Source organism: Notamacropus eugenii, chromosome 2 (genome assembly GCF_028372415.1).
Source record: "Notamacropus eugenii isolate mMacEug1 chromosome 2, mMacEug1.pri_v2, whole genome shotgun sequence".
NCBI classification, from domain to species: Eukaryota; Metazoa; Chordata; class Mammalia; order Diprotodontia; family Macropodidae; genus Notamacropus; species Notamacropus eugenii.
Window position 1 is genome coordinate 380,062,024 of NC_092873.1, and position 121,282 is coordinate 380,183,305.

At 46.5% G+C, this 121,282-nt stretch overlaps 7 protein-coding genes across 16 annotated transcripts; 3 read left to right on the forward strand and 4 right to left on the reverse strand.

The window, feature by feature from the left end:
* The first annotated feature begins 1,619 nt into the window (after nucleotides 1-1,619).
* RXFP4 (relaxin family peptide/INSL5 receptor 4) lies at nucleotides 1,620-3,633 on the forward strand. The gene is given in 2 exon segments (XM_072637840.1): nucleotides 1,620-1,992; nucleotides 1,994-3,633. Coding segments are annotated over 2 exon segments (1,131 nt in total). The 5' UTR covers nucleotides 1,620-1,719; the 3' UTR covers nucleotides 2,852-3,633.
* A 2,369-nt stretch (nucleotides 3,634-6,002) lies between these two features.
* ARHGEF2 (Rho/Rac guanine nucleotide exchange factor 2) lies at nucleotides 6,003-47,677 on the reverse strand. 10 transcript variants are annotated; one of them, XM_072637832.1, is made up of 27 exons: nucleotides 47,590-47,677; nucleotides 40,992-41,272; nucleotides 38,911-38,989; nucleotides 36,835-36,949; nucleotides 36,103-36,145; nucleotides 34,708-34,819; nucleotides 18,830-18,974; nucleotides 16,694-16,761; nucleotides 16,307-16,370; nucleotides 15,828-15,957; nucleotides 15,502-15,611; nucleotides 15,223-15,369; nucleotides 14,280-14,530; nucleotides 13,975-14,100; nucleotides 13,613-13,730; nucleotides 13,193-13,441; nucleotides 11,658-11,734; nucleotides 11,268-11,437; nucleotides 10,845-10,912; nucleotides 10,062-10,262; nucleotides 9,643-9,762; nucleotides 9,206-9,273; nucleotides 9,017-9,052; nucleotides 8,758-8,808; nucleotides 8,060-8,512; nucleotides 7,515-7,713; nucleotides 6,003-7,168 (listed from the first exon to the last, which is right to left on the reverse strand). In XM_072637832.1, exons 2-27 carry the CDS (start codon nucleotides 41,249-41,251, stop codon nucleotides 7,095-7,097), a joined length of 3,534 nt encoding a protein of 1,177 aa, XP_072493933.1. In that variant the 5' UTR covers nucleotides 41,252-41,272; nucleotides 47,590-47,677; the 3' UTR covers nucleotides 6,003-7,094. The 10 variants fall into 10 exon arrangements, with proteins under 10 accessions (XP_072493933.1, XP_072493935.1, XP_072493934.1 ...); XM_072637834.1 differs by having other exon boundaries at nucleotides 38,911-38,986; nucleotides 47,207-47,628; XM_072637833.1 differs by lacking the exon at nucleotides 47,590-47,677 and adding an exon at nucleotides 47,207-47,414 and having other exon boundaries at nucleotides 36,103-36,142.
* A 2,694-nt stretch (nucleotides 47,678-50,371) lies between these two features.
* Nucleotides 50,372-58,856, reverse strand: SSR2 (signal sequence receptor subunit 2). Its single transcript, XM_072637841.1, has 6 exons — nucleotides 57,988-58,856; nucleotides 56,479-56,633; nucleotides 54,622-54,720; nucleotides 53,797-53,905; nucleotides 52,104-52,181; nucleotides 50,372-50,916 (listed from the first exon to the last, which is right to left on the reverse strand). Exons 2-6 carry the CDS (start codon nucleotides 56,631-56,633, stop codon nucleotides 50,806-50,808), a joined length of 552 nt encoding a protein of 183 aa, XP_072493942.1. The 5' UTR covers nucleotides 57,988-58,856; the 3' UTR covers nucleotides 50,372-50,805.
* A 7,401-nt stretch (nucleotides 58,857-66,257) lies between these two features.
* On the reverse strand, nucleotides 66,258-79,073 carry UBQLN4 (ubiquilin 4). Its single transcript, XM_072637846.1, has 11 exons — nucleotides 78,882-79,073; nucleotides 77,756-77,907; nucleotides 74,083-74,336; nucleotides 73,029-73,291; nucleotides 71,781-71,939; nucleotides 71,041-71,266; nucleotides 70,096-70,235; nucleotides 69,850-69,933; nucleotides 69,321-69,436; nucleotides 68,570-68,753; nucleotides 66,258-68,161 (listed from the first exon to the last, which is right to left on the reverse strand). The coding sequence occupies exons 1-11, from the start codon at nucleotides 79,053-79,055 to the stop codon at nucleotides 68,009-68,011; spliced, it is 1,905 nt and encodes a 634-aa protein (XP_072493947.1). The 5' UTR covers nucleotides 79,056-79,073; the 3' UTR covers nucleotides 66,258-68,008.
* Nucleotides 79,074-79,223: 150 nt separating this feature from the next.
* Nucleotides 79,224-83,146, forward strand: LAMTOR2 (late endosomal/lysosomal adaptor, MAPK and MTOR activator 2). The gene is made up of 5 exons (XM_072637849.1): nucleotides 79,224-79,691; nucleotides 80,585-80,824; nucleotides 81,392-81,554; nucleotides 82,580-82,669; nucleotides 82,950-83,146. Exons 2-5 carry the CDS (start codon nucleotides 80,757-80,759, stop codon nucleotides 83,004-83,006), a joined length of 378 nt encoding a protein of 125 aa, XP_072493950.1. The 5' UTR covers nucleotides 79,224-79,691; nucleotides 80,585-80,756; the 3' UTR covers nucleotides 83,007-83,146.
* A 1,565-nt stretch (nucleotides 83,147-84,711) lies between these two features.
* Nucleotides 84,712-96,938, forward strand: RAB25 (RAB25, member RAS oncogene family). Its single transcript, XM_072637848.1, has 5 exons — nucleotides 84,712-85,115; nucleotides 87,853-88,048; nucleotides 93,265-93,458; nucleotides 95,867-95,947; nucleotides 96,394-96,938. The coding sequence occupies exons 1-5, from the start codon at nucleotides 85,073-85,075 to the stop codon at nucleotides 96,519-96,521; spliced, it is 642 nt and encodes a 213-aa protein (XP_072493949.1). The 5' UTR covers nucleotides 84,712-85,072; the 3' UTR covers nucleotides 96,522-96,938.
* A 5,435-nt stretch (nucleotides 96,939-102,373) lies between these two features.
* MEX3A (mex-3 RNA binding family member A) lies at nucleotides 102,374-109,408 on the reverse strand. The gene is made up of 2 exons (XM_072637847.1): nucleotides 108,482-109,408; nucleotides 102,374-103,956 (listed from the first exon to the last, which is right to left on the reverse strand). The coding sequence occupies exons 1-2, from the start codon at nucleotides 108,933-108,935 to the stop codon at nucleotides 102,827-102,829; spliced, it is 1,584 nt and encodes a 527-aa protein (XP_072493948.1). The 5' UTR covers nucleotides 108,936-109,408; the 3' UTR covers nucleotides 102,374-102,826.
* Between the last annotated feature and the right edge of the window lie 11,874 nt (nucleotides 109,409-121,282).

Consider the following 121,282-nt stretch of genomic DNA (forward strand, 5'->3'; position numbering starts at 1 on the left):
AAAAACCAAATGAAACCAATGAAAAGGAGCATTCGAAAATGACAAGAGGGAATAGCCCTTTGAAGGAGACAGTAGAAGGGAACCCTAGCCTCTTTGCCTATCAGCCATCCAACCAATTTAATGTGTACCTTCACTACTAAACCAAAGTACCTGGTTTATGTGTAACTAGGGACCATGAATTACTTACTTGACTTTTTGAATTATTATTTGCTCATGAGTCCACAAGGTAGAAAAAATGAGTGGTGGGTGACTCAGGTGCTGAAGATCACCTCTTTCTTCCCTTTCTGCCATGGTAGGAGTCGACAGGGAAGAGGGAAATCGAGATAATCCACAAAGCCAAGTAACTGGCACAAAGACATTTCTACAGACAAGTCTCAGAGGCTTCTTGTAGGAGGGGCGGAGAGGGTTCCTAAAATGTGGGCATGAAAACTTCACCTCCATCATCTCTCATTCCACCCCATCCCTTCTTCTCCCTAACCTAAGAAACTCGGGTGTCTTGAAACCCAGTCCAGGTCTGACCAGGAGCTCAGGCTGTTCTTTACTGGCTCACTGGGTGGCCCATCCCAGATTTATTATCCTGAACCTCTCCTTCCCCAGCTTTCAGAGATCTAATCATCAAATTTTATCTTAATTAACATCTGTGTTGAGGGTGGGGGAGGGATGGGAAAGGAGGAGAGGAAGGGGAGCTAGAAGGGTGTAGATGGAAGTCTATGAGAACAAAATGACCTCACCCTCTCCTCCAGAACCTCAACTCCTTATCTCCTCATTTTCTAACAGTGGCTTTCCCCCAGTAACTTTTCCTTTCTCCTTTTCAGAGTGGGGGTGGGGGGAAAGAAGCTTGGTGTTCCAGTTGGTAGGTTTCTGAAAACAGCCTTTTCATCAGGGTGGTTTGTATGTGTTAGACCAGGTACCGCCGGGCTCTGTCTCCACAGAGACAGATCTAGAAGAAGGGGAATCTGCAGAAAAGGAATATCCCTGGAGTCAGAGGCAGTACCAAAAGTCGAGTGGTCAACAAAGGAGCCCAAGGTCTTCCTCTCCTTTCCTTGTTCCCTTTAAGGACTAATTCCTCAGGTTAATGTCAGGCAGTGTCTGAGAGGGTACTGCTCCTTGATGTTGGGAAAATTGCTAGATGACCCTTAAGACACCCCCTCCCCCAATTCAATTCCCCTCTCATTCAATCACTTTCAGGCAAAGGTAGGGGGAAGATACTAGATCCCATGTTAGAGGCAGATGGAGACTAGTTATCTTTGGATCATCGTCCTGTCCCCAGGAAAGAGAGCCAGGGATAAGCCAAGGTATTATTGTTCTTAACTCAGAAGTAAAACTTGCAATCTGAACTCCTTCACCTTCTTGGTTTTCCTTTTGCTCTGGAACTCCCTCTATCCTCCATCCCTATCCAGTTTTTTTCCCAGCGCTTCCCTTCATCAAGAGGACAAAAATTCTAATTTGTTCACTTGAAGTAGTGGGGGGAGGCTATCTACTTTGTCCTGCCCCACCTATCACCAACCTTGACCTACAGGGAAGGGGTGGTGTCCCATTGATATCTCACCCCCAAAGATGTGGGTGTGGCCTGGGGTTGCTGGCAAGTTGAAGCTGTAAAAACAACATAAACTTAGAGCTGCTTAGTGAAATAGTCCCACCTCTTTCCGGCTTTCGTATCTGGCAGTCATCTATCTTGGCACTGCTACTCAGGCACAACAGACAGCTGATACCCTCAAGATGTCCACACCCAATATTTCCACACCACTGCCTGTGTCCTTCTGGGCCAATGTCTCCAATGGTGCAGTGCTAAGCATGGATGATGCTGCAGTAACAGCTGATTACCTGGCACTTAGAGTCATAGCTGCCCTGGCCTATGGACTAGTGGGAGTGATAGCTCTCCTGGGCAACTTGGCTGCACTATGGGTGTTAGGTGGGTGTAATCCACGGGCGTCACGTCCAACAACTGACACCTTCATCTTCAGCTTGGCATTGGCTGACCTGGGGTTAGCCTTTCACCTCTCCCTTCTGGGCAACTGAGTATGCCGTGGATTTCCACTGGCCTTTTGGAGGCATTCTCTGCAAGGTGATTCTGACAGGCACGTTCCTCAGCGTTTATGCTAGTGTCTTCCTCATCACTGCTCTCAGCATTGTCCGATACTGGATGGTGGCCATGGCTGCTGGACCGGGAACTTGCCTCTCATGCTCCCGAGGCTTTGGGATCAGTCTGGTAGCATGGGTGGCTGCTGCTGCTGCAGCAGTCCCCACAGCAGTCTTTGGGGTTGAAGATGAAGTGGAGGGAGTTCGACTGTGCCTGCTCCGTTTCCCTAGTATTCGATGGCTGGGCGCTTACCACTTACAAAGAGTTCTGTTGGCTTTTGTGGTGCCTCTGAGTATCATAGCAATGAGCTCTCTGATGTTGCTGGCATTCCTTCGGCGGCAGCACCTGAGACAAAGGGACAGAGCGGTGACCCGCTCTATCCGGATTATTATTGTGTCCTTTTTCCTCTGCTGGTTCCCTAATCATGTTGTCACACCCTGGGGGGGTCCCATTGTGCCTTGGGACAGCACCTACTATGCCCTTCACACCTATGTCTTCCCCCTTACAGTCTGCCTGGCACGAAGTAACAGCTGCCTCAATCCTGTGATCTACTGCTTCCTGCACCCGGAGTCCCGGCGGGCACTAGGCAAAGCTCTGAGCAGGCTGTGGGTACAATTGCCTGGTAGGGGACAAGCCCAGCCAGAGCAAGTAGCCCTTCAAAAGAGGAGACAGCAGGAGGTGGTAGACACCCGTAAGGGCAGTGGGTTTTCTACCACTCTCACTGACCTGGATAAGGGGAGTACAGAAACAAGAAGACTTTGCATCATATAAATTATATCTCCCTCCCTTCCTAGCATCTACAGGATACCAGACCTTGGCACTCAAACTCTGTCAGGCCATGACACCTTGGGATGTTTGATCTTTGATCCTTAACTTCCCTCTAGGGTGGAGTAGATGAGCTCAAAATCCAAGGATTGGGTACCAAGAAAACCTAGGTCTCCATTGTGGGGGTGGAGGGAAAGAGAAGGGGAATAGTGATGAATAAACTTTTTGGTTTTTTACCATCTCTGTGTTTCTACCTCACACAGTGGCACCACTGCTCTGTTTGGGGAGGTATTCTTGACTTAGTCCTTCCTGACTTTTCCCTACAGTAGTATTGTTTTCCCACCATGAAGTAAACCTCAGTAGTCCCAGCTCAAAAGGGCGAGAGGTCTATGACCAGTTCTGGCTGATGACTAGCTCCCTATTAGTTCCTTCCCCCCTTCTTTCTGCCCACCTTCAATTAGGACAGTTTTCAGCAGTTACAGCTAAAATCCAACCTCCAAACTAGAGTGTCCCCCTTGTCCTTGAACATTAGCTATGACTGGACAACACCAAGGTCATAGATTTACAGCTGTTAGGCTGTAGAGGCTGTCCAATCCCCTCGTTTCACAGATGGGCAAATGGAAACCTAGATAGATGAAGTTGACTTGCCTACATTATTTAAATTGTAACTTACGAAGACTGGATCTCCCCTGAACTCAGTGCTCATTTGGCTCTACCATACTGTCTACGGGAAACACAACCTGCAGGATTAGGTTATCCCTCTCCCTGGGGATTACTACAGAGACCTGTTGCCAACAGGAATGCCCAAGCCTGAAATCCTCCAGGAACATTAAAGTGGGAGAGGGGGAGAAGAAGGGAACTGAGTCTTTAGCTTCCTATCTGGCTGCAATCTCTTTAAAGGGCAGCTGGAGTAGGATGGGTTTAGAGGGTGGGGGTGGAAACTCGGTAGGAGAGCAAATAGCATCTGGGGAATAATCTTCCCCTCCATTCTCTCCTCACTTCCCTTGCATAGCCCAAAGAGAAGAAAGAAGAGGAGGAGGGTAAAAGGAGCTCTGAGATGCTTTTTTATTCCCTGAAGACTTTCAGAAAAGAAATGAATGTCCACCCCCTAAAACATTCGGTGGATTCTTAGGGGAAGGGTGGACAGTGAGAAGTCAGTAAGATATGAATTATCTACTGGATCACAACATGGGAGACTGGAATCATGGAGACCTTTAAATTGCAAGGGTCCTAAAACAGGAAAGATGAGAAGGAAAAGGAGACCCCCCTGTTTTCTGTAGGTATGTGACAGGGGTACTTTTTGAATGCCATCGAATGGCAAAACTCTGGAGTAAACAGATGACCTCTAGAGTCCCAAATGACTTCATCTCTGTCTAGTTCTTGGCAAAAAGTGCATTAAACAGTAACCTAAAATTGCAACTTGTTAAGCAATACTACTAATGAAGTATAACTGGTGTTTAATTTTCTCATTTCTGTGTTGAAGCTCAGCTCCAAAATTCTTATGTTCATTCTTAGTTCAAAATGGGAAATTCTCCCCTGGCCCCTTAGTTCAACTCTTTCTGTAGCCCAGCAGTTCCTCTGAGGGCTATACCTAAACACCAAGTACCAACTAGATACTGGCTCCACTCTGTTTTATGGTCAATATTGATAAATGAAAACAAGGAGCAAGCTATGGGGGTGTGGCCTAGGACTGGAAGGAACTTGTGTATACTGGTGGGAAGGTGGGGAGGAAGGAATGCAAAGGAGGCCTCTATAGGGGAAGCCATTTGGGCTCCTGGTTCCCCAAGAGGTGGTGGGGTGATTCTACAACAGGAGGGATGGGATCAAAGGAAGCTTTCTAAAGTGTTAGAAGGGGAGGAGCTAGGGAAGAGCTAACTGGCCTGGATTTGGAGTGAAAACACCCTCCTATAGAGACCATCTATGTGACCTTGGGCAAACCCCTGACCTTCTCTTGGCCCATTTTCTTATCTGTAAATTGAAGGGCTAAAAAGTGAAGGTCCCTTCTAGTTCTCCGATGAATCTGGGCCAGAATGGTGGGGAGGGGCCTCTCTAGGAGGGGGTTGGAGCAAATGTTATTGAAAAGGAGATTTCTGGGATTAGGCTTAAAAGGATTTCAGTAAGGGGCAATAGGATGTAGGGTCAAATAAGGAAATAAAGCAGGTTCCTAGTTTCTAAACTTCCCATGGTGTGGTGTTTTTCCATATACTTACTTAAAGGCTTTTGCCAGCCCACACCTCTCCCTGTATCGGGGTTATACCTTATTTATTTTGCGCCTGCTTCTGCACTTCTATCTTGTCAACTAATCCAGGATGTCACCAACTCACCTGCACAGGCCATTTTTCCTAATTTTCTACTCCTATTTCCATTTAAATTGTACTAACCTCAAATTGGAAAATTTTAGTTGAATCAAGAAAAGCGTAATGTAAATATACCAACAGATCTTGAACTCTGGTACTTTTTAGGAAGAATGCTAAAGACAGCAGGCCAGGACCCTGAGCCTCACTCAATTTCAACCTCAGATTCTGGGTCCTTAAAAGGCCCCAGGACTATTTCGAGGCAGGGGTGGAGAAGTAGCAGGGGAGAGACCCACCTCTCAGCGCCTCCTCTCATCACTCCTAACCTAGAATATGAAACTGCCCAGAAACAGGAAGGATAAAGGACCAGAAAATGAGAAGTGAAAAAACAAACAATTGCTCCTTGGCGGGGCAAAGAGCAAACAGACAGCACTCGAACACTGCTTGAGGGTGGGAGCCATCTTAGCGAAGTCACCTAAGGGCTTTTGGTAGGAAGGATAGGGTACTAGAGAGTGAGGCTGGAATAGCTCCCATCGATTCTGTGTCTCCTTATACACTGTCCCCCCCAAGTGTAATGTAATATTGTTTTGTTTTATATCCCCAGTGCTTGGTACATGGAAGAGCTAGAGAAATACTTGTGGATTATTCATTAAACTGAACTCTATATGAAGGGAGATGGACTGACTATGGAAGAGCCCTCTAAAGATGGTCTACATGTAGGTCAGCAGCTCAAACCTGGCTAAGTTCTCTCACTGTGAACCCCAACTACCCATAAGAGAGAACTTGCCTTCAAACACAGATTATTTTCTGGCCCAAAACTCCTTTTAATTTTCATTTTCCTATGTACAACAAAATCAAGTCTATGGGGTTCCATGTCTTTAATTCTGTGTGCTTGGTCTTTTTACAATCAAATCATCCGAAAAGTGCTGGGGCCCAGAAGGGAGGGTATTTGACACTTGCTAATAATATCCCCCAAACCAAAATTCAAGATTGGTCTTCAAACCAGACCACAGGGCCCCCAGATATTTCCTACACCTCCTTGATGCATTCCCAACTGGTTGAGTGGAGGTAGGCTGGTGAGAGAAGCCAAGAAAGGTCCCCCACCAGAGCAGATTATGGTGAGCAAGTACTGTTGCCCAACCTCACTCCCCAAGTTTCTTCTGAGACATGGGGTAGATGGAGTCAGCATTTCTAAATTGCCTACGATCTTCTCTTAAAAATATAAAACACGTGCAGTCAGCTTTGGTACAAAAAAACAAAATGAAACAAAAAAAAAACAACACCAAAACATTGTGGTCCCAATGGATCTCTCACCATTACCACTGGTCCCACCCCAATGTCTACTCCAGACCACTCTGGGTTCCTAGACACCCTGGATGCCCCCAGGAGCTACAATGGAGGTTGGAATGAGCAGCATTAGGAGGTCTGTAGTGGGAGGGACACTTGCCCTGTTCATATCCCTTTTTAAAGGGCAGAAGAGTTCTGGTCATTTTGGCCCCCACTTAAATATGAGGGTGAGGGGTGCTGGGCTGCAGCCCAGTAACTGAAGGGTTAACCCTTGTTTGGTCTTCCCTCCCCCCTCCCCCAGTAGTGTTAAAGGGCCAAGTTTTCTGTCCCTTTATGGCTTGGTTCCCTTGTCCCTGGTCCTTTAAGTCCCTCCCTCCCACCCACCTAATAAACAATAAATAAATAAATCTTTCCAGATGAGGAGAGGTTTGAAAAATTGGCATCTGTGGTGCTGCTTGTGGATGCCACCAGAGGGCATATCCCACAGCTTTCTGACCCCCTCTAGCAACCCTGCTCTTCCTTAGTTGCGGTTCTGGGGGGTGGGGGACACAGCAGCCTATTAGGTGTCCCCCTCACCTATGTAATACGGACATCCAAAGGCAACTCCCCCAACTCTTCATCCTCCAGTAATAGCCCTAGAGGAAATCAGGAAGGGGGGAAGAGCCCCTTTAACTTTCTGAGGCAATAGGTTCTCCATCTCGACTCTCGCTCTCCTCTGGGATGTCCTGCATGCGGGGAAAATCTGCAAAAAGAGAGGGTAAACAATAGGCTGGAGCCCAGAGAGGAAATACCCACCACCTCCAGCTTTCCTGCCTCTTGGGAGGCCCTGTGGTCAACCAATCACAGATAAAACAGGAAACTTGCCTCCCAGGGTACTGCTATCCAATCAGCACCTGACAAAACAGGAAGATGAGCCTGCCCCAACCCCCAGGGATCTTGTTCGGTCAGTAGAATGATCATAAGCACTGCCATTCAAGGACCCACCACTGAGCTGAGGCAAGCAGAGACAAAAATGAAGGGAGTCTCCTGCATTGTCCTCTACTATCTCCACATCTAGCTCTCTTCCCTGCGACCTTTCAGAGACTTACCTCGGGGGCTATGTGGGGGAGTCAAGCGACTACAACAGCTCTCCTCCTCACTGCCAGTATCAGGATCACTGCTGTCCTGAAGCCGCTCCTCAGGACTGCCTAGCTCAGGTCCCTCTCGGTCCTCAAAAGTACGATGAATAGAACGGGTGGACAAAGGCAGATCTAGGCGGTCGTGGCCTCGGCATATCTGGGGCACAACCTAGTAGGTGGGGGAAGAAGGCAAGCTAGTGATCCAGGCTGCCCTGCCAGCTTAACTCCACACAACGGCCTACTCTGTGCTCCCTCCCCCTCTTCTGCTTGCTCTTGGCTCATCTGCTCCAAAAACCAAACACCTTTTCAGGAAATACCTTAGGATTTCTTTCAGGCCTACCACTCAATCTCTTCTCAGTCTGGTGTGATGGAAGGAAGTCCAGGCCAGTTCAGCCCATAACTGAGTAAGCATCCCCTCTGTGCTAATGAGGCCCAGCATAACCTACTTATTTTAGGTTCTCCAATGTCTGGGTATCAGCGGCTTCTCATCAAAGTACAAGGGAGGGGCTGCTCACCTGGGAAGGAGGTGTGAAGCTCAAGTAGAGGGCATCTCCCGCGGGAAGGCTTCGCCGCCGGGGGTCCAGAGGCCGTCGAGCCCAGGGAGCCTCAGCTGGGAGTGGCTCGGTCTGGCCCAGGGCAGCCAGCTGCCTTCTTGCTTCTTCTGCCTCACGCTCCAGCCGGGCTCGGGCCTGCTCACTCTCCCGGAGTCGAGCCTCCAGCCCGCCTGCCTCAGCTGCCCGCTCCTCCCCCTGACGTCGGCATCGGCGGAGCTCCTCTTGCAGCAGGGCGTGTTGTCGTTGCAGCAGGGCCAGTTCTGTGGCCTGCTTCTCTGGAGCCACGGGGGCACCCCCAGCCCTGCCTGCCTCCCCATCTCGAGAGTTGGCCCGGGACAACACTAACTTCTCCCGTCGCTCAGGGCCCTCTGATAACCTTGCTTCCATCAAGGTGTCTTGCTGAGCCACCGCTGCCTGGGGTGGAGTGAGTAATAAGAGTGTATGGGTCACAATTCTCCTTTCCTGACTACCCCCCACCAAGGACCTGGTATAGTCAATCTTTCCTGGGATACCCAGGCCATGAATACTTGGAAATATTCTTGAAGATAGTGGGTCTCCCCATCTCCCACCTCCAAGGGCTTTCCATTCTGATTTTACTTCGTCTCTGGAGTCAGACTCCTTTCTATCATGCTAGATCTTGTCCCTTATACCTCACTCACCTGAAGGCCATGGAGAAGTCCATACAAGTTGACTAGTCGCTGTAGGGCCTCCTGAGGATAGAAGAGTGAGTGGGAACAACACATATACATTCAGATTCAGAGCTAAATGAGGGGTGGAGGGGAACATGTCAGATGATCCCAGATAGGTAATCTCTCTTGCCATCACCCTTAATTAGGCTCTAATTGCTTTTCTGGTCAGGGGCTGAGATTCTCCCAATCCTTTCATCATCAATCCTATTCCCTAGTTCTCCCATCTTACCTCCTGAGGAGATCTCAACTGGTTCCCATTTCGATCCTGCAGTGAAGGAAAGGATGGGGAATCAGAGACTATATCTCAGCTCCTTACCCCTCCATAGTATAGCCCCTGGGCTCCCAGAGACCCAATAAACAGAGGCCGGTCATCTTGTGCTCATCCTGGCCAGATCTGAGAGCCACACTGAGGACTCACCCTCTGACTTGAATCTGAATCAGCTCTGCAGAGCTCAATGGAACCGTTGAAGGTCCTTGTTTCACCATCTATCAGGAAAGAGAAATACATGGGCCTGAAATCCTGGCAGAGTGGAGTCGGTGCTGATTTGGGAGTCTGGACCCTGCACCTGACATGAACTAGCTGGTGACCACAGAAGAATTACCGCTCTGCTGGAAAATGTATACAAACACCTGCAATATCCACCTCACAGACTTCCTGAGACACTCCGATGACGTGAAACAGGCAGAGGATTTGGCACACTTGGAAATGCTGCATAAACGTCTGTTATTTAGTATAATTTCTCTTGATCCACAACCCTCTTCTCCTTGGTCTCATCCCATTTTCTCCCTTAATTCCTCCCATTTTGGTCACCATCTCCTGGTCCTGTCCACTTCCCCTTGGCCCTGGGTACTCACTGGTGGTGACCCCAGGGCTGGTGCTGCCACTGCTGTCAGGCTCCAAGGACAAGGCTGATTCCCGGGGGGGCAGGGGCAGATCTAGCCCAGGCCCAACTAGCAGGTCCTTCAAGTTCTCCACTGGGGGAAAGGAAAGAAAAGGTCAGGGGGAAACAGGGGTGGGCACGGAATAGAAAGGGAACTAATGGTAATGTCTAAGTATTGAACATCAAGGAGAATGTCAGATAAAATGAAGTAAGAGGCACACTCACGGGAGGTCGGGATGGGGGAAGGGGAGGTAATGGTCATGCCCAGCACGTGAGATGAGGTGAAATACTACAGTGTGTTTATGCCTGTGTGTATTTCCATCTATCTCTGTGTGTGCACATCTGAATTCTGGATGAAGTGTGTCTACAGCCTACCCCTGAGGGTTTTCTTACCTTCACGGATAGCATCCTGCAGCAGTCTCTCCCCACGAGGGGATTCTAGGGATTCAGAACGGAAGAGGCCACGAGGCAAGGTGGGAAGTGGCCCTCCACCCCCTCCATCTTCTTCTGCCTGGAACTGGGTCATTTCAGCAAAGAGTCCCACCTTCTCCTGCAGCAGCTCCACCAGCGCCCTGTCTTTCTGCTGCAGCTCCGCTGAAGACACAGGGCAAGCAGGGAGGGAGAGACAAAGGGCAAAGAGGGTGAGAGGAACCAAGCCAGAAGGTTCAGGATGAGCAGGAATCAGGGACAGAGTGGGGGCATAGGAAAAGAAGCTAGAGAAACAAAGTGAGTATACATCAGTTGAGAAATGGGTGAAGAGATTATGGTATCTGAATGTAATGGAACATGACAGAACCATAAGAAAAGATGACTGCATTCAGAGAAACCTGGGAAGACTTATATAAACTGATGCAGAATAGTCAGCAGAACCAGGAAAATAACTTTGAAAGACAAGAGTGCTAATTAGTGTAATGACCAAGATTGATGAAATATGTTCCCACCTCTTGGCCAAGAATTTAGAGGTTAGAAGTGCAGAGGAGACATATTTTCAGAGATGGCCAATGTCTGGATTTATTTTTGCCTTGCTATACTTGTTACAAGAGGGAACTGCTACTTGTGGGAGAGGGCATTGAGTGGGGGTAGTGGGTAGTAATTGTGATGAAAAAAAAAAGCAAAAAACCAAAAGGATAGCGTAAGATGACCAAGGGCATGGAGTGAGAAGGGTATGATGCTTACTTTTGATTCGTCGAAGATAGGCCTCATCTTCTGTTTCAATCAACGGGAAGTCCTCTCTGGATGGACACCTATGATGGAGAGAAGGGGCAAATCAGAGATGAAGGTGGAAAAGGACTTAGAGGCCAAAAGTTAAGGTACACCTATGACATTGCATGCTTGCTGTTTCTTCTACCCAGGACACTACCTGCTTATACCATGCTCAACTTTGGTTTCACATTTCCCTCTTCTAGTAAGTCTTTCCAGACTGACCAACTCCTTAGCCCTGGTTGTGTTCACTTAGCCAATCTTTGCTTTACAAAAGAAGACAGTAGATCTGCTCTGGGCTCTAAACAGTGTCCCCTCAGTCCACAACTTCTAACACAATAAATATTGCTGACTGACAGACATGGAGTGGCAGACACGGGCCTTCCCTTGAATACTCACACACGCACACTCTGTTGGATGACACGGATCCAAGTGTTCCGGTCCTCTCTGGAGGCTGTGTGGACCTCATACATTTCAGGGGGAGCAGCACTGATCAAAAACATCCCCTTTTCCTGGTTAGCAATGTCCCGAACAATCAGGTTCTGCAGTGAGATTACTGCTGGCTTGTCCTGACAGAGAAGGGAGAGAGAAAAGAGGAATGAGCTAACATCTCAGACTTGCTAGGAAATTTGTTTTTCCAAAGTGTTTAGAGATCTGTCAGAACTACGGGGTGAGGGGACTGGCATCTTGCCAAATCAAAGGAAAAAATGGACTCTGGAGACTCCAGAATTCTTTAGGGTTGGGGTGCCTACTTGACTGAGAGGCAAGAAAGGAGAGGGATGGTCTTACCAAGGCAGGAAAGATGTATTTCTGATCCTTCTCCTGAAGGAACACCAGCACATCTGTCATCAGCAGCATCAGCACATCTGGAGGAGAGGGGACAGGTCAGCACTGGATGAACTAGAAACCTGATTTTCCTTTTCTCTCATCTCTTCACTGGGACCAGTCTTGCTCACTAGGTGACTGCTCCTAACTCCTCTCCTTGCCCCTGATCTTTGCCTTTCCTCTCAAATATCCTTCCTTCCTATATTTCAGAAATGTGAGTAAGGGACAGGAAGGAGGTTCATCTTGAGCTGGAAGGGGACATGAAGGATCGCTAAATATATTCCATGCCACTAGAAAGGACGACTAATGCCCCATCTAGTCTGATGTGAATATCTCCTACAGTTAAATTCTCCATTCCCTTTTAGACTGCAGTTCCCACACTTTCCAATTCTCTCAAGTCCTTTTTGATACCTAACCTAAATCCCTCCTACTGCAGCATATGCCCACACCCTCTTGTTTCATAGTCAGTGGAGGAGAACAGCAGGTCCCTTTCTGCTGCAGAATTAACCTTCACAGACTCTAAGATCCGCACCAAATCTTACTGCCACCACCCCCAATCTCAGAGTGATCTTCAGGTTAAACAATTTCATCTTTCTTTAGCCCTACAGTTCCCTTTTCACAATCTTTCCAGTTCCCTCCCCTGACCTTTTCCTCTCATCCCTCTGACTCTGTGGGGCTCCTGAATAGGAGACATAGGTCAATTCTATAAAATGGGGAAATCAGCTCTGGAGAGAGACATCTTCTTCCCCCTTGCCCTTAGGGACCTCACAATGCTTTGAGCATGGAAGGGAGAAGGGGAGGTGTTTTGTCAAATACTTCAGAAAATAAAGCTCTCCAGCCTTGCTATTTTTAACCTCCATGGTTTATATTCTTAGCTGCAGCGTGGGAGGGATGGGAGAGAGGGGAGTGGAAGGAAGGAGGAGGTTGGTGAAGACTGACAAGATCCAAGGCAGAAGCTTGGAAGTTTTATAAAGGGAGTACAAAGGTCCAGTTTAGCTCTGGTGAAGTCAACTTGAACCAATGAGAATCTGTTCCCAGAGCAAACCAATTTTGAGAAGAAGGGGAGTGGGGAAAACCTGCCCTCATTTCTCCACCGTAGCCACTCTGCTCTTTGTCTATTCTTGTCTTTCCTCTGCCCTCCTCCAGAAGCCTTCCTGCAGGAGATCAAATCCCAACAATCTTCTTGGCATTGGGATTTTAGGGCAGACCTTTTTGTTCCATCCATCTGTACCCTTGGAGAACTGTCTCTCAAACTGGGAGCTCCCCAAGGATTCAGGGTTGCCTCAGAAGTACATGCATTACAGTGGGGTCTATAGAAGACACGATGCGCTCCTAGGGCAGTTTATCTTTCAGTTAACAATAGAAACGGGTCATAAATGTATTTAACTGACAAAGACAATCTCCCTTCCTCTAAGGTTATCTTTAGGGTCGGACAGGAGCTGCCTGTCTTTCCCTCTGTCTGCGTCAGATCACAGGCCACTGGGTCACGAAGAACTGACCTTTGAAACGCCCTGTGGCTGTCTTCCAGAGCAGGCAACTGTCATGTATCAGCTTTCGACGAAGAAGCTCTTCTCTGCCAAAGGGACCCTTGCCAGGCACTGGGGCTTGGGCTCGGGGGTCTGTGCGTCCATAGATCTCCTGCAAGCGAGCTCCCTTCTCCAGTTCATGTACCTCCTGGTCTACTGCTGACAATAAATCCTTCACCAGCCCCAAAGCTGTTGTCAGGTCCCGATGTTCCTCTTCATTGCCTGGGGGACAGCAAGGGAAGTCAGGAATAAGGAGGAGGTCTCCCTCCTAGCCACCCTCACTCTACCTGGTCCTTCTCCCAAAGGCTGTCTCTTGTCCTGTCAGCTTCCTGGGCCTTCAGGCCTACCCCCATAGGCTGGCCCTGCCCCATCCTCAGGCTCTACCCTCCTCACCACGGGAATGCAGCAGGATCCGGTCGATGAGTACGGGGTACTTGGTGATACGCTGTGTCACCAGCAAGATGCATTCCTGTACCCCATGCCGCCGAAGCACTGTGGAGCGGGTCACCTTCTGCAGAATCAGGATCAGACCAGAAGAAGCAAGGTCAGACGGGGTGGGATTTCTGGGGTGGGGTTTGATAGGGCAGAACAGAAGGGATAGGGTCAAAGACAGGGAGATCCAAGACAGTCAATGGAGTTTCCAATCCCAAAGACCTCACTTCCCTAGCCAATACATAAGCTGGGGATAAAGAAAGTCCTTAGAGTTAAGGAACAAATGGAGTTCTAGGTAGAACTCGTAGCAAAGTCTTACTCACTCTGATAAACTGCTGGAAGCGTTTATCTCGAGCATATAATTCCTTGTAGAGTTTTAGTGCCTTGGTGTGACGGCTACAGAACTCAGAATAGGCCTTACGCATTTGATCTGCACTGGAGCCTGAGAACTAGAAGCAGAGAGATGAGTTAACATAGTCAAGGCCCTTTTACTTCCAAGCGAAGTCTTTGCTTTCCCTAACTCCCCTCTTCTCCTGCAATCCCTGAGGTTGCAGAAAAAAATTCTCTCCAAAGTCTGTCCTATTCCCACCACCCACACCCTCCAGTAGGCCTGCTCTCCTCTCCTCACCTGGCTAATAAGCAGGTCCCCTAGCTGGTGGATGACAAAGTTTCGGGTACTGCCTGGGCAAAGGGCCTGGCGCCGGCGCTCTAGCAGCTGGCTGAGAAAGCGGGTGTGGATATCGCTGAGCTCATCCACACAAGGAAAAAGGCCTTGCACCAGAGCTGGCTCCAGTTGCAGCTCCTCCAGCAGCCCTGTTCGGAACAGCCGGGTCATGATCTTCAGTGTTCTCACATGGTGTAGCTCTGTCTGGATCAGTTCTAGGTGAGGCAGGTCAAAGTGTCAGTCAAAGAGCAAGAGGGCAGGCCAATAGACCATTTACTATTTTGTATCACTGTCTAATTGTTTCAGGCCATAATAACAATATTCACAAAATTCTTTTAGGTTCACAAAGTACTTTATATGCATTTCTCTTTTGATTCTTACAATGGCCCCTTAAGGTAACAGTTACTGTCACTTCCATTTTATAGATGAGGAAACCAACTTAGGTTAAGGGACTTGCCCAGGTCACACAACTAATAAGTATCTAAGATGGGATTTAACCCTAAGTCTTCCTGACTCCCAATCTAGCTATCTATCCACTACGTCATGATACCTTTAGCGAGCTAGCTCACAGACTCAAAGATGTTGAGGCAGAAGACTGCCTTGTTTTACAGATAAAGAAACTGAGGCCCGCGGAGCATGCTTTGCCCAAGGTCACAAAGATAGTTTGTCTCCCTATACTGTAAAGCTCTTCAGCGCAGATCTCAAGCCTTCACAGTACTGAGCACAGTCCTAGGCCCCACAGCAAGGTTCCATGAAGAGATGGTGATTATCCAAGTTGAATTAAAAGGACAGAAAGAGTCTAACAAGGCCTTAAGGAGTGAGTGAAAGAATCAACGATAGGGTCCTACCCACTGGGTAGGCACTGGGGAAGCAACTGGGCCCACAGAACCCTGGGGCCCCTGCTTACCATAGATGACATCCTGTCGCTTCATCACCTCTTTTTTGTGCTGCTGTAGGAAGCTACTGTCTACTGCCAGACTCCAGGAATCTGCTGCAAAGTCCTTCTCATCTGTCTCAAAGTCACTCATCAGTTCATTGTAAATCACCTCTGCCCCTAGGGGAAAGGCAGGAGGGTGCCTCAGAGTAGTGTCTTCTCCCCTGGAGCCTCGACTCCAGTCTCCTGAAGCCCCAAGCCCTCCCAGGCAGAGCCTCCTCTCCTGGCTTTTCAACTGTTTCCGCCCCCTACCTTCATCTATGAGAGACTCCACGGACAGTGTACGGTTCCGCATGTTGAGGGAGTCTGTAGACTGAGAAAGGATCCTTCGAAGGCCCAAGGGGGACTCATCATTGAAGTGCCTACGGGGAAAGGGTACATGTATTTCAACTGAGGCAGAAACACCTGGAAGCCCCTATTCTATGCTTATCTCTCATTCTCAAGTCAGAGGTGAGAGACACTTGTCAATACTCTCATCTCCCCAACTGAACAAGGAGTCAGAAATGCTTCTTCCCTCAGCCTTCCCACTTGCCTAGACAAACATTCCTCTTCCCCAGCAAACCCCACCAGCAGCTCACCCAGCAATGTTGGTAGTGGAGACACTCTTAGACAAGGAAAGAGAGGAGCGGCCTCGTCGAGAGCCAAGTAGGGATTGGCGAAAGCTGTCGGAGGGGTAGATAGCAGAGCTAGGGCGCTCCCGGATGGTGGCTGTGGGAATAAGGAAGTAGGGAAAACCCAGGACTGGTAATGAGGAAAGTAGGGGAGACCCATGGGTCTCTTCTTTGCCTTAGGCACAACTTCTTCTCTATCCATATTCAGAATTAGATATCCCTATCCCACCAGATACATCCTAAACAAGGTAGGGATGTAGGTTCTCGTCTCCCCAAGCCTCTTTCTTAACACTTCTTTGGACCCTAGTATCCTAGCCCTCGGCCCTAGCCAGAAGGAATCCAAGAGAACACCCCTCCAGTTCTGTGGCTGTGAAGAAGGGAGTGGCCTGAAGGTGGCAGCAGAACCCAATATCTACACAACCATATGGGGAGTGGGTTGTACTTACTCTTGCTCCGAAGGGAGACGGACTGCAAAGCTGTGCTGTTCTTGAGCAGGGCAGCTTTCTGTTGCTTTAGGGCAGCAGGGCAAACAGAGAATATCCATTACCCAACAGGTACAGAGCTAGTTAACTGGTCCCTAGGCTGATGCTCAAGTAAAGGGCCCACCTCCCTTGGGTAAGCCAGGCATGGGAGAACACTACCCAGAGAAGTTGCCAAGTTCCTAGCAGGTAGAGAGGGGCACTGGGGCCTCAGAGGATAGTCTTTCCACACCGTCTGGACTGCCCCAGGGAGACTGGAGGAGTTTAGAGCCTACATCCACCTAGCTCAATACCCTTAGGGGCATGGCCTTCTCATTCTCTGGAACCCTCTGTGCTCCCTCCCTGTCTTCTCACCTTCTGCTTGACCTTGGTGCAGTTGGCAAGAGCGTCTTTACAGCGGTTATGGATGGTCACGTTGCAAGCTGGAAAGATAGGATAATGAAAGTGAAACGAGGGGACATATACACATATTACATACACCCCCCACCCACCATTGTCCCTCACCCCCAGTTCTTAATCTACTCCCCCTCTTCAAGGTCTCAGCCTCCTGTTTCATCATTTCATAAAATGAAGGATAAGGAGTGCCCTCACCTGCCCTTATGCCCTACTTGGCTCTTCTAGTCAACAAAGAATAAATGGAGAAGGGAACAAGTTCTGGGGGTTTAGCTCGAAGATGCCTGGGGAGACAAGGGAGGGGGGCGGCCTACTGCTGGGCCCCAGAGTTAGCACAGGGTTGGGTACAGAGCACAAAGCCAGCTGGAAGAGAGAGCTCATAGGAGTGGTTGTTGCAAAGGCAGCAAATTGGCACCACCATGGGAATGGGGGTAGGAACATGACCGTAGATGCTTTCTTTAGGCCTAAGCAGCTCAGAGGTTAGCCTGGGGAAGAATGTAAACCTCAAGGGCCTCTAAGGTAGACCAATACCCCAAATTTGGTCTAGTTTCACCTTCAACCTGTTTCTCTTTCCTTCCACCACTTGGTTCCTACCTCTAAGAACTCAGCAGTACCAGCCTTCCAGGACTCAGGCCCTGAGAGTCCAGTCTTCCAAATGGGGCAAACCAACCACATCTACCCTACATCTGTCTCTCACTGGCCAGGAGCTATTTCTGAGGTAGAGAAGACCCAGGTGAACAGTAGGCGGGCAGGAGGACAAAACACTGAAGCAAGGCTGGTCAAAAAGCCAAATCTAAGAATGAGACTGACCAGCCCTCTCCTCCTCCATCATACACTATGCCTCCTCCAGCTTCCCCTTCCCCACCCCAACCCACTGCATCAACACCGGAAACTCTGCTGACTCCTTCAGACAATACCCAGAACCTTGTTCACTTCCACAAATACAAGTCAAACAGGGTGGGGCCAGGGGGGCAGGGGAAAATAGGTGCTGAGGGACTTTCATCCCCTCCAGAGAGTCTTCTTCCAACCCCCACCCCTTGGTGTCTCTGGATCGAACCTCCGCATTCCACCTGCTCCCAAAATAGTACTACCCGCCTCCCTCTGTTCCCGTGGTAACAGGCTTCCGGATTGGGAATTTTCTCAGGATCTCTGGAGGGATCTAGATTGGGGATCCCTTCTCACCTCCAGATCCCTCTGCCACCCCCCACTTGAACTAGGGAAGAGGTCGGGGAGGTCTCATAAGTTCTGCTTACAATGTCCCTTTCCCAAGCTCCATAGGCATTTGAGAACTGGGGATGAAGGTCCCCCTTATTGCCAGATTAAAAAACCTTTTCCAGTGCATTTCCAATCTAGTCCTTAATCAAAACCATTCCTTTGGTTCCCCATATTTGGGGGGGGAGGGGACCTGGGAAGCAAGGTTATTAAATGGCTCTCCTCTGAGGCATTTTCTAGAGGTCTCAGGGAGGGAAAGAACTGTCTTGATTTCATCCCAGATTGTGATTCCTATCACAATGGAGATGGACTAGAAATTGGGGAAAATCAGAACCTATAATCCCATTCCTTTCTCCAGACAGAGATCTCACGCCCTATTCCCAGCTTAAATGAATAGGAAGGAAGAGGCAAATGAATTCTAGAGTCCTGACTCCTAGTCCTCTCCAAGGGGATTGACAGGGCCAGCTGCAAAGTTGGCAGTTTTCTAGTTCCACCCCTATTGCCCCACATTCCTTATCTTCCTTCATCCTATTACCCCCACTGTTCCAGCTGTTCCTGGGACAGATGTTACAGATTTGAGAACCCGAGGAGGAGGAGCAGGAAAGTCACTGGGGGGGATGCCAAAAGAACAGCTGCAGGGGAGATACCCCTCCACATGCTTCCTTTCCTTACCCCCTCTCCCTCTGACATCCTCTTTGGACATATTCCCACGGCTACCCACTCCTCAGAATAAGAGAGGAAAGTAACAAGATATAAGAATCTGACCCTAACAGTTGGAGTTTATAGAAACAGGGAATCTTTATGATTCAAAGGAAAGGAGGGACAAAGACCTAAAGGCCACAGAAGGGCAAGCAGGAAGCAAACCTCAGGGTCCTGGTAACTTACTTGGGCAGATGAGGGCTTCCTTGGCCGTGATGCTTTTGTTACAAGCATAGCACATCGTCATGCCAGACACAGAAATGGTGGTGAAAAGGTGCCCATTGGTATAGCGGGCATCCTTGGCTTCTTTCATCTTCTCTTTTTCCCGGTTCTGTAAGGAAGATGAAAAGGTGGAATCAAGCTAGAGAAGACCTGGTGCAGAATTTCAGAGGGTCTAGAGAGATAGATAGATAGATCACAGTTACTAGTGATCAGAAGGTCCTGCCAGAAAGGTAGCAATTTGGAGCAGTGATTCCTACCCAAGGATGGGAAGAAAATAGCTGGCTGTCCAGAAGGGCCCTCCATTTATCTTCCAACCATCAGTGACTCGATCCCAAAGGAGTCACCTTAGGTCCCCCTACCCACCTGGCCCCGACGGCTTGGCTGCCTCCGATTGCCACTCATCTTTTCTGCTTTGGTCTTCAGAATCCTCACCCACAGTCCACCCTCACCCCCAAGGCCTGGGCTCTCCTTGTCCCCTTGAGCTTCTGTGTTCCCTCTGCTGGGAGAAGATGCGCAGAGAGGAGGGTAGTGCAGGCAAGGCAGAGGATGCCAGCTCACCAACTCTGGGAGTTAGCTCCTCTTATAACCATGACAACCAGTGTCAGAGCCACCGTCACTGTGGCAGCCACAGCAGGGGGAGCAAGGAGATTCCCCTGATCAGACTGGGTGGGGGTGGGAGTCCCACCCCCAAGACCACAAGTCAGAATCTCCAAGCTTTGACCCCACTCCATTAGAGCTAGACTTCCCTTCACTTCATTCTAAACAGATAGGGATTTTTCCTGGGGAATGGGGGTGGGATCATTATGTCTATCTCTGTCTCTAGGCAAGATGAATATTTTTTCAGACTGAACCAATTTGAGGCACTTTTTTTCTTTTAGATCTAGATCCAGGAAAGGAAATTCTAAAGTCTTCTTTGCTTGTGTCATAAAATCTGTCCTGGAATCTAACCCCTTCCCTTTCACTTTACCCTTTTCAGAGAGAAGAGTCTCTTACTTCATTTTTCTTAAGTTTTTTAAGCTTAGAAATGCCCTTCTGCTATCTGACCTAAATCCCTTCTCCATGACAGTATTAGCTCTAACTTCATGGATATGGAAGAAAATGCAATTTCTCCCTATGTACATACGTACTAACCTGAGAAAGTTATCAAGTCTCAGATGCTAGATACTGTCACCTTCCTTTTAGTCTGATTTCTTACATTTCAGTAGAGATTCAAAGTTTACAAAGCAATTTCATCACTCAGACCTTATGAAATAGGTATCGCAGGTATCATCTCCACTTTTAAAGATGAGGAAATTGAGATTCAGAGTAAAGGAATTTGCCCAAGGTTACACAGCTGATGAAGTTCAAATGTGAACTCAAATCTCTGGACTCCAGAAGTGCTGTTCTACTATGGCACATTGCCTTGTCCATTTTCCAAATCCCTGATTAATTCAGACAATTTCCTAGTTCTGGGGCACTCTCTTCCAAACTCTCGTCTATCAATCTCCAGCACCCTAAACCTCCCAAAGAGCCTGTGAAGATGGAGAGAAGAGAGCACCTTCATCTCTGTGCATCCATATCCTCTAGAACCCTCCTAAATGGCTTCCTGAATCTGATCCCTGGATCTCTCCTTTAGACTTGAAGGAAAGGGGCAACAGAAAATGCCAGTCCCTTATGGAAGAAAAAACACTGCCTGGACTTGAGGGCAAGAAAAACCTGGACTCAACCTTTTATTAGCTATGTGATTGCTGACCAAGAGATATAACATCGAGCCTATTTGCTTATCTGTAAAATGTAGTATCTGTAAACCATACAGTTTTTGTGATGCTTAAACCCTAACATATTATATAAATGTTAGCTATTCTCCTCCCTCAACATCAGAGACTGGAAATATGATGACTTCCTACTTAACCCAGGCAAGTTCGAATTCCTTTATCTGGCATTTAAGGTTCTCTGCTCTATCTGGAGGGCAGAAAGCCCTCCAGGGGGGCTGTTTCCTTTATTCCTCACAACTGCCATTTGGAAATAGGTTCCAGACTTCACATATTCCCCTTCTTATTCTGATTTTTCAGATGAGGAAATTGAGACTCCCAGACATCAAGTTACTCCCCCATAGTCTCAGAACAAGTAATAGGTGGAGACAAAATCAAACGGAGGCCTCACCAACTCTAAGTTCGCCAGGCCACTAAACCACAGTCCTCCTCAAGCACTCTATACTCTGGCCACCCACTTTCCTTAACCACTGTACTTCTGCTCAAATTATTTCCCATGCTTAAAATGTTCCCCCTGCCTCCTTCATCCAGTGAATTCCTAACCATCCTTTAAAGCTTAATTCAAATGCTCCTTCCTCCCCATTAAGCATTCCCTAAAATCCCTTGTTAAAAGGTAACTCTTCTATGGGATTTTGACCTTGGTCCTAGTCCGACCCTTTTATTTTACAGATGAAGAAACTGAGGCCTGAAAAGGTTAAGTTTCATGTTCAAGGTCACAGGAGGTAGTATGTGCAAAGCTGAGATTCAAATCCAGGTTTTCTGACTCCAAACTCTGCATGCCTTATCCCTCAGACCTCCTATCACTTTTATATTTTCCTGCTATATTTCCTATGCGTATTGTATATAACAGTAATCATCCTATCTTATCCTCCTACTAGACTCTGAGCTCCACGAAGGCAGCGCTACATCTTACACTAAATGCTATTTTATTTATAACATGGCTCTAAAATACCCTAAATGGCATGTGCACATACATCCCAGAATAAAGCCCAAAAAACCCTTCAATGTTTCATGTCGGAAAACCTTGGGGAAGAGGTACATCATTATATTGCTGGTAGGCCTGTAGAGTGGTACAAACTTTTTGGACAGCAAAATGGTCATATATAATGAGTCACAAATTTGATCATACATACTCTTTGATGGTTAAGACTTTACCCCAAAAAAACTATATTTAAAAAAAGAATCTATTTTGACCAATTTTCTATCTTCCCTAGCAGTTAGCATAGAAGCTCCATGCCCAATAAATAGCTCTGCAAACTCTAGATGAGTGCCAGGTATAATTAATGACCAGGAACTCTAAAGGATTCCAACCCAGGTTCTGGGAAATTCATTTAGAGGAATTATATAAGTCCTGGTTCCTAGTCTGAATCACCCTAGCACAGAGAGGGTTAAAAGTGGGGAGAGGGTTGCCATGGTACCTGGGGTCAAAAAGAGGAAGTAATGGAAAGCTGAGTCAGAAGCAAGGGGTATACAAGGGCACAAGACTAAGATGGGGGAGTTCCACTAAGCATTCCTGGGGTACCTCAGAATCCTATCTCTCCTTCCTTGCTCTGAAGGCTCTCCCACGTTTGGCCAGAGATAAGCAAAGTCAGTGCTCCCATATGCCCTCCCCACTTCTTGCCTCTTTTCCAAACCTCATTGTCTCTTCCTGCTCCATTTTTTTCATCCCCTTCTACTCCTATCTCCCCCTTTTTCTTTATTTCTTTATTACTCCCCCTCCTCCTCAGTTTCCATCTACCTTTTAAAAAAATTTTACCCATCCCCTCCAGCCCTCCCCATATACCACTATCTTCATCTATAGTATCCCTTCCTAGGCCTCTATGCAGATTAACTTCTATCTACAACTTTCATGATAATTACAAATCCACCTTCCACTCCCCCACTCTCAAACCTCCCACCCCACCTGAAAATCCTTTCTCAGCAGCTTAACATCCCTCCAGCTTGATCTAACAGCCTGTCCTCCAGTATTACAGGTCCCTCCATAACCTTTCAAACCCTTAAAGATTCCCTCCAAAAATCCATCCTTACCTTTCCTTCACCCTCCTTTACCTGGATGAGGGCTGGGAATATAGTTCTACCATCCTAAAAACATGCTGCTCCAGATTGGCCCCACACCCTGAAACCTCTCTCCTTTTTTTCATGTTCCTGCCTCAAATCACAATTTTTCCAACTCCCAACTCCATCTTCAGCCCTCCAATAATTTCATTTGCCGAGTTACCTCTTGTTGTTTTCTACATTCCAAGTTTTGGAGGCAAAGAATCCGTGGATTTGGGGAAAGGATATGGACAAAATCAAAGAAGAGCCTTAGGGGCAGGCTAAGAGGGACAGGGGATAGATCCCTTCCTTCATCAAGTATCTATGGCCTTGAGCTCAATGGAGGCCTAAGTCCACCGGCACACCGGTGCTTGAGATCCTGCCTGACTCAAGTTCTGGGAACTTACCCTCTCCTGAAGTGATCCCCTTTCTGGCCCGGTAAATAGTGGGCAGCAGCAACAGCACATAGCGGCCTGGGTGCTGCCAAGAAGGGAGCTGGCCCCTGGCACTGCCTAGTGCTATTGTAGGAGGTAGTCTGTGCCCGCCCTAGTGTTCTGGGTTGGAAGGGATGAACCAGACTGCCAGAGGAGCAACTCTAGGATAAGCAGGATAGTTTTATTATTTTTTTACAAAGCTCTTCTGGTATTATCACTCCCTTAATAAGATGGAACCTCCTCCAACCCACTTCCCTCTCCTCCAAGACCTCCAGGGAAGGGAACACTATTCTTTAACCCAGGGTCTCCCAGCTCCAATCACCAGAAAACCTTTCATGCTAATTTCCATCTTTCTTAATGCAACTTTCAGTCTTTTCTGCCTAGTTTACTCCCTATGGAGTTAAAAATACATCAAGGTCTCTCCCCCTCATTTCTGGTTTCACTCCCCAAGGTGCCCTCCTTGTTGCCTTCATTTCTGTTGCTGTAATGCCAGCCCCTTTCAGGCCACAGAATCATAAATTTAAAGCTGAAAGATTTATAAGGCATCTAGGTCCTACTCTTTCATTGTATTTTTTTTTATTTTTCCTTACACAGGGCAGCCTTTATCTCACCCCACAGAAAATGCATTAGACATGATACAAAAGACTTACAGTAGTTCATAGAGCAATATAATTTTTGTCTCCAGTGAGGTCTATCTTTCAGAAACTGTACAGTCCGCAGATGCCTACCAACACCTTGTGCACCAGAAATCCCCTTGAAAGAAAACTAGTCTGGGTTTGCTAGGAAGGAAAGCTCCCAGCATTTTAGCGAGTCCCATTTACCATGAACTCTCCCTGAAAGGGAACTGCAATTGATGTTGCTAGAATCACAATCCCTTTCAGCTGGACCTGATGGCCAATTTGCAAAGGGCAAATCCCAGGTCTTTTGTTGCCCCATGCTATCCCTTAAACTTCCTAGCTATTCTTCCAGTTTCAAACACTGTGCTCTCAATCCTCTCTTCTAACTGGTCACTACTAACCAAGAACTTGCCTTTCTTTAGAAGATTAGATTCCAAAACTCTTGAACTTGGAGTTTCTAGAGAGGCAACCATAAGACTGAGGCTAGAATTCAGGAAATTTCTATAGGAGGCTAAAATTCAGGAACTCCTCCCATTTGGCCATTTGGTTCCCCCTTTTCCCAAGGTTGCTATTTATTGGACTGAGAACTTGGGGCCCAGGAACTCTGGACACACTTTCATTTTACAAATTGGTAAACTGAGAGCTGGAGAAATTTGTCTGTAAGTGCAAGAGCTGGGGTTTGAGCCTCTGGTGGACCAGAATAGACCCTTTTTGGAGTCATGCTTCCCCCAAATCCCACCAGCAGACTGGTGAAGCCTATGGATCCCATTTCAGAATGTTTATAAATTCATAAATTAAAATATATGAATTACAAAATAAACCAGTTGTATTGAAATAGCTATTTTTGTTAAAGTTCCCCTCTCTAGGTTAAGCACCCGAGATGCAGGGAATCTTCCTTCAAGGTCTTAGAGCCTAAGATAATAGTCCCCCTTTGCCTCCAGTCCCTGGGTTTTATCTCCCACTCACACGTCCTTTCTTCCTTCCTTGCTCCTGGTCCTTTCATGTTTCTTACTCCTCTCCTACCCAAAGCCTCCTTCTAGAGGTCCTTCTTGGGGAAGGGTGAATGAAAGGAAGAGGGAATTGTGGGTTACGGTCAAGATGTTTTCTCTTATCTCCGGCCATTCTCCCTTCATGTTGTCTCTTAAAAGAGGAGATGAGGGAAAGGATGATCCACAGGAAGGGAAAAGCAGTGCCAAAACCTCAACCTTGGTTTCCTGCTCTCTCCCAGCAGGCAGCTGTGGGCCTGTGGAACCTCGCCTGGGATGTTTGGAGATGAGACACAGTAAAAGCTCTAGTTCCCAGCCTCTCATTCTTTCAACTGGGCATACCACCCACCCCAACCATTGGGAGATTTACCAGGAGGTCTAATTTCCTTCTCTCTTGTTGTCCCCTCACTTTTGACAATAGCCCTCAGTGTCTTCAGAAGAGACCCTAATTTGTAAGAAAGAACTCAGGCATCCTGTCTCCTATTGGGGGAACTGTACTAGGGCCTGGAGTCATCTGTGGTTCCACCCTATGACTACAGGACTAGGGTCATCCACTGGGAAGGCAAAAGATCTCTAACTGAAAGGATTTCAAGGGAAGGCATAAGATGGCCTTACTTATATCAAGGCCTCATCCTCATAACATTCTAGAAATCTGATCTCCTCACTACAGGAGAGTATTTGGAGGAAAGAAAAGCAGAACTAAGGCATTCATTTCAGAGTAACAGAAAAATCTCAGAGAAAATACTGGGCTCAAAACAAGCACTTCATAAATTTTTGGTGGATGAATGAAGTAGAAGTCACTGGAACAGAGAGACAAAGGAGGAGAGGAGATTTTAAGCACAGGGGCAAAGCGAGGTAGTAGGGGATGGGGAATAGGGGCCCTAAAGAGAATGGAGATGTAAGACTGAGATAGAGACAGGTAGAAGAGTCACCCAGACATTCTGGCCCCTAGTGATTCCTCAATTCAGCTGCACCTGTCAGGCCAGGAGAGAAGGCTGAGCAGGGGGGTGAGGGGGAGTAAAGCAAACAGACAGGCATTTGTGCAGATGAACAATGGCTGTGCCAGTGCTCCCTGCCCTCCTGGCACAGGGCAGGCCCGCTGGGCTGCAGGGAGGGGGGGGGCAGCTGCTATCTGAAGTCTATGCTTTTGTCCCCCCATTCTCCTTCAACAAACCCAGCAGGGTCTCGACACCCAAAAGCCAGCTCACCCAAACTAACAGAAGAAATGAAGTACCTCTCTTCAAATCTCTTATGATCCTGTCCCTGCAGGGTCCAAACAATCCCACTGACTTTATCCCGATTTGGGGGAAATGCTGTGGTCTAAGGACTGAAACTGAGGCTGTGTGTATTCACAAACTACCTTCCATACTTAAGATTTCAGAGTTTCTACCTTCACCTCCTCCTGTACATAAAGTCTTCAATCTGGTTGTTCCCCGCTCCCCCTATTAAACCCACGGAAGCAAAAGATAGACACAGAAAATGAAACACACACATATACACAAACACACTCACACATACACAATACTTAAAGACTCTAGCCAGGTCCCTCTCCTTTTCTTGAACATTAATCCTACTCATGTTTCTTAAAAAGCCATGAAAGCTGGGCTCTGAGCTTCTCATTTTAAGTTCCCTCAACCTATAAATATTCCTCCCTAACACACCTTAATTCCTCTTTCCCCAGCTGATTCTCTAATCTGTTTTCCTTCCTTTCTCCAGGCTCCATAACTCCCTAGATTGTCCAGTGTTTTTCTAGCTCCCAGAGTGTCAGCCTCCCCTAGGGAACCCCAATTTCCTCAGCCTTCCCTCCAGGACTTCCGGCCTCTTAGTCCCCTCCCCAGCTTTCCCAGCCCTCCCCCTAAGCTGCGCTCAAGTCCCTATACACAAAGCCAGCCACCTCTCTCCACCACTCAGAACAAAGAAACCTTCTCTATCCTCTTTCTTCATACCCTCAGTTCAGCTTCACACCCAGATACCTGGGTCCTAGAAATCCTAAGATCCCCAACTCTCCAGCGCCATCCTTTCCATCCTGTCTCCTGGCCCCTGACCTTTCTTAGTCAGAAAAAGGGGCCTTTGTTCTGGGAAGAAATCAGGCTCAGGGTTTGGGGGGCTGTGGTGGGGAAGCAGTGAGAAGAGAAAGAGGCTTGTGGGAAGTGGGGAGATTTGTGGAACGGGGGATGTTGGGGGCAAAAAGTTGGTGATGTTATGAAAGAAAAGAAATAAGGAGTTGAAGTACTATTTACGTGTTACAGAAGAGGAAAAGGACAGTTGAAGAGCCAGAGGAGAGTAGAAACGGAAGATAAAAGCAGAGTTCTCCCCTCATGGTTGACCACAAAAGATGGGTAAAGATCTAGATGAAACTAAAGCCCTAGGTCCAAAGCACCATCTGCCCCAAGCTAGGGATTATGGAGATTCAGCTTTCCACCTCCCCCCACTTCCTATCAGGTACAAAACGAAAAGAGAAGGCAGTTAGAGGGAGCCAGAAAGACATAAAATATGTTCTGTAACCAGTTCTCTGGAGGTGACTCTCCCCTTCCAATAAGCCCAAACCCACAACACTTTCTAAAGGCTCCCCCCTTTTTTTGGCCCCAGTGGATTTTAGCCTCCAGGTCTCAGTCTTCAATGGTGATGAGACTTGTGAATCCAGCCTCCTGGTTATTGTCCTGAAATGGGGGCTGAGGAAGGAGTAAAAGGTGGTGCGAATACAGACAACCCAGGTGACTGGCCGCTTAGGTTCCAAACATACATGGGAGAAGAATACTGAGGTATCCTGCCCTCCAGGTTCCCAGATATCACGCTCTCTCTCCTCCTCCCCCTCAGACAGAAGACCAAGTAATTCTGCCTACTCAGAACCCCTTCACGCTTGCCTAAGCCCTTTCCTCCCACCCTCTGGTCTTCCCCACCCCCCCTTCCTTTTTAGGGTGGAACCCAATTTCCGTGGTTTCAAAAAAACCTCTCCGCCCCCCTTGGCCTCACTCCAGGGTCTCAATTCTAACGGCCAAAAAAATAGACTTTTGGAGGATAAGCCTGGCCGGACTGGTGGTGGAGGGGGTCAGGGAGAGCCTGCTGCTTCCTCTCTCTAACTAGTTTTTTTTTCCCCCGGGGTTGTTCAACCTGGCCCTCTATTGATCGGGACTCTAACTGAAAGCTCAAGTTCTTTTCAGGATACCAGATCCTCAGCCCGGGCCCTACGGGTCAGGCTTTCCCCTCAACCCTCAGACTAGCCAAACAGAAATCACATCAGATCTGGCCTTTAGATATGGGAGCACAGGACAGCCCAGGTGTCCCACTGTCTAGGGGCAAGGAAGGAAACATAAAGGGAGAGTTTTCCACCACCCTTGGGGGTTCCCAGAGGGCACTGCATCTAAGCTTCGTAGTGATTTTGCTAAGCACCTGAGCCCGCCAGGGCAGCAGGGTGTGGGGGTGGATGATAAATCAGAGATTAAACCAAGTCTGAAATTGTAGTCTTGGCCCAGATCACAATGAGGCCAGTGTGAGTGAGGAATGGTGTCTGTCTACTGAGGAGGTGGGAGGATCGTCTAGTCTAGGCATAGGTCTTCCACGAGCTCTTTTCCAGGATCCCACTTACTCAGGGTAGAGTCAGCCCCATCATTTCCTAGAGGCTAAGGAATGGAGGGACCACTGCTCTTGGAGAGTGGGTCTAAGGTCCCACAAGTGGGAATTAAATTTACAGCTAGGAAAGGGGATTCTCAGGGAGACAGGTGCCTGGTTTGGGGAAGAAAGGATAAAAGGCAAGAGGTGTTGGCCCTAAGTCTGGGAACTTGGGCAGTGGAGGTGGAGGCTGGGGTCCCGGGGCGGGGGGAGAGGGGAGCACTCTGAGCTGGGGAGTAGGGCACAGCTCCCCAGGGGGTTCACAGCTGGCTAAGTAGATGGGAGAATACCCAACAAAAGACATTAACTCCCTTCCTCAGCCACGTTGGGGGTGGGGAATAAAGGAAAGGAGACTAACCCTCGTCCTCCCCCACCCCGGCCCAGCCGGAACGTGAAGGTTGACTGTGTGTGCGTGTGTGTGGTGGGGGGAGGTTAGGGAGGGTGAATCACGGCTGGAAAGTCCATTTGTGGCCGCCGGGTGCAGTTCGGTCCCGGGCAGAGCGCGCAGGGAAAGCCCCTCGGCCACCAGCTGGGACAAAGGTGGGAGCGCGGAGGCGTCGCCCGCCGGACGGCCGGCGGTGCGGTGGTGGGATCCTGAAGGGGGCTGCGGGGAAACACCGCCCCCCAGCCGCGCGCTTTACCCCCGGCCCGACGCGCTGCCGCCCCGTCCCTGTCCGGCTCAACTTTCCAGGCGCCTCGAGCCCCGGCTCCCGTCCACACCCCTCCAGATCCCCCCTTCCCGTCCCGGGCCGGGCCGCAGGGAACGGCTCCGCCCAAGTTCAGCGCCCCAAACCCGAGGGGAGGGGGCGCCGCGGGCCAGCCCACCTTGATCGCCTGCTCTCGGCTCCGCTCGGTCCGCGCCCGGGTGAGGGATTCGATCCGAGACATAATCCGGGGGGGAGGGGGCCGGCGCGGGCGGGGACCGCCCAGGGGGGAGCCGGGACGGCCGCGGACCCAGGCGTCCAGCTATTGTCCGCGGGTCAGGATGGGGGGGCAGGGGGAGGGGTCCGCCCAGCACGCGTCTGTCTCGGGGACAGGAAGTCTGACTCCCCCAGCTCTGCACCCAGCATCAGTTCCTCAAACCTAGTCTCCACCCCCGCCAGAGCTCAGGAGGAAGGAGGGAGGGGGGAGGAGCGGAGGTGGGGAGGCGGGCAAGGGGAGGGGGCAGCTGTGCGCCCGCCGAATGGGGGGCGCCCCTAGACCGGACTCTCCCTCCCACCCTCGGAGCCCGAGGCGCTGGCCCCGACTCCTCCTCTGACCTCCCCCAAACCCCTCCGATCTCCGCCCCCCGAGCTGTTCTCCCCAGCCCCCTTCCCTTCAACTTCAGGCTTTTAGAGCTGGGGGCTGAGGTGTCCAGGGCCACCCCTCCCCCCGAGCCCTCAGGTAACGCTGGGCTTCGGGAGACGGGGGTGGGGGCGGGGAAAAGGGGGGAGGGACCCAAAGAGGGGAGCAGTCCCAGGGCCGAGAGAAGCGCCGGGTAAACGCGGTCCCTGGTGTTCTCCAGGCTGGCAGAGAATCCCGCGGCCGGTCACGGGGGAAGGCATGGCCCCTGAGCTCGGGGCAGCCCTCTGGGTCCGGCGGCCGGACTTCCCTTCACCGGTCCCTGACCTTTCCTGAAGGTGAACATCCATTCTGCTAAGGAAGTCTCTCTTTATATCTAAGTCCCATCGCTCCTGCTACAGTTTAATTAAGTCTTGTGTTTAAAACCAGGCGCACAGACTGCTGTCTTCCATCACTTTTCCCTTCACAGGCAGGCCCAGGAATGGGAGGATGGTTTATTTTATCTTTCTTTGTATCTTCATTGTTTAGCACAGTACCTGACCCATAGTAAACACTTAAATTTGTTCTTTGTGGTTAAATAATCCTCACCTTTAAGAGATTCTTCCTGAGGAATTCTTTTGCTTTTAGGAAAATTCCTCTTTGAATTTAACCTTAATCCCTCACCTTGTAGCCTGTGACTGCTTCTCAGCAGGTCCCACTTTTCTGGAAAAGCCAAGAGAAGGCAATTGTATACCATCTGTGCCGGGAATTGGCCTGGTTCTGGTTCATGAGGGTGTGGCATGTGTTAAAGGGGGACAACCTGGCCCAACAGCTAGCTGCTCTCTTTTCCTGCCCTCCCCCCCCCCACCAACTCAGCATTCTTCTGGGTGCCAGTTTTAGCTCCTGCCACTATTTTGGGAACCTTCATCTTTTCATTGGCTGGCTTTGGCTTGGCCTCCCCCTACCCCATCGGTGTGTTTTCTCCTTCCTAGCAACCACTTTCCCAGGGTCACCAATTATCTCTATTTCCAAATCCAAGGGCCTTTTCTCAGTCCTTATCCTTCTTGACCTCCACCAAGCCTTTGACACTACTGCCCATTCCCTCCTCCAAGGTTTTGCTCTTTCCTGCTTTCACTTCTCTCTGTGATGGTGCCTTCTGAGCACCTTAGCAGAATCATTTATCCAAGTCCCACCCACTATGTTTGGTTGCAGTGCTCTTATAGATTGAGTTATTATCTGTATGCAGATGACACTCAGACCCACATATCCAACCCTTCTCTCTCCCCTTAGCTCTAGGACCACACCATCTGTATGACCTGTAGATAACACAAACTCAACCTGGCCAAAACTGAAATCACCTCATTCCCCTCCTAAATGAACCCCTAACTTTCCTCTTTCTGGCAAGTGCACAAGTCTCTCTTTACTCTCTCAGCTCCCGATTACCAGTCACAATTGTCAAGCCTTGTTGATTCTGCCTCAGAAACCTCTCTCACGCTTATCCCCTCCTGTCTATTCACACAGCCACCACTCATTCAGGCCCTCCCCAACTCCACTCTAGCCCCCTAATTGCCATCCTCGAGGCTGTTTTGTCTCTGGGCCTTCTCTGTAGCCAGTCCTGCCCTCTGCATCATCTGCACAGCTGCCTAGTCTCATCCACATGTCAATTTCCTGCTCAAGAAGTTTCAGGGACTCCCTACCTGTCTTGGTTCTAGGATAAAATACAGACTGCTGTTTGGCATTTAAAGTCCTTCCCTGTTTTGGAGCTTCTAGCTCCATTCAGGTGCCTCCTCCTCCTAATGACCTTTCTGGACTTCCCTTATTCGTTATTGAGGGGAGAGAACAAGCATTTCTGTGGGGCCTACCATGTGTCAGGCAGTGTGCTGAGTGCTTTCCAAATATCATCTCATTTGATCCTCAAATATTACTATCTCCACTTTACAGATGAAGAAACTGAGACAAACAGGGATTAAGTGACTTGCCCAGGGTCACACAGCTAATAAGGCTTCCAACACCAGGTATTTTCACTGGCTGTCCTCCATGCCTAGAACTCTGTTCCTTCCTCATCTCTGATCCCTGGCTTCCTTCAACTCCCAGATAAAATCCCACCCCCTTCAAGAAACCTTCCTTGATCTCCCTTAATGCTAATGCCTTCCCTTTGCATCCCGTCTGTATCTTGTATGTACATGGTGATTTGTCTGCTGTCTCCCCCATTAGACTGGGAGCTCCTTGAGAGCAGGGATTGTCTTTTACCTTTATTTCCCCAGCATTTAGCACGGTTCCTGGCAGATAGTAGGTGCTTAATAAATGCTTGGTTTTTTTCCCCTTCTTTCCTGGCCCAATAACCCCTTACATCAGCTGGACCCAGGATCTGGATGTGAGGTCTCCCCCAAAGGGCAGCCAAGCCTGACTAATGAGCTAAATTTAAAAACAGCCTGTCAGAGGCCAGAGTCAATCAGCCCCTCTTTCCCCCTCCCTGCCCCGCCCTCTCAGGGGCCCAGAGGAGGGGACAGGCCACAGCTCTGAGTCTCCTCCACAGAGCTGGGCAGGCTCTGAGTGAGGATGCCACCCTACAACTGAACAACAGATTTACACAGACTTTCCCAAATGTATCTAAACAGAGGTCTGAACCCTAACCCTAAATAAGCTCTAAAAATCAATAAGCCCCTTCTCACCCTTGGCCTCTAAATTTAGACTAGATATGGGGAAAATGAAAGGCACTACTCATTTCTATCTCCCACCCTCAAACTCCAGCCCACAAATTGCTGTGTCCATCCATGATCTCTCATGGAGCCCTCCCTCTGGGAAGATGGAGGAAAGGAAGGTGAGGCAATCTGCATGAAATCCAAAGGAATTAGCCTTATTAAAAAACCTGCACTCTGGCCACAAATATGAGCCATAGATGTGTTGTTGTCTCTGCACTTTCTCCCTCAGTGCATACTAGCCTAGGCTTATCACCTAGACATTGGGAAATCAATACCACCACTCCCAACCCAACCAGTGATCCATCTTAGATGAAATGATTTGGTAAAAATGCCACAGTACCCAGTATGGTACAGTGGAAAGAGCACTGGTGCTGGATTCAGAGGACCTCAGTTCATGTCCTGCTTCTAACACTTATAAGTTGTGTGACCTTGGCCAACTCCCAGTTCCCTTTTCTATAAAATAAGGGGCTTTCAATCTATTATCCTACCAGACTCAAAGAAGCCACTACTTTCTTTATCCCATCCAACATAAGAAACATTCTTTTTCCCGTTGGAGAATAGAGAAAAGGGGATCTGGCTACTTGGCAACACCTGGTCTTAAGCCATGAGCAGTTAGGCAGTGTGAATGGTTGGCTCTGTCCCTTTTACATTGAACCCTTTGTGAGGGATAGAGGAAAGGAGCTAAGGCATGGGTAAGTGGAGAATGTAAGACATAAATGAGACCCAGGGGAAAGTAGACAACAGTACCTTAGACTTCGTCAGTGGAGAAGCTTACAAGGTGATTAGAGAGCCTTGAGAGAAGAAAAGCTGACATGAGAGGCAACACAAGGAACAGAGAGACTTCGAACACTCTCCTTTCTGAGCTAGCCTTGAAATGTTGTGATGTGGGTCTTATGTCCCACGACATCTCAGGACAAGGTTCAGCAACGAGATGAGAAATCTGGGGGGCAGGGCTGAGTTTGAAAAGAGGGACATCAGAGGCTCCCCCACCTCCTCAGCTTTGCCCTAGCCCTGGCATAATTAAGGTGGAGGAAAGTATAATCATTGCTACCAGTGCAATTCTGAAACACTCCCATGTGAAAGTCACATCTTTCTTTTTTGCTTAGTAGGACTTCATCTCCTGGAAGACATAAAAGGTTTTTTCTCTGCCCTCTGATCTCCACTTAACCGGGACAGGAAGGGAGAAAAACAGAGATAAGGTTTGAAAGGGAGGCAAAGTAGATATAGACAAAAGATATGTACAAAGGGAGAGACAGAGGAAGAGAGAGAGCTTAGACAGGAAAAAGATGGAGACATAAGGAGTAAGCCAGAAACAGAGTACCCTAGAGGGCAACTGAGGGCTAGAAACAGTGAGTGTGGGGAAGGAAATGTTGGGTCCAAAAGTTCCCTGACTTATTCTAAAAGCTTTTCTATTCCCACCAGGGTCCCTAAACACCCTCTGCTTTATCAGATCTAGCCTTTTCAGATCCAGGCTGGGTAGGGTCAGCTTCCTTGGCCAAACCCCACCTTGTAGGAAGAGAGGAATTCCATTATCTAGAACTTATCTACCTGTCCCTGAGCCCCCAGGAAGAGGAGACAGGGACCTTAGAACATTGGAATTCCTGATTTCCTCCTCTAGAGGTTTGCATTTCCTGAGAGGAGGGACCTCCTCTTCTCTTAAAGGTTTTCACATTCCTTGTTTCTCTTCCTCCCTCTGTCCCTGTGTTTTCTTACCTCTTTCAGCCTCAACCTACCCAGGCCCCCTGGTGAGAAGATGCTAACACAATGGTTTTCTCATCTTTACTTTCCCTCCCAACTAGTCCAGGAACTGGAGAGTGCCCTGCCTAAAAGAGCTGCAGAAAAGGCTCTCTTATGGGAGATGGGGATGGAAGGGATATAGAGATGTACAACATGGCAACAATCAGGCTTCTTCCCCTTCCCCATAGAATCACATCACCCTCAACCCCCTGCAACACACACAGTTGGAAAGTATGTGTCTGAATCTCCATCAGCCTGGGAGATGGCATTGCAAATAGCCACAAGTATGTATATATGTATGTACACATGCATACAAGAAGTTCTGCCCATGGTCTAGCCCACCTCACTTCTTCCACTTGTGGTGTCTGCCCTGAAGCAGAGCTTAAGTCCTTTCCTGCCCATCTTTCAGCTGTATGGGGGAGAAGGAAGAGGGAAAGGCTGTATCAACCTTAAGCTTATGAAGCTTTGCGTGCCCCTGAATCAAACTGTCTACAGCTGGCAGCTAAGGTGGAAGGGGGAGGGGGAAGGGAAGAGTTGGGGAATAGTAGACGGGGTGGGAACAGAAGAGAAGTGAGTTGGTGGGAAAGGGAGCTTGTCTGGCTCCTTCTTTAGAACTGAACCCAGATCCAAAGTCTCTGTTTACAGGGATAGGAATTAAGGAGAGAGGGGAGGAAGAGCAAAGATGAAGACCTGGGTCCCCAGTGGCTCCTACCTTGGCCTTGCCTGTCATGCCCCAAAAGAGGCTGAAGGTCCGTTGGAGGGAGTGGCCGGCCCGTTTTCCTGAGAGCTTTAAGTCCAGCTGGCTGCAGCTGCCTCCCCAGAGACTAAAGAAATAGAGAGACAGAATTGGAGACAGAGACAGGATGGAAGGAACAAAGCCACCCCCAGAAAGTTAATAGATAGAGACACTAGAGACATCATGTTGTAAAGAGAGAGAGAGAGAGATAAGAGATGAAGACACCCCAGAGAGTGGATGAGAAACAGTGAGAAAGAGAGGAGAGTCAAAGAAGCAGCTTGAGAGAGACGGATACCAACCTCTTCCCTCCCCTTCCAGCTGTCTGGACCTCCCGCTCTGCTTTATTTTATCCCTGTCTTCCAGAGGGTGGCTCCAAGCTCCTCCCAGTTAACCAGAGCCTCCCCCCATCCTGCTGAGAGGTTAAGGATCAGGGCTTGGCTTCTCTTGATCATGCCATGCAGACCCCAAATAGAAGCAGTCTGGAGTTTGGGTGCCTCGGGGGCCATGTTCTTCCTGTTGCCAACCTCAGTGGTTAGGGAACCCTCAGTGACCTATACCTGCCCCCCCCTTCTCTGTTTGAGAATGGTCCCTGGGCTTGGTGCCAGTCAGAGCTGAGTTTCCTGGGATTTCATCAGCCCTATCCCATGAGCTAATTCCAAAGCCTGGAGCCAGGAGGGGGCTGTGTCAGCTGGAGACTTAAGGGACCCAAAAGCAGAACTTAGTGTTTTAAAGGGCCCCTTTACAATGCTGTCCTACTAAACAGGTCACAGCTGTGGGATTCAAACAGGTGCTGATTTGCATGCTCATTTACATGATACTTATTGAAATCTTCCCGCACCCAGTCTGGCCTCTAGCCCCCTCCCTTCTCCTCTACTATTCCCTCAGCCCCCACCCAGTCTTGCTTCTTTCCTGTATCCACTGCTTTCCCAACTCTTGCCCCATCCCACTTGTCAGTTATAAGTCCCTTAATATCTGACCAATGATCCAAGGCTCTACCTACTCTCTCTCCCTAAAGGCTAGCTTTCCCAGCCATTTTCCCTGTCCCTAGTCTTTTGTTGCTGGCCTTCTCACTCTGAACCTTATCTCTGTTTCCTGGACACCCCCTTCCTCCTAATTTCTCCTCCATGCAATCATCTAAGTCTCCTCTCTTCATCTCCCAGAGAAGAATAGGTCAAATTCCAAATCTTCCAAAGAGAAAGGAGTTTCTCAGCTGCTTGGAGAATCACAAGCATTAGAAGTAGAAGGGTGTTGTTGGGGAACAGTGTTTCTGCAAACAAAGTGATCCCTGAAGGTCACAAAGTCCACCACCCACAACCCCTTTGGTTGACCTACCTTCAGAATTGTGAGGGACTTGTTGAGCTCTACACTCACCCGTTGTTGAAATGAGGGCCAGGAGATTGGGGTAAATTCTCTGCTAACACAAAAGGAGATGAGATGTGTCTGGCTCAAGCCAGACAAAGGCACCTACAGCTACCTCCCTTCCCCCTCCCTACACCTAGGATCAGGTTCCCAGGGCTACAGGTGCCTATGACTCCATCCTCAGGGCGGGCACTGGAGACTTCCTGGAAGGAGGTTGAGGGCGGAGTTTGAGCAAAAACAAAAGGGGGGGCTTGAGACCTAAATTAGAACACCTAGGAAAACTAAAAGGAAGCTGGGGGTCCGATATCTAGGTTCTTGACGTTGTTTCTGGTAAATGGGGAAGCTGAGGAGTGGATGGATGCTTAGGATCCAATTCCCCATCTTGGAAGGAAGGGGAGGGGAGGATTGTTTTCTCCCCATGGTGAAGATGTAGGCTGGAGCTCCAGATACCTTTGTCCTGAGTCCCTGGTTTTTGATGAAAGAAAAAGCTAAGCTATATATATTCACCCTCATTTTGGACAGGAATTTGGAGGGGGGGGTCTCAAAAGAGAGCGTGGTGAGGCATAGACCAAGTTGTAATGAAGAACCAGGATATCTCCCTAGTCCCCCCTAGCCCTTATCTAGAGTCCCTGACTCAGATAAAACAGTTCAGTCTGGTCCCAAATTTCAAGGATGAAGGGGATACATCCATTGTTTCCAGCCTGCCCCCCTCTGGCCCCACTTACCCCCATTCCCCTTACTCACCATCACCATCTAGATCCAAGTAGCCATCAATACCACTCATGGATACAGATTTGGAGAGGATGCCACGGGCAGGGCCATTCAAGGGACCAGAGGATGGATGGTGGGAACTCTGAACCTGCAATCAGCCCAACACCCCCACCACCCACAAGAGGTTATTGAGTTTACCTTTCTACCAAACTTTACCAAACTTAAATCATTTGATTCCTTTCTAAATGTGGGCCTCCCAAATAGATGCTACTCCTTCCTTGACTACCCCCTTAGGATCTTTTACTTGAGATGGTTGGAAAATTATTATTGCATCCCATCCTCTTCTCTACCAAGTGCAACCCAATTTCAGGCATTCTTAATGTAGGAGAGCTTTAAGAAGAAAATATACTATTTTGAATGGCCTAGTCTTGTGTTTCTCGATATGATTTGGTGTATAGACAACTATGGTAAAGCGAATGATCTTGTGAATCACCCAGTCTGACTTGATCACCCAATCTGATTTGGGGTGGAAGGAGGGAACCTTATTAGAATCAATGAGACAAATGGCACTAATTTAATTAGGTAGAAAAAGGGGAAGAAAATGGGAGAAAATGCAGAAGAGAGGAGATGAGATAGAATGCTTGTGGAAAGGTAGGATATGAGAAAGAAGATTCTACAGAAAGAAAAAGAGGAAAAGTGTGGAGGATGGCTTAAAAAAGGAATAAAGAAAGATAAATGGGAAGAAGACAGAAAGAGAATGAGGAGAACAAAGGAGGAAGAGGAGAGGAAAGAAGGAAGGGAAGGGAGTAAGAAGGATGAGAGATGAAAATGGGGAATATGCACTAAGAAACACTGGGGGAGGGAGGAAGTGTCAGGGATAGGACTGCTACCCCCCTACCCCTTTAGCCATGGCTTCCTTTTACAAATGAAAGCAAGGCTAGATTACCCTTTGGCTGTTTGGGGGATAAACTATGACAAGACTTTGAAAAGACCTAGGTATTCGTGAGTCTAGATGGAGGAAGAGGGCAGAAAAGTTAGGAGAATGGGGCACTTGGGCCCCAGACTGGATGAGGTGCTAATGGTTGTAGCAACCAAAGATTCTGATGTAGAAAATGCAACTGGGCTTTCCTGAAGCTGGCTACCCTCCCCCTCTTCCCTGGTTTAGATTTCCAACAAATTAAGCTTCTTGTCTTGATGAGGAGACCCTCAGTGAGCTAGATCGTTTCTCTAATTCTCAAACATTGGGTTACTGAAGAGCTGAGGTGGGGGAGCACACTACAGGAAAGGCTCTAGGTATATTGGCCAGACAGAGGTTGCAGAAATGATAGGGACTCCCCTACCTAGAGGACCATTACTATTTTAATTACTAGTATTTTTCAGGGTTCCAGATACCTAGGCTCACCTACATACTCACAGAGTGCACTCATAGTTAAGAAGGAAGGTGTTTGTTTCAAAAGCAATTAGGGGACTTGGAGGTCCACAATTGAAAGGGTTATGGGGGGTGGGGTGGGAGGGCTTGTTTCATAGCTCTGAGAATGAAACCCATCTATCTACTTTGAAGAAGTTCCTCACCCCTTAAATTGTGGGTAACTTAGGAAGCAAAAGATTAGAACAATCCATAGATGAAATCAGACAATGACAGAGATACTCACACAGACAGGAAGCATAGAGGCCCAGAAAGACCCGGAGAAAATAAAGAGACACAATAGAGAAGGAAAGTGGCTAGGATGGGGGTGGGGGTAGGAAGTGGACTGGAATGGAAAGAGTGCTGGATTTGAAGTTAGTTCTGACATGAGTCAGAATCCCATCCCCTATTTATTAAATGTGACCTTGTACAAGTGACTTAACCCTTCTGGGCCTCACTTACCTTATCTATAAAATGAGGGTCTAGATCCCAAAACCTCTAAGCTACTTTCTAGCCTTAAATATTTGATCTCTATTAGATGAAGAGATATAGAGACAAAGTAGAGGGAGACAAATGGGCACAACATCTGACAAAAGGCCAGAAAGATAAACAGTATTTTGAGGAAGGGAGTGGGGAGGAGGGAGACTGTGCCATAAGTTGGGAAGTAAGTGCCCAGTGCCCATGGGAGAGTCATCTGTCCATACCAGGTATTGGGTTTGGGCACTCTCGTCCTGCAGCCTCAGAAATGTCTCCAGCTCCTCCTGACTTTTTTGCAGGTTCCTGCTGAAACACACATTCACTTTACTAACAATGTCCCTTAGCACCATGCATGCCCAGCACTTGGAGAGATCTCAACAAGCATTAGATCAGTAAACAAGCATTTATTAAGGTCTTACTATTTGCTAAGCACTAAGGATACAAAAAAAAAAAAAAAAGGAAAAACAGTTTTCTGCCTTCAAGGAGCTTATATTCTAGTAGAGGAGACATAGTATATAAAAGATGGTTACAGACAGAGTAGATGGAGGAGGGGATGGCCCAGGAAAGGTCGGCTGCACAAAGTGGCACTTGAGCTGAATCTTGAAGGTCGTCGGGGATTCCAAGAGGCAAAAATGAGGTGAAGGGGAATATTCTAGGCCCAAAGAAGGGGAAGCAGGGACTACAAGAGCATGGAAACAGGAAAGCAAGCATCTTGTGTAAGGAACATCGCATCACGAAGGCCAGGAGTGCAGGGAAAGGAATAATGTGTGAGCAGACTGGAAAGACAGGAAGGGGCCAGGCTATGAACGGCACTGCCCAAGTTAATCCCTGACTAGACTCTTCTGTCTTGTGTCCATGGCAGGGGACACAGTCTGGCCTAGACTGGCCTCTCCATTTGACTCCTCCCAAGCAAAGAGCAGACAAGGGCGGCCCCTGCTGGTCAAGAGGGAGCTCTGTCCCAGAAGAACGTTAAAGATGGGGATGGGAAGGAGGATGGCAGGGGTTACAGTGTCTCCCTACTTCATGCCACCTCAGTTTTTTCTCTCAGCTGTTACCTCCAAACCTTCCTCCCTCATTACCTTGCACCCTCCGCCCTATATGCAGAAGAAACTTTGAATGAAGCATTGTGATGACCGTAGAGCCATGAGAGGGAGCATCACATCAGCTGGGGAGGTTCCATGCCTTCTCAGTTCTTAGCTGCTGGAGAGATGCATGGTTCCCCACACCCTCAGCTCCCACTGAGCTTAGCACAGGGACACAAGTTAGGTGTCTCTTTCCCCAGATTCAGCCTAATCTAGCCCTGAACCAACAGGAGATAGGTATACTTACCAAAGCCAAGAGATCAGGGCCAGAGGAAATATGCCTAATCCCAAATGGCAGGTCCCTACATTCACCACTTACTCTGTTTCAATCTGACCCTGGTTCTTTTTCTCCTGACTTCCTCTGTCTTTGGAGAAATGGTCAGGGATTTTCCAGGAGAGATGTCTCCATCTGTCTCCCTGTGCCCAGCTCTGGGGGTGTGTAGACTGTTCCCTTTACCCATATCCAAAGTATCCTAACTCCTAGAATACCCAAAAAGCTGAGAATTTATTCTATCAAAATGCAAGTTTAGTCCACTAAATTTAAAATTGTTGAGAAGTTACTTTTGTGCTAGCCTCAGAGTGAAATCCGTGGGTTGGCATATTCTTGAATGTGGGGTAGGAGGTACTATGCTAAACTCTCCCTAGAAATCTCCGAAACAATTGAACTTCTCTCCTTCCCTGTTTTTTTCATCTGAAAAATTAAAGGAGTTAGATGAGATAAACTATAAGGTTTCTCCTGGCATTGTCCATGATTCTACAAAATTCAAGATTAAAGATATATGTCACACTTAGGAAGGAAGGGAGAGAATAGCAGCTAAAGACAGGGATAGAACCCAGTACTGACAGAAAATAGTAGCTAAGAAAGGGAATCCTGTTCTCCCCTCCCTCAGTTTTCCCAATTCTTCAAAAAGCAAGAAAGAAGGATTATTGGAGGAATTTAGGCTACTAAAAGAGATCTACTCTAAGACCATAGGCAGGAACCCCTAGAGTCCAAAAGAGATTCTGAATTAGATACCTGGGTTTTGTCCATTTAAGTCCCTTAGGTGGTAACTAGAGGTCTCAGACTCCCCTGCCCTACCTATCTCCCAAATCTGAGGGCATCTGTATGCAAGTGATTAAAGTACTAAAGCAACTTAGTTCTTCTCACTATTCCATCTTTTCCTAAGTCTAAGGATTCTGAAAAGATAGGTGGGGAAGCAGAATAGATAGGTCCCTTGGGGGCTTACCCTCCCAGTGGATCATTGGCAGCTTCCTGGAACACACTACCAGGCTCCCAACTATGTCGTCTGAAAGGATCACAAATGTAGCTTCGGGCCTGATGGGCTTTTGCTCTTCGGCGGAGCACTGGTTGGAAGCCATCTTCCTCTTCCTCCTCTTCTTCCTGAGACTGCCCGCTGGGCTCCACGGCTGACAGGCATCTCTGAGTTCTTCCTTGGGGCTTGGGGTCTCCTCTTGCCAGGATGGCCTCTGGGATTTTGTCATTCATGGAAGTGGCAGATGGGCTGGCCTAGACAGAAGACAAATAGAGGTTGGGGGAAGGTAGGCTTGGGTATTCTCCTTCAAGGGCCTCCTACTTTGGATGAGGAGAGGCAACTCTCATCCTTCCAGGCTAGCTTCCTAAATATCTTTCATTTTTGCTTTTTTTTAATGCCAGGGTTTCCAGTTACACCAACCAACTTTGGTTTTTGTTCCCCTGAGACAGACTTCTCTCACCTTATCAACTGCACCCTCTTTCAAATGAATGAATGAAAATAACTATATGCTAGTTATTAGATATAAATACAAACAAGTATGTTTTGACAAATAATTGATATGGCCTTTCTAGGAATGGTAGTGTTGATATGAATAGTTTCCAGAGCTATTGTTCAAAAGGGGTGGAGTATATTCTAGGTGATTTGGCATGGAGATGGGTTGTGAAGTAGCAAATGAGCCCTTCTTAGAGACAGGCACTTCGGTAACAGTGCTCATGCTAGATTATATCAAAGATCCATGAACTCTCCAAGGACTTTTGACATTGAGGGTGATGAAATCCCAATCCATGAAGCAATTCCAACCAATCCACCAAACCAATGCCTAGTCCACATTTTTAAGCCCTTTGCTGTGATGGAGATACAGGCATCTGAGTTTCCAGGGACTAATTCTCTAAGGATTACACCTCACTATCCAGTGAGATTTCAGGAGTGGTTATAATCTGTTGAAAGGCAGGAGGGTCATTCCCTCTGCCAGGACCATCAAGGGAAGGGGTATGAAGGTGGAGCATAAACTTCTCCCAAGTCCATTGGTTACCCCAGGGATCTCCTGAATGTCAAAAAGTTCTTCCTATCATCTATTTTCCCTCCCTCCCAATCCAGTTTGCCCACTATCCCTGGCTACATGCAGAAGCTACAGAAAAAGAGATTGTTGGCCAGTCATCTACAACCTTGTGACCCTTTACCACCTAAGGCAGACTCAGGCTTTTAGACTTCTGCAGCTGGTCTTTGTTCCTGACCAATGGAACCCAGGGATGGAAAGGGAAACTAGGTGCAGCCATTGTGCCTATCCATGTCCTTCCTATGCCAAGGAGATGACAAATGTGTAGCCAGCCACCAGAAGAGACTTTCTTCCTTCTCCATAGCTGGGCCTATGCCATTTGTACAAGCTGGCATCCGATCATGTTGGCAGCCAGGATAGGTATGTCTGAAGGGAGTGGGAAAGATGTTGAATAGCTCTGGGGTCAGAGCAGGACTCTCTGTCAACTGCGCACTTTCCAGAGAAAGGTAGATACAAAATTGTGTGGAACTGTGGCTGAGGGAAAAGGGACAGGAACTAGAGAGGGACTGGAGGGGGCACAAATGAGGAGAGAATAGGAGCTTTATTGTCTCTAGATGCACATGGAAATAAGTAGTGAGTCTCCACCCCTATCTCCACGCAGCTAGGTGGTGAAGTAGATAAAGTGCTGGAGCAGGAGTCAGGAAGACTGGAATTCAAATCTGACCTCAGACACTACTAGCTACGTGACCCTGAGCAAGTCACTTAGCCCTGTTTGCCTCAGTTTCCTCATCTGTAAAATGAGCTGGAGAAGGTAATGGCAAACCACTCCAGTATCTCTGCCAAAATAAACTCCCAAACCCAAATGGGGTCATGAAGAATTGGACATAACTGAACAACAACAAACCACCCCTATCTCTCTCACCTGCTTTTTCTCCCCTCCACCCCATAGCTCCATATCTAGAATTAAAATAGGAAGAGGCATGGCAAGCAGAAGGAAATGAACCGAAGTCTTTTCCTGTTTTCTCTCCCTTCCTGGAGACAAATCACCTGATCCCCTAGCCCTACAAACACAGCCCCTGATTCTGATATCACGGAGTTCCTCCCTCTTCCTTCCAAAGCCCAAAGTGCCCACTTCCCTGGTGCCAGTACCATGCTGGTCCATCCAGGGGAAGGCTTTCCAATTCTCTCTACCAGTGGTGGGATTCCCTCTGCTCACATTCTAGTCTTTCTGAAGATGGAATCCCCAGAAGTTCTTCCTCCCTCTGATGACACAGAGACAGGATTTAGAGTCGGAATGAATCTTAGAGATCACATTGACCAATAGCATCATTTTCCAGAGGAAGAAACTGAAGGCCAGTGAGGCATTTCTCAAGCACTGTGATGTGAAAGTCTCTTCTTACACTTCCAGAAAATCCTTTCTTTTGTCCCTGGGCTGTCACATAGAAGCCTCACTCTACTCTTCAAGGGACTGGGGTTTGGCTGCCTCCCCAACAGTACCAGCTCTTGGTAATTCCTTTCCCAAACCCTGGCCTCCTTGCTGCATTTCCTTTTCTGTTCCATGATCTTTATTCCTTCCAAAGACTCTCCCTCAAGCCCTCTCTCCCCACAGGCCTCCTGAGCTTAGGAAATGGAACAAGGGAGTAGTAGCCAGAGCTGGGTCTCACACAATGGCTTTATTTAGCTTCAGAATGAGATCATATCATGTCACAGTGCTGTTTCCACTGAGCATAGATAGGAGGTTCCGAAATAGATCTGAGTTGTTCAACACTTTTGGGGGTGGGGTGGGGTGGGGAAGAACCTCAGGAAGAGAGTAGGTCAGTTCATTCATCCCCTTCAAGGTAGGATGGTTCTCTTGCCCTGAAGGGTCAACATGCATCTCCATTTTCAAGCACCCTTTCAAGAACCATCTCTAACTTCAAGGAAGCCTTTTGGGTGTCTAACCTGCATCCCCTCTGCTGCAGTTAACAACTGAACTAGTCACTTGGTCAACATTCTTGGAGCAATGAGCAAAGTACTCAATGTTGAGTGATAGAACAGTTAAGAAGAAAAGAATGCAGAGGGGAGAGACGCATTCACTGAACTGAATTCAGGTTGAGAGGAGGGGGAACCTTGTCTCTAAATTGACCATGGTATTCAAAGAGGTTACCTGAGATACAAGCTTTTTGGAGGGGCAGAAGAGAAGTGAGGAAGCAGGGAGAAAGTGTCAGTCCATGTTGCAGTTGGAGAAAGGGAGTCCTGAGGAGCCTGTCCAAGGCAGAGAGAGCCAGGAATGGGGGTCTGAGTATCTTCAGCTATTACCTGAATTACATGATAGCGAACCATCTTCACAGAGAAAAGAACAGAAGACAAACAGACTGAAATTAACGCAAGACGGTGGGACAGTTACCCAATAAAAGGAAGAGACCCAGACCATGGAAGGAACAAGAAAATAATCGTTTATATTATGATTCTTTCCTAGGGTTTTACATACATTATCTCTGTGAGGTAGGGGCTATTATTATCCTCATTTTAGAGAAGAGGAAACTAAGACTCTGAGAAATGACTTAATTAGGGTTACACAGCTGGTAAGTGCCTGAGGCTGGATTTGGACCCAGGACTTCCTGATAGCACTTCCTGTCCAGCATTCTAACCACTGCACTAGGCTGCCCTGGGCACCCTGAGCAGAAGACAAAATGCCTACCCACAGAAACACTCTACCAGTCTGTCAGTCTGGCTTGGAGAAGGTGTTACTGGGTCCAGAGGCTGGCATTCCCACTTACCTAGTGTGTAGGGAGAGGTTTGGGCAGTTGAGAGGGTAATGAATGTAAATGAGAGTGTGTAGGTCCAAAGCATGACCAGCTTCCAGCCCCCAGTTATATAGCTGGAATGAAAAATGAAGAACTATCTCATACTAAATTAGGAGATAATCCCCTAAAGAAACCAAGCATGTCCTAAAAGAAATCAGGTAGAGACAGTCCCTCCACTCCCCAAACTGAAACATTTTTAAAAATTTTTCTGTCCATTCCATCAGTTTCCCTGAAAAGCTGGGTGGTGGAGCTGTGTTCCAGAAGTGTTTGCTGCCAGTAAATGCTGGGGTGTGTGTGTGTGTGGTGTGTGTGTGTGTGTGTGTGTGTGTGTGTGTGTGTGAGAGAGAGACAGAGACAGAGACAGAGACAGAGAGAGATGGGGGTAGGTACATAGAAGGGTTGGAAAAGAGAGGGAAACACAGGAGAGTAGAAAGATGATTGCGTCAAACTAATAACCAAGCATTTTACAACTGGGAGGCAACTTTGATCGTTTCTCAGGCCTAGGAGGCTCCTAGGAACTGAGTTTTAGGTTCTTAACTGTCTCTTCAAAGTAACTTTAAAAAAAAGACACCTACCTCCTAAAGATACCTATCTCTTCTCCCCCTCTTTCCCCCCCATCCCCTCCCCACTTCAGAAGAAGGAGAGGCTGGATGTTATGGTTTAATGGCTTCTTTACAGGCCTTATAGCTCTAGGGAGCCAGGGTCACAGACAGTCCTTTGATGGTTCAAAATTTAACTACACTTCTCCTCTTCTTGGGTAAATCATTAATTCAAGTCCTAGTGTGAGGACTAAAGCATTCATGCTTAAGTTAGAGTCTCTTCTAAGACACTTAGTGAGAAAGGTCCCAGTAGATTCTGTATTATCTCTACCTCCTATAGCACCTGGTGACTCTCCTAGCCTAGGGCTGACCCCAGGAATCCAGGGCTCTAATATTTCCTCCTCACTCTGGCAATTTTGAATCCTGAGGTTATTAGAATGCTGGGCTTTGTATGTTCAAGTCACAACCCCACCTCTGAGGACCTGAGAAGAATTTCTGACAAATCTTCGATCTCTACCCTGGGTATCCTGGCACCTAATTAAGTACTTAGCCCCAACCTCTCAGTCAAACACTGAAAACAAATGCAGACCCAATTCTGAGACAGGAAGAAGAGAGAATGATGGGACTAGGATCCCTAAATCCAGAAACCCAGCCACCTCCTGACCCCCAAAGTTAATGAGATGGGACACAGGCACTAACTCTGGAAGGTAGCAAGGCTGGGGATATACCAAGTACCCCTGCCACTGACCCATACCAGTTTCCAGGCTTGCCTCCAGCCAGCCACTCACTTGTATACTCTAGGGCCAGACTGATGAGTTAGCCACCAGCTCTCCAGCAATGATCTCCAGCAATTCAGTTCTGTTGGGAAGGGACCACAGCATCCCTTCACCTCCTAAGACTAACCACACATTCTCTTGCTATAGCGTATAACGGATCAGAAAGCAAGACATCTCAGCTTCTTCCCCTTCACCACAAGCAGCAGTTTGACAGGGTAAAAAGGTGCTGGGCTTGGGATCAGGAAAACCTGTTGCATTCAAATCCCATTTTGGACAGAGAGACCAGGGGGTAAATCACTTAATCTAAGCCTGTTTCCTCATATATAAAATGAGGAATAGTCATTATAGTACCTACCTCAGCAGGATACTGTGAGGCTCAAGTGAGACAATATAAACTGTTAAGCACTATGGCTATCAGTTTTCTTATCATAACCATTACTATTCCCCCCACCCCTGAGCTACCTTTACCCTGAGAGAGCAATTCCCTTACGAGGAACTAAGAGGTAGGCATGGTGGTATTCAGAGAAGAGCATATTAAGTTGGGAGGAAAGGGGAGAATGCCAATCCTCTTTCATTTAAGGCTGGTTTCTTGGCATTGATTCCAAATACAGTGGTAAAGAGGTAGGACAACCAGAGGTTCAGTAGGACACACACGAAGGAAGAGACTTTGGCCAGGGAATGGCTATCCTAGAACAGAATTTCCACCACCCCCATCAAGAAATTTCTGGAGAACAACTAGAAATAGGGCTTGGGTCCCCAAGTCATGGGGATATAATAACATGGGAGCTGGAAGGCTAGGGTCTCTGTTGCCTTCCCCACTTCTACCCTGGGAGGAGAGACAGTATTTGCTTGGGGGGAAGGGGAAAATGGCTTGATGGCTGAATGAGGAGCTCCAACAAGAAAACATACATCCCAAACATACTCCCACAGACACAATCGAATGTTAGAGCTGGGTGAAAGTCAATGAGGAGACAAAGGGTTTAGTGATTTATCAGGGGGCTAGAGAGGCTTCCTAAAGAGTACCACTTTTCTGGTTACTCCTGTTTTTAGACAGGAGCTTGGGTTGGAGGAAAGGGAGGAACAAACTCACCGTTGTTGGGGAACCTACTCCAGCCCCCTGCAGATGAGACTCTTTCCAGAGAAAATTCTCGCTCCAGGTGGCCTAAGCAGGTTTCTGTCCAATTCGGTACCTCAACTGGGAATCTTTCTCTGGAGCACAGTAAGAGGGTCTCTCATGGTCCAAAGAACAAGGGCAGAGAGGTGGGAGACTTGCTTGAGTCCAAACTAAGTGCCTACTCAACTCCTCCTGCCCTTACTATCTGCACTTATAAACACCAGACAGTACTGTGCCTGACTCCCTTAACCCCTTGAATTCCACCACTACACTGGGAACTCTGGAGTCCACTGCCCTGGGCACTTTCTGGGCAGAGGAGCCTGCCTGGGGCAGACTACATAAAGCCAATTAAAGTTTACCTGGGTCGGTGATCGGATAGGAGATTGTCCAAGGGACTCACTCTCCCAGAGGAAGAGGTGGAGCTTATAAAGGAGAGGCTAAAAAGGGTGGGATTAGAAGTGGTGACTTTAGGGAAGGGAGCCACTTCAGTATCTCACAGCTCAACCACAGGCAAGACTTCAATAGGGTAGAGACACATGCCTCTGGCCCTACCTGTCCTTTTAAGAGAGACATTATGGCTAGTGGAGGGGAAAGATTGTGCTTTCATCATTTAAAGGAAAAACACAGGGAGGAGCAGTAGCTGGGGCTGCTGTATCTGGGAAGGGCACTAGTTCCAGCCAACAGGAATTAAGATTGACCTAGTGCATGGTCACATAGCTTGTTGTGGATACTGTAGGGAGGATGTTGAGCTAGCTCCCCTCCCTGATAACAACCTCTCCAAGGGGCTGACTCACTCCCCCAGCCCCACCCCAGGCACATTTTGGACAAGTTTTTCTGGGGGGAGGGAACAGTGGGAGCCTGATATGGAGTCCTCTTGCTTCTCTCACTGGACCACAAGTGAGATCTGGGGGTGGGAGGTAGGCAATAGTGATTGATTCCTAGGCAACAGTCACAAAGAAAAGCTCCTGCCTCATCTTACTGACTTGGACAGGAGGTGGACAGAATTGCAGTGTTCTGGGCGGAGCAACATTCTTATTTGATAGATGAGAAAACTCCAGCACAGAGAAGCTAAGTGTTTTGTCTAAGATCATAGTTAGAGGGAGTTAGGACTAAACCCCAGTCTCCCAGGTCTGGTATTTTTTATATCCAACTGGCTGGTGTCCATCACCACTTGAAGATCACCTCCCAGCACTTCTAGCTCCTTGTAAAGTTTTGTCCATATTTCTCTTTTACCCCCGATTAGACACGGCTCCAAAACTCAGTAAACAAAGAGGGTGGAGGGCCTTGGACCTCTCTCCTCCTGATACCAGCGTTGGTGTGGGTGAGGAGATGCCAAATGAAAGGATGGATGATGTATAAGGATGGAGTCCGAGAAAATGCTAGAGATGGGCTGCTGGCTGCATCACCTTTTAGGGAGGGGGCCCATTACTTATGGCCCCCACCTTGTACAAGGAGAGGCACTATGTTAACCCTTCCCTCCTCTCCAAGCTCCCATCTCTCAAGAAATCAGGATTCAAATCTCACCAGGATGACTCCAGGTGTGAATAAGAGTTGCTTCCTGCCTTCTTCCACCTCAAACAATCTCGAGTAGTTTTGAGAGCTCAGACCAAACGCCAAGAATTTGAGCTAAGTTGTTCTGTCTATAGATTTTAGAGACTCTTAGGTGCTTTACCTCACCACTCAAGGGAGTTTTAAATTCCACTCTGACTCTGAGGAAGCTGACTTTTCCAAGAGATGAAATGTCTCTATGCCACTGAATGGCGACTTTCCTCCCGACTGCCCCCACTCCCAGTCATATGCCTTCAATTCCCTTTTTATCATCTCTTTTCTGTCTAGGACGAGTTAAGTTACAAGGTACTTTGAGCTCTTCAAGGAAAGGTTTTTAGGCAAGAAAGTACATCTAATTCTGACTGATTCAACGTTAGAAATGTTTCCATGCGCCAGGAAACCTGCTCTAAATGTCTAACCAGAATTCTATCTTCCTTCCATACCTCAGTATGTCCTCTGAGGATAGCAAACAGCAGATTATTCCCTCTTCTTTCAGACTTAGGGACCATGAACATTCTTCCTTCAGCCCTATCAAGACCCCAAAGCTACCCTTCTTCTCTCCTTTTCTGTTGCACTAAACTCACTTTTTGTCATTCTCCTCTAACCATCTCCCAGCCTCCCCATTTTCTGGGAAGCTCCAAAATTTGTTGTTTTTCTCTGTTGGTTAACTGAAGAACCAAGATACCAACTGTAAAAACCAAATCCATGCATGCCCTCTGACCTGGCCATTCCTAGGGTGTCCAAGCTGCAACCCCCGGAAGAGGGAGGTGAGCTGGTGAAGAGCTATTCCATTCCCGGCCTCCCGCTGCCTCCAAGTCCTTTTCATCCTTCCTGAGTTTCAGAGTTGAGAGACTGGGTGAGTTGCTGGGTGAGTGAAAGGTTAAACCGGTTGAGCAGGGGAGAGGGGGAGCAGAATCTAAACTGGGAAATTCAGTGGCGGGAACAATGCGGGTTTTTGTTGGGTTTCCCTCCCGCCTGGGAGGTTGTTCTCGGACCACGGCATTCCTGGGTTGGACAGAATCAAGCTGGGGTGGCTTCTCCCCACTTTGCTGCTACAGCAAAAACCAGCTTCTCTGTCACTTTTTTACCCTAGGCTGAAGATAACAGTATGCTAACCCAGGGGGCTTCAAGACTTTTTCCTGGCCCCAGCTCAGAGCAATGAGGCATTACAAATGAATCAAAACTCAGGAAGATCAAGTCTTGGATAAAAGGATTTAGAAACAGTTGGGGAAACAGGAAACAAAGCTATCATCCTTTTAACTTTTCACTGAGCAGGTAACCAGTTAAAATTAAATCACATCTGAGAGAACAAAGCTCAGCATCTGTGGTTAGCTGATGTCTAGACCATCATACATACTCACTTCTCTGTCTAGAGGAGCGGGGACTAATGACAAAAAAGGAAAAACAGGAGCAAGTGATAAGAGAGAACAAGGAAGAAAGTAAAAGCTGAGGGAGGATTCTGGAGAGGAAAAATCTCATTGGGATGAGGATCCACAGCTCCAGGCACTAGCAGCTCAGCTTGGCTAACAGCACATTTTCAGGGTCTGTAATGGTTGCTGAGGTCACCAAGCTGGGGAAAGGGAAGACACATAATTTGAGGTGGAGTTTGTTTTTATTAGAAAACCCATTTCAGTAAGCACTTCCCTGCCCCCAAACCAGGAGGCTTCCAAGAGACTTGTGGCTCTGATTTCCTCTTTCCAGAGGCAGTCAGGCAGCCTCTGAAGTCCCCCCTTTTGAAACCCTGAGAAAGTCCTCATTGCCAACTTTGCACCAAGCAGCCCCAAAGTGAGGAGAAGGCCACTTGGGCTCAAGGTCAATGCTGGGGTGTTTCTGTTCATATAAAAACCCAACAGATGGCTTCCAAACTGCACCGAGGAGGCTCTCTTGGGCCCCGAGGCCTGTTCCTTTGCTGTGTGAGAGCACGGCCATGGAGAAGGTGGTGAAGGACTAAGGGAAGAGATTGCATTTTGAGATGTCCTTTGGAGTCTGGAAAGCACCTGGATTTCTTGGGAGGGGAGGATGCACACTCAATTCTTCTTGGTCTTGGGTGTGTCATATTTTCTCTTGCTTGAGTACCATAGCAGCAGGGGAATTCCAATGGAAGGAAGGGTCATCACACCAAATGCTGCCCAGTCCAGCTATACAAGAAAACAGAAGTCTTAGAACCTGAATTAAGAGAAGATGCCTCTAACAGGAACAGAGCAGATTAAGTCAACTGTCAAACCAGTCTTGAGCAGAAAGCTTCTCAGGCTATTGCAGCTGGGGCCTCAGGTTGGCCTCTTTGGAGGACATCTTGTGCTCTGTATCTGTCACACTACATCTATTACAACCTCAGTTACTGGAGAAATTGTGGCTCTTGTGAAAGACCTCTGAAGTGATGTTGCCACTACCCCCTAACTCCTTAGCTCTGTTGCCATGGCTCTAATAGAAGACTTTCTGATTTCTAACTTCCACCTCTCCTCAATAAAAGTCTTTCCCATAGTTAGTCAATCATTACGTAATTTTAATTGCCTACTATGCGCTTGGCAATATGCTCTGTGCCAGGGATACAAAGAAATGAAAAAACCAATTTTCACCATGAGGAAGTTGGGTGAAATCCGCCAGCCCTCCAGTCTCCAGGCTCCACTGCACCGGTTTTGTTCCTTCTGGAGCTTCTGCACACAGCTACCATTCTCTAAAGTTTTAATCTTTCTGCCTCAATGCTTCCAGAAGCTGTGATTTACCAAGTGTGGTGACCAATAATGCAGGCCGCAAGCCCTGCACTCAATAAACATTCTTCATGCATCATTATGGCCAAAAATATGTCACCCTCTGGTCAGCGTTCTAATAACAAGAGCATTCTCAGATGAGCTGGTCCTTGGGCAACAGACCCAGTACACTTGTGCCTCACTGGGAAACTTTAATAGCATGCTGGAACCTCCTAGAAACTATGCTACATTGGCACAGGCTTGGAGAACTCAAGAGTCACTTCCACAGCACAATGAGGCCTTGAAGAACTCTAAGGAAGGGGATATCATTCCACATTCTCCATAAAGCATTAAATCTCTTACAGGATCCAGAATTCTAAAACCACAGACTGCCCAACGAAGAAGAAAAGGGCAGCTTCTTGGTTCTAGGAGTTAAATTCTAAATTTCCAAGCACAATAAAGTCTATAAGAGTCTTGGTGGTTATATTACATCCGAGACCAAGCAAGAATCAATTCAAGAGAGGGATTCTAATAATGAGTTTGGGGAACTATACTATGGGGGAACCCATGGCCAAAGTTGGACGTCTTCTCATGCCAGGGCAAAGAAAATGTGTGGAAAGAGTCATTGTGAAACTTACAAAATGGGGAGAGAATCTCCTATCAAATTCTCGCTGTGCCAGAATTCCTCCCTGCCCGGGGGCACTGGTAAAGCCAACCTGAAAACATGAACAGAGAATATATCATAGCACACATCTGAATTCACCTTTTCTAAAAAGGGCATTCCCAACCAATCTGGGTACTCATCTCCCATAGGTAATGACTCTATCAAAGGGATGTTGCTGTCCAGGGCCCAGGGTCAGAGATTTGGGAGAGAAACATATGGTGAAGAATGATTTAGGCCTGGAAAGGGGCTAGATTACTTCTCCTGGGAGGAAGAATGATAATGAATCAGAAGTCAGTTCTAGGCTTCCAATTCCAGCTCTTCTACTGCCCTTTAAGCTCTGCATCTAAAAAAATTGCCTTTAAAGGAAAACAAGGTCGAAAAATGGCCATGCAGACCTGATTAGGGCCATATGGATCCACTTTGAGATTGTGAAAAGGATTATCACCAGTGGCCTGAAGCTGTGTGATCTTGGGCAAGTCACTTAATCTCTGTGGGCCTCAGTTCCCTCATCTGACAAATCAGGGTAATAATCTCTGTACTACTTGCCCTATCTCACAGGACTTTTAAATGTTTCGAATGAGAAAATGAATGTAAACTCACTTTGAAAATATAAGCCAATATACAAATACAAGCTGTTAAAGAAAGGGCAAGGCCTAATTCACATTCCATTCTCCTAGAGAAAAGGCAAAGTTTGGAGCACACTGCAAACAACTTTGCTAAAGGGGTGGCACTTGAGACTTTATTTTGGCTCTGAAGACAACTGTTAAGAGTCTAGTCAATTAACTCACTATCTGGAAGAACTGAAATGTAAAACAGATTTGGAGACTGTACTAGAAACAGTATTCCTTGATTTCATCTAATTTTCTGGATGACTCTAGGCAAATCCTTGCCCCACTCTGCACTCAGCAAGTTGGGCAAGATCCCACTTTTCAATTACGTCAGCTTACTTTGAACATCAATCAATAATTATTAAGCATGTACTATGTGCCCTTTAATATGAGAGATATAAGAGAAATACAGAAAATGTACACTCTGCTCTCAAAGGAATTTATGTGAAGAAATAGGAGATAAGGCTGGAGAGCTAAGGTCACAGTTGGACTATGAAGGCCTTTTGAATGTCAGGCAAATTTTAATTTGATGTAATAAGCAACAGGGAGTCATTGTACATTCTTAAGCAGGAGACTACCCTGATAAAATTGGGCATTAGGCCAATTTATCAGTGAAGGAGAATAAACTTGAAGGGAAGGGCAAACTAAAAAAGCAGTGGATTATTGACTAAGATGCTATTGCACTAATCCAGATACTAGGTGATAAGGGCCTGAACTAAGGTGGTAGCAATAGGAATCGAGAGGAAGAATAGGGACAGAAATGCCAGTATACCCTCCCTCTATGACTTCAGAATGTTATCTTCCGAGCCTTCAGAATTTAAAACCTTCTTTGAATCAAGGCTTCTAAACCCCTTTCACATTACTTCTACTTTCCCTCAAAATTTAGATATATATTCTTTGCAATATGAAGTCAGAAGCAGAATAGAAATGCTACTTTTAAAGGACAGCTTACTGAAATGGGGCTGGGTCAAGGAAATTTTGAAGATCAGAGCCACATCTGGACATCTTACTATTTACTCGCCCACCTCTCACTCTCACCAAAATGTCAAAACAACTTACCACCACTGGCCCTTCTTCCTGGGCAAGATATGTGATGGTTGCAGAGGTAAAGTTAAAATAGCCTGCCTTGAGGGGGCGCAGGACCACAGTATGGGAAACATTGCTGGCTCTGGCTCAAAAGTCAAGGAGACTCATGGAATGGATCCTATAGTCCAAAGTGCAGTAACTTTCTAGTTCATCCTCCTGCCTCAATCATTACCTACCATAAAGTATATGTGTAAGATTTCACACCTCTAACAATAAATGAATGAAAAAACAAGTACTGTTCACTGTTCAATGGAGAGGTCTTATTCTTATAATCAAAGCCTAAAAGGTTTATGGATACCCAGCCTAAGTTTGGAAGTAAACTTAGAGAACAAGAACTATTTTAGGGGTGATATGCTGTAAAGGAGGAGTATTTACTTATAATGTTATGATTTCGTCTGTGTATTTCCTCTTATACTTTGGAGAGGGGGAGAGAGGAGACATCCAATTCAAGTCCAACTAATGAAGTAAGATTAATAGACCTCATTTTCAAGAGGATGGTATCTAAAACAATCCCAGATATCCCTATCCTAATCATAAAAGCATCAGAAGAGTTTGTATGTAATTTGTATTAAAATCTTATCTCCCAGACAACACAGAATCCTTCCTAACGTTTAACCTAAATTACCCTTACTGCAGTTTCAATCCATCCCTTATCCTGTCCTAGCCTCTAGCTGTTAACTACTATAAAATGATGCAAGGTTGCATTACTCCCATGACTGCCATCTGTCTCCTTTCCCCTATATTCCCTGCACCAGCCTTTATCTGACTAAAACACAATAAGAAACATCAGCAGGATACGGAGCAATTCGGTCCCATTTGACATTGAGCATTCCTGAAACAATACCAAAGTCTTCTGGGGGAAAAGAATCATCAGATAATTCCACATCTAGGGCTGCACTAAAAAAGAGAAGAGATACAAAAAGGGTTAGGGAACAGCAAAGTTAAGACAACTGAAAAAACTTCAAAGCTGCTCCCCTTGGATTCAAAATCTTCTGTAGGGGAGACACAACAATATGGCTCAGAGACATGCTAAAACTTCTAGAACAGAGATTCTTAACCTTTTTGTGTGTGTGTGTGGGGGTGTCATGGACACCTTCTCAGAATCATGTTTCTAAATTCAAGAAATAAAATACAGGGAAATGTACAAAGGAAACCAATTAACATGTATCGAAAGATATCAAAATGTTTTTAAAAACAAAAAGTAAAAATATGATTAATATGAATGCATATATACATATATACGTAGAGCCTATATCACAATGCATGCTGTCTTGGAGAGGGGATTAGGGGTGGGAGAGAAAATTTAAAACTCAAAATCTTATGGAAGTGAATGTTGAAAACTAAAAATAAATAAATTCATTTAAAAATATCAACAATAAGGAACAAAGACCCCAAGCTAAGAAACTTCTAGAAGAAAGAGGGCCTGGATTTTTTCTGATTTCCATTTTTCCTCTATAAAGAATGTGCATGTGAAGGAGAAATATGACATATAAATAATAGAAGAGATTGTACATAACTTCAGCAAGTAACAAGAGGCAACTCATTCTTAAAAGTGCATAAAGTTCGAATGACCATAACTGCTTACATATGTCAGGAATTGTGCTAAGCACTGGGGTGCTGAGGGGTGGGTGGGAAGGAGATGATACAAAGAGAGGTAAAAACAGTCCCAGTTCTCAACGGGGGAACAATATATAAACAGCAACAACTACTAGGCACAAAAAGATACGTACAGGATACTTGGGAGGTTGTCTCAGAGGAAAGGCATCAAACAGAAAGCAAGATTGGAAGTGAATAAGCTTCGAAGGAAGTAACTGAAACTAAGAGGTAGAGGTGAGGAGGGAGAGTCTTCCAGACAGGGAAGACAGATAGTAAGGCTGGATGATAAGGAAAGTACAGCATAAGAAACCTAGAATGGTACAAAGAAGCCAGGTTATGAAGAACTTTAGATGCCAAATAGGCAACAGGGAGCAACTGGATCTCATTGTGTATGGGGGTGGGTGGGATGTTAATACTGTAAGACTTGAAGGAAAATCACTTTAGTAGCTGAGTGGAAGATATACTGGAGGGGAGAGACACCTGAATTGGGGAGACCAATTAGAAGTCTAATGCAATGAACATCAGATGATCAGGGCTTGAACTTGAGTGGTAGTTGTATGAGTGGAAAGAAGGGGGCATGTGGGAAAGATGTTGTGAAGGCAGAAACAACAGGACTTAGAAATGAACTGAATGTGTGGAGAGAGTGAGCAATTGAGAATTACACTGAGGTTGCAAGACTAGATGAATAATTATACCATGTTTCTTTATCCTTTCCTTTTAGCTTTCTTAAAAATTGAAGATGGCCCTTAGGTAAAGTTACTTTCTTCCAGTAGAGAAGGAACTAGTTTTCACTTTGTATCACTAGGGGCTAGTAAAATAACTTGCAGATAGTATACGTTTAATAAATGTTCATTAATCTGAACTGAATTCTACCCTGTGGAGTAAGATTCTCCTTAATTCCAACCCGGGAGAGTCTGCATGTGTTTTCTTATTTAACTGGTGTTAGAGTCCCATACCACACCTTTAAGATATCATTTCTCTACATCTTCTCTGAATGTCTACTGTAACCAACTAGAAATCTGAAGATCCAGAAAACTCTTCTGGGATCTAGTTTATTACCTTGAGCCGACATTGTAGATGTTGTATTGCAAGGTCAGGTCCTTTCCTTCCACAGCATATCTATTCAGCAGCGACTTAGAAGCCAGAAGCCTGGCCCCTTCTTCACTTTGCGCAGCAGAGAACAGACACAACACCGCAAACACCAACAGCCTCATCTTTGGAGTGAGACAGGACCATTAGCTACTTAGACTGAATTGAGGGATCAAGATCCAATCACCAGACCTCTAGAGCCAGAGTCACCCTCCTCGGCCTCTCTCCAGAAAAAAAAACTCTATAGCCATCTATCTCTTTGCACTCACCAAAGCACTGTGGCATAGTGAAAAGAGAATTGAGTCCGGAGCCAGAGGATGCATTCATATTATATCTCTGATGTTTACTACCTGTGTGATCTTGGCCAAATTCTTAACTTCCCTGGGTCACAGACTGCTCCTATGTAAGAGGAAGGAGCTAGCCTAGATGGATTCTGAGATTCTTTCCATCCCTACATCTAGGATCCTAAGGCCCAGCACCTTCTACAGTAGGACTTCTAATGTACCACATCTGAGATACTTAGGGGATTATTCTATCAACTACACTTGATGATAACAAAAGTCAAGGTTTTCCCCCAACCAATTATTGCTTTCCTAAATTCCTTAAATAGGAAACAGGCTGGAACAACTGTTCAACTAACTTTTTGACTGAGGGATGGGCGAAAGGGAGACAGCCTGCAAGTGGACAGAATGGAGGGTTGTCCGAGGTATGTGAATGCATTACTACCCAGTTTCTAGGGGATCTGATCTTAAGACTCTCAGAATATCTGGGGTGAGTCCCAGTTCTGACACCTCCTACATTTGTGGCTGTGGTAAAATCGCATAACCCTTTTGGAACTAGTTTCCTCATCGGTAAAATGGAGACAGTAATACCCTCCCTAACTCAAGGGGCCGTTAGGAAGAAAGCACTTGGCAAACCTCAAACCACTAAGTCAGGAGAGAAGCCTCAGCATCTTGATGCCCGTAGCAGGCGAAAGTAAGGCAGGCCGAGGGATAAGAATGCCGCAGGACGGGATGCCCTCCGCACCTTTTAGGGGAGTGGGAGGGGACGAGGGGGATAGTCTGGATGTTTGAGAACTGCTGTTCCCACCACAAAGTCCATCCCTAGGAATTAACAGCCTCCCTGCTTCCGTCGCTACACTTGCGACCACTCCTCCTATTTCCACCACTTCCCGCCCTCGACCCTCCTCGTACCATCTTCACCCCCCCCCCCAGTCCCCATGCCACCCCTTTCCTGACTCCCAGAGCCCGTCCCAGCCGCCGTCCCCTCTCCCCGCTGCTCCCGGTGCCCACTGCCTTCGTGGCTGCAGGGGCTGTCTGGTCGACGTGTCTCCTCCCCCTCCCCCAGACCCCCGTGGGCCGCAGCAGCTGAGCTGGCCCACGGAAGGAGAAAGACGGAGCCGCGTCGTGCGTCCCCACGCCTCCCCCTACCCCACTCAACCCCACCCCGTCCCGTCCCGTCCCGAGGGTCGGGTCTCACCGCGTGTACACTAAACCCACTTCAGCGCCACCAGAACCGGAAGACAGAGTCAGCGCCGGGAGGACAGCAAAACCAACTTCCGCCGGAAGCCGCTAGGTGGAAGGAAGTCCTCCCACGCGATGTTTTGTGGGGATTGTAGTTCTACCGCTGGCCCCATCTTCGCCGAGGGCTACCCTCACCTTACAGGAAAAATCCTGTTTCGGGTAGGACCGCCTCTGCACATATTCGTCCTCGCCCCTCCGCCGATATCCCAGCAGCTTGCTGTGGGTCACCAGCCTTGGAATCGGGGAAATCCTCCCTTCTCTACCAATCAAAATGCTGCTCGTCGTGGTACCATGGAAAGAGCACCGATTTTAGAGCCAAAGACTTGGGTTCACGTTAAGCCACGCAAGGCAGTGCCTGGGCTTCCGTTTTATTGTCCCCAAAACAAAACTAGAATACATGCATGGATTTGTCCATCCTTGAAGACAAATAAAACTGCCTCTTCTTTTGCTTCCTTTTCAGAGCGGCCTTAATTAACATATGCAAAAAAAAAAAAAAAACCACCCCAAAACGTATTTTGATTGGCTCCGCGGCGGGGGGCGGGGCGTGTGTACCTCCTCTGTTCATGAACCATAAAGCCACGGAATGTCAGACTGGAAGGGGCTTCCCAGCGTGCGTACGTCCATGCATACACACACACATGCATGCATGTGTGCATACGTCGACACGGACATGTATAGGTACAGACAGTTGCGGAAGAATCCTCGCCCCAAGTGGTTATCCAGCCTTTGCCTGCAGATTTCTGAGGATGGAGAGCAGTCTGGTCTTCGTCCAGCTTGGCTAAATTTGTCCCGATAGCAATCCTGTATTTGCCTCTGCTTTCTATCAGCTGCTCCACTTCTGCCCTCTAGAGCCATCGGGGAACAAATCCAATCTCTCTTTAATGTGACATGGCTTCAGACGCTTGGGGATATCTCTCGTGTCTATCCTGAGTGCATACACATTCCTATTTCCTTTAACATCCTAATAAAGCATAGTCTTAATTAAAGCCCTTAGTTGTCATTTTGGTGAAGACCCACCATCTGGTGGGGTCTGGCCACCTGAGGTCTCTTTCCCCACTACAGTCCGTCCTCAGTTTAGCTATCAAAGTGATTTTCCTTCATCAGAAAAGTCCTTTAACACCCTGACCCCCACCCCACTTAATAAAGTCCAGTGGCTCCCAATTGCTGCCAGGATAAAACACAAAATCCTTTCAAAGCTCTTCATAAATTAGCCTCCCAACACGGCTCCAGTCTTCTTACCACCTTGTTCTCTACATGTACTCTTGGATATAGTATCTGATGTCAAGAACTTTAACTAGTAAGGAATTTAAGGTAATATATAACTATATATATATGTAACTATAAATAACCATTGTAATATGCGTTTACATATAACAATACTATTATTGTTCACATTGTATAGCAAGTACTCTAAGATTCACCAAACCAGTGGTGTGCAGGCAAATGTTTAAAAACAGCTCTCACATACTAGCCATTTTTAAGTTTAATGTGCATTCTTAACATTTTCTTCATCACTTTCTTAAGTCAAGACAATCAACCAAATAATGTCAAGTCCTGATTTGTACCAGTTGCCTATTTCCAACATGTAAACGAAAATTTAACACTCGTAGGGTATGAGCTGACTTCTATACACCCCTGCCAACCACTTTCCTCATAGAGAACTTAGGAACTTAGGCTATGAAACTTATTCATCCCATTTTATGGGTGAAAAAAACTGAAGCTCTGAGAATTTCAATGACTTGTACAGGGTAATCAAGTCGGTTTCAAAAATGGCATGCAAATTCAGGTTTCTTGTAGCTTTTCCCAGTACAGTGTTATAAATGGCATGAGAGGTAGAAAGTACCACGGGATTCAGAGTAAAAATGAGGCCACATCTGTGGAAATCAGGGAATATTTCATGGAGGTAACATCTGAACTATCTTAAATTTTGATAAACAGAGATGGGGGTGAAGGATGAAGGCAGCACTTTAGAATTATAGGATTTTTGAGTGGGGGGGGGACTTTTAGAAGTCATTTCATAGTGTCATAGATCTGCAGCTGGAAGGGTCTTCTGAGGCCAGCTAGTCTAGTCCCCTCATTTGGCAATCAAGGAATCTGAAGCCAGGAAGGTTAAGTGATTTGTCCAAGGTGATGCGTATAGTAAGCACAACTAGTCTACTACTCTTGAAACATCTTGAAAAGGGGAGGTTGTACAGGCAGAAGTTTTGAGAAGAGTGAGTAGTTCATCTTGACTGGTTTGTTTAACCAGTCAACCAGTTAACAGCAGGAGATATACCATTCCACAAAGGACTTTGTATGCTAGGCTTAGGAACATGGGCACTATTTGGTAGGCAGTGAAGAGATAGAAGGTTTTTCATAGGAGAGTGATGGTATCAGAGCCCACTTTCAAAATAGTTATCTAGCTGACTGGTGTGTGGGATGAGAGGGAGATTGGAGGCAGGGAGACTTGTCAGGAGGCTGTTGCAATCTTTCAGATGAGAAATGAGAATATGAACCAGGATGCCGGTCATGGAAACTGAATGGAGGAGATAACTGGGAAACGTTTGAGAGGAGAACAGAGACAGGAGTGGCATAGTACAACAGAAAAGGCAATATCTCTGCAGCCAGAAGGCATGGATTCCAATCTTGCCTCTACTATTTGAATGACCTTGGGCAAGAAGTCTGCCTGATCCTCAGTTTCCTCATCAGCAAAATGAGAGAAGACTGGAGGTCCCTTCCAACTCTAATTCTAGGACTACAGGTAGCCAGTTGGATAGGGGTGGCAAAAGTAAGTTAAAGAGAATTAAAATTTTAAGGTTTAGCTGGCAGCACCCTGTTCAGAAAGAGGAGGAGCAGCTCTGTTTGGTGGGAGGATTTAAGTTCCATTTTGGACATACTAAGTTTGAGGCTCTGGTGGGACATCCAAATGGGTGGACATTCAGGACTTGGCATCTAGAAGGTAGGGAATGGAGAGAAAAATAAATGAGGTATCTGTACCTCTACCTCTACATCTATACCTACCTACCAGGTTAGACCAGGTTATGAACTGCCAGAGAGGGATGATATAGGAAGATAAAAGGAAAGGACCTAGCATAGACATTTAGTGAAAAGGACAGCCAAAAATCAAATTTTAGCAGCACACCAACTGAGGGATACTTTCCAAATCACCGTATTGCTTGAGAACCTAAAAAGGATCCTTCTGGATCCTTTTTTTGACCCCACTACCCAAATCTTTGGAGTCTACTGCCTGCCTAGCTTCTTTCAAAGAATTGTCTTGAGGAAACCACCTTGAAACTAAAATGAGCCATAAATTTGAGTTCTCATAATTATCATTATTTCAAGCAATCTTGATATGAGCTGGTTGACCAGTCTATTGCCTTCTGTAGCTGAATGTAATATCCCTTTGGATTATGGACTACTTCCTTCTGATTTTCCCATATCTGTCTTATCTTCCAGGAAGTTTGCCTAGCCAGGAGAGAGAAGGAAAAGGGTGAAAGCCCCAAGGAACAGGGCTCATTCAGCTATGGAATCTGCCCCTCTTCAGAAAAGAGCTCTGTAGGACTGGAGACCCCACTCTCATTACCATGACAACTGCTTCTGTGAGGCCATGGAGGAATGAAGAACTTTTAAGTGTGGGGGTATGTAGGGAAAGGAGGAGTATCATGTCTGGGCCTGTTTCCAATAATTATTGATTTTGAGACTTGAATGAAGATGGCAAATAATTTGATCTTTCAGTCAAAGCAATGCAAAATGAGAGTGAAATTTGGGAATGGGGCAGTGACTGGTAACATGGGCTAGAGGTCAGGCCTCTGGGGTTCCTGGTTGAACTGAGAAAGCTTTCCTCTTAACCATTCTTCTCCATCCTCCCTTAGGAGCCTAAGGAGGCATGGGGAGATCTAAATACAAAATCATATCTCTTGGACAACTTTACTATATCATAGACTTTGATCTACAACCTTGGCAAAGATCCAGGCTATGTTGACAGTCAAGACAAGACCACTGTAAAAAACTTTTTCACTCACCCATTCTCTTCTTCCCCAGTGCCTGACTGTCAAACACAGTAAGTGTTCCATCCCCCTTCAAAAACCAGTATCAGTGACTATTACCCACAACCTCCATTTTGAGCTTCTCTACCCAGCTTTCAAAGTCCTTCAGCCAGCCAACTAATTGGGTCATCTTCATTTCATTTCCTAAGGTCAATTTGCTGACCAACTCCCCTCTAACCTCTCCATCTCCCATCCTGGTGGCCAATAACCAGCTTCAAGCTTTTCCACAAGCCATTCCCCTGCCGAGATGACCTTCACTTCATATCCTTAGCACTCCTTGCAAGCTTGGTTCAAAATGTTCTTCTTCAGGAAGTTTGGCTTCACTTGGCTCTGATCACACCTTTATAATATAATGTGTCCCAGCACTTAATTCGTATCACGGTTATGTCCCACTCTTTAAGTAAATCGTAAATGAACAACCCATATTTAGAAAACTCATCAGATAAGCGCTGTTTTACAAAAAGGGAATCCGTTTTGGTCCTGAATCTGCGCATGACCTTCAGCAATGACTCAATAAGCATTTATTAAGTGCCTACTACTATATGGCAGGTAGGTGCTGCAATCTCTACTCAACTCCTAATGACAGGAAATCCTAAGCCTTAGTTTATATATTTGTAAGGGGGTTAAATAAGAAGATTCTGCCCAGTTTTAACATTCTGTGGTTCTAGCAATTTTTGCTTAACAAAAGTTTTCAACATGGGATCCACCTAAACAGTGGATTCCTCCAGTCACTTCAGCAACAAAAGACAAACACAATTCTGTGAGTAGATGCAGCTGAGTGAATGGGTACTCAGCTAGCTGGGTAACTCATCTCCTCCCCTCCTGTCTGCCTCCCTTTCTCCTCCTCCTTGCCAAAGGAAGGTAAATTTGGATGGCCAAAAGATGCCCAGTTGACTTGGGTTTTACTGGCTAGTTTCCTTTCCTTTCTTTTCCTTTCCCTTTCCCTTCCCTTCTTGCTGTCTTGTCCTGCCCTGTCTTTTCCTTTCCCAAAACCTTAAACCTACTGCACTCTGACACCAATGGGCCTCTGCATAAAGGCTCTTCTGTACCCTCCTGGCTTTAGAGTGATTATCAATAGTAACTGTTACTGTTTCCCTTTCAACCTGATCTTTCTTTTTCTTGGTCTCATTAAAGGCGTCATGCCTGGCTACTTCTTAAACAGACCTATTCAATGAATGGGCATTACCCCACCCTAAGTGGGTACCTACGAAGACCTTGGCCTAAAGGGCCCAAGGTCTCCCAGCGCATCCTGGGTCATCTCCAGTCATCCTGATGAATATCTGGTCACTGGATTCGGATGGCTCTGGAGAAGTGAGGCTGGTGACCTGCACAGACCTCCCTCACTCAAAACAGTCACATGCAAGTCATGTCATCATTTCTCTGATGGTATGGTCTTCTTCAGCAACGAAGGGCGAACACAATCAAGTCTAGTGCATTTAAAATTATTCATTTTTCAATTTTTCAGAAACCTATTTATTTCATGAAGTTAATGCCTTGTATGTTCTAAATTGTGTTTAAAATTCTTTAGCCATTACATGTAACTGTATTGTTCCCCTAAAATGGTAAACACCACAAGAGCAATCATTATTATCATTATTTTTCATGGCCCTTATATGTATCCTTTGCCTAGTACCCATATGCAGGAAGTAGTGTGACCTGAAGTTTCCAGTGATCTCAGGCTTCTTCTAATGCTACTTAGTCCTTCTCACAAGGATAACAGATGTTTCAGACCTGGAAGAGACTTTAGAGTTCAACTAACCCAACTAACTCCCTAATTTTGCAAATGAGGAAACTGACCTTTTAAGATGGGAAATGACTTGCCTAAGGTCATCTATATATTAAGTAACAGGGTTGAGATTTGAAACCAGGTCACCCTGACCTCCAGTTTAGTAAATTCTGACCCCCCAGTCTAGGTCTCTTTCCATTGCAACATGCCACCCTAACTTAAAAGAAGGCATATTTAAGTATGGTGGCTGGACAGGGTGAGGCCTCAACCCTCACTCTTAGATTACCCCCAGGCAAAAGATATCACCCCACCCATTCCTCCTGTGCCACAAAAGTGAAAGAGGAATAAGACTGCCAAGACTCAGGGGTCAAGGGCAAATGACAGTAATACTGAAGGTAAAATGAACTTCCAAACCTTCAGGCCACATAGGCCATCCATGACTCAAAGATCATATCCAACCCAGCAGAATTCTATGTTCTTCTGGAGTAAGAGAATGAATATATGGGCTCAAAAGGAGCAGAGTCATTTTGGCAGGCCATCTAATCACCTCTGGAAAATGACTTCATTTCCGAGATACATCTGCAGGTATGGCTATACTAGTCAGAATCCAAAGGAAAAAAAAGGCATTCAAAGGCAAGAAGTTCCAAGCTAGGATGCACTGCTATGAGACTTGGATGAAAGCCAGAATAGGAGCCAAAGATGATGATGCCCTAAGGTCAGGTGTGGTTGCTAAGAACTCTCCAGGCAGAGATGTTTGGAGGTTGGAAATGACACTTGTCCTGGTTGGAAATAAAAGCAAATTTTACTTTTGCCATTGGTACTTCTTTGGGGCCTACTAATTCTACTTTAAAAAAAAAATTTGCTCTTTCTTCTTCCTTTTTATCTCCATCTCACCTGTCATTTCTTTACCTTTCTTATGTCTCTCTGTACCTCTTTTTTGCATCTCTGTCTTTCTACCTGTTCCTACTTGACTCTTTGAGAAAGAACATTCAAGGCCTTTTAATAATGCCTAGAGTGGGGGGAAGGAGGGGAAGAAAGGCATTCAACTTTTAAAAGTAAGGAATTGAAAGCCCAGGCGGTTGTTTCCATTCCTTTCTCCCCAATTCCTTTGTCACCCATGACAAGATAGAAAAATCCTTAATACCACACTCCCTTTCCTCAGAGTGAGGAAGGATGCTCAAGGGAAGTTGGCAAAGGTTCAGAACTGACCCTTTACCAGTATTTATTCACAGATTCCTAGAATGTTAGAGGTAGCTGGAAGGGAGAAACCACCTAGTCTAATCCCTTTCTTTTACAGATCAGGAAAAAAAAGACCCACAGATAAGAGTCTTGTCCAAAGTCTGAGAATCTCAGAATTTCAGAGGTGGAAGTCAGATAAAATGTTGTCCAGTTCTATCTGTATTTGAGCAGGACTCCCTTAATCCTCATCCCCAAGCGGTCATTCAGTCTGTCCTTGAACACCTTCAGAGAGGGTAACCCCTCAAAGCAGCTCATTTGTCTTCTGCATGGCTTTAAGTGCCAGGAAGTTTCCCCTCCCAACATTAGGCCTAAATCTAAAAGTATTTCTGTGCCTTCAGGCTACTACTTCTATTTTTGCCCTTTGGGACCAAGTAAAACTAGTCTAACCTTTCTTCACCATAAACCTTTTTCAAATACTTGATGATAGGTATTATGTCTACTCTGGGTCTTCATTTTTTCCAGGTTAAAATCTCTGGAGTACATTCAGTCAATCTTTGTATCACACAATCTCTAGACTACCCCATCCTTAAGGGTGGGGAACCTGGAGCCTCAAGAGCCACATGTGACCCTGTAGGCCCTCAAGTGTGGCCCTTTGACTGAATCCAAACTTCACAGAACAAATCACCTTGATAAAAGGATTTGTTCTGTAAAACTTGGGCTGAGTCAAAAGGCTGCTCCCAAAGACCTAGAAGGCCACGCATGTGGCCATAGGTTCCCCACTCCTCGTCGAGACTCATTCTTGCCTGTCAGAGTTTCCCCTTAAGATGAGGAGCCCCGAACTGGACCCAACATAACACTGGTCCAAAGAGCTCTCATTAGAATCCAGATTTGGTCAATCACTACATTAGGTCCCCAAAGGCTGCTGGCTGTGATATGCAGCACAAGCAGACTTTCTGGCTGAGGCAAGAAAAGGATAAGAGAATGGATACAGTGACTTAGTTGTTTCTCCCAGACTTCCCTTCATCTGCTCCTTACCCTGGCCAGAGCTATAAGGAAAAGTACTTCTGTACTTCTGCAAGTATAACATCTCAATTTCAAATTTCTCCTAAGATACTGTGACAATTGGAGTCCTTACTATTGTCTCACATTCACTTACAGTATTACTGCTACATAAGCCTCTTCTTCCTCTGCCTCCTGAAGGGACAAAACCCAGCTTTCCTGACTTCCCCTTGAGAGCCTCAAACCACAGTTGGTGCCTGCCAGTTTTATTTCCCAGAAAACACCACCAATACAACATCACGACAAAGATCACGCCATTTATTTACATGGGATTGGGGGAACGGGTAGGGATGAGGCGTCTGTTCTCTACTATCTTGGTCTCCAACCCCAGCTCAAAAAAATGACTTTTGTCACCACTTCCTCCTTCAAATAGGGTTTTCTGGCATAGAGGACAAAAGGAAGAACTTGGAGAGGGGAATGAACACAGAGGTAAGAAAGGCATAGGCTCAGGATGCAGAGGCTGAGGGCCCCCACCCCTCTTCTATCCTATGATCTTAAAGCACTTACCAGTATTCAGAGGTTGGGGTGATTATGTACATGTGTATGTATGTGCGTGTGTGTCTGGAGGGGGAGGGGATGGTTGGGTGATATCCCTGCCCCTTTTCAAAGGGGCATGCTCATCCTTATTCGGCATCAAGACTTCTGCATACCAGCTACTCCCATCCCACCCCCAGACTGGCAAACCCCCACTTCTTTTTGGGGGCGATGGTTCTGAAACTAGAACATAGGACCCTCCCTCCTGCAACACCCCTGAGGGGCAGAGAAAATCATCTCAGCCCCTTCTGGGACAAACCCTAGTTCCCAGGGGAGGGCCAAAGGCACTGGTCACTTCAGACCTGGACAAGCCCCTGGTGGTCTTGAGCACATGGAGAATGTGTTTATGTCTGTGTTGGGGACAGGGGAGGGGGAAAGGGGAAAGGGAAAGTTATCAACATTCTGTGCTTGGGGGTTATGTAGTCAACAGGGACCATTGTGAGGATTGAGAACTGCCCTCTCTCCCTTCTAATTCCAATCCCTAATTAGGATTTATAAGGCCCTTCTCCTAAATTCACTCTCTATCCCAGTCTAGCAAACCACAACTTGCCCCTAGGGTTGCTGACTCTTTTCCCATTTTGACCCACTCCAACAACTGGGACCTCCACTCTCTCCTCCAGGAAGCTTCATTGCGTCCCACTCCATCTCTGCAGCACTAATGTCAAGGTCCCTATCTAGTAGGATCATCCCACCTTGTTCCTATATCCTGAAAGAGTGATCTATCTCCCTCCCCAAAAGAGAAACAATTTCTCCTTTCCTCTTTCACAGAAGAGCCCACAAAAGAGCTGTGCACATAAATGGTGTTCAGAATAGGAGTATATACTGGGGGAATGGAAAGGGGGTGGGGGGTGTCTTAAACAAACTAACTGCCTGCTCCATCCGCCCCAACCCTTCGTTAGGAAGGGGAATATAAGGTTGGAGATGGCACTGGTGGGAAGTGTCGTGGGAAGGCTCTGATAAGAAAACTGGGGTACAGCCAGAATTAGACACAAAAAGATTCCATAATCAACTAAGGGGGGCAGATCAATATCCCCTGATAGATTAAGCCAATCAATCATATCATCCCATGACTCAATTCCATTAATAATAAGTTATGGAGAATATGGGGGGCAGTCAGAGATGGAGTTAGGAAACCTCCCAAAAAGTCAAAATTGCTTAAATGTCTCTTGTCAAAGGTCAGGCAGGGGCAGAATGTTGGAGAGATGTACAGTTAGAACCAAGAGACTCAAGACAGAGCTATGGGGTTAGGTTGCCATGCCCCAAATGCCTCTCCCCTTACTGTCTGAAGAGGCTTGAAGACCAGAGAGACAGGGAGTGAAGAGTCATAGGAGGTGAGGTTATGGATTTGGAGAGGTTGGGGAGATGTCAAAGGAACCAAATGATATGGGGGAGCTCAGTGTGTAGGTGTGCATATGTGGATGAGTGGGGTGGGGTGCAGGGGATGGACTCAGGGATTAAGAGGGCTGAGAGCCCAGCAGTCTCTCAATGGCTGCATTAATATCCCCACCCGTAGCAATCAGGGCCTGCAGGTTAGCCTCTCGGTTGATGAAGCCCATGGCATTGAGTTGCTCCAGCTGTTGTTGAAATCGAATTTCTGGTGTCTGCACCTGGAGGGAAGATACCCTGATGGTAGGATTCATCCTGCAAGTATATGTTCTTGGGGACTGTTGGCCAAAGAAAGTGGCTGGATGGGACTCAACTTCCCCTGAAAGGAAGACAGTTTGCCCAACAACAAGGAATACTGCTCTCCTAATCTTGCCTTAGTTTTCTGAATTAAAAAATTAAATGGAGCCTCTGTTGGGATCTCAAAGAATCGTGTGGATTCATGGATTCAGAGTTGGAAAGGACCTCAGAGAATGAACACCCAGTCCAACCTTGGCCTTACAAAGCCCTCTTCTTTGGGATAGGGAGAAATGAAGTCTACAGCTCCAGAGCCAACATCCCATGACTACCTTTATACCTTTATGCACTTCCTCTGATACAGACACATGAAACCCAGCCTAGCAAATACACACCTGGGAATTTCCTCCTCCAGCCAAAAGTTGAATCATTTGTTGCATCAGCTGCTGCTGGGGGCTGGTGGTGCCCCCTCCTGAAGAGGCACTAGCTGGCGTGGATTGGGAAGTGATGGGGGGCTCTGGACCACTGCTACCTCCTGTAGGGGGAGGTGGGATCCGGGGTGCCCCAAAGTTGCCAAGGCTGTGGGCAGGAAGAGATGGGAATCAGTCCATGGAAAGCTGAGAGATAGAAAGACACCAAAGACACATGGATGGAGCTAGAATGAAAGTAAGACAGAGAAATAGAAAAGAGAAACAAAGAAAACGCAAGAGTTTGATGGAGACAGACACACAGAAGTCAAGCGGAATGGGACAGAGTGTAAGATTTGGAGCCAGGAAGACATGGGTTCAAGTACTGCTGCAGAAACTGACTATGGGACCTCTGGTGAGTCTCTTAATGTCTCTGAGCCTCAGTTTTCTGGTCTGCAAAATGGGAATAACAACAGTACCTACCTCCAAATGGGATAAATACGTTCAGCGCCTTATAAACTTTAAAGTACGACGTAACTAGCAGCCATTGTGGCACAACAGAGTAGAAAGAGGCCTGGCCTGGGAGTCCCCAAACCTGGGCTCTGCTCCTGAATCTATCATTCATCTTCCAAGTGAATTTGGGCAAGTTACTCTGGTCCTCAGTTTCCTCATCTGCATAATGGAGTGCATGAGGCAGGAGGGGAGGAGATGGGCTCTCAAGGCTGCACAGCTGCCTCACCTGGGCACCAGCCCTGGGGCCTCCGTCTGCAGCGTCTGTAGCCCCTGTTGAATCTGGAGCAGGGCCTGCATGGCCCGGGGATTGGTGAGAATGGACAGCGAGTCTGGGTTCTGCATCTAGTGGTGGGGGAAAAAAAACAGAGGCGCTTGGGCACCCCCCCACCCCCACCAGAGAGAAAAGGGAAGGGAGGGGGAGGGAAGAGAGGAAGAAGGAAGAAGCCTTAACCCTGGGACAGGCGTCAAATTTCTTGCCTCAAAACTCCCCAGGAGTTTAATGACATTAAAATGTAATTGGGAAATGTTTAACAAAATAAATAAAAATACAACACAACAGAGAACATTAATTTGTGGTTTCCTAAGTCAATGTAATGTCCTAGGAGACAACTCACTCTTCCCCCACATACACACATCCATATGCTTGTTTCCTCTAAGTCCTCTGCCCATAGAACTGGAATTTCTCCCCCTAGTAATCTAAGTCTTTCCCTTTAGGAATTCAAACACCAACTCTTCCTTCAAGTCTCAGATCTTACCTGCTGTAAAAAGACAGGGAGCTGGAGCCTGAGCTGCTCCTGTAGCTGGGGGTTTCCCGCAAACAATGGGACATTCACCATCATCTGCAGAGACAAGGAACCCAGAAATCTGAGTGCTACACAAGCACCAAGGAGGGAATCGGGAACCAAGGTCTTGGAGGAAACTTGGATGATGAGTCCCTTTCAGCTCAGGCATGAGTTCTTCCTCCAACAAAGCTCACCCCATTCTCCCACCCAGTTCAATACCTGAGCAGCAAAGTCCGGGTTCTGGGCAAGTGTCTGCATCATACTTCGCATGTATGGGGCAGAGATCATGTTTTGCATTAATTGGGGATTCTCTGAAATTTGCTGGAGAAGACCTTGCATCTCAGGGCTATTAAACATCCCTAGAATGGGGAGAAACCATAGAAGGAGAAAGAATTCAGATGTGAATCAGAAGTCATACTTCATACATTTCTCATCACATCTCTATGTGCATAGCTCAAAAAGACCAATGAGAGAACATTCACTTGGAGGGTTTTCCTTCCCTATCCCCCTTCGGAGCTAGATCATTTCCCAAGGGATCTGAGTCTGGTCTACTCCCTGGGAGCAGAAAAAAAGGAGGAGGGCCAAATGTAAATTGAATGTATCTTCCTGCCCAGCTGCATAAAGCTACAGTAACTGACTGAACATAGGCTCCTTGAGGGCAGAGCCAGGGCCACCACCATTCTGGTGTTTAGCATACTATGTGGTACATAATAGGCACTTAATAAATGCTTAGGGGATGACTGATATGGGAGAGGATGGGTCATGTCAGGTGTTCAGTGTTTCCCTTCTCTTGGAATAATTCCAGGAGATTCCCAACCTCTTTAATATAGCCAAGGGAAGCAAACCCACTGGATTAGATTCCCCCAGTAGAATGTCAGATCCTTGAAGGTGGGGAAAGTTTTCTGTTTTGGTTTCCTACATATTAGGTGCTAAATACTTGCTGGATCAGATGGTTGGATTAGCTTGAGAGAAGCCAGGATGGGACAGGAAGCAGCTGCTTTTTAACTGACTCCTGTCTCTACACCCTGCAGGGATTTCATGTCACAAGGCTAATAATTCAACCTCAGATGTGAATATCCTTTGAACGGGTGAACAAAGTTCTATTCCTGAGCAGGGGAATGCTGTGTTGACCCCTCTAAACTTCTCCCACCCCCCACAACATACCTGACCCCAGGCTAGCTGCGTTGATCCCAAAGGGGTTGGAGACTGTTGGGTGCACCTGGCTGGTCCCTGAACCTCCGGTGCCCTCCCCAGCAGGCCCTGGGGCCTGGGAGGTGGGGGCTGAGGGGCTCCAAGGGTTAGGGAGGGGCTCCCGGTTCTCAGTCCGGAGAGGTTGGGAGGAGGAGCTGTCAGAATTCCCCGACAATGAGGAGAAGGGATTGTTGCCAAACTGGGAGGAGAGAAAAGTTTCATATTAAGGAGTGAAAACAAACCTCTCCCTAAAGCTTCCCCCTCCCCACGGAGAAAGAAGCAAGATGGAAATCTACTGAGTTAATTGTACAGACTAGCTAATAAGGGCCTACAGATAATCCAGAATCATCTGTTTCTATGACTGGCATCTTGTTTCTCTTGCTGAGCTCCCACCACTGGGTCTGAATCCACAACCTCTAAATTCTGTCTCTGGCACCTGGCATAGTACCTCACCCACAAGGGCCACTCAGGACATGAGACACTAACACATCTTCTCATCAACTGTGTAACTTTCAACCTGGTACATACCATACCCTCACGTACCCTTACTGGGATCATCTCCTGGCTGATGGAGTTTTGGGGTATGAGGGATAAAAAGAGACGATCACCTCAACCATCTCAGTTTCATGTATGAAAGGTCTTTGGTCTTTAACTAGCCCCTCCCCCAAGATACTGAGGTCATGGAGTCCCTCACACTGGTCACTGGCTCCCACCTGTTCCCGAGCAGCACTGAACATGGGCTCCTGGATGTCTGTGTACATGCGGCGCAAGGCATTGTATCCCCCAGGGATGCTCTCCAGGTTGCTCAGGGCCCGGTCCTGGTTACGCATCATCTCTTGCATCATGGCAGGGTTTCGAGCCAGTTCCATGGTCTAGCAGAAGATAGAATAGATAGAGTAAACAGAAAATAAATAGAAAAGATAGAATAAGACCCGGGACCTGAGGGGGCTGAGGACAGGGCAGATCTACTCTAAATCCAGCTCCCCATCCTATCCTGACTTTCATGGGGAGGAACACTAGCAGATTAGGAAGTAAGAGGAAGTCGAAGTAAGAAGAACAGATCCTTTAGGGCTGGCTATGTCAACATATTTAGAGGTAAAGGGGAGACCGAGACATGATGAGACTGAGCAGAAGAGAGCCAAGCTTTTGGAAGGAGCCTGGTCTGAGGTCAAAATGAACTGCCAAGAAAATCCAAGTAAGAAAAGTCAAACTGGTTTTATATGACCCCTTCCTTGTACTTCTGGCTAGGAGGATCAGCGAGAGGGGCTCCTTTGGAGCCAGATGGCTTCCCCCTCCAGGTAGCCTTCCCAAACTGATCTCAACTTTATCCCACCCATTCCCATCATGCATCTTCCAGCTTCTGGATCTCTACTCCCACCAAAGCCAAATATCTCAGCATTAATCAGGAAAAGGGGTATTAAACCATCTGCAGTCAGTGAATAGACACTTTCTACCCCTCCACATCCAGTCTCCATTCCTCTTGTGCTCCACATTCCCTCTTCTGAGTAAGAGTCCCCCACCCTCCTTCCCTCCCTCTCATCCCCACCCCAGTAGAATGAAACTTCCTTGAAGTCAGACTGTTTTTCATCTTGTCTCCATAGTTCCAGTGCCTTACACATAGTAAGCATTTAATAAATGCTTGTTGGGTTGTACTGAATTGGATCAGAAGTCCTCCCAGACTTTCCCACCTTGACCCACTTCCCACCATGATAATATCTAAAAGTCTGTTCAGCTGGATTGACAATTTCTATCTTTGTGTTGGTGATTGTGTGCCCTGGGGGTGCATGTTTTCCCTATTAGACCTGAAGCTCTCCTAGGATAAAAAGCACTCCTCTTTTTATACCCATTGAGGGACCAACATTGGAAGGGAGACAATATGTTAAGGAAGGGATAGTGATAGAAAGGTTAAGGACAAAGGGGTTGAATGGATGCCCACCTGCTTCCTGAAAACACATACATACCTGCCTCATTAACTCTGGGTTATTGAGCATATGGCTGATCTCTGGATTCCGCTCCATGAGCTGCTGCATCTGTGGGTTGGCCATGATCATGTGGCGCATCAGGTCAGGGTTGGACATCATGTCTTGGACAAGAGGGTTCTCCATGATCTGGGACAGCATCTCAGGGTTGGACATCAGCTGTCTCTGCATCTGCTGTTGTAGCTCCATGAAATTAGCCGAGCCAAGGCCTAGGTTGCCCAGTCCTAGGATGCCCCCAAAGCCAGCTACAAGAAGGAGAGCTGAATCATGAACATAGCATAGACATGCTGCCATGGATCCCACCCCTCTGTTCCTACAATGACAACACTAATTTCTTCTAGGTTTGGTTATGGCTCTTCACTCAGAATTACTCCTTCCCATTTCTTTCAACAGGGGCCCATCCCAGCATTCATGGAGGGCTTCATCATACTGCTCCTTAGCTTAGCCTTGAATCACTTTCCTTAAGAGCTGTCTCTTTCCTTATCCTGCTCCTTTCCCAAATCACGGGAGTTTCTTTCTTGCCAATATGGCAGCCACAGCCCCCAGGACTCTCTCTCTTTATCCTGAGTCTATCTCAGGTTCCTCCTTCAGGGCAGAGACTGTTTTGGCCTTTCTTATAGTCCTAGTGTTTAACACAGTGCCTAGCAGACAGAAAACACTTAAGAAATGCTCACTAACTGATTTCTTAGGGACCCTCAGCCTGGCTCCATCTGGAGCACCTAAATTTCATTCTCCCTCTTCCCTGCCACCCAGTCTTCCCTTTCTAATCATGTTTAACATTTCCCTCTTCTAAGAAGCCTTCCAAACTGACCCCAACCTTACCCCATAAATCGCTTCCCCACCTTCCCAGCATTCATAACCATGATAGAACTTGTGCCCCCAACCTAAGGGCATATCACATTTCCCTCAGTACACAACTACACTGGGAGTTCTTTAAGGGAAGGGGACACATTTCTGCCTCTGGATTTCTAACCCTACATCCCCAGACCCAAAGTGCAACACAAGCATATGAGCACTCTCTCCCCAAGTGGCTTACAGAGTATGGATGCAGGCCCACTAGAAGGCCCATCCCCAGCCCCTGGGGTTGGACCACCTCCACTGTTCCTCCGGTTTCCACTAGCAGCATCAGGGGCAGTGCTGCTTGACGTGGATGGCTGAGCAGGGGCAGCAGGTGAAGTTGTTGTGCAGGCTGGAGCAGAAGCAGCATCTGGGGCAGAGGAAGCAGCAGTAGCAGCGGTGGTAGCAGCAGCAGCAGTAGCGGTGGAGGCAGCAGCGGCAGGATCTTGAGCCCTAAGGACATAGGAGGGAAAATCCTAAACTGGGAACCCAGGAATCAAAGAATTATGGAAGCATAGATTATTAAGAGCTAGAAGTGATCCTCTTGATCATAAATCACCCCCCATTCCACCCCAAATTTACAAGGAGGCTCAGATGGCAAAGCAGTGCTAACTTAGGAGGACTAGTTGGGCATTCAGAAGACCTGGGCACCAGAAGTGGCGCCCTACCAATCTGTTATATGCCCACAGGCAAATCACTCAGTCACTCTGAGTCCCAGGGGGTAGAAGAGAGACAGAAAAAGATGAAGGGGAAAAGGTGCTCCCTCCCCATTAGAAATGTTTCTTGACCAGAATCACATAGCCCCTTGTGGGCAGACTGTCTTGCTTTTGTGTTTCTGTCCCTAGTCCTTAGCACATAGTAGGGCTAAGAAAAGGCAACAGAGCTGTGATTTCACTGATACTCTCAAGGTGAAGAATCTCCCTCTACCAAGTTAGAAAACAATTATTTATATAACCTACTATGTGCAGGTTATTATGCTAAGTGCTTCACAAATATCACATCACTTGATCCTCACAATAACCCTGAGTGGTAGGTGCTCTTACTATCCCCCTTTTACAGATGAGGGAACTAAGGCAGACAGAGAAGTTAAGTGACTTACCCAAGGTAACACAACCAGCAAGTGTCCACCAATATAAGCTGACAACTCCTCTGTAACTTAAGAGTCTTAGAGAACTACCTAGAGCAGTGAGAGGAGACTTGCCCAGGGTCACACAGTCAATACATGTCTAAGGTAAGACTTGAGCCCAGGTCTTCCTGGCCTTCAGGCCAGCTTTCCATCCACTACACTACATGGTGAGTTCTCATTCCTCCCTCACAACCTCCTGGGGGAAATAGTACATATAGCATTCCCACTGTACAGATGAAACTCAGAGAGGTCAATGATGTCGTTGCCCACAGCCACAGTTAGTAAAGAGGAGTTACAATGATGGAACTCAGAGCTTTCAGCTCAAAGGTTGCTGCTCTTTGCCCATTCAGATCACTGTCCCTAGACTGCTATGGAAGATGATGCTGACTTTCCCAACAGCTTGTGGTTCTCCATGCTAGAATTTAGCTTTAAAAAATATGTTCTTTTTAACACCCTACTGATTCCTCTCAAGTCTCAGGGTCTCAGCCAAAAAACGGCCAAAAGAGGCCACAGAACTAGAAACGAGAAGTCTACCAAGAGATAGAGAGAACTCATATATATAGTCAGCTAGGGGGAAGATAAGATTCCTGGACCTGGAGCCAAAGACCTGGGCTCAGAACCTGCCTCCGACTTTTACCAGCTGTGGGGCCTTGGGAAGTCATTCAACCTCTCTCAATCTGTTTCTTCATCTATAAAACGGGGATAACAGCATTGACCACCCAAGGTATGTGTACATACGTATTGAAATAATATACATATATGTGCACTATAGGAATATATATACATATCCACATATATGCCTGCGTATACACATACATATATGTGTGCATATGTACATACATGTGCATGTTTATACATGTACATATATACATATAGAGACACACACACAAGAATTAGAGAAATTTCTCAATATATAAAATGGTTAAAAGCCATGGACAGGCAGTTTTCAAATGAAAACTGCAAACTATTGACAACCGCATGAAAGTATGTTTCAAATCACTAATAATAAGAGAAATGAAAATGAAAAGAACTCAGGTTTTACCCTACACCCAGCACACAGGTAAAGATGACTACATGGTAAAGGGTAAATGTTAGCTGATATGAGGGAAGATGAGCACATTCATACTGTTGGTAGAGCTATGAACCGATCTAAGTGTTCTAGAAAACAATTTGGAACCGGGCTGAACTACACGCCCACACACTCACCCCCAGTAATACCAGTATTGGGCCTCCTTATTTCGCACCTGAGTACTACTCTGGGACATCTGTGACTTCTCCACCAGGGTCAAAGAAGCTCATTATTGGGAAAATCTCACCATCCTGAAAGGTCTTTTCAGCCCTAGGACTTCACTTCTTTACTACCCTCTGCCCTTCTGATTGAAAGGTGGTGCCATGAACTTTCAAAACTCTATTTAAGCAGGGAGCTGGGCTCAGAACATCTCATTTCTCACCTGATCTCACTCCTCTGGAACTTTTCTGACTTCTCCACCATGCCCCCAAGTCAGGTACTACCCCTCCCCCCTTTACCTGCCTTTTGTATATAATCTTCCCACATTAGATTGGAAGCTCCTAGAGGGCAGGGACTTTCCCTTTTAACACAGGGCCAGGCATATAGTAGGTGCTTAGTAAACGTTTATTGACTTAGCGACTGATTTATTGACATATCCTAAGGATGTCAAGGACAAAGGGAAAGGGTCCACATACACAAAAATATTTATAACAATACTTTCTGAGATAGCAAGAAACTGGAAATAAAGAAGCTAGGAGTCCATCTTTCATTTTACAGACAAGGAAACTAAGGCCTGGTGAGGTTAAGAGATTTGTCCAAGGTCAAAGAGGTTGCAAGTGTTGGGCAGGGTTTGAGCCAATGTTCTGACTCTAAACCCAAGGCTCTTTTCAATTGTACCATGAATGCCATGGAATCTTATTGTGCCATAAGAAATGACAAATAAGAAGAGTTCAGGGAAACTTGGAAAGACTTGAATGAACTGATGCAGAGTAAAATGAGCAGAACTAGAAATTGATTATGATCATTTACTGAAAGATCATACTAAAGTAAAGGAAAACAATGAAAGCCATCAGAACATTAGGCTGCTAGGGACTACAGTGGGCAAGAGCACTCCCAGTGCTGAAGATCAAATGAGGTAAAATGGCTTATAAAACTTAAAGTGCTGTATAAATGCTAGCCATTGTTACTTGATCCAGGCAGTGACCAATCTCAACGTCAGAAAACTGAAAATGGCCAAAACCACTTTCCTCTGCTTGACAGAACAATGAAGGACTACAAATGCAGAATGAGGTACCTGGCTGAAACAGTCAATATGATGGTTTGTTTTGCTTTACTACAGTTTTTCTTTCCTACAAGAGAAGAGTACTATTTTGTAGAATAGAGGAAGACAGAATGACTGAAAAGTCACATGGCATTCAAAGAAAAGTCATCAATAAAATTTTTTCCAAAAGAATTATTTCTTTAAGAAAATGGAAAACTAATAAAGGACTGAACTTCTCAGCAAGGATTTTTAAAAGGGTAAGACACTAGCCTCCATTTTTTCTAGGGAAGTAACATTATACTAGGAGGATGTTAAGTTAAATTTTATACACTTAAAAAGCCCAAACTCGCAATCAAGACTATAGCATCTCCTTCTCAGACCTCTAAACGATTTCCATTGGGTTAGGATGAGTAAGAAAGCAGTAGCCTTTCAAGGACCATTCAAAGGGCAGCTCCTATTGGTTATCCCAAACTTACTTCTGCGGGGTCTTGATCACCAAATGGACAGTGAGCCCATCCTTGATCCCATGTTGATTTAACGTGTCTCCATCTTTGAGAATCTTGCCAGCGAAGATCAGGACAAGCTGGTCTTGCTGGGCTTTAAACCTCCGGGAGATCTCCTCTTTGAACTGTGATATCAGGTCAAAGGTCCAGGGTCAGTGTGGCCTGCCTCACAGAAAGACTGTCCAACAGCTCAGACTCTTCTTCAGAATCCTTGCTCCAATTTCCAGTCATCAGAAATCTTTCCTCCAATCTAGCACCTCTGTGTCCTGCTGCATACTCTACTGAGATGAAGACCACAGGGGCTCTAGTCCTCCCTTGATCACAGGATTTGGAGCTGAGAGGGACCTTACAGACCACTTAGGCCAACCCCAAGAGATGAGCTAACTGAGGGGGTGGACCGGCTTATCCAAAGTAAACTGAGGAGTTTAAATTCTAACCAAGTCAGTTTCTCTGACTCTTTTGTCCATAACACAGTATCACCCTCTCCCAAAAAAAAATCAACTCCTTGCTACTATCTAACCTTTCTTTCCTCACTTGGATCTCCCCCTTCAGTTTTCTCTTACTCTCCACCTTTAAACTTGGGGGTGCCGTTATCTTTAAACTCATTCTAGGCTAAGGCAGTAAAGGAGGGGATCAGGACCAAGGCAGCCTACAACCAGCACTCTGTGGGGGCAAGCAGGGTCTTAAAGGAAAAGGGCATTTCCCTGAATGGGGCATTTGGGGCATGGGGGGCTTTCTCCTCTCATCCCTTAGGGCCAGCTTCTGGCCCTTCCGAGCTCCAGGACTGGGACTGGGGGTACGCCGCCTCCTCACTTTCTAGCCTGCCCGGACCCTCGTGGGTCAGACAGCCCCCTGACCCCACTCCTGCAACCTCTCTTCGCCCCCCACCTCCCGTCTGCTTCCAGGGATGGACGAGCCTCCCCTTTCCCTCCCCTCCCCACCATGTGCCAGAGGCCCCCTCCTTCCTCTCCCCTCCCCCCGGCCGTCCCTCCCCGCCCCCTCCGTCCCTCCCTGCACGCCCGCGCCCGGCCCGGCCCGGCCCCCAGCGCGCCGCTCCTCCCGCCTCCGCGGCCCGCCGAACGGCCAGCGGCGTCCATACCTCCTTCACCGAGGCGCGATCGCAGATCACGATCTCCTCCTTGTCCTTGGGGGTCTTGACGGTGACCCGGATCGGGGGCCCTGGCCCCGGCTCGGCACCGGTTCCGGACGCGGCCCCTGTCCCGGTCCCGGTCCCGGCCCCGGCCCCGGCTCCGGCCCCGTTCGGCTCCGCCATGCCGCCGCCGCCGTCCGCCCGCCCGCCAGCCCGGCCCCGGCTCCTCCTCCCCGCCCGGCCCGGCCCGGCCACGGCGTCCCCAGCCCTCCCCCCCCACCCCAGCCTTCTCCTGCCCGCCCTCCGTCCCTCCCCCCCCCCTGCCGCCGCCGCCGCCTCCGCCGCCGCCGCAGCCGCGCCCGCCCCGCCCCGCGAGTCTCCGCTTCTCTTCCTTCTCTAGCTCTCGGCGGTTACAGCGCCCCCAGCGGACTGGGGGAGTCACGGCAGCACCGGGGACAATGTGTCTAGGAGGGAGAAAGTTCACTGGACGGGACGGTCATTGACTTTAAAGGGTCCTGATGGTCACTGGATTGGAAAGGTCTCTTGTCTCACAGGACAAAAAGGAATCAAGAAGACCTGGGTTCGAATTCAGCCTCAGATGTTTACTGTGTAAATGGGTGGATGAAAAAAATTATTAAGCATTTAATCTATGCACAACCCTGTATCTGGCACCCAGTAGGTGCTGAATATTTATTGACTGACGTACTGTTATGTCCTGGGGAAGAAGAGAAGTAAGACAGTCCCTGATCTACAGGAGACCGGGTTCTAATGGGGAGACAACACACAAGAAAGGTTTCAGCCCTGAGAAATAAGAAAATGGTCAGTGCCACAGCTACTCCTCTTCTGTTTCTTGACCTTATAAACTTCTCTCCTTCTGATGACATTTAGCTTTCCTCTGAGGGTCATTTCTCCTCCCCTAGTTAGGAGTCTTCCTTCCCCTTCAGAATCAAATAGCCTCGATCTTTTGTAATCCTGTGTAAAGTGTCTCCCAGTCACTAGAACCTAGAAGATTTTGTGCTTGATAGGAATAAGGCTGTGATTTCTTTGGTGCAGGGAACTCCTGGGTGGGGACATTCCTTTTACCAGTGCAGGCCAGCACCTTCTCTGCAATTTATCCCCTTAGTTGTCTGCAGAAAGGAGGTTAAATGACTTGCTCAGATTTACCCAGTCATTGTGTGGCAGGGGCAGAACTTGAACCTGGGTATTTTTAGCTTAATAAATGTTTGCTGGTTGATTGGAATCTAACATCTGATGCTTTATGCTAAATTCCCTCTTCTTCTAACCTCCTCTCTTAAATAAAAACAAAAGTAGTATGCTGGAGTGAAAAGAGCACTAGACAGGGAAACAACAGCTCAAGTAGGAGCTAGCTGTGTGACCTTGGGCAAGTCACGACTTTTTATCCCCATTTATATAAAATGGAGATTAATAATACTTAACCTTCCTACCCCACATGATTATTAAGGGCAATTTAGGTTTAGCACAGTGCCTGCTACATGCTTAATAAATGCTTGTTGATTTATATGAAAGTACCTTGCAAAGCGCAAAGATTTGCGCACACACACAAAAATTAAATAAATGACTCATTACGTGCGGACCACACTACTCCAGGCTCCCGGGACGGCTTAAATGTCCTCGGTGAGTCTTTACTCCTCGCATGTTGGACTACGGCCCCCAAGATGCCTCTCGGGCTGAGAAAGAACTACAATTTCCAGGGTGCCCTACCACGGAGGCCTGCAATGATCATTACCGGTGGAGACTACAATTCCCAGTGAGCCCCGGGGGAACCGGCCGGGGCTACGGGAAGCGTCCGACCTAGTGCGAGCCAGGGGAAGACCCTAGGGATCCAGGACGTAGACCGGGTTGCGGGGACTCGGAGCGGTCGTCATGCTTCGCCCCAAGGCCCTGACCCAGGTGCTAAGTCAAGCCAACACCGGAGGCGTCCAGAGCACACTGTAAGTGTTGGGGGTAGGGGGTGCCCTGGGGAGAAGGGGCAGGATGCAGTGCATCCTAGCTGGGATTGGAACAAGCCTGTAGTCCGGCCCGGGAGTGGGAGCTCTGCATACCCCAGGAAGGGAGGAAGAGACCCCAGGAACACGGAGGTGTAGGAAAAGGGGCACGCTATCAATCAATCCATCGGTCCGTCAGCCAGCATTTGTTAAGGCGTCCCTACTGGATGGCAGCCCCCGTGCAGGGGTTTGGGGGGTTCATGGACAAAAATGAAACAAGCTTTGCTTTCCTGGAATTTGAGCTATTAGGGAAATGAAACCTGGATGAGGAATGGGTGGCGGGACTGAGGGAAGAAGAAAGATTTGGGCAGGGGGGAAGGGAAGGAAGGGGGAAGAAGAGGGCAGTGGTTTTCAGAAAGTGTGTGTGTGTCGCGGGGGGAGGCTGATAGCTTTTAGCTTGGGGCCCCAACCCCTGGGGAAAGCGAAATCTAGGAGAGGGAACTCAGGCTTCTCACCCCGGAACACATTCATAGGACTCCAGCCAGTCATTTTAACTATATCCCCCCTCCCCAGGTTGCTGAATAATGAGGGCTCCCTGCTGGCCTACTCTGGTTATGGGGACACCGATGCTAGGGTCACTGCTGCCATCGCCAGTAACATCTGGGCTGCCTACGACCGGAATGGGAACCAAGCCTTTAACGAAGACAATCTCAAATTCATCCTTATGGACTGCATGGTATGAAGGGGAGTGGAGCTCCTGGAGTGGAGGGATTTAAACTAGATTCCCTTAGTGGATGACTCTTTGGGGTCAATGATTTAGGGCTGGAAGGGAACACAGAGAGCCTATTATCCAATCCCCTTCTGTTTTATGGATGAAAAAACTGAGAGCTAAGTGATATGCCCAGGTCACAAACATAGCAAAAGTGCAGATTAGACTATGTTAATAATGGAATGAGTGCTGGATTTAGATTTAGAGAACCTGGGTTTAAGTACTGTCTATATTATTTAAATGTCTGTTATTCTCAGGCAAGTCACAACCTCTCAGGGCCTCGGTTTCCTTATCTGTAAAATGGGAAGTTTGGACTCATTGACCTTCAAGGCAGCTTGCACTTTGAAATTCAATTCAATTTGACAATCACTAAGCCTCAGACCCTGTGTTAAGAACTAGGGGTAACAAGGACAAAACAATCCCTATTCTCCAAGAGTTTGCAATCTTCTGGATCTTTGGTCCTCCGACTTCAAATTCAGTGTTGTTTCCATTGTACTCTGATTACTTTAATCAGTGGATAGACTTGGAGCAGATGCTGGATGATTGGAGGGAGGAGGAGACAGAAACTCCCAAGTGCATCATGGGGGTGGGACCCCAACAACAATTTTAGGGTACAGTCTCAAGTAGACCTGAAAGCAAGGATCTGAACCTGGTACTTTAATTTTTTACCTCATACAAAGAAACCATTTCATGTGCCTGAGTCTTTGCCCTGACAGCTTATAGTTTCTCTGAGAATTACATTAAACTGAGAACAATACATGAGGCTATATGATAGTATGTAAGCCTAAAAAAGATCATAGAATCCCAAATTTAGAGCTGGAAGACTCCTCAGAGGTTTTTTATTCCAACTCCCTAAGAAAATTGGGGGCCAAGGAGTTTACCTAAAATCACACAAATATTACATTATTCCAAAAAATGGATTCTAGGAACCATAATGGTGGGGACAGCTGGGGCCAATTAGCAGTCATATATCACATTTTCTACCCCTGCAGGAGGGCCGGGTAGCAATCACTCGGGTGGCAAACCTGTTGCTGTGTATGTACGCCAAAGAGACTGTGGGCTTTGGAATGCTGAAGGCCAAGGTGATCCCTTATCCCATCTCCTTTTTTAAAAAATGTCTCATGTTCTTCATGCCCTCATCTTGCTAGTTCGGAGTCCTCTTCCCTATTCCCAAGCTTTCTCTAGAATAGGTAGAAATGAGGAGCTCAGACATCTCAGTCTTATTTCCTGGGAAAAAGTGTATGAGGTTTAAAAGCTGATGCTGATGGGGAGGGAGGGAGTGGAACTGGGAGTCTGGATGTCCCAGTCCTTGACTCCATCAGGTATTCTTTTCATGGCTAAATTGAACTAACCTTCTTACAGGCCCAGGCCCTGGTTCAGTACCTGGAGGATCCCCTCACTCAAGTGGCAGCGTCATAGCAATCGGGGGATAATCGACTTGAGAGTGGGGATGAGGGTGGAGGGCTCATCTTTTGATGGGGGCAGGGTCCCCAGTAAACCTTTCCTGAGGTCTGAAGGGAAGTTTTCCAATCTCATTGAATAAACTATTTAACACCTGTCTTATGTCTTAGATTCTTTCTTAATGGTCACGTTTAGTGGGGGAGGTACTAGAGGATTAGATTTGTTCCCTTTGGCCCCATCGGGAAGTGAATGAAAGTTTCAGAGGCAGATTTAGGCTTGCATAGGTCAGGAAAAACAATTAGAGCAGGCCAAAAGTAAAATGGGCTGCCTTGAGAGGGGATGGGCTCCCCCTCCTTCAAGGTCATAAAGTAGAGAAAAGATGACCACTTGTGGGGTATATTAATGGTGAGAATTTCTTTCCTGTATGTACGAACTGGACAAGATTGCTGCTGAAGGCCCTTCCAACTGCCAGATTTTGAGATGGATAAGGGATCACTTTCAGGGTGCATTTTTAATAGATTCTTTCTCCTCTCATTAGGAACCAAATGGTGTTTTGGCTGCAGTTTCCAACTTATCATCCATAATCTACAGTAAGCCTGGATGGATGCCTGAGTTTGGTGGGGAGGGACATAGTGAGGGTCACATTTTATACATGGGGAGCTCAGTGCTTCAACTCCTATTCCAGGAGGGTCATGTGACCATTTTACTTTCTTTCCCCAACCCCCATCTTCAGGCGTATCCATTTTGAGTCTATTTCTTAGTTTGGAAGATGAGTAAGAGCTACCAGGGACATTTGGCTTCCTTCAAGGGTTTAACTGCCTTCCCACCCCCAACAAACACAAAGATATACACAATCTTAACTTGGAATCTGTAAGCCCTTTTCAGATGTGCTGTCAGGAGTATGGGGCTGGGAAGGAAGCCCCAGGCCAGAGAAAGGGGAGCCTGCTGGAGTCCAGGACACCTAACTTCCAGGCCAGAGGTTGATCAGAGACCTCAGGCTATGTTGCCCAGCTCCAAATCCTCCCCTAACTCACGACGTGTGTGTACATATACCTCACAGGACCTGTTTCTTTTCTAGCTACGTTACTTAGTCCATCTCTTTCTCTACCTTGCTCTTCTCTTTTCTCAATGTTTCTTGCTCCTTAACTCAAAGCCCTCAGTTAACCTTCCAGAGACCCTAGCCCCAAACCAGCTAGCCCGCATGCCACCAATTCTGCTGTAAATTACTCAGTTTCCCGAAGTTTCCTAAATTCCAACCTCACTTCCTGGGGAAAAAAAACTATAAAAAAAATCTACTACCCCCCCAAAAAAGAGGCTGCTCAGCCTACTGCCCTGGGCTCCCTGGGAGGGGTTGTTACCATAGCAACTGTACCTAGCTAACTTGCTGCTTCTCCCGCTGCCAGAGCAGCAAGTGTCACTAGATCATAAGTTTCCGGTCCACACTGACAGCATTGGGAATGCTCTTGAAGTGCCATTAGCTCACCTGCTCCGGCTACTTCTGCAGAGTGGGAGCTGAGGACAGGATTCTTTCTGTTTTCCCCACATAGTTGTTGCAGACTTAAGATCAGGGACTAACTAACCTAACCAAAGACCAGGAAAGCCTAGTGATGCTAACTTAGCTGGCCCTGCTCTCCTTCTTTAGGGGAAGGGGAACCTCCTTCAGCCTCCTAGGTCCCATTTGCCTCCCTCAACTTCTAAGAAATCTGTCCTGCTCCCCACCCAGGGCCAGGGCCTGAGAGACACCCAACCTGTCCAACCTGTCGTGACGTCATCACTCTCTCCACCCACTTGGGCCCCAGGTCTCCAGCCGCCTGGCTCTTCCTGTTCTCTGCTGCTTCCGTCCTCTCCTTGTGACCCGTCCTCTTTTTAATTAGCTGAGACTTCCCAGCCCACCAGTAGTGACCGAGTCTGCCCTTGTTCCTTCCTACTGCAAAGACCAACTATCCCCAATGAGAAGAGAGTCAGGTTAAGGTCTCCAGAGAGCAGAGGGTTGAGGGGCACAGAGCCAACGCCCTAATCCCATTTTCCATCTACACCTCTCACTACAACTGCACATATTCATACACACTCGATGCGGGACCAAGATGGGAAACGGAGCAGAAGAGGATTATAACTTTGTCTTCAAGGGTGAGTTGGGGTCTATGGGGGAAACTGAGATTTAGACACTAAAAGGACTATGATGAGAGGCCCCCATTCTCTGCTTCTGTTTTCTGTTAGAGCCTCTCCATAGCTAATCGTTCCATCAGATGACAGAGGGCTTTACAGTGACAAGAGGCAGAGAGGATTCTTGAGTCTATTTGTTTTAGTAATAATTTATAATCAGAAAAAAAAATCTCCTAGCCACACACTTCTGCCTCAGAGTCTGTAGTTAGGTAATAGAGGGTTACACTTTAGGGAGAACCCTTTTCCTCAGTGAGGTTCCCCTTCCCCTAAAGAAAGAAAGGAAAAGGAACATGGAGAACAGGAAAGGAAGAAAGGGATAGAAGAGGGTGGGTCTCCTTATTTTGTGTTAAAACAGAGACAATAGAAGAAATTCAGTACCCTGGAGGGAGGTCAAATTTGTCTGTTAAAGAAGGGGGCTTATTGGAAGGTGATATGGTATAGTGGGGGCAGCTAGGTGGTGCAATGGAGAGTGCCAAGCCTGGAGTCAGAAAGATCTGAGTTTCAAATCTGGCCCTAGACACTTACTAGCTGTGTGACTCTAGACAAGTCACTTAACCATATTTGCCTCAGTTTCCTCATCTGTAAAATGAGCTGGAGAAGGTAATGGCAAACCACTACAGTATCTTTGCCAAGAAAGCCCTAAATGGGGTCATGAAGAGTCTGACACAACTAAAAATGACTGAACAACAATAGTGGTGTTGTGTAATGGGTTTAGAGCTACAGGACTAGGGTTCTTCACTTATCACTCTTGTGACTGTTAATTCATTTAATTTTTCTGGGCCTCAGTTTCCTTATATGTAAAATGAAGGAATTAGGCTAGTTGATCTCTTAAGTTTTAAATATATGATCTTCTGACTTGGGACGTATCTACCAGACACTGTGCCAGGTATTGGGGATACAAAGTCTATTCTCAAGAAACAAGGGCATCTGGGTTCTGGGCTCCCACTTCCTTCTCTTGTCTCTTTTTCCTCTTGGATGTCTCCCTTAGAACTAGAGCAGGTCCCCTGTCTGTATTTGCATGTGTGGCCATCCCTACTGGTCCCCTTCTTCTACACCCTACTCTCCCTTTAGGGCAGGGTGTACAATGTAAGACTCAGCTTCCCCAGTCCACCCCACCCACCAAGCCTCTCCCAGGCCCAGCCCTTACCTTAGCTTTAACTCCCTACAGGGTAATGGGTCATTTACTCAGGAGCTAGGGGAAGCTGCACCCCTTTTGTACTGAGAAAGGTGGGGGTGGAAAAGAACAGAGTAAGGAGCATCAATGCTCTGGTGCCCAGGAGAAGGATAGGGGAGCCCATCCTCTTAGGAGGGATAAATTAATGTATAGGGCTTAGGAGGAGGGTCATAGAAAGAGACAGAGACACACACACACAGAGAAACAGAAGGACCTAGATACACATGTACATGAATATTCTTACATGTAAATTTGTCTACAAACATACATGCCTGTCCCTGTACATACAGACATGCATGCATATGCACATAAACATGCAAATACATGCAAGCCTGGTACTCTCACATAGACACATACAGAGTATATAATACATTAAAGTAAGAGGCAGTTAGGTGGCACAGGGGATAAAATCCTAGACCTAGAGTCAGGAAGCCCTGAGTTGGAGGCCATTCTCTGATTTGCACTGGTTGTATTACTGTGAACAAGTCACCTAATCTTTGTGTGCCTTAATTTCCTTATCTATACAATGGGGATAATCATAACATCTACCTCTCTGGGTTGTAAGGATAAAAATGAGATAACATTTGCAAAGTGCTTTGCAAACCTTAAGGTATTATTTAAATGCTATCTCTTAAGTATATTTATATCCACACAGAGAGAGGGAGTTTGCTGTACCAGAAAGAACTTTGGACGTATAGGATCATAGATTTAACCTGGAAAACAACCAACTAGGCCAGACCCCTCATCTTACCAATGAGGGAACCAAGGCCTAGGTAAATTAACCCTAATTCCAAAGTGACACAAGAAGTGATTAAAAGAATCATGATTAAAGTCCAGATTCCAAGTCCAGCCCCCTTTTTACTTTATGGAGTCAAAGAACCCAGCTTCAATTCCTGACCTTACCATTACTTTGCTATGTGATTGGATAAATCATTTCAATCTCCCTGCCTCTCACAGGTGTCTGTGTCTTTAAAATGAACCAGATGATCTTTGACCCCCTTTCAGTTCAAATCCTGTGAATAATGAGTGGCACTTAAGAAATGTTGATTGATTAAATTCTAGGGCCCTATTAGTGCATGCGGATGCTTGTGCGTGTGTGTGCATGCATCTGAGTGAACTTTGTCTTGTCACAGGGACAAATAGGAGGTTCATGGAGAACTAGGTAGGCTTTGGGTAGGAATTATTTGTAATGGAGACAGAAAAAGAGTTATAGGGTCCTTAGAAATGCCAGAAATTAAGACCACTTATATTGGGGGCCAGCCTATCCCCAAATATGCCAGGACAGTGATGACCCTGCAGAGACAGAGAGAAAAAGAGGAGTAACAGAAACAGAGAATACTAGAAACAGATACAAAGAGAATCAAAGGTAGAGAGAGACACTAACTGAAGAAGAGATCAAGAAAAAGCAGAGATGCAGAAAGAAAATGGGGCACTCTTGAGTTCTTTACTAGCAGGTGGTTAGGTATCACACTTCGCTGGAATCACCGTCACTCTTTAACATTTCTCTTCCTCCATATCTCTTCCTAGTGGTGCTGATAGGGGAATCTGGAGTGGGGAAGACGAACCTGTTGTCAAGATTCACAAGAAATGAGTTCAGCCATGATAGTCGGACAACCATTGGGGTGGAATTCTCCACTCGAACTGTGTTGCTAGGGACAGCCGCTGTCAAAGCTCAAATCTGGGACACAGCTGGGCTGGAACGATACCGTGCCATCACTTCAGCGTGAGTCTGGGGGCTCTGAGGGATGGGAGCAAGGGAGAAATACATAGGGGTACTATGTTTAGGAACAGGGAAGTGAGAGGATGAAAGAACTATAACAACGACCTATCTGCACAGAGTTTTTTCTTGCAATACCCCTATTTATATGTAGGAAAGTAGAGGGAGCAGAGTTGCTCAACTGTTCCTATTTGCCCCCGCCCCCATACACGCCCTATTACAGATTATTGCTTAAATGCGTTTCTTGATATGTTCCTTCTCTGCTCTAGGAAGTTGTATTAAAGAATCTGTGATTTTTGATATTTTTTTAGCTCTGAGCCTCCAACCAGAGACAGGTCTTTGGCAAAACATTTGAATGTCTGACTCTTCTCTGGGGGTGCTCCCCTTTCAACTGCATCCCCCTGACTTCATTTCCAATAAGTAAACCTAGACTAGCAAACACCTGTGGTTAATTCTGCTTATAAAGACAAAGTAAATCTTTAAAACAAAGAAGGTAAATAAACTTTTCTGGTACCCAGAAAGGTTTCAGGTTTCTACAAGGGAGCCCAATGGGAGAAAGGAGATAAGGATTATTGAATTGGGGTCTTTAGAATAGAAATGGTTTCAGTATTTCAGCATCTTTCTTGACACTCTACATGACTGATTAACTGAAACAGTCTCCCTCCCTCCCAGAGTCTTTGCCCCATCCTTTTGGCAGTTGCCTCTGCCCAGACTTCCACTCTTTCAGCTCCATATAGCTTTTCATGGACTTGCCTTATCTCAATCCATGCATCTTTTATATGTCTCATCAGGAGCTGGGTTTCTCTTCAACTTCTACCTGGATTGACTTTATGCCCAGGGGTGTGGCATATTATTCACTGAAGGAACTTGGTCCCACCTCAGACAGAGATCACCTGGCATAGCTGCATTTTTTAGTTAGTTTTACAAGTTGTTATCAGCTTCTTTTCTGTGATTAAGTCCTGGGCTTTCAGGAACCATCTCCCTTACACTCTCCTAGTTAAATATTTACTGTCCCTAGCAAATCAACTGCAGTACATTTGAGTATATTTGTCCATAGTCCCAAATTCTAGATAGAACTGTAGTAACTGCTGATTTAAATTCTATGCCAGATATATTATTATATGCATGTATAACAATAGTGTATGCATGCATATCCATATAAGCAAATAGGCAATTTGCAAAATATAGCAATGCAGTAAGAACACAAGAACAGAACATGCCTAAATAGCAACGTATATGCAAACAGACAAGTCAAGTCAAGGAGCATTTATTAAACACCTGCTCTGTGCGAGACAATTGTGCTAAGCCTTGGGGATACAAAGAAAGTCAAAAGACAGTGTTCACTCTCAAGGTGATCAAGATCTAAGGGGGAGACAACATGAAAACAACCCCCCTACAGACAAGATAAATACAGGATAAATTGATGATATGATGTTAAGGGGGATTGGGAAAGTTTTCTTGCAGAAGGTGGGCTTTTAGCTGGGATTTGAAGAAAGCCAGGAAGCAGAGGTGAGACTGGGGGATGCCAGAGAAAATGTCTGGAGTTGAGAGATGGAATATTTTGTTTAAGAAACAGCAAGGAGGTCAGTGTCACAGGATCTCAGAGTATGTGGGGGGTAAGAAATAAGAAGACTAGGAGAACAACTAGGTAGTGCAGTGAATAGAACACCAGCCCTGAAATCAGGAGGACCTGAGTTCAAATCCAGCTTCAAACACTTACTAGTTGTATGACCCTGAGAAAATCACTTAACCCTGATTTTCTCCAAAAAAAAAAAGAAGAAGAAGACTGGAAAGGTAGGAAGGGGTCAGGTTATGAAGGGATACAAATACCAAATAAAGAATTTTACATTTGAACCTGGAGGTAATAAGGGTCCCCTGAAGTTGTAACATGATCAGAAGATTAATTAGGAAGATTAATCTGACTAGAGGAAGGACTGGAGTGGGGAGAAACTTAAAGTAGGCAGACCAACCAGAAGGTTATTGCAGTAGTTTTGGCATGAGGTGATGACAGCCCATACCAGGGTGATAGCAAAGTTGGGAATGTATAGGAGAGATGTTAAGGTAAAATTGATAGCTCTTGGTGACAGCTTGGATATGGGTGGTGAGAAAGAGTGGGGAGTCAAGGCTCATACCTACGTTGTGAGCCTGTGTGACTGGGAGGATGGTGGTCCCCTTGAAGTGATAGGGAAGTTCAGGAGGAGGTGAGGGCTTGGGGGCAGAGATAATGAGTTCAGTTGTGGACATGTGGGTTTGAGTTACCATTATATCATCCATTTATCCTATATTTATCTTGTCTCCAGGTGGTTGTTTTCATGTCATCTCTCCCTTAGACGGACCTCCAGTTCTACATATTAACAGGCAGGTGAAAATGTGAGACTGGAGGGTAGAATAGCAGTTAGGGCTAGGGAAGTAGATTTGAAAATCTTCAACATAGAGATGATCAATGAATCCATGGAAGTTGGTGAGATGACGAAGTAAAATGGTAGAGGAGAACTCAAAAGGGTCCAGGACAGAGTCCTAGGGGACAGAATTCACAGCCAGTAGTCTAGAAACAAGCAAAATTATGCTAATAGGTATGGCACATAAATGTGACATAATTACCACCTACACCAAGGGACACATGTAATTGCATGCAAGACACAGCTTATGTTAGTATTGTTATATGGTTAGAAATATAACCACCTCTCTAGCATTCCCTGAAACCTCATGGGTCAATCTAGGCAAAGTAGTTGTTAGCATCTGCAGTCTCTCCATCTCAGAAACTCTAAAACACAAGTTAATAGGTCTGTGTGATTCTCCTCTTAACAACACCAAAAACCTTCAAAGTCTCCTCATTGCCTTTGGAATAAAACATTCAGCTGGGTACATAAGGCTCTTCTCAGTGTGACTTAAGCCCCCCTTTTCAGTCTAATTTCCTACTGCTCTCTTTCACAAACTCTATAATCTAGCCAGGCAGGATTACTTACTAGCTGCTGACAACTCTCGTGCTCTGGCTTCCATTCATGAGCATAGCTTTTCCTGTTGCTTGAAATTCACTCACTCCTGTTCTTTGGAGGCAATCAGGATTAAGTGACTTGCCCAGAGTCACACAGCTAGTAAGTGTCTGAGGCTGGACTTGAACTCAGGTCTTCCTGACTCTAGGGCCTATGCTCCATCCACCTTGCCCCTTGACTGCCCCAAAATTCACTCACCCTTAATCTCTGTCTCTCAGATGACTTTTCTTCTTTCAAGGCCCAGCTCAGATCATTACTGCCTCTAGTCAGGCAGTCAGTAAGCATTTATTGAGTGCCTACTATGTGCCAGGCACTGTGCTAAGTGCTGAGGACACAAAGAAAGGCAAAGGATCATCCCTACCCTCAAGGAACTCACAGTCTCATGGGGAGACAACATGAAAACAACTATGTTCAAACAATATGTACGTGATAAATTGGAGCTAATCAATAGAAGGAAGAAACTAGCCTTTAGGAGCATCAGAAAAGGCTTCTAATAGAGCGTGGGATTTTAGCTGGTACTAGAAGGAAGCCAGGAGGCAGAGGTAGGAGGGAGAGTATCCCAGGCATGGAGGACAGCTGGTGAAGTTCTTGGAGCTGGGAGATAGACCAGTGTCACTGAATGATGGGGTATATGGGAGGAGTAAGGTGGGAAAAGAATGGAAAATTAGGAAGGGGTAAGGTTGTGAAGGGCAAGACAAAGGATTTTATATTTGATCCTGGGGGTGATAGGGAGCCACTGAGGTTTACTGAATAGTAGGTGACATAGTCAGAAGATTAATTTGGCTGGAGTGAGGAAAGGCTTGAAGCAGAGGAATCAACCAGCAGGTTAGTGTAATAGTCTAGGCATGAGGTGATGTGGGCCTGCACCAAGATGGTGGCAGCATTGGAGAAGGGAAGGGGGTGTATTTGAGAATTGTTGTGAAGGCAGAATTGATAAGCTTTGCTAACTATTTGGACATGGGGCAGTGAGAGAGAATGATGAATTGAGGATGTCACATAGGTTTGCAAACCTGGATGACTGGGAGGATGGTGGTACCTTCCATTCCCAGTAACAGGGAAATTAGAAAGAAGGGAGGGTTTAAAGAGGAAATGAGTTTAGTTTTGGACACGTTGAGTTCATGATGTTTACAGAATATCTTTAGAGATTTTAGAAAGGCAGTTAAAAATGTGAGTCTGGAGGTTATGAAAGGGGTTAGGACTGGACAAGCAGATCAGGAATCATTTGCACAGAGATGATAATTGAAGTGGATGAGATCACCAAGCCAGGACAGAGTCCTAGGGGACTCCTTCCTTTAGTGGGAGTGACCTGGATGAAGAACCAGCAAAGAGACTGAGAAGGAGTGGTCAGAGAGTAGAAGAAACAGAAGAGAGTAACATCATGGAAACCTATAAAGAAGAAAAGATCGAGGAGAAAAGGGTGATGGAGTCAAAAGCTGCAGAAGGGTCAAGAAGGTGGAGAATTTAAGAAAAGTCTTTGATTTTTTCAATTAAGAAATATCTGAGGGGCATCTAGGTGGCTCAATGGATAGAGCACTGGCCTTGAAATCAGGAGGACCTGAGTTCAAATCTAGCCTTAGACATTTACTAGTTGTGTGACCCTAGGCAAGTCACTTAACTTTGATTGCTACGCTTAATATATACTTGTTGAATTAAATTGTTGAATTTCCAAGATGGAGATTCTTGTGTTCCTGAACTTAAAATAGTTATAGCTGATATTTATTTGAAGCTCAGCACAGTATGCTAGATAGTCAACCCAGGAGTTAGTAAGAACAGAGTTCAAATCTTGCCTCTGGCACAGTGTTCTAAGTAACTAAAATGACAAATTATAAAGCAGCTGCCCAGCTGCAGTATTAGAGAGAGTTTCCTCATCTGGTTGTTCCCTATACCAATAAAATCATAGGTCTGGTAAAAAAAAATGCTAGCATAATATTGTGTTTGAAGGTTTATGAAACACTTTTACATTATTATCTCGTTTGATCCTCACAAAACCCTTTGAGATAAATGTTGTTAGTATGCCTATTTTCCACATGTAAAAACCGAGGCTAGGAGTAGTTAAGTCACTTGCTCAGGGTCAAACAGCCAACAAGTTGGGGCAGAATTTGAACTCAAGTCCTTCTGAATCTAAATCCAACCTTCTTGGCCGAACATCAAACCACATCATGCCACTATGCATCTCTGTATGTCTGGGGTTAAACTAACTATAACTTCCTCTCCTCCTCTTCCTCCCAGGTATTACAGAGGGGCAGTGGGGGCCCTTCTGGTATTTGACCTGACCAAACACCAGACCTATGCTGTGGTGGAGCGCTGGCTGAAGGAGCTATACGACCATGCGGAAGCCACCATTGTTGTCATGCTGGTGGGCAATAAGAGTGACTTGAGCAATGCAAGAGAGGTGCCCACTGAAGAGGCCCGCATGTTTGCTGGTGAGGGCCAGAGCTGAGTCTCTTGGTTTGCAAATTTATTTCCAGGCATATACCACTGATTCCTCAGATCAACCTCTTCCCCCCATCCCAAGTCTAAAAGAGTTCCTTCAACCCTCAGGGATTTGGGACTTCCTTGATGTGTGCTCTTTCCCTGATGCACATTGCAGCCCTTCCATGTCTTGGTCCATGCTCCTCATGAGTCACTGTGGTCAAAAAAAGTCATCTGTCTTTGGTGATGGGCCTTCCAAACTTAGGGAGGGTCAGATGGTAGTGTGAACTTTTAGACACTTCTACTTTGGGTTCTGCCAATGTTCATGCTCTACTGACCTAGCCCTGAATGGTAAAATAGTCAGTCAACAAATACATGTACACACATAAATGCATTTTTGTAACGTATATATACAAAATAAACACCAGGCAGTTTGGGGACGGGGACACTAGTTCAGAGATTCTTAACCTGGGGTCTGTGAACAGGTTTTTAAATATTTTGATAACTGTATTTCAGCAAAATTGGTTTCCTTTATAATCCTACATGTTTTTATTTGATGCTCTTAAAAATACTGTTCTAAGAAGGGGATCATCTTTAGACTTTACCAGTCTGCCAAAGGGATCCATGATGCCAAAAATGGCTAAGAATTCCCTGACTAGTGTTTCATCGGATCAGGAAGGTGCCTATAAAAGATGATGGTTGAGCTGAGTCACCAAAGAGACAAAAGATTGGAGGGAGTGCATTCTAGCAATGGGAGAACGTCTGGAGCAAAGGAGTGTAGTATGAGAAATACTGAGGACAGTTTGGTTGGACCATAGAGAACAGGAGTAACATATAATGAGTCTGGAGAGGTAGGTTGAATGAATAAATGAAACATTTATTAAGCACCTACTACATAAGAAAGGGCAGCTAGGTGTTGCCATAGTGCACAAAGTGCCAGGCCTAGTCTTCCTGAGTTCAAATCCGGTCTCAGACATTTATTAGCTGTGACCCTTGGCAAGTCACTTACCCTGTTTGCCTCAGTTTCCTCATCTGTAAAATAAGTTGGAGAAGGAAATGGCAAACCACTCCAGGATCTCTGCCAAGAAAACCCCAAATGGGGTCACAGAGAATCAGACAAAACTGAACAGTAACAATATGAGAAGCATTGTGCTAAGTGTTGGGGATTTGGGATCAGATTGTGAGGACTTTAAAAAACCCAAATGAAGTGGTTTGTATTTAATAGTAGAGATAATTGAGAGCCACTAGAGTTTGTTGAGTGGGGGAGTGACATGTTCAATCAATCAACAAGTATTTATTAAGCATCTCCTATATGCCAGACACTATTCTAAATGTTGGGGATACAAGTACAAAAAAATGAAATTATCTCTTATTATAATGAGCTTATATTCTAATGGAAGAGACCACAGGTACATGTAAAATATATATTCAGCATAAATACGAAGTTTTATGTTGCTGTTGAGTCATTTTTCAGTCATGTCCAACTCTTTGTGACCCCATTTGGGGTTTTCTTGGCAGACATACTGCAGTGGTTTGCCATTTCCATCTCCAGTTCCTTTTACAGATGAAGAAAACGAAGCAAACAGAGTTAAGTGACTTGCCCAGGATCACACAGCTGGGAAGTATCTGAGGCTAGACTTGAATTCTAGTCTTCCTGACTCCTGGCCCAGCTCTCTATTCACTAAGCCACCTAGCTAGTCAATGTAAAAATTAATAAATACATATGTATCTACACACACACACACACACACACACACACACACACACACAGAGTACTTAAATACTTCCTACCCTGGGAGGGGAGAGAATTAAAAGTTGTGGGGGTGAGAAGAGAATCAGTAAAAGCTTCATGCAGAGGATGTTCTGAGGTGCATCTTAAAGGAAAAGAAGGGTCCCAGTGGCACTGGCAAAAAGGGAGTGCATTCCATGAATAGGAGACAGCTAGTACAAAGGTATGGACATAGGTAGGAGATGGAGAGTCATGAGTGAGGAAAGGAGAGAAGGCTGGTCTGGCTGGATTGAAGAATGTTAGAGGTGGAGTAATGTCCAATGGGGCTGGAAAATGTCCATATCACTGCTTAAGGAAAGTCTGACAGGTGTCAGGAAAATGTTGTATGACATTGTACGACACTGTTGTTGTTAACCAAGGCACTAATTTAATTTATCATCATTGTTTAGTGATACATTAACATTTGAGCAGACTCACAGAATAACCTGTGGTAATTTAGGAGCTCATTTAAGATTAAAATGATCATTTTTATCATACCTGTTCCCCCATGATGGCAAGTTTGTTATAGTATACACACTGTCCTGATGGCTTAATTTCAGTGGGGATGACCAGGGTTGTTGTTAGGAGTTTCCAAGGCTTTCCTCTGATTATCAATGTCAATGCCAACTACGATTTCCTTTTTTGTGTCAGAGAATAATGGACTCCTGTTTATTGAAACCTCAGCTCTTGACTCCACGAATGTAGAGCTGGCCTTCGAAACTGTCCTCAAAGGTTCGTATGATCCTTTGTATGTCTCTAGAAGCCACTATCCCTTCCCATTGCCCACTCTCAGGACTTTTCTTGATGTGATGCTCTCTGATGTCTCAGCCAGAAATTCAGAGAGCTGAGTTCCCCCTGCATCTCACCAAGATCTCAGCCCAATCCCCTGCTACACCCAGCTTCTAGGGCTCCTAACCTTTGTCTCTACCCCTATGTCTGTCTATCTCTCCCTATCTCCCTTCCTCTGATCTGTTCTTCTCACAATTTGGCTATTAGTTTGGGGAAAGAACTCAGCAGTCCTGCTCACTGGAGCTCCCAGGGATGGAACCCAGTTACCCAAATTCTCCTGTTCCTTTGACCAACTTCCTTTTAAGTCCTGCTGCTCCCAGTGATCAAGAAAGGGAATTAGACTGTGGTGAACTGACCTGACCTTTGACCTCCATCCTTTGCCCTCCCAGAGATTTTCTCCAAGGTATCCAAGCAGCGGCAGAACAATGCCCGTGCCAGCACAGTCACTCTGAGCAGTGCCCAACCTGGGCAAGAGCTGGGGTCTGAGGAGAAGAAGGCTTGCTGTATCAACCTCTGAAGTCAGCTGGTGACCTGAGTATATTGGCCTGAAGCCTCTGCTGTTTGACCTAAATTTCCTATCATTCTCTCCCCATGAGTCTCAGCCCTAAAAGATGTCCCCTTCAGCTGCACCTTCACTAAGCAGAGGGAGAGAGAGGGACCCAAATGTCTAGTTGGCTTTGGAGATCTGTGATGGATCACTTTCTTAGAGTGTTAGGGGAGTTTCTATAGCCCAGTTCCACATCCCTTCCTATTATTCATGTATATCCTTTCTCCCCTACACAAGATTAATTAGCTTTTGGGATATTTCTGTGCCCGTTGAAAAGGTCACCTGGCCCTAAGCACCTTGCTCTCACCCAGAAATCCAGGATTTTATTGCCCCTCCAGTAATGCCCCCCTTCTAGATCCCACCAATAAAAACTGTTTTGTAACAAGGGCCACCTGTTGCTTCTCCCTTGTATTTATCCCTTCCCCCTCTCTCCCTACCCACCCATGGGCCCTCAGCATCCTTCCTTTTCTCTGTAGTTCAGGGCTCCTCCCTAAAATCTCTTCTTTGAAGTCCCTGAGCCTCTGTCCTCCTCCCCATGAGCCTGTTGCCCCCTTGCCAGCTGTCTCTGGAGTCCTATGGTCTGGGGATGGTGCCAAGGAGGCGGGGAGGTGCCCACCCTCCCCTCTGCCAATCCTCAGGGCAGGTGGGAGGGAGGGGGGAAGGGGACCGAGAAGGCAAGACAAAGGAAACAGCATTGGCAGGAACCATCTGGTGCCCTGGGTATTGGTGCCAAGAGCTGAGGTCACCTATACAGCAGTAGGAGGAGTTAGGGAAGAGGGTTCTGGGGGGCCAGGCACCTTAAACCCCAGCTGTAGGTGGGCAGGAGGGCAAAGGAGGCAGATGGGGCACCTAGGTCTTTATCTCTTGCGGTGGTGGGTAATACAGTTCAGGAGACAGGGCACTTAAGCTCACTTTCTTTCCTCAACAACTAAAGAGGAAAGCTGATGGCTTTGGTGTATGTGGGGATAATTATTGTGTCCCATCTCCTGCCTTCTCTCTCTCACATAGTCAGTCTTCTGTCTTGCTGAATATAGTCTGGAAGAAGCTGGATTGGGCTTCTGAAAAATAGGGACCACTTTTGTCTTTTGGTGCTGCACAAAAGTCCTCCCCACAGGTTGGGGGTAGGAAATTAGCAGGTGAAGGTGATTAAGTACTTAGAAATGCAAAGGAGAGGCAAACTAGTGAAGGGAGGGCAAGGGCAGAGAGGGCAAAGAGACAGAGAGGTACCCAGTGGTACCCAAACGTGTCTAGAACCCACCCCTCAAATGGTTCTTCTGCCCTCCCCAATAAACACAGACACAGACACACAGACAGACAGACACACACACACACACACCTGCTGGAGCAGAAAAGAGGCAGGGTCATTAAGTAATAATAATTTTAATAAAATTAAGTTCTTAATAGCACATTTAACACACTAACTGCCCACCCCCTTTCTTGGTTTCTCTGCATTTTGTGCAACATCGTCCAGACTCCATTATTCATGGGTTGGTTTTTTGCCCCTATTTATTTTGTTTCCTTTTTCCTTCGCAAATTCGAATTCGTCTTGTCTTCCCTAGATGCCTCAAATTAAGTCTGACCACAATCCTACTTCTACATTCTACAGTGGGAAGACACCCCCTCCCCCTGTCCTGGGAGTAAAAACCCTACCATCCCATACCATTGGGGGTTCCCAGGACAAACAGCACAGAGTGGATGGAAAATCTGTTCTTGGTGGAAAGGAAGGTGGGGATGGGGATGTGTGAATCTGGGCAGAGGAGCAACCCAGCATCCCTCCCTTCCTTCTCAAGGCACAGGGAGGGAGAGAGCTACTCCTTCACCTAACCCCATCCTGTGGTGGAGGAGGAAGGGAGGGAAAGGGCCTGATTTGATTAGGGGTTGAGGGGAGGCAAGGACTAAAGAAATGAGTTTCCTTTTCGATGCAAGCCTCAAAAGGTTAAGTGAACCAGGGCCCCTGTTTTGGAACATGAGGTGAGAAGGGTACTTTTGAGACTTGCTTCCCCTAGCTGGCTCACTCCACTGACACCCCAACCTAAAGATCATGAATATGGCTGAACCAGAGAGGGGCGGCAGGGTCCTTCTGAGGTTATTGTCCTTCGCCTGCTTCTGTACCAGTTGGCTCTGGTTTGGCCCATTTACAGTGTGGCTGTCATCAGGGATGGAGAAACCTTAAGCCTAATACCCAAGTGGAAGTCCTTCCTAAAAATTGAACATCCATTCCTCTTACTGTAGTGCTGGTTTATTTTAAAGGGTGTGGGTAGGGGGAGAATTGAGGAGGAAGGGCATTCCAGGCCCAATGGAACGCTGCAGTTCCTTGAATCTCACAAGACAAAGGTGGAGTTGGAGATGACCTGAAGTGGAACCTTTGGGACTGTGATAAATGGACAGGTTGGGGGGTGGGGTGGGGTGGAGAAGACAAAGGGGCAGATGGTGATATACTAGGGAAAGGGTCTAAACTGAAAGTAAGTGGGATGGAGATCAAACTTTCAGAAGGACTTCCCACATTTGAAATTGGGAGAGGCTAGCACTGAATGGATTTGGGCAGCGTTCTCTTCTTTCAAGATCAAGAAGAGAGACCCTTTGAAATGGGCTAATGTAATGGCCTGCCAGATGTGGGAACAGAGAGCAGGACCTAATGGTCCCTCCATAGTTTTCAGGGATGGTGGAATACAAGAGTGAAGGAAGAACTAAAGAATTGCCTCCCCTGTGCCCCTCATCCAGTCCAGCCTCATCTAGTTCCAAGATCAGTTTCTATCCTTCCAAGGAGTCTCCAAAACCTCCTGTACACCCAAACCCTAATTTACCCTGCAAATGGAAAACAGGAATTTTCAGAATTAACTCCCTCCCTTCCCTACCCTCCCCCCCTGAAGTCCTAAGTCTAGCCAGGAAACTGCCCTCACTGGGTATCTGAAGATGGGAGGGACTCAGGGTAGACATGGCCACCTCTCCCTCCTCTATTTTCCTTTTCTTTATGTCTTTTATACATTCTACTGGACCCAGAGGTCCTCAATGCTACTAAACTTTAAGCTATCTGTATATCATCTACTCAGTAACTAGTAATTCTCTCTCTCTCTCTCTTTTCTCTAGGATTATATGAAATAAATTTGAATTATTATTAATAATTATTATTTTGTAGTAATTTTTTTCTTTTAAACCCCTCAGCTTCTCTTTCTTCTCTCTTGTTTTTTGGTTAAAAAAAAAGTCTATTTCTCTTGAATCTTCTCACCCTTCTCCCTCGCTTAGGGTCCCCCCACCTCAGTTGGGATCCCCTCCTTTCCTGCATTGTTCCCATAACCCCCTGGTCGAAGTGTGGGGGTACACTGGAGAGTTCCTTGTCTTCTCATTCTCTATTTCTTGTTCATCCCCTACTTTGTCTGGCTCAGCCTGGCTAGCCCCAGTGGGGGGAGCGGGGTGTGGGGGGAGGTATGGGGATGGGAGAGCCCACTGAATGAAACTAAATCATTTGCACCAATTGGTGACTCTCCCAGAAGAATGGCCAAGGAGAGGGGATTAATTCCTCAACCTAACTTTCTCCCCTGCCTCCTCTCCCACATTCTGGGAGGGGTCAGGCCTGCTTTAAACACCTCTAAAACACCCTCTGGAAAACCAAATGACATACCCCACCCCCTGAAAAAAATGGGGAAAAGAAAAAGGAACATAAACCCAAACATATATTAAAAACACTTTTTAAGCTTTAACTCTGAATACAAATGTATTATTTTTTCTTCTTCTCTCCCTACATATATTCTAAACCTTCTAAAGTTTTTTTATTTTTTTAAGGATCACTTTATCATAAAATAAAATATCCTTCTCATATAATAAATTACCTAATAAAAAGTCTTTTTTTTCCATATTAGCCCAGGTTCTTTGCTACATTTATATGGTAATAAACGCCTTTATTAAAATAGAATATTAAATTATAAAGAACTGCTTTTTTTTGCTATTTTGTTTTCTCCTCTGTATTGGACACCTCTCACTTGCTCTCCTGCCTCTCCGGTTTTGTCTCTCTCTGTGTTTAAGTTTATTTCTAGGTTTAGCTCGAGAAGTAGGGGGGCTGGATTGGGTTTTTCGAGCTCTCTAGATTAACAGTCTTCTGCCTTTATGGGATAAGGGATGGAAGGGGGCAAGGGGTGGAGATAGACAGCCCTTCTTCCCACCCCACCCCCAACCCCCACCCCCGATAACCGAGGGTCCCAATTTGGTTTTGGTTGCTATTGTACAGACGCATCTTGGGATGGCTCATGACCATGAGAAGGATGGAAGTTATCACAGTATGGATTTTTTTATATATATATATCTTATTCCTTTCCCTTTCTTGATTTGGGGTAGGAAAGGGGAGAAGAGGAGGAAGATTAGTTAATTTATGATAGGGGGAAGGAGAGAAAGGAGTTTTTCCCTGCCTCCCTATCTCTCCACCTCCTTACAAAGCAGGAAGTGGTTAGAGATTACTCAATAGTCCCACCCCATTATATACAAGGGTCCCTGGGTTCACCTAGGACTCTCACTCTCCTGCCCCTTCCCCAGCCTGGCCAGCAGAACCAGGGGAGTGTCAAGAGGTCAACAGCAGCCCTGATATGGGCGATGAGGGAGGGGGAAAGGTGATATATCAAATTCTCTCTCCCAACTAGATAATCCTCAGAACAGCTCCCAGTGAGTGGTCCCCTCCCCAACATCCTACATGGCTCCCTCTTCAAGTCACCTTCCCATGCCCACACTGTTGGACAGGGGACTTGGAGCTCAGCACAATGAATGAAGATAGAAAAATGGCAGGAGCACATATCCCCACAACTGGATAGGGTTCTCACTCTTCTCCTTCCACAGTTTTCTGCCCCTATGAGGTCACAGAACAATTAGGATCCCCAACTATGGGGGCATCAGTTTTCATTCCTTCCCTCTCCAGGCCACCGCCAACCAATCATTCCCCTCAGATGAATGCCATACCCCCCACAACAGATACACAAATTTAATGCCAACAGATGGTCAAGGAGTGGAGGTGCTCCTCCCTAATGCCCCTCAGAAGCCTGGTGATGCTGAAGAAAGAAGGGTTAGTTTCTCTTGGGCATTCAGAGTTTTTCTTTGTAGGAGGGGAGAGAGGGGAGGCTCTGAGCAGTGGCAGGGGTGGCAGTGGGAATGGAAAGCAGTTGGTGAGATCTAGTAAATGGGAATGTGAAAGGGTCATGGAGGCATACTCTCTCCCCCCCTACCCCAACTCCATTCAGAGGAACATGGCTTCCCAAAAGCTGAGCTTAACTAGAGGAAAGGAAACGGCAAGGGAGGAAAGAAATGACAGGGGATAGAAAGAAAGGAGATGAAAAAGACAGGAGAGAAAGAGTGAGACAGAGAGGAGAGAGTGACAAGGGTGGATGGAGGCATATAAAAGTAGAGCAGAAATGAAGAGAGGAAGGAGAAATAGCAGAGGGAAAGACGAGAGAGAAAAGGACAAGTATATGAAAGTAAGAGCTAAGGGAGAAAGAGACATCCCCACTTGTTCCTCTAACTCAGTGCTTATTGTAGGGGATACCTTAATTCCCAAACCCTAGCCCCATCATTATTCTCTCCCCAACAATCTTCTAAAAAATACTGTAGTGGAGAGAAGAAGAGGGGAGAGATGGAATGCCCCATGACAGGTTTCCCCTTCTGCCCTACCCCAAAACAAAGTTCATCCAAAGTAGGATGGTAGGGAAAGCCCAGGAGTTGAGATTCCCTAAATATATGTGTATCTTTTGGGAGGTAAGGGTGGGAAAAGGTGACAAGGGTTAGAGTAGATTAAGAGGTCAGAGGCTGGAGGTCAGGAATTATGGGGTAGGGGAATGAAAGCATTCTGGGTTTTACGGGTTTAATAGTCCTTCCAGATTCAGATGGTGTCTTTACTTCTCATTCCCTGTCTTCCCAACAATCACTGAGGAAAGGGAAAGGGTGGCTTAGTGAAAGGAGGGATTGGGGTGATGAGAAGAGGCAAAAACTCTTGCCCCTGCAAAATATAAAAGGTTCTCTTAGCTGCTTCCAGATTTGAGGGTCTATTGAGGTATCAGAGTTGTAACTCTCAAGGGAATGTCATTCATTCCCAGCATGCCCCTCCCTTATCTCCCCACCATGAGGCATTGGGAGGGCATAAAGACCCACGTCCTACCCTGCTCCCAAAGGACTTCCTCCTCCCAAATCCCAAAGCAGGGATATTTAAATACCCTGCCCCCACAAGATTGCCAATTTCTAAAGGACCCTGGTGGAAAAATCAGTCCAAAGCAGGGAGGGAAGCCAAAACCAGGGAGGGGTATTTAGGAGAATATTCGGATGGCTTGTGTGGCTGTGATGTGACAAACAGGGCACTCAGGATCGGTTCTCTCGCAGATGCGTACAGCACACTCCATGCAGAAGAGGTTGTGTCCACAAGGGACCAGTGCTGCTGTGACCTCACTCTCGAAGCACACCATACAGTCCCGCCCGCCCCCTGCTCCAGCTGGGCTCCTCAGCCCACCACCCCCAAGTTTGGAGAAACCCTGGAGGGGTTCCCCAGGTGGTCGCCTTGGAAGCCCGGCCAGCTCTGGGACGGCTGATGATGCTGATGCAGGGGCTGGTGACCGGTGTGACCCTGGGGGACCAGCCCGGGCCTTGGCTGAAGAGGATGAAGATGAGGAGGCTGAGGAGAAAAGGACAGAGGCGGGGGTGGCATTCTCCTGGCCAGCCCAGAGTGGAGGACTAGTCTCAGCCACACTATAGTACACATCCTGCTTGCCAACCCCATAGCCAGGAAACAGGTAGCCACCATAGCTAAAGTCACCTCCCTGTTCCCCAAGCCGTGGAGCCTCGAATCCTGACTCCACACCACATTCTCCAATACAACCCAGGCTGTTCTGTCGGAAGGTGGAGAGGGGTTTGCACCCTGGTGGGTGAACTCTCCAGGCCTCAGAATAGCGGCTCTCCAGAGCAGGGTCAGGGCTACCTGACAGAAAGTCATTCTCATTGTTATACTCAAGAATCTTGCCAGTGCGAACAGCAATATGGGTCTCAATCTCCTCTCGTGCTCGTTCCACGTTGCCTGGTGCACCAGTGATTTCAAAGACAGGGTCTCGGTCCCGGCTGGGGGTGATGATGTAAGTGTTAGTCTGCTGCTGGATCCTCTTGATGGTGGCCCCCTTGGGCCCAACCACTAATCCTACCACACGATATGGTACTCGAACCCGAATGGTGACCTGGCCAGGGAGAGCTGGTGCTACTCCAAAGGCAGCACCCGACTTGTTTCTAGAGGCCCGGATCATAGAGAAGTGCTCAGCTGCTGAAATGATCTCCCGTCGGGCAGTGGCCACATCCTCCCGGCGTCCAGTTACCATAAATACCGGCTCTTCACCTCGCACAGGGGTCTTGATGTAGGTGTTGGTCTTTGCTCGTAGGGCCTTGATCTTGCAGCCTGATGGAAAAGGAAATAGAGAGTAGGGAAAAAATATGGGGGACTTTATTAGGACAGAAAGTTAGGATTAATCTGGGCCAAAAATAGAACACTCAGGGGATAGTGACCCCTTAATATTTTCATTTGTTCTCAATACATCCATAGTCTCTCCTAATCCTTTAAAGGACCCCCAATCTATTACTCTTCCCCAATTCCAACAATTGACTCTAAATCCATTGATCTTCCCAATCCACTAATTAACCCTCACCTCACCAATGACCCCCTAAGTTCATTCAGTGACCTTTCTAAACCACCCACTGACTTCTTATTTTCCTAATAACCTTCCTAATATATTCACCATGTTCTCAAATTACTCACAGACCCACTGGACCTAAAATCCCCACACTGACCTCTCTCATAATCCACCCACTAATCTACCCAAGCCTACACATTGGGCTTTGGTCAGTACTCATTGATCTTTCAATTTGCACAATGGATCCCCAGTCTATCTATTGACCCTCAATCTATTCAACGATCCCCCCAAATACTCATTGATTCCAAATCTACTCATAAATCACAAATTTCCACACACACACATCAGCTTCCAATCTATTCACTGACCCCTAAAATGCTCATGATCCCCAAATTAGTTTACCTACTGGCTCCCTATCTATCCAGTAACCCTTCAGACTACTCACTGAGCCTCTAATCTAGTAGATTTTCCCATCTACTTTTTACCTACTGCCCCCCAATCTACTTGCTGATCTTCCAGTTCACCTGATAGCTCCCCAAAGCTCTTAAATGAGCTTCTAAAAATCTATTAATCTCCTATTTCCAGTCACTGATATCCCAATCTATCCACTGACCTCTAGTCCAATGAAAGACCCTTTGCAACTCACTCAGACCCCCCCATGTACTCACTGTCTCCCCCTGCTGATCTTTGCCTACTCTCCAGTCTAGTCACTTATGTTCTGATTTAGCTCTGACCCCTGTATATTCCCACATCCATGCAGAGTTTGCAGAAATAAACAGACCCAGGCAAAAGAAAGAAATGAGCCTGGGCCAGGGATAGGGAATCTGTGGCCTCGAGGCCACATGCGGACCTCTAGGCCCTCAAGTACAGCCCTTACTGGTTACAGAAGAGTGAGAGAAGTGATAAAAGATGTTATCTCAGGAGTACAATTTCTGTGCACTCCCCCCCCCCCCTTTCATAAAGAATAATGAGGGAAGAGCAGGGGTCGGGATGTATGTATGTGTGGTAAGACAAAGTAAGGTGGATGGATCTCCCCTACAAGTCTTCATCAGCTTTGGGGTTGGGGGTTAGATGAGAAGTGTTATACCTGTGAGGTTGGGTACAAAACAGGGAGAACAAGACAGAAGCAGAAACAAAGGGACAAAGAGGGAGAAGGAAAGGAAAGGTAAGTGTGTGTGTGTTTGTGTGTGTGTGGGGGGGTAGGCACCTAAACTAAGGGCCCACCCCTCACCCTCACCGGAGGACTAGAGAATCTCTTATCTCTGCATGTCAATTACCTCCTTCTGTGGAGGAGATATGAATACACAGTGAACAAACAGGACACTTGGTATGAACATCTCAGACACGGATGCTTCCCTAGTCCCCTACACAAATCACATACAGTTCACTACACTGGTGCGCAAGTTACACACACAATTTACACTGACACATATAAAAACACACACGGACTCAAAATTCACATCCGATAACCCCGATACATACATAAAAAATACACATGTTCAAGCAACCCACAGTTATCAACCATGTATCTAAGATAAAGCCAAAAGATGCTCTCATAGATACTCTTGTTACACACAACATTCACACACCATAGACACATCCATGTTCTCCCTCATCCCAATGCAAACACATCACATTTTGAAACATATACAAAATTTCCCATACATCGGTGCACCCTATTTTCTGGATTTCAAGAAGCCCAGATAGACCCTATGAGCCCTTTCCCCACTGCCTTGACTTTCCCTGACTTTTAACTGACTAGTTCTCATTTTCACTGGCTGTCCCCCATGCTTTCAATCGTCTCCCTCCTAATCTCCACCTCCTGCCTTCCCTAGCTTCCTGCAGGACCCAGCTAAACTCTCATCTCCTGCCAGAAGGCTTTCCCAATTCCCCTTAATGCTAGGCTCTCCCTCTTGAGATTACCTACAATCTACCCTGTCTATAGTTTGTTTGGACACAGTTGTTTACATGATGTCTCCCCCATTAATCTGGGAGCTCTTTGAGAGCAGAGACTGTCTTTTCCCTTTCTTTGTATTCCCCAGAGCTTAGCACAGTGCCTGGCACATAAGAGGCATTTAATAAATTCTTCTTGACTTGACTCTAATACCCTCAGATCAAAGTCACTGATTAACTCCCAATTTACTGGTTCTTCCACAGCCCTAGTTCATAGTTCTTCTGTCTCCCTGTGTCCTACTCCAGACAACCTCTTCCTACAAGCTAGTTTAACTAGGAAGACTGGGAAACAGTCTTTTTTATCTTCTCTACCTATTTGCTACTGAGCTCCCTATCCCATCTACTTTAATATTCATAGTTATTTATTCTGTATGCAGGGAGACTTGGAAAATGATGAGGAATTTCCTTCCTTAGCACCTCTGCTCAGAGGCAGTGGGATGGCTGCAATGACCTTTGAAGGAACACAAGTATCTCACTTCAGGACATGGAACTTAAGTATGATGGGACACCTTACCAAAGAGTATAGGGGAAAAAGGAGAAGCAAGGATCTAGGAACAAGAGGTAGAGATCCTGGAGCTAGGAAGCTGTCAGAGGTGGGTGGGGGTGGAGTGGAGGGAGTAGCTGAAAAGAGATGAAAGGAGACACCACATGAAGGGGATTCTTTGGATGTGAAGACTTACTTTGGGTTCAAGATAGACAGGAAGGGATTGGTGCTACAGCAGGAGGCATAGAGGTTAGACTGAAGGGATGGCTTCCTGACTGTCAGGAGTTGAGTGAATCCCCTATCCTTTCAGAACTGGAGACTTTCTCCTAGTCCAACTTGAGGATTGGCCCATATGATATAGAGGCAGAGAAAAAAAAAATCTCATGGGGATCCAGCCAGTCTGGGGAGCTTCTCAAAATTCCCCCTCTCTGAGAAAATGTGTCAGCCTCCCAATCCTACAATCCCACTTCTCTGGATTTCTCTGTTCTGAACACAACAGAAAACTCAACTTTCTAAACCAGCATTCCCAAAGAGATAGCACCTGATCTGGGGAAGGTGGGATGAAAAAAGACTCCATACTTCTACTTAGTTCTCCATCATAAATCTGTCCCTTAAATCCTCACCTCCAAGGGTGGAGTTTTTAAAATTAGGACTAACCAAGACTCCGATGCTTTTGCCACCCCCCACCCAGCTCCCAGTCAGAGTCCTACCCCTCTATTGTTTCCAAGGCTTGGGACAGCCCCACCTCCTCTCCTCTTCCCTCTCCCCTCCAAGTCCCTTTGCAATTTCCAGATCCACCCCCTCCCTCCCAGAGGAAAACCTGCAGAAGGAAGGATCCCCCAAGACCCCTGTTTGCTCATTCTGGGACTCTTCCTATCTCCCAACTCTCAGCTTAGGGATGCTAGAGAGGAGGGTGTGGTAGAGACACACAACACTAGGTTGATTCTGCAAATCGACCCCCCCAGCTCAGGTTCAACTCCTCCCCCGAGCCCAATTTCTCCAGACGTCGGTCTCTAGCTCCCGTTTCCCAGAACCCCCATTTTCTCACTCCACCCGCAGCAAACCCACTCCTCAGGCTCCTCCTGTCACCCCTGGGCTTGCCAACCCAGAACAAAAGCTAGAGCAAGAGAAGGAGAGAAGGAGGAGGGGTGGGGGACAGGACCAGGATTCAAGGCCCAGGACCTCCTTAGAGGGAGCCCCCACCCCATGCCGCCCCCAGCCCAGCCTTCGAACTTTGGTGGAGAGGTGATCTGAAGCCCCCACATCCTATAGTCTATGCACCCCCACCCACCCTTCCACTGCCCCTCCCCCAGGTTCCAGCCCTTCCCCCCCAGCCACACCCCCTTCCATTCCAACACTCACTCCAACAAAGAGACACCCAGTCCCAGCTTCCCAGGCTTCATCTCCCCCAAAAGTATGTAACTCAGGGGGCCAGAGAGATTGCAGAGCACCCCTCCTCTAATCTCCGCCCACTTGCCAAGGGGGAGTAGGTGCAAAGGAGTGCCTATCCCCACATTCCTCTAGCTTTTCCAGCTCAGAAGGGACACCCCTTCTGAGAATCCAGTCTGGGTTGCAAGACCACTAAACCCTACTCCCTCGTCTTTAGAATTTCTTTGTCTTAGGGGAGAATCTAGGGGGTGCCCCGAAACGATCCCAGTGGGGATCAGAAGGGAACTTTATGTCACTTGGAAATTGGGGGCGGAGGCGGGTCCCCCTTTGTGGCGAAGGGATGGAGCTAGGTACTGGGGAGGGGGGAATGAACTTTTCCTGGCCCGGGAGGAGGATGCTGGCATGGGCGGGAGGGGAGCAGGCAGGGATGCCAGGGTCCCAGTGCCTCCCCCCTTTCCCCCACTTACCTTGTCTGCCCACGATCTCCGCCACGTGTTCCGATGTGGGCACGGGGACACACTCCGTGGTGTTGCTGCTACTCTTGAGCCGCAGCTCGGCCTCTTTGTACAGGGCGCAGAGCTTGGCATCGCCTGCCCCTTTAGGGGCCGCCGGGGGCTGGGGCGGCTGGGCCGGGGGGGCCGCCGGAGGGGCCGCCGGGGGCGCTGGGGGTGGCGGCGGCGGGGCAGGCTGAGGGGGGGCAGTTGGCGGGGCGGAGGCATTGCCCCCCCCACCTCCCCCGTCCTCCCCCGCCGTGGGGGCGGGGGGCTCCCCCAAACCAAGGAGGCAGAGTTGATCCAGGGCGAGCTGGAGGGCCCGCTCGTCTTCCAGGAGACCCCGGTCCTTCGCGCTCCCTCCGAAACATCCCAGTTCCCCAAATCCCCCATTTCTTTCCATTATTCCAGATACCACTAGACTAGGCATGGCGAAACAAAAGCGGAGAGAGAGGGAGAGAGGGAGAGAGAGGGGGAGAAAGGGGGGGAAAGGGAGAGAGGGAGAAAGGGAGAGAGGGAGAGAGGGAGAGGGAGAGGGGGAGAGAAAGAGAGAGAGAGAAAGAGAGAGAGAGAGAGAGAGAGAGAGAGAGAGAGGTGGAAGGGGAGGGGAAGGGAGAGGAGGGGGTGTGTGGTGTGGGGAGGGGGGAACAAAGAACTGGGGAGGGGGTGAAGAAAGCAAGATAGAAAGATAGACCCTCCCCCTGCGCCCCCCTCCCCAAACACCCTGTAATCCTACTCCCCTCTCCCCCAGCCCCCTGAGGGGGGTGGGGGGAGTTGTAGCAAATTCAAGAGAGCTGCTTTCTTCCCCTCTCTGGGGGTGAAGGTGGAGGTAGCAGGGGAGCGGGGGGGGTTGCGGGATCTCTGCCCCCACCCCACCCGCTTCGGATCCAGAGTCTCTAGACGCTCACAGTCCAGACGCCCCCCAGTCTAGGTTCCCAGCACCAAGCCCCCCAGCGGCTCTCCGTCGCCCCCAATAGAGCCCAGCCCCTTCCAGCTCTCAAACTCTTTTGTTTTAAATGAACTGGATAGAGCAGCATGGGACTGACTGGGGGAGGGGGAGGGGGCGGAGGCCCCGAGGGATGCTGGGAATTGTAGTTTTTCCAATCCAGCTCAGCGCGGGGTGGGCGGGGGAGGGACTGGGGGAACGCATTTCTTGAACCAAGCAAAAGAAAGATGCGCCCTGCAGCCGCAGCTCAGAAGCGGAGGAAAGGAAGCCTCTTTGGTGGGGTGGGGTGGCCGAAAGCGGACGGAAGACGGTGCTATGATTTTGCCAAGAGGGTGTGTGAACAAACAGCTCATGTTTGCAAAAGGCAAACGTTCTTCCCCTCCTTTCTTCCCAACACCCCCTCCCCATCCTCCTCCACCCCAGCCCAGGTCCATCTTTCTTATGGAAATGAGGGAAGGCAGGAGGCAGGCCTGGAAGGAGGGAGGGGGAAACTGGGAGCAGGGAGCGGTCCGTCTCCGTCACTGCGGCTTTCTCTCTCTCCCCTCTCCTTCTCCCTTTCTTTCTCTCCGTCTCTCTCTCTCCCTCTCTCCCGCGCTCTCACCCAGAACTAGATCCCGGATTCTGGCCTCCGTTCCATGTTCCCTGCAGAGACAAAGCCGAGATATGTGGAGAGGCGGGCTCCGTGGACTGTGGATTGGGGGGCGGGGGAGAGAGGGAGAGGCAGAGTGGGCCAGGCTGGCTGGAATGGGGGACCGCAGACCCAGGACGGGAGACTTCGTAGTCTCCAGACCTTCAGCTCACATCTTCGCAAGTTGGGGGACTCAAGAGAAGTCACCTACAAGCAGCAGAAAGGTGAGTTGATCAGTTTCCTTGGGGAATCTGACTGTGGTTAAAATTTGTGGAGTCCTCTTTGGAGAGCCAGGAACAAGCTGAAAAGAAATTGAGGGGGCTGGTTAAAGGGGAATTGGATGAGGGGAGATGGAGAGAAAGAGAGGACAGAGAGAAGCAAAAGATGTGATAGCTGGGAACCCAGGCTTTCAGACCTTGATCTTGAAGACAACTGAAAAGCAGAGATCAGCACTTTCTTCCCCATCATTAAACCCTTAGTATTCAACTTTTCTTCCTCCTTCACTGGACCTTGAGTCCCAGGTCAGGCCTTTGAGTTCTTTGACAGAATTAAAGTAGGGGGATTTGGGGGGAGGATGGGATCGCTTGCCCCTAGCATTCCCCTCTTTTCATTCTGAAAGAACTACGAACTCCCCTAGAAAGGGGGGGTGGGGTGGGGAAATGTAATTGCAGCATGAGAGATCTAGGTCAGATAGACTTAAAAAGAACTTTTGAACTAGGTAATTCAGAATTGAGCCAGGGAGAGATGTTTCTTCTAGAGGGCTTTAAAAATAAAGGTCTTCTCAGATGATTGGTGAAGAATGTGCTAACTATATTAATTCAACAAGGGATATTTATTAAATGCACTCTATCTAATTGTGGCAGAGATTCAAAGTTTAGATAAGACATAGTCCCTGGGGGAACCCATGGAGTTTATAATCCAGCAGAGAGATAATAGCTAACATATATATAGCACTTCAGAGTTTACAAAGCGTTTTGCATATATTTTCTCCGGGGTGGGGAACCTTTGGCCTCAGGCCACTTGTGGCCCTTTAGGTCCTCAAATTCTGCCCTAGACTGAATCCAAACTTTACGGAACAAATCCCCTTAAAGGATCCCCTAAAAAAAAGGAATCCTCTAAAAGAATTTGTTCTGTGAAGTTTGGATTCAAAGGAACTTGAGGATCTAGAGGGCCACATGTGGCCTTGAGGCCACAGGTTCAGATCCCCTTGACAATTCTGTGAAGTAGGTGCTATTAAGATGAGGAAACCAAGAATGGGAGAGGTTAAAGTAACTTGCTCAGAGTTAGACAAGCTGGTAAGGGATTGAGGTGGGATTCAAATTTTGGTGTTCTGATGATGCTAAGACCAACATTTTATCCACTGTGCCAAGCTGCCTCTCTGGAGGATGCAGATACAGACACATGAACTATACATTACATACTAAGGACATTAGTAGAGTGTTGCAAAACAAAGTGTTATATGAAGTCTGAGAGAGAAGGTTTCTCATGTTGTGTATTGGGTGTGGGGAGTGAGGCAGGATGGGGCAGTGAGAAGATTAGTGAAGTCTTAGAATATGATTGAAAAGGACTCCAGAGGGAATCTAGTTATTCAACCTCCATTTTAAAGACCAAGAAGTAACCCATTCCACTTTTACACTGCACTAATTGTTCATAAAATTTAGGCATACATCAAACCGAAACTGTCTCTCTGCAGTTTCCTCCCATTGCTTCCATTTCAGCGGTCCAAGGCCAAACAGCAGAAATCTCATCTCTCTTTCATACAACAGCCTTTCAAATGCTTGAAGAGAGCTATCAAGTCCCACTTATGTCTTGTCTTCTCTTGGCAAAATATCACCAGTTCTTTGATCTGTTCCACATATGGTATGCTCTACAGCCCCCTCACCATCCATTCTTGTTGCCCATGTCTGAACAGGCTCCAGTTTTTCAAGGTTCTTTCTGTAAAGAGTTATTATCCATAGGTGGGATAGGGGAAAAGTTTGCAGAGTAAGTAGCATTTGAATTGGGCTTTAAAGGATGAGTAAGGATTAAATGGGCAAAAAGGTGGAGAGGGCACAGAGGACAGTAAGAACAAAGGCTAAGTGCAGTAAATTTTCCATGGGGAGTAAGGGTGATTTGATTAGAGCATAGATAGCATGCATGAAAAGGAATTTAAGACTGAATAGAGTGGCACCACTTTGTGGAGGGCCTTGAATGCCAGGAAAAGGAATTTGAACTTTACTAAGTAGACAATAAGGAACCATTGATTTTTTTTTTAACAGAAGAGTGAAATGATCAGTGAAATCTAGATGTTTCCCTTTTGATACTTCCTAGGACCTGAAATGGGACTGGGCCAGTTAGAAATTTAGCAACCTGATGTCTGAATCTCTTTTGGATTTATTTCAGGATGGAGAGGGTCAGAGCTGTATTCTGTCTCTATAGAGACAAGCTCCAAGAATGGATTGCTGTAGCAGTTGCTTTGAAAGAGAATAAAAATGAGCACCTGTGGAACTCAGGAGTGAAGGGAGAGATGAGCATAGGTTGAGAGACAGAGGGAAGGCATTAGTAGCTGAGGCTAAAGATGCTTGAAGATCCTTGGTTGGACAAATCTCCTGGCTCACTCTTGACTCAGAACAGATTGGGAACAGTTCATGCTTGAGGAAAGACTGCGTAAGGAGAAGAAGTGGGGCTGGGAGAGAGTAGATGGGATAACTGAAAGAGTTGAGAGGAGAATGAGGGGAGTGGGACCATCAGGTAAGGGGATTTGGCATACCCGGAAAGCAAGGGCAAAGGGTTTAGGCTAGCATCACTTTAGAGTTTCCAAGGATGTGTTAGGAGATAGCCCCAAATTATAGTACTATATATATACACATAATGCATTTTTATTGAAGAACTGTCTACGGAAACCTTTAGAGCTTTTTCTAGTCCTGTGGGGCAAGAATGGGAAACTACAGTTAGTGGGACCCACCCTCGAGTGGATGGAACTAATTGTCCAGTTGTCAAATCCAGCCCTGCCTCCCACCCCCCCACCTTTGGTCCGTTGAGTTTCCTCCAGATTCTTGCTCTGGAGTCTCTGCTGTCCTCAACTTTACCCCTCCCAAGCCAATTAAAGTCTGCAGATCAATGACAACCAAGATTTGGCAAGAGAGGAAAACAAAGTGGGGGAGGGTTGGGAAAGAGAAAATATATCTGCTGAATCTGCTTCCTCCAAGAGAAGAGCTATGCAAGCCAGGGGGTCTCTGGACATGTGCAGGGGCAGGCAGTTCCACAGTAATAATAAGAGGGGACTGTCCCCTAGAGGTAGACCAGGGGCACTTTATTGGTGTCTGGGAAGTCCTTGTACACTCTGAATGCTGAATCAATGAAGGTATTCCTATTAAAAAGACCAGTGGGAGAGGTGTAGAAATTTGGTGACTTGCTTGTGCACATGAAATGACATGCATATAATGTGTGTGTACTTATAGATGTGCATTACATGTGCTTTGTGTTGACATACACATTAGGGCTCTGTGTACATGTAAGTATGATTTACATGTGTGTGCATAGGTACATGCCTTTGTGAGCATGCGCAAGCATGCATGATTTTGTGCTGCATGTATGTACATGTATGGATGTGCATAATAATAACTCATATTTAAGTTTTTCTTTTCTGAAATATTTTCCTCACAGACATAGGAGGCAGATAGTCTAACGCTCCTTTCTTTATCCCCCATTTCCTTCTCAAAGGGTCTTGTGTTTATGCATATACTACATCCCCTAGTAGAACATAAGCTTGTTGGGGACAGGGAAGTGAATAAACGTTTATGTAGTACCTGCTGTGTGCCAGGCACTTTATAAATATTATTGGTTCTCACAATAATCTTGAGAAGTAAGTGCTGTTATTAACCCCATTTTACAGTTAATGAAAAGGGCAAACAGATATTCAGTATTCTGCCCAGTGTCATACATTGAGTGAGGAAGTGTCTGCGGTCAGATTTGAACTCTGGTCTTCTTGCCACCAAGCCCAGCACTCTCTCCACTATTCACCAGCTGCCTGACAGGAATGACTGGCTTCCTTCTATTGCTTGCATTTACAATGCTTGATCTGTAGAGGCTCAGTACTTTTCGTTGAATTGAAGTGCAAGGTATAGTATTTCCATTTTGCAGATAAGGAAACTGAGATTAAAGGGTGGGAACTGATTTGCTAAAGATCTTACAGTTAGGAGGTGTCAAAGCTCGGAATAGAATCCAAGTGGCTCCTCACTTCATGTCCAAGAGACTTTTATGCGAAAGAGAATTTTTCCTCTTCTATCACATTCCCAGATATCTCATGCATTCATATGTGTAGGCTCACATGCATGTACACATATGTGGACTCATGTAGTATGTGTGTGTGTGTTGCAGGCATGTGGGGGCATATAACATTCCTGTGTTTGTGTATGTTTGCATGCATCACTTGTTGGTGCATGTGTGCACAAGCATGTAAACGATTTATTGATATGTAAAGCACTTTGCAAACTTTAGAGTGCTATAAAATGTCAACTATTGTTATTAAATGGTAACGATGAAGTACAAGGTGTCCCAGAAGTCTTAGTGCTATGCCAAGTTGTTAAAATTTAAAACCGCGTTAATACTTTTGGGACACTCTGTATTCTAGGCCAGCACTGCCACTTGTGTAGTTGGGGATGGGTCTGTGGTGAACCCCGGACAAACTCTGTCACAGCATCGTTGTTCATAAGAAAATAGGATTCAAAGCTGGAAAGACCCCCTGCTCCCCACCCCCAGATCATTTAGTCCAGGAGTTCTTAAGCATTTTTCTGTGTGTCCTAGACCCCTTCTCATAATCATGTACTTAAATGCACATAGTAATTACAAAGGAAAGCAGTTATAATGAAAGTTATAAAAAAATTTTAAGTTCACATAATCCAGATTAATAACCCCTAACCTCGTTTATCCCCCTCATTTAAAGATAAGGAAACTGAAGCCAAGAAGGAGAGCTGACTTGCAAGAGATCACAGAGCTATTAAGCATCAGAGAAGGATACAGAACAGAAGCACTCTTTTGAGAGATGGCTCCCCAGGACTTCATTTGCAGTCGAGAATAGGCTGAAGGAAGGGTGTCAGAGCTTGTCTCCTAGAAAAGTTAAATGACCCAAACCATTGGTTTTGAGCCCTATCAACCCAGATGACTTTGAGGGAGTGTGTATAGGTACACACACACACACACACACACACACACACACACACACACACACACACACACACACACACACTCTTTTTAGAGTTCTGATGAAAGCAGAGGCCCTTACACAAGGTGTCCCCAAAATCTTTGTAAAGTTTTAAGCTATTAAATAAAATTAAAAGCTACTAAAAATAAATAATTTTTAAAGAAAATTAAAAGCTATTAACTCTCAAAACTACACTAAGATTTTTGAGACAGTTCATAAGCAAACAATTAGCCCTGGGAATAGAAGGTTAAAAGAAACTCTATACTTGCCTTTCCTAATTGTTCTCCTCTCCCTATAGACATTAGCCAGTGCACTTTCAGTGCCGAACAAAACAACAGTTAATAGAAAGTGTAGAAAATACCAAGATAGAAGATAATTCCTGAACTGCTTATATTTAGCTTTGAAACATAAGCATAATCACACGTACATGTACACATTGATTGGTTGGTTGGTTGTTGTCCTTCATTTTCGAAGAGGACCAAAATGGCATCACCATGATAAAGTGAAGTTTCAGTGTGTCCCACTGTGGCTGATCAGACCCATATGAGCTCAGAATGTTCTACCACACGTGGGGCACAGATAGTCCATGTGAATATTTGGGGTGGATATCCCAAATTTGTGTGTCCTGCCTCAATTCTGCTTTGCTCATAGAGCACAGCACCTTTTCTTATGTGGGCACACCATGCTGAGTGGTCCTGTGCCAGTGTCTCCCATGTTGCACAGTCAAGTTCAGAGTTCTTGAGAGAGACCTTGAGAGTGTCCTTGTATCGTTTCTTCTGGCCACCATGTGGCCTGCCCCATGCAAGTTCTCCATAAAATAGTCTTTTTGGCAAGCGTACATTTTGCATTTGAACAACATGGCCAGCCCATCGGAGTTGCACTCTCTGAAGCATAGTTTGAAGGCTTGACAGTTCAGCTGGAGCAAGGACTTCAGTGTCTGGTACCTTATCCTGCCAGGTGATCTTCAGAATCTTCCTAAGCCAGTTCAAATGGAAATGATTCAGTTTCCTGGCATAGTGCAGGTAGACTGTCCATGTTTCACAGGCATACAACAATGAGGTCAGCACAATGGCTCTGTAGACCTTCAGTTTGATAGTCAGTCTAATAACTCTTCTCTCCCAAACTTTTCTTTGGAGCCTCCCAAACATTATCAATGACATGTACACATACATATGAACATAAAGGGGAAACTCGAGCATCGAGTAGTAAGAGAAATCCTGGAGCCCTCGCTTTTTAGTTTTGAGCCTGATTCCAGGTTCAGAGACCAAAAAATTCTGTTGAATATGTATATAGGTGTTAATTATAAAGGGAAGGAAAGAAACAAGAATTTTTAAGTACCTACTATGTGCCAGGTGCTTTACAAATATTAACTCGATCCTCAAAATAATTCTGAGAATTGGATACTATTATGATCTCCATTTTACTGATAGAGAACTGAGGCAAATCAAGGTTAAGTGACTTGCCCAGGGTCACACAGCTATTAAGGAAGTATATAAGTTAGGATCTGAACTCAGGTCTTCCTGACTTGGGGTATCATCTAAGTGACTAGAGGAGTAGTAGATAGAAGGTAGATGGTGTGGTTCTGGTTGTGTATGTGTGTTTTATATCCCTTCCCTTGTCTGTCACCTGTAATTATTGTCTAGACACCAAAGTACCCAAGGGATCAGAAGACTCCCCCTTCTCCCATCTGGAGACACCATGCTCAGAGCCTCTTGAGAGTAGAAAGACAGAAGCATTAACAACTTGCAACACAAGCCTTACCTAGAAAACTGTCCCTGTAAGAGGTCATTGCATCCATCCTCTTGCAGCCATTGATCTTAGCCAGAAGAATCTTCCTTCTGTGTTTAAAGAGTTTTCTGGAACTCTATCTAGTTGTCTAACATATCTTTTCCTGAGGTTTCCTCTTCAACTTACAAGGGAAATAGAATATAGGGTCATCTAGGTGGTACAGTGGACAGAGCACTGGCCCTGGAATCTGGAGGACTTGAGTTGAAATCTGGCCTCAGACACTTATTATAGGTGTGACCCTGGCAAATAACTTAACCCTGATTGCAAAAACAACAAAAAAACCCAAAACACAACCCCCAAAAGATAGAATATGCCCCACTAATTAATTAATGTCTAGGGATATTCATAGAATCATAGATTTAGAGCTGTTGAGGACCTTAGCGATCATATACTCTAGCCTTCTTTTATAGAGAAGGAAAATAAAGCTCATAAAGGAAATGACTTGCCCAAGGTCACACTGCCAGGATGTAGCTGAGTCATGACTCATACTTTATTGGCCATCTAGACCCATACCTGGAAAAGAATCCCAGCAACCATACTCTGCCTTTTGGTTTGCTTGAAGGACTCCACTGAGGGGGAGTTACTGCCTCCCAAGATAGCCCAGTCCACTTTGAGATGGCTCTAATTACTACTGTTTTTCTTTACATAAATTATGAATTTGCAACATCTGTCTGTTGCTCTTATTCTAATCTCATGATAAATCTTCAAATAATAATACTAGCTAGCATTTACATATAATGGATCCTTGCCCAAACCTAGAGTTCAGTGTTATCATTATCCCCCTTTTACAGATGAAGAAATCAAGGAAAACAGAGGTTAAGTGACTTTCCTAGGATCACACAGCTAGTGAGGCTGGATTTGAACTCAGGTCTTCCTGACTCCAGTTTCATCACTCCATCCACTATACCGCCTAGCTGTCTCTCAAACATTGATTAATCTCCTACTGTATACAATGTACTGGGGTAACAAGGACAAAACAAAGAACAGTTGCTGCTCTCCAGGAGTACATCCTCTATTGGAAGAGATAGAAGACTTAAAGAGATGAGTATATGTGAGACACATTGAGGAAGGAGAGAGTAGTAACATCTTAACTTTTTTTATATCATAGACCTCTTTGGAAGTCTGATGAAGCCTATAGATACCCTCTAAGAATAATGTTTTTATTTTTTGGAATTTAGTGAATTAATTAATTTTTAGTTTTCAACCTTTACTTCCATAAGATTCTGAGTTCTAAATTTTCTTCCCCTCCTCAAGATGGCACGCAATCTGATATAGGCTCTACATGTACATTCATATTAAACATATTTTCACATTAGTCATGTTGTAAGGAAAAATTAAACCAGTGGGATGAAGTACAAGAAAGAAGAAGCAAAAAAGCAAAAGAGAGAGAGCAAATAGTCTACTTTGATCTGCATTCAGATTCTATAGTTCTTTTTCTGGATGTGGATAGCATTTTCCATCATGAGTCTTAAGAATGATTTTTTAAATGCACAAAATAAAACAAATTTACAATGAAATAGTTATCAGGATATATAAAAAAAATTCATTTTTTATATGGTCTAGGAAGAGCTTACATTTGGGTGTGACACTCAGTTTAGCCTCAAAGAAAGTTAGAGATTCTAAGCTGGTGTGGATACAAAAGAAGGGCTACTTCAGCTGGGGTCTTGTTAGTAAACATGTGGATAGAAAATTGAAAATGAGTATTCATTCAATAACGATATTTATTATAGCTACCATTTACAAAGCACTGTGTGCCAAGCTAACCTTAATATTATCCTATTTGATCCTCATAATAACCTTGGAATATAGGTGCTATTGTGATCTCCATTTCACCAATGAGGAAACTGAGGCAGACAGAGGTTGAATGACTTGACAGCTAGTTTGTGGCTGAGGTCACATTTGAACTCAGCTCTTTCAGACTCCAATCCTAGTATTCTATCCACTGCAGCACCTACCTACCCCCAAATTCAAATCATATACTGTGATGGAAGGAAACAGTATAACTGGTTCTTGTGCACCCAAAACAGAGCTATAAAAAATAGCCTAGGACCAAGTCGGAAAATGAATAGGTCAACTCACACAGACTGGGGAGAACAGGAGGAGGGAAGGAAGAGAGGGAGAGCTTGTCCCCATCCAAGATGGTTAGAGAAGGCTTAGGATCATGATAAATAAATGAATTAAAACAAATTTATAAGTAGTTACTATGTGCCAAACACTGGGCTAAATGCTGGGGATGAGAAGAGACAAATAAAATGGCAGCTGCTCCCAACAAACTCACATTCTAATAAGCAGAGGCAATGGATTTTAGCTGTAGTTCTGATGACAAGGATTGTAACACTGAGAGCTCATAGGGACCTTAGAAGTCACTTTGTCAGTGCAACCATCTCATTTTTACATGTAAGGAAACTGAGGACTAGAAAGAGGAAGTGATGTGGCCAAGGTTACATGGGTGGTAGATCTTGCTTGGAGGATGGGTTCTATGCAGGAAGAAGGGTATGAACAAAGAAAGGAGCTAGAGATGATCCTGAGAGGTTAGGATGGGCCCGGATTGTAAAGGGCTTTGAATGCTATGTTAGAAAGTTTGGGCTTAAACTATTAGACATATGTAGTCATTCTCTCCTTATCCCCCTTCATTGTGTAACACCTCCCCTGCCTCCCAATTTCCCAGAGGAGTACAGCTCAGAGAAGTGCCAGGGCCAGGATGGCCAGATCCCCTCTAGGACAGCTGGTTAGTGAGACCCCTCTCATGGGGGAGGAGGCCAGACCCAGGTGTCTCAGCGTCAGTAGACACTGGAGCTGTGACAGTTGGTCCCTGGATTCCTCACCCAGTGGCGCCAGCTCTGGTTTCGGCTTGAGGGGAGGGAGAAGGGCAGGGATCTAGGCACCTGGATACCTGGTGCCAGCTGGAGACAGAGTGTCCCTGGGGGAGGGCTGACAGGACTGGAATTAGAACCTCTGAGTTGAGTCAATAAGTTAGTCAGCAAGTAATGTAAGTTTGTTGGTGAATAGAGATTGTTTCATGCTTTGTACCCTAGTACCTAACTCAGTGCTTGGCACCATTAATAAATGGTTGATTGACTGAACAAGTATTATTGAACACCTACTCTGGACCCGGGACTATAGTAGGCATCACAGGGAGCTGTAAAGAGATATAAAATATGATCCTAGCTCTTTATTTTATTTGGGGAGACAAGACACACATGGACACATAACATACAATATAGTATGTGATAAGCACCAAATAATTGGCTTTAAAGAGAGCAGAGATAGGCATGGCTTGGAGGCATCTAAGAAGGCTTCTTTGAAGTGAGACTTTAATTTGAATCACTAAATCAGGTTAAGACTATTGGAAAACCAAGGCATCCAGTTAAAACTTATTAAGACCTGCTATGGGCCAGGCACAAAGAAAGAAAGACAGTTCCTGACCATGAGGAGCTCACAGTCTGATGAGGGAGACAGCAGGCAAATATATACAGGGGTGTTAGGGACAGGAGAAATGAGAAACAATTCCTCTGTTAGAAGGGAGGCACTAGAATTAAGAATAATTTGGATGGGCTTCCTGTAGAAGGTGAAATTTTAGACTAAAATGAGAGAAATGGAGGGAAGACTTAGGGAGCCAGGATGTCTAGATACACAGGAGGGAATGAACTCAGGCTGGGGTTGGCCCACTGACTCAAATTCTGGGGTAGCAGAGGGAAAGTTGAGAAGGAGCATGTACTCTGATTTTGTCCACCAGGTGGCACTATAGACCAATAGGTGGGACTGTTGAGTGCCATCGCTGGATTCATGCCTCACTTCTGCTGTAATGTGTTATGTGTTGACTTCCTCCAGCACCCCATGTTATTCCTAGTGAGGATATCTGATCACTATCCCGAGTCAGTCCCTCGTCTTTGGTGGTCCCCATTGACTGGGTGTCGTACATTCATGGAACTCATGGAAGTGATGAAAGGGACCCTAAACGACACCTATTCCAAAATTTCCCTCATTTTATAGATAAGGAAAGTGTGGCTTGGAGAGGTGATGTGACTTTTAAATGGGGTGAAATGAGGGGAAGAACAAAGATCATATTTTATAGATCCTAGAATAGAGATAGAATTAAGGTATATGAAAGTTAAGGAAAAATCTACAGGATCTTAGCTCTCACCCTTTTTCAGTCACCTAATTATGTGGCTTCACTTCTCTTCCTTCTCCACTCTGTCTCCCATATAAGCCACCTTACTTGATTCATTCTAC

What these genes read in the sequence shown, in the direction of transcription:
- MEX3A (XM_072637847.1), bottom strand. Translation starts at nt 108,935, where the DNA reads ATGCCTAGTCTAGTGGTATCTGGAATAATGGAAAGAAATGGGGGATTT. An exon ending in GGAGATCGTGGGCAGACAAG is followed by an intron (nt 103,957 to 108,481) that starts GTAAGTGGGGGA and finishes CTTTTCCATCAG; the next exon opens with GCTGCAAGATCAAGGCCCTA.
- RAB25 (XM_072637848.1), top strand. Translation starts at nt 85,073, where the DNA reads ATGGGAAACGGAGCAGAAGAGGATTATAACTTTGTCTTCAAGG. An exon ending in TTATAACTTTGTCTTCAAGG is followed by an intron (nt 85,116 to 87,852) that starts GTGAGTTGGGGT and finishes ATCTCTTCCTAG; the next exon opens with TGGTGCTGATAGGGGAATCT. An exon ending in AGAGGCCCGCATGTTTGCTG is followed by an intron (nt 93,459 to 95,866) that starts GTGAGGGCCAGA and finishes TTTTTGTGTCAG; the next exon opens with AGAATAATGGACTCCTGTTT.
- UBQLN4 (XM_072637846.1), bottom strand. Translation starts at nt 79,055, where the DNA reads ATGGCGGAGCCGAACGGGGCCGGAGCCGGGGCCGGGGCCGGGACCGGG. An exon ending in ATCGCGCCTCGGTGAAGGAG is followed by an intron (nt 77,908 to 78,881) that starts GTATGGACGCCG and finishes CTGATATCACAG; the next exon opens with TTCAAAGAGGAGATCTCCCG. An exon ending in CTGGAGGAGGAAATTCCCAG is followed by an intron (nt 68,162 to 68,569) that starts GTGTGTATTTGC and finishes TCTTCCCTCCAG; the next exon opens with GTGCAGACACCAGAAATTCG.
- SSR2 (XM_072637841.1), bottom strand. Translation starts at nt 56,633, where the DNA reads ATGAGGCTGTTGGTGTTTGCGGTGTTGTGTCTGTTCTCTGCTGCGCAA. An exon ending in AAATGGGACCGAATTGCTCC is followed by an intron (nt 53,906 to 54,621) that starts GTATCCTGCTGA and finishes CTTTTGAGCCAG; the next exon opens with AGCCAGCAATGTTTCCCATA. An exon ending in GGAGATTCTCTCCCCATTTT is followed by an intron (nt 50,917 to 52,103) that starts GTAAGTTTCACA and finishes TTTCTTGTATAG; the next exon opens with CTGGACTGGGCAGCATTTGG.
- ARHGEF2 (XM_072637830.1), bottom strand. An exon ending in GTGCCCAAACCCAATACCTG is followed by an intron (nt 36,950 to 38,910) that starts GTATGGACAGAT and finishes GGCTGATTGCAG; the next exon opens with GTTCAGAGTTCCCACCATCC. An exon ending in GATCCTGCTGCATTCCCGTG is followed by an intron (nt 13,442 to 13,612) that starts GTGAGGAGGGTA and finishes GCTGTCCCCCAG; the next exon opens with GCAATGAAGAGGAACATCGG.
- LAMTOR2 (XM_072637849.1), top strand. Translation starts at nt 80,757, where the DNA reads ATGCTTCGCCCCAAGGCCCTGACCCAGGTGCTAAGTCAAGCCAACACC. An exon ending in GGAGGCGTCCAGAGCACACT is followed by an intron (nt 80,825 to 81,391) that starts GTAAGTGTTGGG and finishes CCCCCTCCCCAG; the next exon opens with GTTGCTGAATAATGAGGGCT. An exon ending in TCATCCTTATGGACTGCATG is followed by an intron (nt 81,555 to 82,579) that starts GTATGAAGGGGA and finishes CTACCCCTGCAG; the next exon opens with GAGGGCCGGGTAGCAATCAC.